This window comes from Ascaphus truei, chromosome 1 (assembly GCF_040206685.1).
Source record: "Ascaphus truei isolate aAscTru1 chromosome 1, aAscTru1.hap1, whole genome shotgun sequence".
Lineage (NCBI taxonomy): Eukaryota > Metazoa > Chordata > Amphibia > Anura > Ascaphidae > Ascaphus > Ascaphus truei.
Genome location: NC_134483.1, coordinates 12,441,103 through 12,585,281, shown reverse-complemented (window position 1 = coordinate 12,585,281; position 144,179 = coordinate 12,441,103). Strand labels below are relative to the sequence as shown.

The following is a 144,179-nucleotide window of genomic DNA, read 5'->3' as shown; positions in this document are numbered from 1 at the left end:
GTTTATTATGTGGGACAATGTAAAATGCTTATTAAAATCTAGTTAAGCTACATCTAGTGCTCCACTCTGATGTGTTACCTTAGTCACCCAGTCAAAACAAATTAATGATATTTTTTTGCCATGATTTCCCCCCAGTAGTCCCGTGCTGCCTGGAATCTTGTAGATTGTTGGATGTTAGATACAGTAGTCAACAATTCTACCTTTCAGCAATGTTTCCATTCATTTCCCCACATTTCCCTTATATCTTGTACCTAAAAAAGTTGTGTCCCCGTTTTTTACTGACTGAACTATTTTCTCTTCTGCAGCGCTCTTTGCACTTCTTATTATCTGCGTTGCCTCCTTCTGCCTGGCTTGATATTGTTTTATATCCTGCCCCCTCTGAGTCTGCTTATATTTTCTAAAAGCTGTCTTTTTAGCATATACAATACCAGCCACCTACTTTCAAAACCATATCGGCTTCCCATTCCTTGTCTTTTTAGTAGCCTGCCTGACACAAACATCTGTTGCTTTTAGTATTTTATCTCTTAGTTTTTCCCACTTCTTCTGCACTACACTCATACTGTATCTCAACTCTGCCAAAGAATCCCTTAAATAATTTCCCATACAGTATCTGAATATAACGTCCAAGATTGCTTCTTTGCGCGTTGACTCTCAGTCATTGCTTGTGAGATGCCCCTTGAAGAAATCCAGGATGTCCCTGCTTCTGGCTGAACCTGCAACCTGAGAAAAGACACATGGCAGTTCACATTTGGCAGATTTAAGTCTCCCGCGATGATTGCCTCTCCTTTAACTGCCATCTTGGTGATGTCCTCTATCAATGCCCTATCCAATTCCTCCCATTGTCCTGGTGGGCCGTAGATCACCCCAGTAGGAATGACAGCCTTCTCACCAGTTTATAGGTTTAGCCAAAGTGACTCGGTCTTTTCTCCAGTACTTTGTATTGAAGTAGCCTTTATGTTTCACATAAAGAGCAGCTCCTCTCCCCTTAGTTCCTACTGCGACTTTCTAAATACAGTGGTCTGGTACAGCTACAGATGTAGCAAGACTTACAGTCCTTGTGGCTGCGGAAAAAAAATGGGGAACCCCAAAGAACAGCAAGTTTTGTGACCCGGAATTATTAACGCTGCAGGGTCCATGCTTTTGAATGGGACCACACAGCATTAATCCTTCACTTGAAATGGACCATCTGTAGGGAAAGAATACCTCAGTATTCACCTTTCAGATGAGATGCAAAGCCATCCCGCCGTCTGCAGCCGTGTCTCCGTCTCTCTGTCTGCAGCCATCACCTATCTTCAGCATGGAAGTAGGAGGACCAATCAGAGCATGGGAAACTTTCCCACCAGCCAATACAAACAGGGGCTTGTCTCTAGGCTGATGTCAGATGAGGAGCCGTGCCAAGCTGGCTCGAAAAGTCGGGTGGGCGGGAAATATGGATTAGCCAATGGGGAAAATGTCTATGCTCGCCATCTTTCCCCAGCTAACCCAATGTCACCCATTTAAATAATGGCCATAGTGGTTGAAACTGTGCCTGTTTTTGCAAAATGCTATGTATTAATGTTATTCCCTCTATTTTCCATACTTGATTGGTCTTTATGCAACTGTATCTTAACGTACAGTATCTGCAAATTATCAATTGGATGTATGTTTAATGCAGGTTTTTATCTAAGATATTTTCATACATACTGGTTGATTTTTCTGTAGATTCGTTAAGGAAGACAGTGACAATTTGTGTGCTTGTTAAGACATAATTTATCCTGAATTTTACCAAGAGGTAGCAGTAGCTCTTAAAAGCAAAGTTATCAAAATGAGAAATAATTGCCAACATGACAGCTTCTACTGTGCATCTCAATATCTCTGTTGTAGCTAAATATATAACCTATTTAGTTCATCTAAGAACAACTTAATCCAGTGGCTGCCAGAGGGTACTGCAACACATTGCACCCTCTCTGCATTTTCTGTAAATGGGTTGTCACGGAAGAACAATACTTTTAACTCCTTTACCTTCTGGGATAAATTCACTAGGCAGAACAAGATAGTGGAATAAAATGAGGTTTATTCTGGTGAGACCAGCAGACACACAATGATACACAAAATACAAGAAATGCACACCTAACTTGGGTTCTGGGGGGGAGTCTCTAGCCTCAACTAGGTGTAGGGCACCTGCTTCAGAAGGCTTACCCTGTCCGCTCCTGGAAGCTGGAACTCTGCCGCAAACTCAGAACTTGGTCTCAGCTAGGCAGGCTTCTCTGGCAAACTCTGTGCCAAGTGCTTTGCTATTCGGAGCAAAGCACTTTTGGAAAGCCCGCAGCGCCTCACCGACACAAGCCCAAGATCGTCTGGTTCTCTGATCGGCCAATCCCCTTACATAGACCTCGCTGTTCTATGTTCATCATGGAGAGGGGGCTGACGACTAATCAGAGAACAGATCATAGCTGTATCAGCCAATCAGAGCTGGGGGCTCGTCTGCCTGTACTCATCAGAGGAGGAGGTGTGTCAGGATGCCGGCAAACGGAAAATTCATACTGGCCAATGGGAAATATGCCTACCAGCAACAGATTCCCAATGTCAGCCCCATACCACCCACTTGGTAGGCTCCTTCGAGTCTGGGTGAACAAAGGGTTTCCCCCGTGGGCAGTCCTTGTTCCCAGACCTGTTACTCCGCTCTTTGCCACTCACCAAATGTTCTAACACCTCTCGACTTCCCTTCTCCTCTTTGACCCATGCTCTCTATGCAGACATCCTGGCTTCCTCACGGATTACCAGGACTGTCTGTATAGAGATGAATATACAATTTAAAACATAACATTTGTAGTCAAACCTGGGCTTGGGACTGCAACTGTTACAATAAGCATTGCAGGCTGAAAATACAATTTTCTAAGGGGAAGATATGAGGGGGACAATATGCAGACGTGTTCCCGCAGACCAGACGCGGCCTTCGTGTAAAATGGGGGACAAACGGTAACTTTGCCCCCGATCTTGAATATATGTTTTAATCACATTTCCACCAAAATATCCACGCTTCAACTCCCTCTCCCGAAATCCCAGGATTATTACATAAGAAGAAAGGTTATGACACAACAGGGCAGGTTTATAATATACACAGTGATCCTGGCTTATGGTGCATCTCAGCTACCGGGGACCCACAGTTTTAAGGGGTAACCAGTCGGGCTTCACCTTTATTATGAAGACTAGCTACCCCTACTGTCACACCTCCTCCCTTAAGAAGAAGGCTCTGGGACAGTCACCACATCAGGTGGATTCCCCAGTATGGATGTCCTGTAGGTTTATTGGTCACTGGGTATGTCCTGTCTGGAGAGACCATCCGAATTGTCATGCTTACTGTCCTTCTTGTGCTGAATCATAAAGTCAAATTCCTGAAGGGCAAGGCTCCTGCGGAGCAAGTTTCCATTCTCCCCCGACACCCTCTGTAACCAACTCAGGTGGTTGTGGTTTGTGATAACAGTGAAGGCTCTTCCATAGACATAAGGTTGGGCTTCTTTAATTCCCAGACAATGGCCAAGCACTCCTCGATTGTGGCATAAGCCACCTCCCGAGGCAGAAGTTTGCTGCTGAGGTAGACGACCGGGTGTTCTCACCCGTCCTCACCTACCTGGCTCAGAACAGCCCCGATGCCATAGTTCAAGACATCAGTCTTCACCAGGAATTGCTAGCTGTAATCGGGAGCTGCCAGGATCGGAGCACTTGCCATGGCGGACTTCAGAGCCTGAAATGTCTCCCCACATTCGGGAGACCAGTCTACCAGAACTGAGATTCTTTTCTGAGTCAAATTAGTCAAGGGTTTTGCCAGGGCGCTATACTGGGGCACACACTTTCTATAGTAGCTGGTGGTACCTAAAAAATAGCTAATCAATGATGATATGCTGCACACCACAATCATTCAATGCATTCAATATTACCAGTGCTGCTGGTTCAAGGGGTACCTGTCCTGGTAATCCAAATCTGAACTGTAGAAAAGTGAGATCTAATGCACAACGGATTTGCTCAATAGAAAATGTATTTGTGCCACATAACGTTTCGACCATAAGGTCTTTCTCAATGCCTGACACTTGAGAAAGACCTTATGGTCGAAACGTTGTATGGCACAAATACATTTTCTATTGAGCAAATTCTTTGTGCATTGGATCTCACTTTTCTACGGTACCTAAAACATGCCATTACTTGCTTTTTTGTATGTGGAACGGGCCAGTTAACAATTGCCTCCAATTTAGCAGGCTCAGGTTTGAGGTGCTCCCCTCCGAGCCAGAGTGACCGAGGTACAATACCTCTGCCATGCCGACCAGGCACCTACATGGATTGAGGGCTAACCCGGATTCTCTGATCCTCTGCTACATGCTCCAGATGTTCCCACCAGGTATCACTAAACACAGCTATGTCGTACAGATGTCCTTGCAAAACCTTGCATCCCTTCTTGTAAGCGATTGACCAGACGCTTGAATGTAGCCAGGGCATTCTTCATCCCGAATGGCATAACCGAAAACTCATATAAGCCACTCGGGGTGATGAAAGCTGACGTTTCCTGCGCCGCCTGGCTTAAAAGGATCTGACCGTACCCCTGAGACAGATCTATGGTAGACAGATACCTTGCCCCGGCAAGCTCATCTAAGATCTCACCCATGCGTGGCATGGGATAGGCATCTGACACAGTCTGAGCATTGAGCTGCTGGTAGTCCACACAGAACCAAGTGGTTCCGTCCTTTTTAGGCACTCGGACTATCCCCCAACAGTCTCCATTTTCAGCTTCTACAAATGCTTGCAACATTTGCTTCAATGTCCCATTGAACCGCTCACACAGTACGTTAGTTTGGGGGTGGTAAGGGGCAGAGCGGAGGGCTCTTACCCGCATGTATCCCAGAGACACTGGAGCAGTTCAAACATGAACTGCATCCCCTGATTGGTTAGTATCTCACTTGGGAAACCTACCATAGTAATAATCTCTATCAGAGCCTCTGAAACTTTTCTTGCTTCAATGGAGGACAGTGCCACATCCTCAGGGTACCTGGTTGCAAAATCAACCACCGTGAGGATGTAGCGCTTCCTTGATCGACTAGGTATCAGAAGAAGTCACACTATACTGCACCGACACACTTTATTCGAGCAAATACCCGGTATGTACCTGGCAGATACCTGGAATGCGCCACTCCTAACCTCTGACAAGCCCCGTTGCATTTGCCTTCCCAGCCTGGGTTCATGCCTGGCTGATGGGCGGCTGATCTGTTAAATGATAATGATTAGGGTTTAATAGGCTGCAATGCTTCGCGTGTCTACCAAATGGCATAAATTCATGAATTGTAATGCAGTTTATATATATATACTGTGCAGTATTGCAGCCATAGGGAATAAAATGCTTCAATCCCTGCTTGGAAAATAACTCAATGTACTCGGGCAGAAAACAGTCACAAACCTCAATACACCCGGGTATACCCGAATTCGTGGGACTAGCCAAGCTCGAATAAAGTGTGTCGCCAGTGTATCTACTGCTACCCACTGGAAGGGCTTGCTGATTATCGGTAGTGGTCTAAGGGGGACCTTCACATGGTCACCCGACTTGCCTACTCGCTGGCAAGCATCACAGGCGCGGCAGAACACCGATACCTCCTGAGATGCTCCCGGCCAGTAGAAATTGCATCAAGATGGGAAGGTATATACTCAGCCCTTGTATCACGTCTTGGAAGGTAGATACTCAGCCCTTGTATCAGGGATGGGTAGGTAGATACTCTGCATTTACTGAAGATGTATGTGAATTTGAAGTCAATGCTGCAATTCCTGTGATGCAGCCCTAAAAAAAACCATAGGATTCTTTTCGTTGCTAGAAACCTGTTTGGAAAAATACTTATGTACACACGTGTGGCCCAGTAATATTGGTAGCTGAATGGACTGGGCGAATGTTTGGGAAATGCTACACTCAAAAGTGTGCAACAGATCATCTACCCAAAGAAAACAATGCTAAGACTTAATACAAACTAGATTCACATTGTTCAAACAGCAACCAGACACTTACAATAAGGAGATTACTTACTGGAAACCATTAGAAGAATACATCTGTTACTGATTATTACCCTTCTCATTCCATTGACCAATGACACTGTGAAGAAGGTGGATAGAATAAAGGATTCCATACCCTCCAGCTGACATGCTGCCTTCTTCTCTTTCATGTACTGTATCTGCACCAAGACAGAGACAAATCTTTTCAGAAAATCCAGGTGACTTGCACACAGTTCTTGATCTTCCAATTTCTCCAGCTGGTCTATGGCCAGATTTCTTTGTTTTAATCTGGATGTCATGGGCGAACTCTGCCACTGCCGTTTTGTCATTTTGTTTCCAGAGTTCAAGGTGAACTTTTGACTTGAGTATGTTTTAATCCCATGCAGGTACAGATGTACAGTAGTAAGGGTTATTGCTCCTTCTGGCTCCGCATGGTGGGATATTCTGTGATATTCTGAATTATAACTACGGATATGTTATCAGTGTGTAAAATAAAGCTGCCTTCAACTGTATCCTTTGTTCTTTGTCTCACTGTCAACTTCATAATGCTGGAGATTTTAGTGCAAACCAGCTCTAGCAAAAAGTACTGGGTGACTCAACGTCAAGGTAAAAAATGTTTCTTCCTAATAAGACTTTGGAATTAATGATATCCATGAAATGCTGAGATTTGTCTGAATCACAGAATGGGTAATCGAGAGTAAAACAGTAAGGTATTTGGTTGAGTTTTCCTATCTGGGTACATAGCTATAATAATGAGCAAACAACAATAGATCACAAAAAGAGGGACCTTTTGAGGTGGTTAACACCCATACAACAGGCCGGCGGTTGTCCCTGGCTGACCCCACGGGGGTCCCAAAGGGAGCCTGGGGGTCGCGCGGGTGTCCCCGGGGTCCCCGCGGGAGTCCTGGGGTACCTGTGGGCCTGCGGTACCAATGTTGCACCTCCAAAAATAATAAACAATATTTATAACTAAATACACCTCCCTAACACATACAATACAGTTATGGGCAAAATTACTATTATCCACATACTGTTGCGGCAGCTTTTATTCTAACAAATCACTGGTTTGTCCCTGGCTGGTTCCTGGAATGCGACGCTGTTCACCTGGCGCATGCCGCGTTCACCGTGCATTCCCAGCCACGGGTCATGCCCGGCTGATGCGTTTATTGATAATGGTTCGGATTTTAATAGGCTGCAATGCTTCGCGTGTCCGCCAGATGGCAGAAATTCATGAATTGTAATGCGCCGAATCAGTAATGTGTCGGCTTGCAGGTGTTTCGTTTAAAAAAGATACTGTACCACAGTGTGCTATTGTAACATGGCCTTGGCCTTGAGACTGAAGGAAGAGTTGCAAAAATGTATCAATTTAGGCTTTTCATATTAAAGAAAGACAAAGACCAGTTTCAGTTTGTGTTACACTATTCTGCAGAGACCCACCATGAGTGTTCAAGTGCAGCTCGCTTTCCAAAAACCTGACAGAAGTTACGCGTATTTGATATGGGCCACGATTAATGCAACAGATGATAAGATGGCAACAGTTGCTCAAATTTATCAGTATTTTATCGAAAACTATGACTTTTACAAATTTTCGCCAACTCCTCATACGTGGAAGCGTGCAGTAAGGAAAAGGTTATGTAGCGACCCCTGTTTTCACCGTATTGAGCCCCAATTTGTTGGAGGGTATTGGTGTGTGTCACCGGATTTTTCCCGTATCTATGATCATGGAGGCGGCAAAAGGCGAAGGGTCATGTTAAAACCAACTAAGAAGCGACAGTCGCTGCCAAGCAATGCACAAGCACCAGCACCGGCTTCCAATGACGGTCCCACTGTCAGTGACAACCCTGAGCCTGAGTCGGATTTGGCGTGCAGTTTTGATGAAGCTTGCATGTACCTAACCGATTTCCAGCCTCACCAGCTGACTACAGGTGGACTAGTCCCGCTGCAAACTGTCGACGTGGATGATGAAGAAAGCTGGACTGGCAGTGGACCGGCGCCGGCGCCAGCTGAATGGGAAATTCTATTGTGAGTTGCCGTATTATTTTGGTGGGGCTGGCTGGGTACTTCTTTAGGGGGCCGAACATTACTGTACATTAAAACTTTTCTTTTTGTTTTTCATCAGAAAAGAAAACGGCTAATGGGGGGATTTCGATGGATAATATTGTACTGTATGCTGATGTTTTCCGGCCGTACAGTATACTGTGTAATAAACCTGAATAAATAAAACTATGCATTTATTCTACATGTTCAGTATCGTGTCATTATGTGTCTTCCACAGTATACTGTACAGTGGTATACAGTGCCTACCATCTATGGGCAAAAATAATTTTATTTCTAGGTGCCCTAGAACAGAAGTTCCCACGTCAATTGCCCGTGAACTTGACCGTGGCCCTAAGTAGTTCCCACGCCAATTGCGCGAATATAATGTAAAATAACCGACTCTGTGGGTCTGAGCGGGTTGAAATTTGCCTGGTCCTCATGCGGGAGGACCCTTGCCATAGTGGCAAGATATCAGCCTTCCAAGATCCCCGGAACCGGAGGTACCAAAAGACAGTTTAAAAGCAATGGCAGAAACCTGAACTTTAACATCACCCTGACTCCGTTCTGTTGCCACGAGAGGGTTGCAATTTGCCATGCAATCCTGCCGCAACTAGGACTACATGGTGACCAAATCTGAGCCCTCTAGGTCGAACAGAACCGGAGTTGTGGGTTCCAGGTTTCTGCTCATTCTGACTTAGCCGTTTCAAAGCTTTCTCCGCCATTACGCTCAATGGTAGGACCCTCCTCGCCGGCGTGACCCTTTCTCGCCGCCATTACTGCTCGGACCCTGTTGGGGTCAAGTGAGGGGGTTCCTAACATCTAGGGGCAAAATGAATTTTATTTCTAGGTGCCCTAGAACAGAAGTTCCCACGCCAATTGACCTAGCTCCCACGCCAAATGCCGTAGTTCCTACGCCAATTGCGCGACCATGCAGTAAAAAAACAGTGCAGCAAGCCTCTACATTTAAACAACAAAACAGGTAGCGCTAACCGCAATGTGTGTGGTGTAGTAACTATTACCTTATATATTAAATAAAACTATACATAAGGGGCTGCCTAGGACACAAAGCCTGACCCCCTGGTCAGGAAAACAGTATGGACAGGGAATAGTTCCGTGGGCGCCTATAAAATTTTACCACTATAAAGGATATACGAAAACCAAGCCTGTTGGTTGTGAAGATTGTTGATCCTCACGGTGGGCTTGAAAACAAAGAGAAAGCACAACACATAGCGTAATACTGTTGAAACATTAAACAAACAACATATAAGACAACATATAACAGCTGAATACTGAAATGGTATTTTTAGGACAAGAAAATCATTTAATAACAATTAATATTTAATATAATGCACAATTTGCATGGACATATAGATTTAAGCAATTAAAAATCTGAATAGGTGGTTCAACTGCTCCGTAGCACCAATGTTGATGATAGCAATGCCTACTCACCAGATGGAATAGGTTTGCAGGCAGTGGATATTTTAGAGAGTATCCCCTCTCATCTGTGTGCTGCTCTCTGCTTAGCTGGCGTCTCTGTCGGCTCGTGGGTGCAGCTCATCAGCGGGGACTCCTGCAGCTCCAGGAAGCACGTCTGAGCAGATGGAACTCAGCTGCAGCTGATTCAGCACGATGTCAGCCACGGACCACCACCGTGAGACTCTTGAAACGCGTAGGGTGGAGGTTCAAGCCCCGCACACATTGGTGTAGTACCCCCCGTACATCGGTGAATCAACGTGAGCTGCCAGCTAACCATCTCTTATAGCCGCCGACGAGTTGAACCAGCTGTTGCGGTTTCCCATTATTCAAGCGCCCTGCTTGGCGCCCTGCAGGAGTACCTGCTGACAAGTTGCGTCCACGAGCGGATAGAGACGCCAGCTAGCAGTGAGCAGCAGATAGACGAGCTCACGGTGGTCCGTGGCTGACATCGTGCTGAATCAGCTGCAGCTGAGTTCCATCTGCTCAGACGTGCTTCCTGGAGCTGCAGGAGTCCCCGCTGATGAGCTGCACCCACGAGCCGACAGAGACGCCAGCTAAGCAGAGAGCAGCACACAGATGAGAGGGGATACTCTCTAAAATATCCACTGCCTGCAAACCTATTCCATCTGGTGAGTAGGCATTGCTATCATCAACATTGGTGCTACGGAGCAGTTGAACCACCTATTCAGATTTTTAATTGCTTAAATCTATATGTCCATGCAAATTGTGCATTATATTAAATATTAATTGTTATTAAATGATTTTATTGTCCTAAAAATACCATTTCAGTATTCAGCTGTTATATGTTGTCTTATATGTTGTTTGTTTAATGTTTCAACAGTATTACGCTATGTGTTGTGCTTTCTCTTTGTTTTCAAGCCCACCGTGAGGATCAACAATCTTCACAACCAACAGGCTTGGTTTTCGTATATCCTTTATAGTGGTAAAATTTTATAGGCGCCCACGGAACTATTCCCTGTCCAAGCCTCTACATTTGTTACACTGTCAAAGGAGCAAATGGAAACAATGTGAGGCAATTCAACATGTTCTTTTATTGGTGGAGTCAGTACAAAAACATTTATTTACAAATACTGTACAATGTTGTAACATTTAAAGTGCACAGCAATTCTAACCATCAACACACAATAATACATTCTGCAGCCTTTATTAAATTCTTCTGCTACAAAACATTTGTGGTGCATGGGGCACAGGGAGTTAAAGTGACTTGCTTTTTATGTACTGTATTTGGGGGTTGTCTTTGGGGGTTTATTCATCAAATTATTATGATGAACTGCTTTTTGAAATTACAGTGCTGTTAACTATTTCAGCCACACACCTCCAGAGTTTTTAATCCCTCCCTAGCCAAGCGTCAATTGGCTGAGTCACCCTATCCTACCAACCCCCTCTCTCCATTGGGTTGTTAACCTTCTGCATATTGCCATTGTGTTCTTAATCCGCCCATAGCCGAGCTACAAACACTCAGTACGCCTGCGTCTAATCACACCATCCCCCTCCCCCAACCCTTAGAGGCCTGTTGTTTGAACGGTAATGCTTTGGAAAATCCCCTCTCGAATTTGAAATGTAAATCTGATGTGCACAGCACTGTGAGAATTGAGAGTACACTGATACTGTATTTCATCAAGATGTGAAAATATTTGTCAGTCACTATGGTTTACAGTCACATGTTTTAAATACAATACAGTACATTCTTTAATATCTTTAAAATAAAAATATATAAATACTGTATATAAGTATAATGTAACATAATCCGTTCTGTTGGTCTGAGCGGGTTGAAATTTGCCTGGTCCTCATGCGGGAGGACCCTTGCCATAGTGGCAAGATATCAGCCTTCCAAGACCCCCGGAACCGGAGATACCAAAAAACAGTGCAGCAAGCCTCTACATTTGTTACACTGTCAAAGGAGCAAATGGAAACAATGTGAGGCAATTCAACATGTTCTTTTATTGGTGGAGTCAGTACAAAAACATTTATTTACAAATACAGTACAATGTTGAAGCATTTTAAGTAACATCTCCTTTATTAAAGAAACCCAGTACTGTATACAGTACAGTACAGTGGGATGGTGCGCAACACTGTCAGTCAGACCTGCACCAGTTCAGTCCTAGAGGGCAGCAAACAGGGCAGGTTTTCAGGGCAACATTGAAAAACGTGCCTGTTTGCGGCCCTCAGGGACTTGAGTTGTGCATGTCCTGTGAAAAAAAACACACAACAACATTTCCTTTGTTTAAGTACAGCAGGTACTGTAGGGCAAAACATGTACAGTACAATACAGTTCAGCACAACAGTATGGTCTCACTGAAAGTCCTCCACATTGTCCATCCATGGCCGATTCCTTGCATGGCCCAAAACGCCATTAATGCAGTCTCGAACGCCTTTCATTACAGGATCTGTAACTGCATAAAAGCGCCGCATTTCTTCCACAATGTTTTTCCTTAAATTGACAGGAAGGACCTTTTTAACGCGATTTACTTCGTAGTTCACTTTGAACACCCACTCGCAGTACAACGTGTAGGGAACATGGTGCTTAAAAATTATCAAGGCATACTTGTGGGGTACACCAGCACTCATCACCCTATACTTCTCCCTGAGCCCCGGTGGCAGATCGCACAGGGTGATGTCGGGCACTGTTTCGATGCGAGCGGGTGTAGGTCTTTTGGGAGCGGGTGTTCTTGTGGCGACGGGCGATGGAAGGTTGTCTGGGAGGAAACTTTCCTCCGGTCGTGGTCGCCGTGTTGTCTCCTGGCGTGTTCTTGACGGGGTTGTAATGTCCTCCTCAACGGCATACATGTACACTACATCTTGTGGTGGAGGGGGGGCGCTTGGTGATAGAAGGAGGTCGAAGGTACCATTCATCACATCCATGTCACCCCCCTGCTCCGGCGTCGGGGAAACAGGGGCATTAGCACCGAGCAAATAATGTATGCCCGCAATGTCAGCCTCTATCTTCTCCATCCGTCGATCCATCCGTTGCTTCCTTTGTAGCATCCGTTGCTCCACATTTAGCATTGTCTCCAGAAGCAGATCTATCTTTGCTAGCACAATAGAATTCCCGGGGAGATCCACACTTATCCCATTCAGCATCCGGTCCAACGAGCTGCTTCTTGTGCATGGCATCTGGACATCTGGGGGGATGGGTGCAACGGAGGATGAGATGGGGGTTCCATGGAGAGAAGCGGCATCGATGGAGAGTGGAGGAGGTGACCTGTGGATACCCGGTAGAGGAGAAGCGGCAGCGTCGTCGAAGAGGGATGGAGAAGGTGACCTTTGGATTTCCGGGCGAAAAGCAGAGTCGTCTAAGTGCAAAGGAGAAAGTGACCCGTGGATTTCAGAGGCGGCAGTGTCGTCAGATGGAACCGGAGAAGATGGGGGTGGAGAAGACGGAATGAAGATTTCCGGGACAGCTACAGCAGAGTCGTCGAAGAATATGGGAGGAAGTGGTCTGAGGATTCAATGGGTTGGCTGCCATTCGTTTTGTGTCGAGAGTACATCACCGTATATCTTCTTCACATAATGAGGCTTACGTCTAAGAAAACCCTTAACCTTTGGGGACAGCAGAAGGTTTTCTTTATTGGCCTTAGCCTGTCGCTTTGCCCTTGGCGTGGAAACGGCAACCGCCTTTCGCTTTTTCAGCATGACAGGCACGGCAGAGGTGAGTGGGTTCTTGCGTCCATAGAAACGGGGATGCTCCATGGAAGCAGGTGGCACAATGCAGTACAGTATCTGGACAAGGGCAAGTTCAGATAAAGATCATGGAGTGGTGGGCTATGCAAAGTGTGTGACCTTTTATGCATGGCAGCCAGGTACAGGTGTTGAAAGTGGGCGTACTCTAATGTGAGTCATTACCATATAAATACACCATCCATTTTGTGTATTGACTGCACATAGAATACACATCGACTAAACATCGAATATACATTCTTGTGTTTGTATTTCTTTCTACTCGCAGCAATGCCTGTTAAAAAGATTTCAAAGGATCTCAGCATGCGAATTAAGGAGATGTACAGGAGCGGACACCAAATTGCTGCTATCCAACGCTGGTTAGCTACTTCTGACCTCGTTGTGCCATTAACCACCGTGAGCTATCATGCATACGGAAAAAACAGAGACTGGAAAAAGGCACCAAGGGTAACTAACACGTAAGTATATTTATAGTATAAAACTTAACAAAAAAAAAATATAGAAAACTGTACTGTGCATCTACAGTACAGTTCTGTATCTACTGTAATACTGTTGTTATTTCTGTTAATTTATATTACAACATACTGTACAGTAGTTAGTCTATTTATATTTATAGTACAGCAGTATACATTTTTTGTATATTTCAATTAATCTTACAACGGTATATACTATATAGGATGTACTGTATATTTATATTACAACAGTATATTTATTTTGTATATTTATATTTATTGTACAACAGTATATATATTTTGTCTATTTATATTTATAGTACAGCAGTATACATTTTTTGTATATTTCAATTAATCTTACATCGGTATATACTGTATAGGATGTACTGTATATTTATATTTATATTACAACAGTATATTTATTTTGTATATTTATATTTATAGTACAGCAGTATACATTTTTTGTATATTTCAATTAATCTTACAACGGTATATACTGTATAGGATGTACTGTATATTTATATTACAAAAGTATATTTATTTTGTATATTTATATTTATAGTACAACAGTACAGTATATATATTTTGTCTATTTATATTTAATGTATATTACAACATTATATTTATATATATTTTATATTGCTGCATATTAATAAAACAATATAATTTCTTTACATTGTAGGGAGACAACTGTTCTGGTAGATAAAATAAGTGAGGAGAATGATGAGAGGAGTGCATTAAGGGTTAAAAACACTCTGCAGTAAAAGCACAATCTGACTGTATCCGAGACCAGCATAAAGAAGATGAGACGCAGCATTGGATGGAAATATGGACGTGTGAGGTTAGTACTGGACAGTACATGAGGTAAAAGTGTTGTTTTGCAAACTGTACTGCAATGTGCTGCAATTTTTTTTATTCCTTGTCATTACCGAGTGTACCCCATGATACGGGACGCAAACAAAATCAAAAGAGTGCTCCAGGCCCAGGCATAGATCGACAGCGGGGAGACTTTCCAGGATTGCATCTTCACTGATGAGTCTACTGTGTCGCTTGAGAGATTTGCAAGATTTGCGTTCCACAAAAAAGGCCGCATATCTTTGAAGCCGCGGGCAAAACACCCCGTGAAACTGCATGTGTGGGGTGCCATCTCTAGGCGTGGACCGGGATGCATTGTCATCTTTGAAGGTAAAATGTATCAAATATAATTTCGCCTAATGCACTGTACTTGACTAGTGTTGCCTTACCGTATGCACTGTACTGTACTATTGTGCAGTTTTATGAGCACTTTTCTTTTCTTGCTATAGGAATCATGAATAAATCTTTCTTCCAAGACAACATTGTGCCCGAGATAGTGCAATACATCACACGCGACTTCCCCAATGGTCACCGCTTCTACCAGGGCAACGATCCCAAGCACACTGCGTCAACGGCGCATATCCTTGAGCGCGGCATCAACTGGGTGAAGACGCCAGCGGAGTAAGTGCAGTAGACCGTGTCCCATTTTTGTTCTCCACTGTTTGTAGCTCTTAAACCAATTGTCCTTTCTTTACAATGACAGGTCGCCAGACTTCAATCCGATCGAAATGGTCTGGCATCAGCTGAAGGACCATATCCGGAAAGTGGCGAAACCCTCCAAAAAGGACGAGTTGTTGAAAGACATAATGAGTTTTTGGAACGATGTACTCACCGTGGAACGCTGCAATAAATATATAGACCATATTGCCACTGTGTTGCCCATTGTCATCGCGCGTAATGGGCAAGCATCAGGAAAGTAGTACTGTGCTGTAGTATTGTAAGTACAGTATGTTACAGGTAAGTATGGCACAGATTTTTTCTTTCCAGATAGTAAGAGTATACAGTAGTTAGTTTTTTCTTTACAGAGAGAGCAGCACCAGCCATCAGGTTACAGTACATAGAATTTAACAGTAGTCAGAGTACTGCTGCGGCACAGTTTATTCGAGCATTTGCCCGTTCTGTGCCGCAGCAGTAGCCTGGCGCGCGCCCGAGTGTGACGGGCGCGCGCCGAAGCAGCGGAAGAGCGCCCTCCGATCGGGGCGCTCTCCCTACCGCTGCCGGGTCCGCCGGGTCCCCCGGAACCCCCTGCCGCTGTCCCGCGATCGCGGGACACCAGGGCTCCCTCGGGGAGCCCCTGGACACGCGTGCAGGGGGCGCACGCTCCCGATGACGCGTGACCGCGCGTCTATGACGCGCGGCACGCCGAGGGGCGGCCACTAGCAAGCCGGGAGATTTCCCGGCTTGCGGTACCGACCACACTTCAATAAAGTGTGTCGGTAGTGTATACAGTAGTTCCAGTACAGTATATAGTAGACTAGTTTGACAGTACAACAGTAACTGCCTACTAACTGCTCCATTTTTTTCTTTCCAGAGAAAGCTGCACCAGCCACCTACAGTAGTTCTGCCATAATACAGTACAGTACAGTACACACATACAGTACAGTACAGTAACTGCACTAATTTTTGGTTTTCTTGTCGTTTCAGGAAAAAGGGTGGCCTAGGTGGGAGATGGGGGCGTTGTGTCCAGTCAAATCTGCTTGTACAGTGAAATGTACAGTATATAAACAGCAGGAATGATGTACACAAAACCTCTCCTCTCTCAATGAACTACTGTACTGCAGACAGAATGAGGAAAAGATAAAGACTAAAGAAAATATTATTTTACTATACAGTATATAGTATATACAGTATATTATACAGTACATTACAGTACTGTACTGTGTATAGTATTAAATAATATTCTTATAAATGTGCATTACTCATGTTTCCCCATGTTTTACAAAGGTTTTCCAAATGGTTATCCAATTTCAAGCTGCCAAAATAACTTAATCAAGACTGCATTATGTATTATTCCTGATTATTTTTATATTTGTATTTTTTGGTTCCTGATAAAATAAAATAAATATTTATTCACTTTCATGCGAATCATAATCATTGACAGCCACCCCTACAGACCCACAGAACTGATTATGTTACATTATACTTATATACAGTATTTATATATTTTTATTTTAAAGATATTAAAGAATGTACTGTATTGTATTTAAAACATGTGACTGTAAACCATAGTGACTGACAAATATTTTCACACCCTGATGAAATACTGTCTCAGTGTACTCTCAATTCCCACAGTGCTTTGCACTTCAGATTTACATTTCAAATTCGAGAGGGGACTTTTCAAAGCATTACAGTACCATTCAAACAATAGGCCTCTAAGGGTTGGGGGAGGGGGATGATGTGATTAGACGCAGACGTACTGTGTTTGTAGCTGGGCTATGGGCGGATTAAGAACACAATGCCAATATGCTTGGCTAGGGAGGGATTAAAAACTCTGGAGGTGTGTGACTGAAATAGTTAAGAGCAGTGTCATTTCAAAAGGCAGTTAATCATAATAATTGGATGAATAAACCCCCAAAGACAACCCCCAAATAAAGTACATAAAAAGCAAGTCACTTTAACTCCCTGTGCCCCATGCACCAAAAATGTTTTGTGGCAGAAGAATGTAATAAAGGCTGCAGAATGTATTATTGTGTGTTGATGTTTTGAATTGCTGTGCACTTTAAATGTTTCAATATTGTAAATAAATGTTTTTGTACTGACTCCACCAATAAAAGACCATGTTGAATTGCCTCACATTGTTTCCATTTGCTCCTTTGCCAGTGTAACAAATGTACTGTAGAGGCTTGCTGCACTGTTTTTTTACTGGCTGGTCGCGCAATTGGCGTAGGAACTACGGCAATTGGCGTGGGAACTAGGTCAATTGGCATGGGAACTTTTGTTTTAGAGCACCTAGAAATAAAATTTATTTTGCCCCTAGATGTTAGGAACCCCCTCACTTGACCCCAACAGGGTCCGAGCAGTAATGGCGGCGAGAAAAGGTAACGCCGGCGAGGAGGGTCCTACCATTGAGCGTAATGGCGGAGAAAGCTTTGAAACGGCTAAGTCAGAATGAGCAGAAACCAGGAACCCACAACTCCGGTTCTGTTCGACCTAGAGGGCTCAGATTCAGTCACCATGTAGTCCTAGTTGCGACAGGATTGCGTGGCAAATTGCGACCCTCTCGTGGCAACAGAACGGAGTCAAGGTGATGTTAAAATTTAGGTATCTTCCATTGACTTGCATGGCAGAAAAAAAGCCACTTTGGTAATGTGCTTTTAAACTGTCTTTTGGTATCTCCAGTTCCGGGGGTCTTGGAAGGCTTATATCTTGCCACTATGGCAAGGGTCCTCCCGCATGAGGACCAGGCAAATTTCAACCCGCTCAGACCCACAGAATGGGTTATTTTACATTATATTCGCGCAATTGGCGTGGGAACTACTTAGGGCCGCGGTCAAGTTCACGGTCAATTGGCGTGGGAACTTCTGTTCTAGGGCACCTAGAAATAAAATCATTTTTGCCCATAGATGTTAGGCACTGTATACCACTGTACAGTATACTGTAGAAGATACATAATGACACGATACTGAACATGTAGAATAAATGCATAGTTTTATTTATTCGGGTTTATTACACAGTATACTGTACGGCCGGAAATCATCAGCATACAGTACAATATTATCCATCGAAATCCCCCCATTAGCCGTTTTCTTTTCTGAGGAAAAACAAAAAGAAAAGTTTTAATGTACAGTAATGGTCAGCCCCCTAAAGAAGTACCCAGTCAGCCCCACCAAAATAATACGGCAACAAGACAGTACTCACCATAGAATTAAAATTCATTTTCCCCCAGATGTTAGAAACCCCCTCACTTCCCCCCCCACATGGTCCGAGCATGTACAGTACAGTACTGTACTTTAAAATAAATTAAAAATGCAATTTTACTATTACTGCGTGCGCACGCACAGACTGTGTACTGTAGGTTGAACCGCGAAGGTATTAGACTTCAGAGACAACAGCTCGCAAACGCCCCCATGCGTTTTTACACAGCATTGCAGTATTGCAGCCAGCGGGAATAAAATGCTTAAATCACAGCTGCGAAAATAACGCAATACACCCCGGGAGAAAACGACACAAAACCGCACATCACCGGGATATTCTGAAATTCGCGGAGCTAGCCAAGTAAGAATAAAGTTGGTCGCCACTGTATGGATAATAATGCATTTGCCCATTTTAAATACATAAAAACTACAAAAAATACAGTAAAACATATTACACTTACCTTTTACAGACACCCACGAGGAAGGCCGTCTTCATCCTCATCTTCATCCTGCCCATGCCCCTCCGGTGCTGCAAAACATGCACAACAATCACAATAGCCAATGTAATGTCCCCTAACCCCTTAATCACCATAGCGGTTATTAACCGCTACAGTCATTAAGGGGTTAACCCACCCTCACCCACCACTCGGGAGGCCTACATACCCTCCCCCACTAACCCCCCACCCCGTGAGGTCTAACCACCCTCACCCACTACCCAGCTGGGGGGCCTACCCACATACCCTTGGGGCCAATACCCCCATCCCCATCCCCCAGTACCCACAATAAAAACAATACACTGCCCCACAATAAACATCATTCTATTTATTAAATACATAACCCACCCCCTGTGCCCCCCCCATAAATACAGTAGAGGCAACGTTTATTCTAACATTTGCCGTAAACTAGCCGGGTTACATTCTGGGTATGTGCTGGGTATGTGCTGGGTATGTGCTGGGTATGTTCTGGGCTAGTTTGAGGCACGTTTAAGGTATTTCTGCATTGACTAACGATCCATAGGATTAACACAGCAGGGATCCCTGGCAGTCCAATTCAGTTTGAATGGGACTGCCAGGGACCCCCGCTGTTAATCTGATAGGCCATTAATCAATGCAGAAATGCTGGGGCTAGTTTAAGGAAAGTTTAAGGCATGTATTCAGAATGTACCTGGGTGTTTCCTGGGTTTTTTGGGGAATTGCCACTGGTTTTTGTTCGAATAAGAGTTGCCTCTACTGTACATGATTTATCCTTTTACATACAGGGTTCATAGGCCTGCGGATGTCTGAGAGCCCCGGGTCAGACCCACAGGTGTCTGAGGAGCCTCGGGTGGTTCCCACAGGTGTCTGGGGACCCAAGGGTGCTCAGTATGGGTCCGTGGTGCCCCCATGGATGTGGGGCCACCGGTTCTTCCCCGCACACTACGGGTCCGCGGTGCCCCCAAAGATGTGGGGCCACCGGTTCTTCCCCGCAGGTGTCACCTGTGGACCACGCAGCCTGGTACCCGTGAGATACCCGAGGATACCTCAGGTGGTTTCCAGAGGTCTCACGCAGACCAAAGGAACAAACCCTGAATGTAAAATAAATAAACCGGACCTATACATTCAATACATACATCCAACCCCCTCCCCGCCCCAACACACACAGTACAATAATGTGCAAAATAACTATTATCCAGACATGGATAATATATTATTTTCCATTATGAAACACATAAAACATGCATAAATCAAAACATGAAATCTTAATCTTAAAATCACCACATAGCATGTTAAAATAAATCCTGCAGAAATAGTAAATATAAACCAACAAACCAGCAGCTACACAAATGTATATGAAATGTCACACAATTGCATTGAGTGTGTACATGATGCAATTAATCTGTGCATCATGTAACACTATGCAAAATATTTGTAACAATAAAATACACTATGAACAATGTCCCCTAACCACCAATGCCAACCTGAAAATCAAATAGAAACTAAGCAACATCAATACAATTAGCATCAATCAATTAATCCATTTCCTCAAACAATACAATACAAATCAATTATACAATTCCCTATTCAATTCCTAAAGCCAAACCATTGCCAAAATAATTCTAATTTAAAGTAACCACCATCATTCTAATCTAACTACCAGAAATAAACAATTACAAAAAACCTGTCACTAAATACAAATTACATTATTCACAATAATGACAAAATAAAGCTGATAAATACATTAGCCATACATGAAAAGAACATAAACATTAGCAAAACAATCAATTATTATCCCTGTATGTCTATCCATATAGATAGATAAACATAACATACAGGGGCAATAATAGAGCATAAAATACAATGCATTTACATACAAAAATCACATAGAATACACCCATTCAGTGTCCGTGAATGTATGTAAATACAGCTTAACCCCGTTAAAGCACAGTCCTCGGGGGCCACCCGCAACCACCGCGTTATAAACGGGGTCGCGGAAAAAAAATGGCCGCCGAAAATGTTTTTTTTTTTTTTTTGTGGTGGTACTGTGTCTGCCGAAGGGGGGAAGCTGAGAACTCTCCCAGTGTTCCCAGACCCGGTGGGGCAGCGGCAAAAGCACCCAGCACTTATCCGGCATCTGGCAGCTCTTCTCCCTGTCTCTGCTTCCTGCTTCTGCTTCCCTCTCGCGAGAGCAAGCTCCCTTAAAGAGACAGTATGTCTCTGTGTGTGTGTGTGTGTGTGTGTGTGTATTTGACTGTGTGAGACTGTGTGTGTGTGTGCAGTGTGCTGTGAGTTTGTGCAGTGTGCTGTGAGTGTATGCAGTGTGCTGTGAGTGTATGCTGTGTGCTGTGAGTGTATGCAGTGTGCTGTGAATGTATGCAGTGTGCTGTGAGTGTGCAGTGTGCTGTGAGTGTGTGCAGTGTGCTGTGAATGTGTGCAGTGTGCTGTGAGTGTATGCAGTGTGCTGTGAGTGTATGCAGTGTGCTGTGAGTGTATGCAGTGTGCTGTGAATGTATGCAGTGTGCTGTGAATGTGTGCAGTGTGCTGTGAGTGTATGCAGTGTGCTGTGAGTGTATGCAGTGTGCTGTGAGTGTATGCAGTGTGCTGTGAGTGTATGCAGTGTGCTGTGAGTGTGCAGTGTGCTGTGAGTGTGCTGTGAGTGTGTGCAGTGTGCTGTGAATGTGTGCAGTGTGCTGTGAGTGTATGCAGTGTGCTGTGAGTGTATGCAGTGTGCTGTGAGTGTATGCAGTGTGCTGTGAATGTATGCAGTGTGCTGTGAATGTGTGCAGTGTGCTGTGAGTGTATGCAGTGTGCTGTGAGTGTATGCAGTGTGCTGTGAGTGTATGCAGTGTGCTGTGAATGTATGCAGTGTGCAATGCGTGTGTGCAGTGTGTGTGCAAAAAAAAAACTTTAAAAATTATTTATTTATTTTTAAATTTGGGGTCCACGCTCAAACTGCGTTATACGCTGATCCGCGTTATAGCGGATCACGCTGTAACAGGATTGAGCTGTACATAGATACATTCACGGGCATTAAATGGGACTGAAAAAATAAAAGACATGAATCAAAAATCAAAAAAACCTGTAAAAGTAAAAATAATAAACTTTTCTTTTGTTTACTCACCATTAGATGCCCACTCACCGAAATCCAAGCGACCCGGAAGCACTGGAACCAATCCACAGGTAACCATAAAAAAATAAACCCTTACAATCCACGTCTGTGTCTTCTTTCTTCTATTTGTAATCCTTCCCGTCAGGCTTGGGGTCTTCTTTTCTTCCTTGGGGTCTTCTCCGTCTTCTTCCGCCTTCTTCCGTCACGCCCTTCTTTTCTTCTTAGGAGGGGAGATATTCCCTCCTCGGCAACTGGCTTCAAAATGAGGCGACATAGGCTTTTATAGGCCTATGACGTCACATTTTGGTCAAATGTTTCCCACGGTCCTGATTGCAACTGAATGTAATTATCACTGGGTTCAATTGTAGCTAAGCATGCTACTGGAGAAACAATACATAACCAATACTTAAATGTGTTTTAAGTATTGGTTATGTATTGTTTCCCCAGTAGCATGCTTAGCTACAATTGAACCCAGTGATAGTTGCATTCAGTTGCAGTTGTATTTTATTGATCTCTGTGCTGTGTATATCAACGTCATTTGGCATAGAATCAATCCACGTACCACCAACCTGTTATTGTGTTGTACCTACAGGTGTAAATATTAAGTTTTATTGATTTAAAATATTAGTATATAATATCAGTCCAATCACTGTTAGGTGCTACATGTTACAATTTCAGGTTGGCTTGATCGGTATGCTACGCTAAATGCCGGACAGCATTTGTATGTTCAGAACTGCTAATGAAGCTTTATCACTGGTGGCAATCATGAGACGCTATGACCTATATTAATAGGTGACCCTAGGTGTTTATTTAGCCTATCTTTGCCCTTATTATATTGAGGCAACTTTCAATTTGTGCTATACACCCTGAGTTTAAACCCTGCCTCCCCATCACCCTTCCCTTTTTAATTACATTGTGTGTGTATAAATATTAAATTGTGTGTAGAATCTATTTTAGTTAGATAACTATTAAACTATTAAATGCTAAGTTTTAACTGCCCAGGAGTGCTTTTGACAAATGAGCTACTAGTTGGAGAGTTGAGGAACTAATATGCTCCCACCCTCTAATCTTTGTTAGTTTATGTATATACATACATTCACGGACACTGAATGGGTGTATTCTATGTGATATTATTGCCCCTGTATGTTATGTTTATCTATCTATATGGATAGACATACAGGGATTTTAATTGATTGTTTTGCTAATGTTTATGTTCTTTTCATGTATAGCTAATGTATTTATCAGCTTTATTTTGTCATTGTTGTGAATAATGTAATTTGTATTTAGTGACAGGTTTTTTGTAATGGCTTATTTCTGGTAGTTAGATTAAAATGATGGTGGTTACTTTAAATTAGAATTATTTTGGCAATGGTTTGGCTTTAGGAATTGAATAGGGAATTGTATACAGGCATACCCTGGTTTAAGGACACTCACTTTAAGTACACTTGCGAGTAAGGACATATCGCCCAATAGGCAAACGGCAGCTCACGCATGCGCCTGTCAGCACGTCCTGAACAGCAATACCAGTTCCCTACTTGTACCGAAGCTGTGCGCAAGCGGGGAGACTATAGAGCCTGTTACACATGCGTTATTTACATCAGTTATGCACGTATATGACGATTGCAGTACAGTACATGCATCGATAAGTGGGGAAAAAGGTAGTGCTTCACTTTAAGTACATTTTCGCTTTACATACATGCTCCGGTCCCATTGCGTATGTTAATGCGGGGTATGCCTGTAATTGATTTGTATTGTATTGTAATTGTTTGAGGAAATGGATTAATTGATTGATGCTAATTGTATTGATGTTGCTTAGTTTCTATTTGATTTTCAGGATGGAATTGGTGGTTAGGGGACATTGTTCATAGTGTATTTTATTGTTACATATATTTTGCATAGTGTTACATGATGCACAGATTAATTGCATCATGTACACACTCAATGCAATTGTTTGACATTTCAAATACATTTGTGTAGCTGCTTGTTTGTTGGTTTATATTTACTATTGCTGCAGGATTTATTTTAACATGCAATGTGGTGATTTTAAGATTAAGAATTCATGTTTTGATTTATGCATGTTTTATGTGTTTCATTATGGGCAAATAATATATTATCCATGTCTGGCTAATAGTTATTTTACACATTATTGTACTGTATGTGTTGGGGGGGGAGGGGGGATGGATGTATGTATTCAATGTATAGGTCCGGTCTATTTATTTTACATTCAGGGTTTGTTCCTTTGGTCTGCGTGAGACCTCTGGAGACCACCTGAGGTATCCTCGGGTATCTCAAGGGTACCAGGCTGCGTGGTCCACGGGTGACACCTGCGGGGAAGAACCGGTGGCCCCACATCTGTGTGGGCACCGTAGACCCGTAGTGTTGGTCCCCAGACCACCTCAGACACCTGTGTGTCTGACCCGGGGCTCCCAGACATCCACGGGCCTTCCGTGGGGACCCAATTGTGGCCCACGGTGACCCGCGGAGTTCAACTGGTGGGCCATGGCGCCTGGCGGGACCCACCAACAGGCCTCCAGAACCTGTATGAAACAAGTTGTTGGTAACCTGTAGGTCTGTGAGGTGACCCGTCGGGCCCACCGGGGACTAGCGTGGGCCTGGGGTATGAACCCTGTATGTAAAAGGATAAATCATGTATTTATGGGGGGGCACAGGGGGTGGGTTATGTATTTAATAAATAGAATGATGTTTATTGTGGGGCAGTGTATTGTTTTTATTGTGGGTACTGGGGGTGGGGGGAGGGGGTAATGCCCCCAAGGGTATGTGGGTAGGCCCCCCGGCTGGGTAGTGGGTGAGGGTGGTTAGGCCTAACGGGGTGGGGGGTTAGTGGGGGAGGGTATGTAGGCCTCCCGAGTGGTGAGTGAGGGTGGGTTAACCCCTTAATGACTGTAGCGGTTAATAACCGCTTTGGTGATTAAGGGGTTAGGGGACATTACATTGGCTATTGTAATTGTTGTGCATGTTTTGCAGCATCGGAGGGGGCATGGGCAGGATGAAGATGAGGATGAAGACGGCCTTCATCGTGGGTGCCTGTAAAAGGTAAATAATTATTGGAGTGTGGAATTGGTTCCCACGATCTCATTGGCTGAAATACCTTGTGACACAGTGGCCATCTTGGATTTTGTGACATCATCTTAAAGGCAAATGAAGCACAGCCATTCTGATTGGCTGGTATCTTTCCCTTTAAGTGACGTCATGTAAAAAAAAAAATTAAAGTCGGAATATGGTTTAAACAGCCAATCAGGTGGCTGTTAACCACTTCTAATGGTAAGTAATATATTCAATGTTTGTAAATGTCTCTTTTTACAGGTTTATTCTTTGGATGTGTTTTTTGATTTTTTGGGGAAGACACATTGACTGATAATATATTAATCTGTACCTCTTTAGGGTACAGATTAATACATTATTATGCCAATATTTGGGGGTCATTTGTCGCTTGGTATTGCTGTTGCTTTTTTGCATTTCATTTATTATGTGGATGTGATTGATTGTTTTTTCATGCTTAATGTAATAAAAGGTTTGCGATTGGTGTTCGTTTGTACTTAATGTTATATTATGTTAACTAATGTGTTTTATGGTTAGTTCAGATATTGTTAGAATTTATTTATTTCTATTTTACTGTTAAAATTCATTAATGTTGGAGTAATTCATTGTTTGGATTGGTTAGTGTTACTATTCATTTTGAGTTGGTTTCAGAATTAATTGTTTTGATTGGTTAATGGTTTAATTAATTCATTGTTGATGGTGCTATTGATTGTATTGATTGGATTAGCTGGCTACTGATTTTATTTAGCGACGTGTGATTTTTTTGGAGTTTAGTTACGTTTTATTATTGTGTGTCTTGTGTATTACTGTATTGTGATTAGGGTGCTCATTGAGTGCTATAGAGGCTTATCATGCCCATATTATTATTATGTGGGTATGATGTACCACTATACTACTCAATGGGTATAGGGTGGGTATAGTCAGTCAGGGGTGGGTGCTTAGGCCTCACGGGTGGGTGAAGGGGGTATTAGCCCTAAGGATGGGTGTTTAGACCTTGCAATTGGGTAGCGGTTGGGTTAACCCCTTTATTACCTTAGCGGTATTAACCGCTAAGGTAATGAAGAGGTTAACTCCCCCTGCAACCCCCCCGCAATGCCTAAACAGCCACTAAGGGCCAAATTCCCCCTTCACCCACCCTCACTAGCCACAGTATTGTATTGTATTGTATGTTTCTTACAGTAAGCCTGGCATGGGTGTTTAACCCCTTCATTGCCTTAGCGGTTAGCCGCTAAGGTAATGAAGTTGCTGTACACGCATGTTTCCTGCTGTCACGGGAGACTCCTGTGGCGGGTAGGATCTCGGAGGCCGGAAACAGCAGGAACGTAGTAGGGGTCACAAGCAGGGGTCCGAGGCAGGCGGCAGGTAGCGAAGTCAGGAAACAAGCAGAGGTCCGAGGCAGGCGGCAGGTAGCGAAGTCAGGTAACAAACAGAGGTCGGCAACGAGGAGCCTGGAACAGGACAAGGGAGCAAGGACAGGTCTGAGGGCAGGGACTGAGAACAGGAACAAACAAGGACAAGCCAGATTACCAGCAAGGGCTTTTACTGTGAACAGACTTCTATAATACAGGTACAGGTACATAAACAGATCAGGATCAAAGACAGGCATGTGCATAGGAGTCTGACTAGAAGCAAAGGCAAAAGCAACAGACAGGAAGCAAAGCTATAAAGGACAGAGACAGGAGCAACAAGATGACAGACAGGCAGACAGAGGAACCCAGAGGAAACAGAAGGCAGCAGCACACCCAGTGGACAAGGAAGCTATGGCTAGGCAGGAGGTCTAAGCGACCCTGACATTACTCCCCCCTCTCGAGAGCGTTCTCCGGACGATCCTCCAGGCTCTTCCCGGAGGCCTTGATGAAAAGTGGACTCAAGGTGACCCACCTCTGGTGGTTTGTCAGCGGGCAGAGGGTACTCCACAGGTACATTGGTTGCTGCAAGGAACCTCCGAATGGGTGCGTTCAACCCAAAAGCAGGGGCAGAGACATCAGGAATGTGGGCATCAAGGACAGCTGCAGCCTTTCCACATGAGTCATTGGGGACACAGAGTTCGCTCTCCATGGTCTCCTCTTGCGACTGTCGTTTTGTGGCATCACCCAATGAAAAACCAGCTATTCGAGTTTTCAGCTCTTGAAGCTGTCCTTCTGCACTTCTTTTCCCACTCAAAGCAGTTGTCAGTTCAGCTTTTTTTGGAGTTGAGTCGCGACTCCATAACTCCCAACTGACTCAGAGTAAAGCTTAAATATGTTGCATCCACTTCATTTCTGATCTGCAGCTGCCGGTACTCCTCCCGGGAAATGTACAACTCCAGCTGCAGCCGGACCTTATCACGGGCTGTGTGGTCCAATAATTTGCAGGCATCAGCCATTTTGACCTCATAGCGCTGTGTCAGGCCAGCCACTTGACAGACGGACACCTTCTCTCTCTATTCCTTTTTGGCAAGCTGTGTCTTGAGCTCAGCGATCTGCGCCTGCAGCGCTGTAAGTTGCTGAGATGTGTGTTCAGCTGCTAGCTTTAGCTCTTCCACCAGCGAGGCTCTGGTTATGCTCAGTGTGGCCTTCAGCTCCTCATGCTGTTCTTTGGGGACACACTGGGTACTCAAATAATCTTGCAGCATCTTTATTTTGTAGGCAGTCTGGAAACTTTCTTCCTGCAGAACTCGCTGCTTTTCTTCAGCATTCACCCATGTCTCCTTGGTGTCCTGCAGATGTGTATGCAGTTCTCGCAGCTGACTCTGCAGCATATTTTCTGCTTGTGTGCGCTGCTCCAGGGAGACACGTTCTTCTTGCAGCACTCTCTCTGCATTCTGCAGTGCTGTCTGCACGTCTAACTTTTCCTGGGCCAACTGTTTCTTCTCCTCTCCTAATTCATGGAGTTTCTTATCTCCTTCACTGACTTGGACATAGAGATTCTTACACTCTTGTGTTACAGTTTCAAAACTGATATTTAACCCTTCGAAGATTTCCCTCAATGAACATAGTTCTGTGTTGAAGTGGCAACTCTTCTCCTTAGAGGCTTCCAGCTCTGTAGTAAGCCTGTGAACCTCTTTCTGAGATGCTTCCAGTGCTGCGTCAACTTGAGCCATGAAAGTCTGGTACTGGGCAGAATCAGCGTAGGCCTTCTCCAGGTTACTTGACAAGATCAAACTGTCATTCTCCAACTGATATTTTTCTTTTTCCCAGTCACCCTCTGCTTTTTCCAGCGCTAATTGCATCCTTGACTTTTCTTCTATCAATAGTCTCTTCTCCTCTTCTGATTCATGGAGTCTTTTATCTCCTTCACTGGCTTGGACAGAGAAGTTCTTACTCATTTGGTTTATAATTTCAAACCTACTATTTAACTCTTCGGAGGCGTCTCTCAAAGAACGTATCTCTGTTTTCAAGTAGCATCTCTCCTCCCGAACGACTTCCATCTCTTTTTTGAAGTAGCAAACCTCCTCCTGGGATGACTTTAAGCTCTGTATTAAGCCTGTCAATTTCCTTCATAGAGATTTCCAGGAATTCGTTACGTTTAGAAGCGAGGCGCCGATTCACAGCAGCATCAGTATATGCCTACTCCAGCTCAGCTGAAATGCCATCCAGGTCACTCTCCAACTGCTATTTTTCTTTCTCCTGGAGAACACACTTAGCAATTGCCGAGGATAGACAGTTTTGTAGTGCAGAATTAGCTTCTTGATCCTTATCTAAACGTCCATAAAGACAATCAATCGCTTTCTGTGCAGCTTGAAGCGTCTGAGTAGGGGCATCTTTCTTCTCTTCCGCTATTCTTGGGATATGTCTGTGAGTTGCCTTAAACTGCAGCATATCTCTTTCATGAAATGCAGACTCTTAGGTTAAATTTTCATTCTTAATTCCTTCTGCAACTTCCACAGTAATGCCTCCCTTCTTTTTCTTCTTCTTCTTCCTTGCTTTGAGAAGTTCTGAAGACTCAGTGGTACTGTGTTCACATTTACTGCTCAAGACTGTTTGAGTGGGAGCCATAATTTCAGACATGGGGAAACCACACTTCCCAAGAAACCAGTAAAGAGGAAATGTGTTTTTAAAACAGAAGCATTAGAATGAACAACAGGAATATTAGACACAGAGAGACACAAGATAGGAGAGCTGACATTTTAAGACTTTAGCATCAGTCACAGAGATTTATAAATGCAAGGAAAAAACATAGACAGAGAAACCTGTAGTTATATCTGAAACTTTAGAAATCAGGCGTAGGGATATCATACAGACAGAGAGAACCTGCAGTTGAATCTGAAACTTTAGATATCAGGCATAGAAATATCATAGACAGCAGGAAACTAATACAGAGAAAACTTGTAGTTAGATCTGAAACTTTTGACAACGGACATAGGAATATCAGACAGAGAACCCTGCAGTCAAATCTGAAACCTTTGATATCAGGCGTAGGGATATCATATGTTGCAGAGAAACAAACTTTAGGGGAACTTGCAGGTAAACCTGAAACCTTAGAACTAATCATATGAAAAACTACAGATTGCAGGAAAAATCACAGTATGCAGTAACAAAATAATAGAAGCACTCTTGTCTTTTGAAATGGGAACCCTGTGAACAGCAGTGGTCCAACCAGTGATGCAGAGACAAGCCTTATCCATGGAATGAAAAGTCAGTCTAAAAGGTGGCAACAGGTACTGCAAGGGTTAACCCAGGCACTGCACAAAAGAAAAATCTCAAAGAAAGGTGCACTAGTCTCTGCAGCAACAGTTCTAGTCTCAGAAAAAATGTTTTTTCGTTATGAACGCAATAATTCTTGCAGAACACTTAGCAGCAAAAAAAAAAAACCTTTCAAAATCCCAACTTGGATTTCCAAAAAAGAAACGAAAGTACTTATCTTCAACCATGCGGATGTGGTCTGCTGCAGCAGGCAGGAAAGGGTGCAAGCAGAAGAAGAATCTGTTCCAGCGAGATCCAGAAGTGGCCTTTGCATTCTGTCAAGGGAGACTCCTGTGGCGGGTAGGATCTCGGTGGCCAGAACAGCAGGAACATAGTAGGGGTCACAAGCAGGGGTCCGAGGCAGGCGGCAGGTAGCGAAGTCAGGAAACAAGCAGGGGTCCGAGGCAGGCGGCAGGTAGCGAAGTCAGGAAACAAGCAGAGGTCCGAGGCAGGCGGCAGGTAGCGAAGTCAGGTAACAAACAGAGGTCGGCAACGAGGAGACTGGAACAGGACAAGGGAGCAAGGACAGGTCTGGGGGCAGGGACTGAGAACAGGAACAAACAGGGTCAAGCCAGATTACCAGCAAGGGCTTTTACTGTGAACAGACTTCTATAATACAGGTACAGGTACATAAACAGATCAGGATCAAAGACAGGCATGTGCATAGGAGTCTGACTAGAAGCAAAGGCAAAAGCAACAGACAGGAAGCAAAGCTATAAAGGACAGAGACAGGAACAACAAGAAGACAGACAGGCAGACAGAGGAACCCAGAGGAAACAGAAGGCAGCAGCACACCCAGTGGACAAGGAAGCTATGGCTAGGCAGGAGGTCTAGGTGACCCTGACACCTGCCTCGGATGCATGCCGGGGGGGGGGTCCGGAGCTGCTATTAATGGCTATCAGCTCCGGGGACCCCCGGCATCAATCCGAGGCAGGAAAGGGGCCTGATTTTTTCTAAGTCCCGACACATCGCAGCTCATCAAGGCCATCTCCCCACCAATTTACCAAAAAGTTTGTGGTGTATTGGATTTGGGGAGAAGAACGCCTTTTAGGGCTGCGATGGGCTGCGATAAGCCGCGACAGCCGACTCGCGGGTTTCTGAATCGCGCGAGTTTATCAACCCTCCGAAAATGGTCGATAAGCGGCTGATCGCCGCTCAGTTGGCGATTTTCGGTGGGTGATAACATTTTGCTTCGATACAGGCCGTTATCGAGCACTTATCGAGGCTTTTTTTTTTTATAACTTGAATTTTATTGGAAAAGGCATACAAAATGTACAGTACAGAATATGAGTTTAAAATGGCAACTTGTGTACATTGGATATACATATAACAGTGTAGATCATTCAGGCCTATTGGTGTAGATGGTGTAATCATGTGGCTTTTCGGTCCCTACTCGGCCACATGATGTATGAATAAATCATATAGTAAGAGCAATAATAAAAATAATAACCAAGATTAAATTACTTATCGAGGCTTTTTGAATACGAGTAGCCATTTTGGTCGATAAGTGCTCGATAAGGGCCTTATCGAGGCTTTCTGAATGTAGCCCTTAAAGTTAAATATTGTAGTGTATTCCTCTGATGCTGCACTTCAATAACCTTACTTTAAGTAAGAATAGGGGCTTGTGGCCTAATACATTTACCTTTCAAACTTACTTAAAGAGCTCTGTGTTTGTCTTCTTTTCGTTTGTACACATATTGGGAGGTTCCCTGGCAGAACCTTGAAGGGCTGAGGAACCAAGCTCTTTGAAGACTACAACACTAGACCCTCTTCGTCTTGAATTATTAAGGACTATTGGTTGAGCGCTGGTAATCTGTTTTGTTTTGAAGATTAGAAAATAGAATACTGGACCTTTCCAGTATGAGATGGGCAGGCAAATTATTGGAAAAATGGAGAAGGCGGGGTAATAAATAGATTGGTGTAAAGCAGACATGGTGCCTATCTTTAAAACAAGGAGCTAGATCAAAACTGGGGAATTACAGACCTGGAGCCTAACATAAATAAGGGGGAAGCTACTTGAAGGATTAGTACGGGATAATATTCAGTAATACCTAATAGATAACAAATTTAGTAATAGTCTGCATAGATTAATGAGAGATAGGTCATGCCAAACTAACCTTATTAGTTTCTTTGAGGAGGTGTGTATACAATGCTGTTGATGTGGTTTACTTAGATTTTTCAAAAACTTTTGATAAGTTGCCACACAAGAGGTTAGTGTACAAAATAAAGTAAATTAGCCTGGGTAGAAATATTTGCACTTGGATTGAAAACTGGTTGAAGGACAGACAACGGAGAGATGTAATAAATGTAACTTTTCAGGTTGGGCTAAATTTGGGAATCGAGTACCACAAGGATCAGTACTGGGGCCATTGTTTTTTAACTTGTTTATTAATAACCTTGAGATTGGCATAGAGAGCAAAGTATCTGTCTCTGCTGATGGCAGTGAATTATGTAAGGTAGTAAAATCCGAGCAGGATATAATTTCTCTACATAAAGACTGTGCCCAGGACATACTTGAAAACGAGAGGTAACTCTCAATGTATTACTTCCTGGTAAAATATTTTATAAATAAATAAATAAACAGAAAACTTGGGCAGGGTAATGCAGATGAGGTTTAATACAGATACAGTAATATTATGCATTCGGGAAGCAAGAATAAACAGGCGACTTACAAATTAAATGGGACAAAATTAGAGGAATCCTTGATGGAGCAGTATTTAGGAGTGCTTGTAGACAGCAGGCTTAGCAATAGTTGTCAATGTCAGACAGTAGCTGCAAAGGTAAATAAGATATTATCTAGAATAAATTGGAAATGGGGTATGGATGGAAGGGAAGAAAGCATAATTATGTCACTGCGTAAAGCATTAGTAACATTACACTTTGAATATGGAGCACAGTTTTGAGCACCACAACATAAAAAATGCATATGGAACTAGAAAGAGTGCAGAGAAGAGTCACCAAATTAATAAAGGGGATGGACAATCTAACTTATGAGGACAGTCTAGCTAAATTAGATTTATTTACATTAAAAAAAATATTTACATAGAAAAGAGGCGTCTAAGAGGGGATATGATATCTATATAGAAATATATTCGGGGACAGTACAAGGAGCTTTCAAAAAACCTATTCATCCCAAGGGCAGTACAAAGGACTCGGGGGCATCCTTTAAGGTTGGAGAAAGGGAGATTTCACCAGCAACAAAGGAAAGGTTCCTTTACAGTAATAGCAGTTCATGTATATAATTCATTACCCATGGAGACTGTGACAGAAGATACAATAGATATCTGTAAGCAAAGGTTATACCATTTTTGTTTTTAGAAAGTGCAAAGTAAATTAGTACTTCAGTATTAGGTGATATTATTTGAACTAACAATTGATATTATAAGACAAGTTTGAGAGTCATCTCTTGTTCTCAGGTCAAGCAATGTTATTAAAAAAAAAAAAAGGAAAGGTATATAGGGATATTCCAAATTAATAAACATACAGTAGGAAGGATGTTGATCAGGGAGAAATCTGATAGCAATTACTGAAGTCAGAAAGGAGTTTATTTTTCCCCCTTTGAGACGTCATTTGATAATGTTTCACTATTTTTTTTTGTTTGCCTTCCTCTGGATCAATATACTGTAAACAAAAATATAGGATGAGTATCCATTGTAGAAATTTAACACAGGTTGAACTTGATGAGTCTTTTTTCATCCTCACCTACAGTACTATGTAACTATGTAACTATGTATGTAACGATGTAACTAGTGTGTATGTAACTATGTACAGTAGAGGTAACTCTTATTCGAACAAAAACCAGTGGCAATTCCCCAAAAAACCCAGGAAACACCCAGGTACATTCTGAATACATGCCTGAAACTTTCCTTAAACTAGCCCCAGCATTTCTGCATTGATTAATGGCCTATCAGATTAACAGCGGGGGTCCCTGGCAGTCCCATTCAAACTGAATTGGACTGCCAGGGATCCCTGCTGTGTTAATCCTATGGGTCGTTAGTCAATGCAGAAATGCCTTAAACGTGCCTCAAACTAGCCCAGAACATACCCAGCACATACCCAGCACATACCCTGCACACACCCAGCACACACCCAGCACACACCCAGCACACACCCAGCACATACCCAGAATGTAACCCGGCTAGTTTACAGCAAATGTTAGAATAAACGTTGCCTCTACTGTATGTAACTATTGTTAAAATATTCTACACACACGAAATTGAAACAGACACCCAAGGCTTGGGGCACATTTCTAGAAAGATTTGTTGAGATGCTTCCATTAGTTCTCCGTATTACTTCCTTCGATATTGATACATCTGAAGAAGCTGAACAAATGAATTGTCATGATTGATGTGATACAGTTTAATGGACACACAAAAGAGTTCTTCACAGATGTAGAGGGTGCGTGCAGATATTTCAAAACCTCATTGGTCAATAATATATGCATATGCGTGCAACAGAAAGCTCTTAACACATTATTAGTTCTACTGCATGAAAACGCTCTCTCTGGTAACCAAATCAAAAAGCAGCCAGGATGCAGGGTGTGGACGAGAAAAGGATGTACTGGCCAATGTTTGTCATTTTTAAAGTAAAGGTCCAAAAGGAAAACAGAATACTGTGAGGTGTGGCAAGGTGGCCTGCCCCACAGACATATATCCCTATGGTGGTGCCAGCAGTCTAGTGTAAATATTTCTCAAAGATAGTAAAACTAAACACCTACATTACACAGCGAGAAAAAACACATCAATCGCAACCTATTTAATAGTGAGAATTGATGAAATAAAGTTCATAAAATTTCTCATAAGGATGAGAATAAGATAACCACTAATAATGTCACAATATAAGTGTATATAGTTGCTTCACCACTAAACGACATGTGTACGGATGAATGCACTCATATCAGTTAAGTCATATATACACACTATTAAATGTTGTGCAAGGCACATTATCCTTAAAGTGTCTTAGGCTTAACAGCCCGTAGCGGTTAATAATGAGTGTACAGTAAGTCTACTCAAGCTCCCCTAATAATATGTAGAAATCACAGTCTTGTCACTCACTTTTGTAAGTCCTGAGGCACATTGAATCTGAAATAGTCACTTAAACCACTATTTATTTAGATGTTCATATGCATATTTTGCTACAATTAAATAGGAATGTTACTTTGTATGTTTAAATCCCATTCTATTGATGCATACGTAAACACTATGAGTAGTAAAACCCTCAGTAGATGTATCAATACTTTAATCCAAAGCGGGTAAAATGTTACCAGACGCTAACAGACACGGAAAAAACGGAATAGTCTGTAATTAACCACAGAAGTGTGTATCGTAAGTATGGATACAGATCACTCTTCAAAACCACAGCATAGGGTAAATGGTAGTGGATAGCCTAGTGCGATGTACTTAGTTTAGCAATTTGTAACATCAACTGTATGTATAGTGATCTAATTGCTGGTGAGAATATCAGAGTGCTGAGTATACTCTTGAGCAAAGTGTTGTCGGAGAGTATACAGATCTCTCACTGTGGTCCTGAGTTGGTTTATGCATATAACAGTAGGTATATTGTAACCGAGACTGTGAGTGGTTTGTGATTGTGTTGCTCATTAATAACTGAGCTCTATTTTGATCTGCCAAAGTGCCACTAAAGCTTTAAGTATGTCTGTTCAGTGAGCGTTAGTTTATGGTGGCAAAGGCAAATTAGCCCTCTAGTATAGTTTAAGGGCTTGTGCTGAAAGAAACGAGAAGTGGTGTATATTATACATAGCAAGACCGGCATAAATATGCTGCTTATCGAGTGCTTTCTGCAAGTTGCTGAGGGCGCTTGTAAGTAAGTATTTTGAATCACTGATCACGGTGCTTTGTTTAGCACGGCTAAAGCCGCCCCAGATTTTCAGAACTACTGACGGCTAGTTCAATATTGAAACTGTATATTGATTTCTGATTGTATATGGAGATCGTGATCAGACATTAGTGATGTAGTTCATTCGAACAGATCTTATATGGCATATTGTAAATAGTGAACAAGTACTATGTACTGTTCTATGTACACAATAGCATAGGTATATTCTTAACTTGTATGCTGGCTACAGAGCTCTATTTTGCTTCCTTATACAGTAGCTCCCAAAATTCTTATTTTCTGCAGTGAAGGTAACCTAGCCCTCTAATGGAGTCTTATCGGCTTGTTACTGGGCTGGAGAAGAAAACAAATGATATACAGTGTACATACCAAGATCAGAGTACTCAATGTGAGTATGCTCTGGTGTCCTGGTGTAATATTGAACACGATATGTAGATTTCTCAACTTGCAGAAAGCACTCGATAAGCAGCATACTTATGCCAGTCTTGCTATGTATAATACACACCACTTCTCGTTTCTTTCAGCACAAGCCCATAAACTATACTAGAGGGCTAATTTGACTAAACCACATGAACTAGCGCTCACTGAACAGACATACTTAAAGCTTTAGTGGCACTTTGGCAGATCAAAATAGAGCTCAGCTATTAATGAGCAACACAATCACAAACCACTCACAGTCTCGGTTACAATATACCCTACTGTTATATGCATAAACCAACTCAGGACCACAGTGAGAGATCTGATCTCCGACAACACTTTGCCCAAGAGTATACTCAGCACTCTGATATTCTCACCAGCATTTACATAGATGTTACAAATTGCTAAACTAAGTACATCGCACAAGGGTATCCACTACCATTTACCCTTTGCTGGGGTTTTGAACAGTGGTCTGTATCCATACTTATGATACACACTTCTGTGGTTAATTACAGACTATTTTGGGTTTTCCGTGTCTGTTAGCGTCTGGTAACATTTTACCCGCTTTGGATGAAACTATAGGGATATCTGTGTGTGGGGTAAGCCACCATGGCACACCTCACAGTATTCTGCTTTCATACAGTACTTGTCTATCTCCCTGGTAGTACACAGCTGATCTTTTATATCTCTAGTCTGAGAGAGGTCTCTCTTTCTTTACAAAGCTCCAAAATGGTCTTACCTTAAATTACGGTCCAATATTTAAGGACTCGTGAATAGATCACAAACCCTTTTTGCAGTAACCTCGAGGGCACGGGTCCTTGTAGGGAACTTACTATTTCCCTGGTGCTGTTGGCGCCACACCAAATATTTCTGCAGAGTTCTGTCTATGTCCTGTTCTCCCTGTTCAGGGAAATTAAAAAACAATGGTATTTGCTGTCTTTTTCTGTAGCTGAACTTCATAAGCAGATACAAATGAAAATACAAACCGATAGCGGTCACATTAAATGAATTTTGATTTTAAACTTTTGGAATCCTGATGATCAGGAACATAACATTTAACTGAATTACTTTTGTAACCATCCTTGCCCGGCTCTTAAGGAGTTTAGAAACAGTTAGACTATTTCCATGGCTGTGCTCAGTGTCTCATACAGTACCTTTTCATGGTGCCGGATCTATGCTGGCTGGGCAGATAGAATAACGATAGGAGCCAATAAATTTTATGGTACAAACAAAGAGCTTTATTGACATCTGTTTATAAGGCTCCACATACAATGGCACGCTTCACATAGACATTAAATGCTGTCAAACAATATAGTTACTCTGCGCGTCTTCTTTTGGTAGCTCTCGGTCCTACACTAGGGAGGTTCTAAGGCTTCTTAGGATTCACCCCCCTTGGTAGCTCCCACGCATATGCTGGGGAGGTGCTTGTGTCCTCTAGCAATGTTAGATTGGCAATCTCTTCTATAGCTTCATCAATGCCCTGTATCTGGTCGACCCTGGTTGGGGGACACAATTTATTCTCGAGTTTCAGTATCCCTTTACTGTGGATGGAATTCTTTCTCTATATAAGGTGGGGAGTTTACTGAGGACCAGTTGTGGAAATGCACTCTATCTTCAGGGATCAGTATCCAGTCTCTCTGTGTACCTCGTGCATATATGTGGAATCAGGGCTTCACTAGAAAACCTCTGGTGGGCCCGATCAAACTATGCTCCGGAGTTTCAACTTTGAGAATTCCCTGCTGAATGCTTGCCTGCTCCTCACCTAGTCAGACTACAATCTCTATTCATTACTATCTAACTGTATCTCGGCACATTCCTTAACTGAAAACAAAACAGGGTACAGGACATCCTTACAACACATAACTGTACACTTGAACATATTTACATAATTTACAGTGAGGCCCTCTCCACTGCTACTCCCAAGGAACCCGTTTCTAGAACACTGGAGGGTTCTATATATACCCTCCCATCTTTCAACTGTGACACCACTGGTAACAAGACCTACTGGGGAGTGGCTATCCTTTCTATAAGTCACCCTGCATCACATAAGGAGAGGAGTAACTATGTGAGCCCATACAGTTTAACCTCTAGGGCCCTTAACTCCTACACTATCATAGTTGTCCCCATATGGGGCCTTCACTTTATGTATTCTTGCTTTTTAGGGCGAGTCCCACAAAGCTCTGTTAACACAGGACTCGTAGTGTGATTTTACCTAAAACAGGAATTTATGTTATTTTTCATGAGAATAATACAAAAAAATACAAAGAAGAGATATAGATTTATTGCAGTAACATAGTTAAATTCTACATTCTTTGCTCCCAGCTTCATTAGAGAAGTATAACTAATATGGGCGCCAAGCATCCTTTTAAATTCCATCAACCCCTCCTCACCTCTCTGTCCCATGATGGTGCCGAGAGAGTTACTGTACGACAGCGGGGATGTCCATCTGCCTCATCATGCTTATGATGTCACAAGATCGGTGAACGTCAACCTCCCGCAAGGCATCCGAAGTCTTCAGGAATCTGATTGCCCCAGGAAGGCAAAACAACTCGTAGTACAAACACACACAAAAAAAAATCAATAAACACACATCGAATGACCAAATACTAATATATAAAAATAAATCAGTATACAAAATGTAATGTGTGTGTAACAGTGTCCCCCCCCACAATCTCATATTGGCCCCTTACGTGAGGAAACTGCCCCATGTTACATGTTCTATAGTGTGGGGCACCTGCTGGCTTACAGGACTCCTGAGTCTTCCGTGGTGACATGGGGAAGTACATCAGGACTGGCTCGTGAGGTAATGCTGAGATCTACGCACTTCTGGTACAGCGCCTCCATCTCTTCCAGGTCCCCACGACAGCAGGGAGGAATCTCTGAAAGAGAACCTCTGGGTGCAGATTCTCCCTGAATGACTCCACTCTCAGGCAAGAAGGTTCTTTCAAATTGGACATTCTTTACTGTCATCTTTAGTGGCAGACTGCCCATCATTGCGGCCGGTCTCTAGCCACTCATCATAAAGGTTGCCCACCTCAAGGAAGTCCCTGGACACCACTCCTAGTCAGGGCCCTAGAAGCTGTCCTTGCTCTTCCCTTACTCTCTAATAGAGTAAGGAGAATAGTCTGCCCACCTCTCCCCTAAGGGAGGGCCACAATCCTTTGCCAGAGCCCTGGCACTGTGTTGGGTCAGACAGTCTCATTCAAGTGGGATGAGACACTCACACACTCCACTTCAACACTAAATTCAGGAAATGATGCATACTATATAGCTCCAGCAGGCACCACCCCTGTGTCACTGTAATTGGACACAGAGCATGATGTGACTTCCTTCACTACACAATACACATCACAGTGGATGAGGGCAAACCTCATGATTACTCCTGGCAAACCTGCCCTTTTAACAGGGATTATTGCACAGGAGGAGAGAGGCACGTAACCCCAAAATTACACAGGGCTTCATGTGCAAGTCAAAGGGTACGGGGAAAAAAAGAATTAGGAAAATGAATATAAGTTAATATACATACAGTACCAACATTATAATAAAGACAGATCACATGCATATGTAGAGGTAGAGTTGTATCAAAAATTACAAGTGTGAGCAAAACCCTTTCATCTGTCTATTAATCGACACATCAAAAGCCAAGTAATTAAAGACAAAACAAGGTAGAAAAAATGAGAAACTAATTAGCGTATTCTAAAAAGTAATTCAGACTTAAAAGATCATTTAACCCAAAAGGCATCTCTTCTTAAAAGCAATGTGCCCTTATCTATTCCCCACTATGTCTGGTAATACAATGTCCATCAGCCTTAGCGCGTGACTTGCAGTGCTGTACTAATGCAATGGGTTCTGAGCCTTTTTCAAAAGTTTTCCTGTGCTCGATGAAGCGTGCTTTTAAATCTATGGTAGTTTTACCTACATAGAGTAGTCCATAAGGGCATTTTTACAATGTAAACCACATAAGTTGAAGTGCAACAGTATTTTATATAAATTGTATTTCCTTGTCATGGGTGTGTGAAAAAATTGTCCTCCAATCAAGTTTTTGCAAACAGAACAGTTATGGCATTACAAAACATCCCAATTATTGGATTAGGAATGAAACTCTGTTCTTTTGTGTAATAGCCTGGGTTACCAGCATGTACAAGATAGTCAGAGATGTTATATATTTTCTTGTAATCCACTTTAATAGCAATTAACCAGAATAGTATTTTCAACTAAAAAATGCAATTATTTTATCTTGTCTTGTATTTTTTATTTTTTTATTTATTTACTAGCTGAGAGACCCGGCGTTGCCCGGGAGTCACACTGCCAACCCCCCACACACACACTGCCCCCCCCTCCCCCACACACTGTCCCCCCCCTCACACACACACACGCACACACACAGTGTCCCCCCCTCCCCCACACACACACTGCCCCCCCTCCCCCACACACACACTGCCTCCCCTCCCCCACACACACACACAATGTCCCTCCCTCCCTCACACACACACTGTTCCTCCCCCCACACACACTGTTCCTCCCCCCCACACACACTGTTCCTCCCCCCCACACACACTGTCCCTCCCCGTGACTTGCGCTCCCCCCCCCCCGGCGCCCGCTTGGTCCCCCGTGACTCGCGCTCCACCGGCGCCGGTGCGGATGGTGTTTGGCGGGAGATGTGTGGCGTGTGGTGGCCTTCGGAGAAGCTCCGTGCGGGCCGGTGCCGAAGTGAGTACCTAGCATAGTGTGTGTTTGTTTGTTGGGGGCGTTGCGGGCCGGTGGCGATGTTGTTTGGCGGGAGATCTGTGGCGTGCGGGCCGGTCCGCGGCCCGTAGAGTATCTGAGGTAGCGGGAGGGAGATGTGTGTTTTAGTGTAGGCCGCGGCCCGTAGAGGGTCTGCGGTAGTGGGAGGGAGATCTGTGGCGTGGACCGGGGGGGGGGGTCGAGGGTGGTGTTTTGAAGAGGCAGTGTGCAGTGTTTGGTGTTGTGTGAATGTCTGTGTGTGCAGTGTTTGGTGTTATCGTGTGTTGTGTGTAGCTGATTCTGTACCTGATTCGGCAGTTCTGTGGTAGCAGACGGTGAGGGTTTTGAGAGCTGTGAAGCGTGGCCCCAGAGCAGTGAGGGTTGAGGATTAGGTGCTGCAAATGCAAAGCGTTCCCAAAGCTCAGTGAGGGGTGGGACAGGGAAGTGGTAGCTCAGTGAGGGGTGGGACAGTGTGGCATTGGTGTTGGACGCAGGCCAATGAGTCAGTGAGGGGTGGGACAGTGTGGCATTGGTGTTGGACGCAGGCCAATGAGTCAGTGAGGGGTGGGACAGTGTGGCATTGGTGTTGGACGCAGGCCAATGAGAGGTGTGCGGGGGCGGGCATGGCCTGAGCCGGAGTGACAGGCCAAAGGTGCAATGCGATTGGCCCTTGGGACGCAGACATACAGTGCTTTCAGAAATATATAGTAGATTATACAGACAGTGAAATTGTTAGGAAAACATATTTTATTGTAAGGAACAGCTGAGTTTCAGTGGTAGGTGTTGTCATACAGTGTGTGAGGTAGCGGGAGTGACATTGGTGGCATGCTGTTTGACTGTAGTCCGCGGCGTCGCGGTCCGGTTGCGGAGGGAGATGTCTGAGGTGCAGGAGATGTCAGGCGTGCTGGTTGTTCCGCGGGAGGTAGAGTGTGTGAGGTAGCGGGATAGCGGGAGTGACATCGGTGGCATGGTGTGCGGTGTGTGTGAGAGCATGTGTGTGTGTTGCTGGTGTGTGATGGCGTGTGTGTGTGTATGAGGCATGTTGTGTGTGTGACGTGTGTGAGTGCGTGTTGTTGGTCATACACATGTTAAAAATGGCATGTTTTTGAGTGTAGTGTGTGGCATAGAATGACAGGATGTTTGCGTGTGTGTGTGTGTGTATGAGGGGGTTTTGTGTGGGTGAGTGTTGTGTACATTATACAGACAGTAAAATAGTTAGGAAAACATATTTTATTTCAACGAACATCTGATTTCCAGTGGTAGGTGTTGTCATACACTGTGTGAGGTAGCGGGATAGGGGGAGGAACATTGGTGGCATGGTGTGTGAGTGTAGGCCGCGGCCTCGCGGTCCGGTTGCGGTAGGGAGCTGTGTGAGGTGCAGGAGATGAGGCGTGCTGTGCGGTCCGCGGGAGCTACACTGTGTGAGGTAGCGGGATAGGGGGAGGGACATCGTTGCCATGGTGTGTGAGTGTAGGCCGCGGCCTCGCGGTCCGGTTGCGGTAGGGAGCTGTGTGAGGTGCAGGAGATGTGGCGTGCTGTGCGGTTCGCGGGAGCTACACTGTGTGAGGTAGCGGGATAGGGGGAGGGACATCGTTGCCATGGTGTGTGAGTGTAGGCCGCGGCCTCGCGGTCCGGTTGCGGTAGGGAGCTGTGTGAGGTGCAGGAGATGTGAGGCGTGCTGTGCGGTCCGCGGGAGCTACACTGTGTGAGGTAGCGGGATAGGGGGAGGGACATCGTTGCCATGGTGTGTGAGTGTAGGCCGCGGCCTCGCGGTCCGGTTGCGGTAGGGAGATGTGTGAGGTGCAGGAGATGTGAGGCGTGCTGTGCGGTCCGCGGGAGCTACACTGTGTGAGGTAGCGGGATAGGGGGAGGGACATTGGTGGCATGGTGTAGCGGGGTAGGGGGCCTCGCGGTCCGGTTGCGGTAGGGAGATGTGTGAGGTGCAGGAGATGTGAGGCGTGCTGTGCGCTTCGCGGGAGCTACACTGTGTGAGCTAGCGGGATAGGGGGAGGGACATTGGTGGCATGGTGTAGCGGGGTAGGGGGCCTCGCGGTCTGGTTGCGGTAGGGAGCTGTGTGAGGTGCAGGAGATGAGGCGTGCTGTGCGGTTCGCGGGAGCTACACTGTGTGAGGTAGCGGGATAGGGGGAGGGACATTGGTGGCATGGTGTAGCGGGGTAGGGGGCCTCGCGGTCCGGTTGCGGAGGGAGATGTGTGAGGTGCAGGAGATGTGAGGCGTGCTGTGCGGTCCGCGGGAGCTACACTGTGTGAGGTAGCGGGATAGGGGGAGGGACATTGGTGGCATGGTGTAGCGGGGTAGGGGGCCTCGCGGTCCGGTTGCGGTAGGGAGATGTGTGAGGTGCAGGAGATGTGAGGCGTGCTGTGCGGTTCGCGGGAGCTACACTGTGTGAGGTAGCGGGATAGGGGGAGGGACATTGGTGGCATGGTGTAGCGGGGTAGGGGGCCTCGCGGTCCGGTTGCGGAGGGAGATGTGTGAGGTGCAGGAGATGTGAGGCGTGCTGTGCGGTCCGCGGGAGCTACACTGTGTGAGGTAGCGGGATAGGGGGAGGGACATTGGTGGCATGGTGTAGCGGGGTAGGGGGCCTCGCGGTCTGGTTGCGGTAGGGAGCTGTGTGAGGTGCAGGAGATGTGGCGTGCTGTGCGATTCGCGGGAGCTACACTGTGTGAGGTAGCGGGATAGGGGGAGGGACATCGTTGCCATGGTGTGTGAGTGGAGGCCGCGGCCTCGCGGTCCGGTTGCGGGAGGGAGATGTGTGGCGTGGAGGGGAGGGGGGGTTTGAAGAGGCAGTCTGCAGTGTTTGGTGTTGTGTGAATGTGTGTGTGTGCTGTGTTTGTGCGTTGTGTGTAGATTCTGTACCTCAGTGGTTCCCAAACTTTTTCGGTTCAAGGCTCCCCAAGGCAATCAGAATTTTTTCAAAGCTCCCCAAGGCGATCAGGATTTTTACGCGGCGCCCAAAGTAAAAACAAAGGTGTATATACATACCTAACAGTTGCAGTGCGCAGTTGGTGTCTCTCTCACACACTCTCACTCTCTCTGACCTCACTCTCTCTCTCTGACCTCACTCTCTCTCTCTGACCTCACTCTCTCTCTGACCTCACTCTCTCTCTCTCTGACCTCACTCTCTCACTCTCTCTCACTCTCAGACCTCTCTCTCTCTGACCTCACACTCTCTCTGACCTCCCTCTCTCTCTCTCTGACCTCACTCTCTCTCTGACCTCACTCTCTCTCTCTGACCTCACTCTCTCTCTGACCGCACTCTCTCTCTGACCTCACTCTCTCTCTCTCTCTCTCTGACCTCACTCTCTCTCTCTGACCTCTCTCTCTCTCTCTCTGATCTCTCTCTCTCTCTCTCTGACCTCACTCTCTCTCTCTCTGACCTCTCTCTCTCTCTCTCTGACCTCTCTCTCTCTCTGACCTCACTCTCTCTCTCTCTGACCTCACTCTCTCTCTCTCTGACCTCACTCTCTCTCTCTCTGACCTCACTCTCTCTCTCTCTCTGACATCACTCTCTCTCTGACCTCACTCTCTCTCTCAGTCTCCCGGTGCTGCTCCTCCAGCGTGCGCGCCGGGCCTCCCTCTCTCAGCGTCGCTGAGCCGGGCTGAACAGATGCACAAAGCCCCTGCATCTGTAATCAGCGCTGCTATAGTTCCTCTGGCCTGGGACATAGTAAGCGCTTAGGTGCTGCTGCTCGCTCTTGCTGCCGCTCGCTCTACCAGGAGCTTTTCGCTGTCCTGGCAGAGGAGACAGCAAGCGCGCTTGGTAGGCGGGTATCACTGTGTGTGTTTGTCACTTGGTAGCTGTCAGTGTGTGTATGTGTGTGTGTGTGTGTGTGTGTGTGTGTGTGTGTGTGTGTGTACATTATATAATATTTAAAAATGGAAAAAAAAAAGACATGTGAGAATAAATTATTTATTAACATAGTGCAACTTTGATAAATATATTCACACACACACACACACACACACACACACACACACACACACACACACACACACACACACACACACACACACACACACACACACACACACACACACACATATACATATATACATACATACACACACACACACACCACACATATATATACACCACACATACACACATATATATATACACACACCACACATACACACACATATATACATATATACACACACACACACACACACACACCACACATATATACACACACACCACACATATATACACACACACACACACACACACACACCCTGCAGCCCGTTTTCACACACACACACACACACACACACACACACACACACACACACACACACACACACACACCCTGCAGCCCGTTTTTCACACACACACACACACACACACACACACACACACACACACACACACACACACACACACACACACACACACACACACACACACACACACACACACACACACACACACACACCCTGCCTGTTATACACACTGGCACAGCACCCTGTATACACACACACACACACACACCCTGCAGCCCGTTTTACACACACACACACACACACACACACACACACACACACACACACACACACACACACCCTGCAGCCCGTTTTTCACACACACACACACACACACACACACACACACACACACACACACACACACACACACACACACACACTGCAGCCCGTTTTTCACACACACACACACACACACACACACACACACACACACACACACACACACACACACACACACACACACCCTGCAGCCCGTTTTTCACACACACACACACACACACACACACACACACACACACACACACACACACACACACACACCGCTCCTCTGCTTCCCCTCAGAGGTTTTTTTTTTTTTTTTTTTAAATGAGCTAGCAGCCCTTGTTTCCCGCTGCTGGCGGCCCTGATCGCGGCGCCCCTCTAGCCAAGCTGCGGCGCCACACTGTATTAGGGCATTGGTGTTGGACGCAGGCCAATGAGAGGTGTGCGGGGGCGGGCATTGGACGCAGGCCAATGAGAGTCAGTGAGGGGTGGGACGCAGGCCAATGAGAGGTGTGCGGGGGCGGGCATTGGACGCAGGCCAATGAGAGTCAGTGAGGGGTGGGACAGTGTGGCATTGGTGTTGGACGTAGGCCAATGAGAGGTGTGCGGGGGCGGGCATGGCCTGAGCAGGAGTGACAGGCCCAAGGTCCAATGCGATTGACCCTTGGGACGCAGACATACAGTGATTTCACAAATATATAGTAGATAAAATATTTTACCAGGGAGTAATACATTGAGAGTTACCTCTCGTTTTCAAGTATGTCCTGTGCACAGACTTAAGACAAATAATACATGGTTACAAATACAGTTACATAAATGAACAGGGTATACATTATGTACAAGACATTGCATGCACAGTTAAAGAAAATATATCTTATGGGCGTATGTAACAGTTACAGACCAGATTAAAATGTGAGACAGCCTTAGATTTGAAAGAACTTAAACTGGTGGTGGATGTGAGAGTCTCTGTTAGGTTGTTCCAGTTTTGGGGTGTATGGTAAGAGAAGGAGGAACGGCCGGATACTTTGTTGAGCCTTGGGACAATGAACAGTCTTTTGGAGTCTGATCTCAGGTGATAAGTGCTGCATGTGGTAGGGGTGAGGAGCTTGTTCAGATAGCTGGGTAGCTTGCCCATAAAGAATTTAAAGGCAAGACAGGAAAGGTGAACTTTGTGCCTAGACTCGAGTGATGACCAATCTAGTTCTTTGAGCATTTCACAGTGATGTGTGTTGTAGTTGCATTGGAGAACAAAACGACAAATTGAATTGTAGAGGGTGTCAAGTTTGCTAAGGTGGGTTTGAGGTGTCGAGCCATATACTATGTCTCCATAGTCAATAATTGGCATTAGCATCTGCTGTGCGATACGCTTTTCTGACAAGAAGTGGAGGTTGCTGATCGCGACAAGGGAGGTTGCTGGTCCCTTCACCCATCTTGGATGGCTATGTTCGATCATGGCAACATCCGAAGGAGAAATATATTGATCGGGACAAAGAAATTGAATAACAGACCTTCCTGAGTCGGTCCCTCTATCCTTCCACCTCCCAGTTATCAGCTCCAACCTGCTTGCCTCAATACCAATAGCATTACCAGTACGGGTCAACCAACACTGAAAACCAGATGAACCTACATCCTAGCTACATGATCGACTCGAGCATCTATGCACATTACACCCCTGGCATCAACAGTGGGTCACTGCCACCCAATTTTAAGGTTTATAATCAAGGTAAATATAACTGTCATTCCCAATTAAATGCATATGCATGCCATAGATATATTTACGCATGTGCACATTAGTGTACATTCATGCATGCGCACACATTAAATATGTTAAATATGCGCATGCGCACTGTACTTTAAGCAATTTATTATTGTTTATTAATTATAATATAATACATTTCACAATTGTTAAACAGAAATCAAAACGTCTAATTGACAACCAGAAGAAGATGTTGATGGAAGTCTAAAACCATTATTTTAGGGACACTGCTATACTATATTTGTTACTTTTACATGTATCCTTTTACCCATTAGTGGGCACATAGAGAAATATTATATAAATAAGAGGCATATATATATTATTTACACATTTTTATACTAGGGAATTTCAATTAATTAAGGTGTGACTACAAAAAAAGCATTACAAATGCTATGCACATTGGCTCCTTGTGATACTGTGATACATGGGTTTCAGCTGTTTCTTATATATTTGATGACCCAATCAGATTGGTTGAAGTACCATGTGATGATTGCCATTTTTTTAAAGGATGTGACATCATCCCTTTAAGATGATGTCACATCCTTTAAAAAAAATGGAAGCTGTCACATGGTACTTCAACCAATGAGATTGGGGGTGTACCATATGATGCTTCACATGGTATATCTCACAATCCGATTGGTTTTAGTACCATGTGATGGCAGCAATTTTTTTAAGGATGTGACATACCTCCCATTAAGATTACATCACATCCTTTAAAAAAAAAAATAGAATCCTGTCACATGGTGCACCAGCCAAACGGATTGGGGGCGTACCATTTAACACTCAAATGTGACATCACAAGCCTTATATAAAGCCTGTCCCATCTCATTTGAGCTTAAGAAGCCGACGGGACAACAATCCCACCATTGGATTACAAGTAAAGAAGACAGAAGACAAGAAAGAAGAAAAGAATGAAGAACTCACCGGGGAAACATCTCTTCAATCAAGATATGATCACAAACATCTTTACATCAGCTGTTGAGGAGCATTGCGTCGAGGGTCAAGAGTTGGTGCTCGCGTAGGACGGGGGTGAAGACAGCAATGGTAAGAAAAAAATTGAGTGTATTTTATTTAATTGTGTATTTTGTTTTAGGTTGCCCATTGACTGCGAATGTATTTATCGATGCCCCTTACGGACTATAGATAAACACGGTGACAAACAATGCATTTTTTGGCATATGCTTGTTTTTATTTAATTATTATGTTTTGTATTTTTGGTTCTTGTTTTTATTTAATTGTTTTGTATTTTTAGGGTTTGTTTTTATTTAATGGTTATGTATTGTATTCTGTGATTTTTTTTTTAGGTTGCCCATTTATTGTCAGTGTGGCAATCCATGCCCATATATTGTGGGTACGGTTTACCACAGTCACAATCAATGGCTTTATTGGGAAATGCTTTTTTTATTTAAATGTCATGTGTTTTATTTTGTGCCTGTTTTTTTTTTTGCTTGCCCATTCGCTAAGGTAATTAAGTTGTTTTTCTTTACATTTTAACAACAGTGTACTGTAGCAGGTGGTCTTCAGAGCTGAACCGCAATTGATTTAAGCCCCGGAAACCCCATGCTCTCCAAGTTACAGGCCCTGGTATGGGGTGCCAGTATCCCCCTGCAATGTTTAAATCTCCCACGTCACGTGACTGGGAGATTTAAACACACAGGAGATACCAGCACGCCAAAACAGGGCCTGTAACTCTGGAAACAGGGGATCTCCAAGGCTTGAATCAATGTGGTTCAGCTGTCATTCAGCTGTCTCGCTGCCTCTGTTCTATATTGTTCATATCCCAGTATCACTATACGACCCCCTAGCCAGAATTTTGCATGATGATACTGAAATCTTCAGATAATGACTTGATCACTTTTTACTCCCTTGATGAAAAAGGACATCTGTGTCTGTGTGGTCTACTACAGTATTTATCTACGTCACATCTCACACTGAAACATACTTACTGAAAAATACAAACTTAGATTTGTGTTTGAATTTCCTTGTAGACTTTAGAGAGAATGCTGAACTGGGTTTCTCACACCTACTCAGATCAGAACCTGGATAGGAGGAGAGAAAATAATTCAATTTCATAGAGGGAATAAACCAAATTAATCCAGGTCCTACACTACACTGTGAACCTTTCCCTTTACCTCTGTATGAGGGGAAAGAACCAGAGCTCACTCCTCCTCAACTTTTTAACTTGGGAGGTCTTTTCACTTTGCTGCAAAGAACAGGACCTACTATGGTTCTTTCCCCTCATACAGAGGTAACGGGAAGGGTTCACAGTGTAGTGTAGGACCTGCATTCATTTTGGTTATACCTTGACGTGGTATGCAGGCTTATGACGCTTTGGCTAAAGGGTTTAACTAAATAACCAAGTAAATATTATTATTATTGAAGTATTTAAACTTTATACTTATTACTTGATATGTTTTGTCAATTGGATGTAGCATTGGGCACCCCTGTCTTTGTTGTATACATTTGCCACGCTCAGTAGCACTCCTTTTGACATAAATATATATTCAAGGTGTGGTGGGTGTGGGAGTTTGAGCTAGCTGGGAATGTGTGTGTTAATCATAGTGACAAAGGTCTTATTGGACTTTGACCGTGGTCTTCCTTTTCCCCTTCTCATGGTTTTTTTAACCGTATCCTTTGGCCCTTTTCTAAAAAAAAAAAAGGTTTGGATATTTGAGTAGCCGATGGCTATCTTCCAAACTGCTTGAAGTCCACAAAGAATCCCCCACCAGAAGCTTCTGGACAGTGTCCCTCCTGATTTATATTTAGTATTGTATCGAGAGTAACATATGGGTGAATGCTAAACTAAGACTTTGTTCCCTGAGCTAATTATAGGCAAATGCAACAACCGAACATCTCATTTGCATAATCTTAATATCACGGTATTGAAATAACGTTGTGTTTTCTTCCAATAACTGAAAGGTAAGTGCGTCTTAGTGTTACTCCAATCGAGACCATGGAACATTCCTTTAACTCAAGTTCGGAAGGCAAGGGAGATAATGCTAACTTATTTCATTGGGATGCTACACCCATTCAGGCTCTGTCAGAGCCCTATTTCATGGTTTGCATGTGAGTAATGCCAAGTTGCTAACGTAACCTTAAATCCCCACATTAACCTGTATGCTAATCCTTAGTGGATATGCAATGTTGTAATAATGCCTCATTTGCATATAATTTGCATCTCATTATTATTAACATCTGTTAGAATTAACACAATTCTCCTCATTGAAGAAATCATGACTTAAGGTTATGTTATTTTTCTTTGAAGATAACCTCATGTTTAGACTAAGTTATGTTAATGTCACATTAATTAACTTAATGGAGCTTTGTAAATCTGTGCCTTAGTGCTGTAGTATTAGCTGTGTGAATAGCTTTTTCGGCACATCACGCCTACTCTCCTTCTAGACCAGCACAGCTACTGGAACATCCTCTCAGCTTATGGAAGTAGCTGTGTGAGAGTGGCACACTACTGCTTATAAAGAATACATTAACAATATTTCCTCCTGGTGCTCACCCTCTGTTGATCCTGGCGTCTCAAAGCTGGATCCACGTATAGTATAGATAAGTATTAGAAATGGAGGAAGCACGTAGGAGCCTTGGATAGAGTTTAAAAAAAACTCTTCTGTTGTATTAATGCACACAAGGTGTATGGTCTGAAGGAAGAACACGATTGCCCAGAAACGTCACTGTTTGTATACCTGCTCTGATGTACTAATACAACTGAAGTTTTTTTTTTAAGTCTATCCAAGGCTCCTGTGCGCTTCCTTCATTTCTAATACTTAAAAAAATAGCATCCTGTTTGCATTTGAATCCATTTCTTCGCTGCAATCAAACCTTCAGAACAACACTGAAATAACGGTGCAAGACTGTCTTTTTCCGAACCTTACTCTATTGTGCCAACACTGTTAACAGACCAGAGAATGGGAACCCAAAACCAGGACCGGATCTTTATCACACTACCGAGCTGTAGTTATTGTTCTGTCGATGGCTGTTATGTCATTCGTTGTTAGAGCGGCCAGTGATACATTTTAACTTGCTGGGGCCCGTCTGGAAGTGAAGGAGTTAACTGTCACGGGAGACCAGGCAATTACAACTTTAATCCCGGATCATATCAAAGAAGTAAAACAAATGGTCATTTATTCAATTGAAATAGATGTAAACACAGTGGATTACAATATGCAGAAGAAAACACACTTACTGGGGGTCTGGGCTACAGAGCTAATCTTTGCTAGTTAAATAGCACAGAAACAAAGTCTTTACAAAGTCTTTCAGATGACTGGGACAAAGCCCGGAAAGTCCTGGAACTGATCTCGGCGTGCAGTTCCTGCCGCCACCGCTCTTTCCGCTCTGGAGGTGCTGAAACCCTTGACCGGGAGATAGTACCAAATGTCCTGGTACTCCTTTTCAGCTTGTAGTTCCAGCCGCGATCTCTACAAAGTATTCTGAGAACTTGGCCCCGAAAAGTCGGACTTTGCCTTGAAATGTCCGAAGCCGGCTCACTGACATCCCTTACAGAGCATCTTTGAATTTACTGCTGCTGTTTCGGTGCTTAGAATCCGAGGTCCGGATTGGCTGCTGGGTTTCTTATAGTATTTCAGATTCATTCATGAAATACTACAACCAATCCGAGCCTGGGAACTTTACAACCAGCCAATCAGAGGGCTGCCAGTCTTCCAAAGCCGGGCAAGCGGTTCTTCTGAATGCAACGAGGGCATGCGCGAGTTTGCCACCCTAGCCACTTGGTATTCAGAAGCCACCCCCTGGGTTAGGTGCCTCCAAGTCTGGGGAGGCAAATGCTGGCCGCGATGGTTGGCATTGTTTCCAGACGTGAGTACTCCACCTAACCATCCTGCCCAAACGGCTTTAACACCTCTGGCAGCATCTGTGACTTTGAAGTACGGACCTAGGGCAGACTCAGTGGCATCACAAATTGGTAGCCCACTAGCCCCCCTCAGAGAACTGTCTTTGAAAGTCCCAGCTTATAAGTATAATACATTTACAAACATCGCAGTTTAATAAAAATAAACTTTTACACTTTTTACATTGTATAAGTCTTTTGGGCTATGAGGGGTAGAATGGGACTATATACTATATTCCCACTAGCCATATCCCTCGTATACTGTAAACCTGAGTTAGACTGTAACAACCTTATAGCCACATTGGCTATTAAATTTGACGAAACATAAAAAATATTTCCCATTTTTCTGTGGGAAAATCAAGTCCTGAAGTGAAATGAAAAGATGCTTAGCTGCACTCCCAGAGCTGTAACTCCTTCCCTTAGCTGCACTCTCAGAGCTGTAACTCCTCCCCTTAGCTGCAATCCCAGAGCTGTAACTCCTTCCCTTAGCTGCACTCTCAGGGCTGTAACTCCTCCCCTTAGCTGCACTCTCAGGGCTGTAACTCCTTCCCTTAGCTGCACTCCCAGAGCTGTAACTCCTTCCCTTAGCTGCACTCTCAGAGCTGTAACTCCTCCCCTTAGCTGCAATCCCAGAGCTGTAACTCCTCCCCTTAGCTGCACTCTCAGGGCTGTAACTCCTCCCCTTAGCTGCACTCTCAGAGCTGTAACTCCTTCCCTTAGCTGCACTCTCAGAGCTGTAACACCTTCCCTTAGCTGCACTCCCAGGGCTGTAACTCCTTCCCTTAGCTGCACTCTCAGAGCTGTAACTCCTTCCCTTAGCTGCACTCTCAGAGCTGTAACTCCTTCCCTTAGCTGCAATCCCAGAGCTGTAACTCCTTCCCTTAGCTGCACTCCCAGAGCTGTAACTCCTTCCCTTAGGTGCACTCCCAGAGCTGTATCTCCTTCCCTTAGCTGCACTCCCAGAGCTGTAACTCCTTCCCTTAGCTGCACTCTCAGAGCTGTGACTCCTTCCCTTAGCTGCACTCCCAGAGCTGTAACTCCTTCCCTTAGCTGCACTCCCAGGGCTGTAACTCCTTCCCTTAGCTGCACTCTCAGAGCTGTAACTCCTCCCCTTAGCTGCACTCCCAGAGCTGTAACTCCTTCCCTTAGCTGCACTCTCAGAGCTGTAACTCCTTCCCTTAGCTGCACTCTCAGAGCTGTAACTCCTTCCCTTAGCTGCACTCCCAGAGCTGTAACTCCTTCCCTTAGCTGCACTCCCAGAGCTGTAACTCCTTCCCTTAGCTGCACTCCCAGAGCTGTAACTCCTTCCCTTAGCTGCACTCTCAGAGCTGTAACTCCTTCCCTTACCTGCACTCTCAGAGCTGTAACTCATTCCCTTAGCTGCACTCTCAGAGCTGTAACTCCTCCCCTTAGCTGCACTCTCAGGGCTGTAACTCCTTCCCTTAGCTGCACTCCCAGAGCTGTAACTCCTTCCCTTAGCTGCACTCTCAGAGCTGTAACTCCTCCCCTTAGCTGCACTCTCAGAGCTGTAACTCCTTCCCTTAGCTGCACTCTCAGAGCTGTAACTCCTTCCCTTACCTGCACTCTCAGAGCTGTAACTCATTCCCTTAGCTGCACTCTCAGAGCTGTAACTCCTCCCCTTAGCTGCACTCTCAGGGCTGTAACTCCTTCCCTTAGCTGCACTCCCAGAGCTGTAACTCCTTCCCTTAGCTGCACTCTCAGAGCTGTAACTCCTTCCCTTAGCTGCACTCTCAGAGCTGTAACTCCTTCCCTTAGCTGCACTCTCAGGGCTGTAACTCCTTCCCTTAGCTGCACTCTCAGAGCTGTAACTCATTCCCTTAGCTGCACTCTCAGAGCTGTAACTCCTCCCCTTAGCTGCACTCTCAGGGCTGTAACTCCTTCCCTTAGCTGCACTCTCAGAGCTGTAACTCCTTCCCTTAGCTGCACTCTCAGAGCTGTAACTCCTTCCCTTAGCTGCACTCTCAGAGCTGTAACTCCTTCCCTAAGCTGCACTCTCAGAGCTGTAACTCCTTCCCTTAGCTGCACTCTCAGAGCTGTAACTCCTTCCCTTAGCTGCACTCTCAGAGCTGTAACTCCTTCCCTTAGCTGCACTCTCAGAGCTGTAACTCCTTCCCTTAGCTGCACTCTCAGAGCTGTAACTCCTTCCCTTAGCTGCACTCTCAGAGCTGTAACTCCTCCCCTTAGCTGCACTCTCAGAGCTGTAACTCCTCCCCTTAGCTGCACTCTCAGAGCTGTAACTCCTCCCCTTAGCTGCACTCTCAGAGCTGTAACTCCTTCCCTTAGCTGCACTCTCAGAGCTGTAACTCCTCCCCTTAGCTGCACTCTCAGAGCTGTAACTCCTCCCCTTAGCTGCACTCTCAGAGCTGTAACTCCTTCCCTTAGCTGTAACTCCTCCCCTTAGCTGCACTCTCAGAGCTGTAACTCCTTCCCTTAGCTGCACTCTCAGAGCTGTAACTCCTTCCCTTAGCTGCACTCTCAGGGCTGTAACTCCTTCCCTTAGCTGCACTCTCAGAGCTGTAACTCCTCCCCTTAGCTGCACTCCCAGAGCTGTAACTCCTTCCCTTAGCTGCACTCTCAGAGCTGTAACTCCTTCCCTTAGCTGCACTCTCAGAGCTGTAACTCCTTCCCTTAGCTGCACTCCCAGAGCTGTAACTCCTTCCCTTAGCTGCACTCCCAGAGCTGTAACTCCTTCCCTTAGCTGCACTCCCAGAGCTGTAACTCCTTCCCTTAGCTGCACTCTCAGAGCTGTAACTCCTTCCCTTACCTGCACTCTCAGAGCTGTAACTCATTCCCTTAGCTGCACTCTCAGAGCTGTAACTCCTCCCCTTAGCTGCACTCTCAGGGCTGTAACTCCTTCCCTTAGCTGCACTCCCAGAGCTGTAACTCCTTCCCTTAGCTGCACTCTCAGAGCTGTAACTCCTCCCCTTAGCTGCACTCTCAGAGCTGTAACTCCTTCCCTTAGCTGCACTCTCAGAGCTGTAACTCCTTCCCTTACCTGCACTCTCAGAGCTGTAACTCATTCCCTTAGCTGCACTCTCAGAGCTGTAACTCCTCCCCTTAGCTGCACTCTCAGGGCTGTAACTCCTTCCCTTAGCTGCACTCCCAGAGCTGTAACTCCTTCCCTTAGCTGCACTCTCAGAGCTGTAACTCCTTCCCTTAGCTGCACTCTCAGAGCTGTAACTCCTTCCCTTAGCTGCACTCTCAGGGCTGTAACTCCTTCCCTTAGCTGCACTCTCAGAGCTGTAACTCATTCCCTTAGCTGCACTCTCAGAGCTGTAACTCCTCCCCTTAGCTGCACTCTCAGGGCTGTAACTCCTTCCCTTAGCTGCACTCTCAGAGCTGTAACTCCTTCCCTTAGCTGCACTCTCAGAGCTGTAACTCCTTCCCTTAGCTGCACTCTCAGAGCTGTAACTCCTTCCCTAAGCTGCACTCTCAGAGCTGTAACTCCTTCCCTTAGCTGCACTCTCAGAGCTGTAACTCCTTCCCTTAGCTGCACTCTCAGAGCTGTAACTCCTTCCCTTAGCTGCACTCTCAGAGCTGTAACTCCTTCCCTTAGCTGCACTCTCAGAGCTGTAACTCCTTCCCTTAGCTGCACTCTCAGAGCTGTAACTCCTCCCCTTAGCTGCACTCTCAGAGCTGTAACTCCTCCCCTTAGCTGCACTCTCAGAGCTGTAACTCCTCCCCTTAGCTGCACTCTCAGAGCTGTAACTCCTTCCCTTAGCTGCACTCTCAGAGCTGTAACTCCTCCCCTTAGCTGCACTCTCAGAGCTGTAACTCCTCCCCTTAGCTGCACTCTCAGAGCTGTAACTCCTTCCCTTAGCTGTAACTCCTCCCCTTAGCTGCACTCTCAGAGCTGTAACTCCTTCCCTTAGCTGCACTCTCAGAGCTGTAACTCCTTCCCTTAGCTGCACTCTCAGGGCTGTAACTCCTTCCCTTAGCTGCACTCTCAGAGCTGTAACTCCTTCCCTTAGCTGCACTCTCAGAGCTGTAACTCCTCCCCTTAGCTGCACTCTCAGAGCTGTAACTCCTCCCCTTAGCTGCACTCTCAGAGCTGTAACTCCTCCCCTTAGCTGCACTCTCAGAGCTGTAACTCCTTCCCTTACTGCACTCTCAGAGCTGTAACTCCTTCCCTTAGCTGCACTCTCAGAGCTGTAACTCCTCCCCTTAGCTGCACTCTCAGAGCTGTAACTCCTTCCCTTAGCTGTAACTCCTCCCCTTAGCTGCACTCTCAGAGCTGTAACTCCTTCCCTTAGCTGCACTCTCAGAGCTGTAACTCCTTCCCTTAGCTGCACTCTCAGAGCTGTAACTCCTCCCCTTAGCTGCACTCTCAGAGCTGTAACTCCTCCCCTTAGCTGCACTCTCAGAGCTGTAACTCCTCCCCTTAGCTGCACTCTCAGGGCTGTAACTCCTTCCCTTAGCTGCACTCTCAGAGCTGTAACTCCTTCCCTTAGCTGCACTCTCAGAGCTGTAACTCCTTCCCTTAGCTGCACTCTCAGAGCTGTAACTCCTTCCCTTAGCTGCACTCTCAGAGCTGTAACTCCTTCCCTTAGCTGCACTCTCAGAGCTGTAACTCCTTCCCTTAGCTGCACTCTCAGAGCTGTAACTCCTTCCCTTAGCTGCACTCTCAGAGCTGTAACTCCTTCCCTTAGCTGCACTCTCAGAGCTGTAACTCCTTCCCTTAGCTGCACTCTCAGAGCTGTAACTCCTCCCCTTAGCTGCACTCTCAGAGCTGTAACTCCTCCCCTTAGCTGCACTCTCAGAGCTGTAACTCCTTCCCTTAGCTGCACTCTCAGAGCTGTAACTCCTTCCCTTAGCTGCACTCTCAGAGCTGTAACTCATTCCCTTAGCTGCACTCTCAGAGCTGTAACTCATCCCCTTAGCTGCACTCTCAGAGCTGTAACTCCTTCCCTTAGCTGCACTCTCAGATCTGTAACTCCTTCCCTTAGCTGCACTCTCAGAGCTGTAACTCCTTCCCTTAGCTGCACTCTCAGAGCTGTAACTCCTCCCCTTAGCTGCACTCTCAGAGCTGTAACTCCTTCCCTTAGCTGTAACTCCTCCCCTTAGCTGCACTCTCAGAGCTGTAACTCCTTCCCTTAGCTGCACTCTCAGAGCTGTAACTCCTCCCCTTAGCTGCACTCTCAGAGCTGTAACTCCTCCCCTTAGCTGCACTCTCAGAGCTGTAACTCCTCCCCTTAGCTGCACTCTCAGAGCTGTAACTCCTCCCCTTAGCTGCACTCTCAGAGCTGTAATTCCTTCCCTTAGCTGCACTCTCAGAGCTGTAACTCCTTCCCTTAGCTGAACTCCCAGACCTGTAACTCCTTCCCTTAGCTGCACTCTCAGAGCTGTAACTCCTTCCCTTAGCTGCACTCCCAGGGCTGTAACTCCTTCCCTTAGCTGCACTCCCAGAGCTGTAACTCCTTCCCTTAGCTGCACTCCCAGAGCTGTAACTCCTTCCCTTAGCTGCACTCCCAGGGCTGTAACTCCTTCCCTTAGCTGCACTCCCAGGGCTGTAACTCCTTCCCTTGGCTGCACTCCCAGAGCTGTAACTCCTTCCCTTAGCTGCACTCTCAGAGCTGTAACTCCTCCCCTTAGCTGCACTCCCAGAGCTGTAACTCCTTCCCTTAGCTGCACTCCCAGAGCTGTAACTCCTTCCCTTAGCTGCACTCTCAGAGCTGTAACTCCTTCCCTTAGCTGCACTCTCAGAGCTGTAACTCCTCCCCTTAGCTGCACTCCCAGAGCTGTAACTCCTTCCCTTAGCTGCACTCTCAGGGCTGTAACTCCTTCCCTTAGCTGCACTCCCAGAGCTGTAACTCCTTCCCTTAGCTGCACTCTCAGAGCTGTAACTCCTTCCCTTAGCTGCACTCCCAGAGCTGTAACTCCTTCCCTTAGCTGCACTCCCAGAGCTGTAGCTCCTTCCCTTAGCTGCACTCCCAGAGCTGTAACTCCTTCCCTTAGCTGCACTCCCAGGCCTGTAACTCCTTCCCTTAGCTGCACTCCCAGAGCTGTAACTCCTTCCCTTAGCTGCACTCCCAGGCCTGTAACTCCTTCCCTTAGCTGCACTCCCAGAGCTGTAACTCCTTCCCTTAGCTGCACTCCCAGAGCTGTAACTCCTTCCCTTAGCTGCACTCCCAGGCCTGTAACTCCTTCCCTTAGCTGCACTCTCAGGGCTGTAACTCCTTCCCTTAGCTGCACTCTCAGAGCTGTAACTCCTTCCCTTAGCTGCACTCCCAGCGCTGTAGCTCCTTCCCTTAGCTGCACTCTCAGAGCTGTAACTCCTTCCCTTAGCTGCACTCCCAGAGCTGTAACTCCTTCCCTTAGCTGCACTCCCAGAGCTGTAGCTCCTTCCCTTAGCTGCACTCCCAGAGCTGTAACTCCTTCCCTTAGCTGCACTCCCAGGCCTGTAACTCCTTCCCTTAGCTGCACTCTCAGAGCTGTAACTCCTTCCCTTAGCTGCACTCCCAGAGCTGTAACTCCTTCCCTTAGCTGCACTCTCAGAGCTGTAACTCCTTCCCTTAGCTGCACTCCCAGAGCTGTAACTCCTTCCCTTAGCTGCACTCCCAGAGCTGTAACTCCTTCCCTTAGCTGCACTCCCAGGCCTGTAACTCCTTCCCTTAGCTGCACTCCCAGAGCTGTAACTCCTTCCCTTAGCTGCACTCCCAGACCTGTAACTCCTTCCCTTAGCTGCACTCTCAGAGCTGTAACTCCTTCCCTTAGCTGCACTCTCAGAGCTGTAACTCCTTCCCTTAGCTGCACTCTCAGAGCTGTAGCTCCTTCCCTTAGCTGCACTCTCAGAGCTGTAACTCCTTCCCTTAGCTGCACTCCCAGAGCTGTAACTCCTTCCCTTGGCTGCACTCCCAGAGCTGTAACTCCTTCCCTTAGCTGCACTCCCAGGCCTGTAACTCCTTCCCTTGGCTGCACTCCCAGGGCTGTAACTCCTTCCCTTAGCTGCACTCCCAGGGCTGTAACTCCTTCCCTTGGCTGCACTCTCAGAGCTGTAACTCCTCCCCTTAGCTGCACTCCCAGAGCTGTAACTCCTTCCCTTAGCTGCACTCTCAGAGCTGTAACTCATCCCCTTAGCTGCACTCCCAGAGCTGTAACTCCTTCCCTTAGCTGCACTCCCAGAGCTGTAACTCCTTCCCTTAGCTGCACTCTCAGAGCTGTAACTCCTTCCCTTAGCTGCACTCTCAGAGCTGTAACTCCTCCCCTTAGCTGCACTCCCAGAGCTGTAACTCCTTCCCTTAGCTGCACTCTCAGGGCTGTAACTCCTTCCCTTAGCTGCACTCCCAGAGCTGTAACTCCTTCCCTTAGCTGCACTCTCAGAGCTGTAACTCCTTCCCTTAGCTGCACTCCCAGAGCTGTAACTCCTTCCCTTAGCTGCACTCCCAGAGCTGTAGCTCCTTCCATTAGCTGCACTCCCAGGCCTGTAACTCCTTCCCTTAGCTGCACTCCCAGAGCTGTAACTCCTTCCCTTAGCTGCACTCCCAGAGCTGTAACTCCTTCCCTTAGCTGCACTCCCAGGCCTGTAACTCCTTCCCTTAGCTGCACTCTCAGGGCTGTAACTCCTTCCCTTAGCTGCACTCTCAGAGCTGTAACTCCTTCCCTTAGCTGCACTCCCAGCGCTGTAGCTCCTTCCCTTAGCTGCACTCTCAGAGCTGTAACTCCTTCCCTTAGCTGCACTCCCAGAGCTGTAACTCCTTCCCTTAGCTGCACTCCCAGAGCTGTAGCTCCTTCCCTTAGCTGCACTCCCAGAGCTGTAACTCCTTCCCTTAGCTGCACTCCCAGGCCTGTAACTCCTTCCCTTAGCTGCACTCTCAGAGCTGTAACTCCTTCCCTTAGCTGCACTCCCAGGCCTGTAACTCCTTCCCTTAGCTGCACTCCCAGAGCTGTAACTCCTTCCCTTAGCTGCACTCCCAGAGCTGTAACTCCTTCCCTTAGCTGCACTCTCAGAGCTGTAACTCCTTCCCTTAGCTGCACTCCCAGGCCTGTAACTCCTTCCCTTAGCTGCACTCCCAGAGCTGTAACTCCTTCCCTTAGCTGCACTCCCAGAGCTGTAACTCCTTCCCTTAGCTGCACTCCCAGGCCTGTAGCTCCTTCCCTTAGCTGCACTCTCAGAGCTGTAACTCCTTCCCTTAGCTGCACTCTCAGAGCTGTAACTCCTTCCCTTAGCTGCACTCCCAGAGCTGTAGCTCCTTCCCTTAGCTGCACTCCCAGAGCTGTAACTCCTTCCCTTAGCTGCACTCCCAGGCCTGTAACTCCTTCCCTTAGCTGCACTCCCAGAGCTGTAACTCCTTCCCTTAGCTGCACTCCCAGGCCTGTAACTCCTTCCCTTAGCTGCACTCTCAGAGCTGTAACTCCTTCCCTTAGCTGCACTCCCAGAGCTGTAACTCCTTCCCTTAGCTGCACTCCCAGAGCGGTAACTCCTTCCCTTAGCTGCACTCTCAGAGCTGTAACTCCTTCCCTTAGCTGCACTCTCAGAGCTGTAACTCCTTCCCTTAGCTGCACTCCCAGAGCTGTAACTCCTTCCCTTAGCTGCACTCCCAGAGCTGTAACTCCTTCCCTTAGCTGCACTCCCAGAGCTGTAACTCCTTCCCTTATCTGCACTCCCAGAGCTGTAACTCCCTCCCTTAGCTGCACTCTCAGAGCTGTAACTCCTTCCCTTAGCTGCACTCTCAGAGCTGTAACTCCTTCTCTTAGCTGCACTCTCAGAGCGGTAACTCCTTTCCTTAGCTGCACTCCCAGAGCTGTAACTCCTTCCCTTAGCTGCACTCCCAGAGCTGTAACTCCTTCCCTTAGCTGCACTCCCAGGGCTGTAACTCCTTCCCTTAGCTGCACTCCCAGGGCTGTATCTCCTTCCCTTAGCTGCACTCTCAGAGCTGTAACTCCTTCCCTTAGCTGCACTCTCAGAGCTGTAACTCCTTCCCTTAGCTGCACTCCCAGAGCTGTAACTCCTTCCCTTAGCTGCACTCTCAGAGCTGTATCTCCTTCCCTTAGCTGCACTCCCAGGGCTGTAACTCCTTCCCTTAGCTGCACTCTCAGAGCTGTAACTCCTCCCCTTAGCTGCACTCCCAGAGCTGTAACTCCTTCCCTTAGCTGCACTCTCAGAGCTGTAACTCCTTCCCTTAGCTGCAATCCCAGAGCTGTAACTCCTCCCCTTAGCTGCACTCTCAGAGCTGTAACTCCTTCCCTTAGCTGCACTCCCAGAGCTGTAACTCCTTCCCTTAGCTGCACTCTCAGAGCTGTAACTCCTTCCCTTAGCTGCACTCCCAGAGCTGTAACTCCTTCCCTTAGCTGCACTCTCAGAGCTGTATCTCCTTCCCTTAGCTGCACTCCCAGGGCTGTAACTCCTTCCCTTAGCTGCACTCTCAGAGCTGTAACTCCTCCCCTTAGCTGCACTCCCAGAGCTGTAACTCCTTCCCTTAGCTGCACTCTCAGAGCTGTAACTCCTTCCCTTAGCTGCAATCCCAGAGCTGTAACTCCTCCCCTTAGCTGCACTCTCAGAGCTGTAACTCCTCCCCTTAGCTGCACTCCCAGAGCTGTAACTCCTTCCCTTAGCTGCACTCTCAGAGCTGTAACTCCTCCCCTTAGCTGCACTCTCAGAGCTGTAACTCCTCCCCTTAGCTGCACTCCCAGACCTGTAACTCCTCCCCTTAGCTGTAACTCCTTCCCTTAGCTGCACTCTCAGAGCTGTAACTCCTTCCCTTAGCTGCACTCCCAGAGCTGTAACTCCTCCCCTTAGCTGCACTCCCAGAGCTGTAACTCCTCCCCTTAGGCGCACTCTCAGAGCTGTAACTCCTTCCCTTAGGCGCACTCCCAGAGCTGTAACTCCTTCCCTTAGGCGCACCCCCAGGCCTGTATCTCTTTCCTTTACTGAAACTAGGACTTAGGTTTCATAAAACCTCTTGCAACTTAATATAGAGTTGGAGAAACTCCCCAGAATCTCTATACTGATTTTGGGGTACCTGGGCATATACTGGGGAACCCTTACTAACTTAGGGACCATTGACTGTACCCGGGATACACAAACCCCTTTTAGCTATCTGGTCTGTGCTGAAGCAGGGAAACCTGGCGGTGAGTCGTTTAACTGTTTTCAAGGGAGAATTTTGACCGGAGTGATGTGTCTATATGTCCCCGGGAATATGACCTGATTCCCGGATACATTTTTGGGGTAGCTAGCAACTCTGGACACCTGCTACCTAGACACAATTGGACAACACTTTTACCGCAACCCCCCCCCTTGAATCTCATAGCCGGAGAATCCCCACTGGTTAGCACTCCTGGAAAGGTAAAACACACATACTGCTGCGGCCAGCGTGAGTCTAACATTTGCCCCTAATTGACCGGGGCTTTTTTCGGCTGGCGCCCCGGCTGGCACCAAACTTGGCCACGCGCCAGCCGCATCTTCCCCTCCCCGCGTGCAAAATTAGAATGCTGTTCCCCTCCCCCTCCGACCCCCTGGCTGCTCCCCCTGGCTGCTCCTCTGCTTCGCGCAGCTTTGCGCAGCTTCCCCCTTACCCCTGCTTCCTCTGCAGCCTTCGGGGATGCCGCGGAACCCTGGCACGTGTTACCGGCGCCACAGTGACGCGCGGCACGCGCCAGGGAAAAACCACAACAAGCCGCCGTCTGCCCGCACATTTCCCCCACATCGCGGTGGCGGCCGCTGTAGACTCAGCTCGGCCGCCACTGCACATTCTTTATTGCCATACAATTACATTCATTGCAGGTACAATACACAGGTTGAAGAGCTGACACTCTAAAACCCGAAACAGGGCTCAGAGGTAACCAGCCAGGCAAAATACCTTTACTGGTTACCCCCTCACCATCACACTAACACATCCACCGTTTTAGATGTTTCCCATACTTTGTCAGAAGTTTCTGTATCACAATGGTTTGCAGATCTTTACAAACCAGGGGGCTTATGCAGAGAGGATAGAGAAGGGAAATAGCACCATATTTTGGAGAAAATACTTCCCAGAGAAGCTTCTCCTGCAGAGAACATGGAGAGATTCATAAAATTCTCCACAGCAGGTTTCTTTACTTTAAAAATTGCCAAACACGTGGAGAGATTGGTAAATTCGCCATGTTAAAATAGGGTGGTATGCAGGTAGCATAGATGCACTGCAACTCGCCATTCTGCCCTATATTATAGCGAGTTCAATCTAGCCAGAAAAACTTGGCAATTTTGAATCTCATCAGAAAAATTAGGTGTAGCCTGGAGCTCCCGTGGCTCCTGGAGACCCACCTCCCTTGGAGCAGCTCGAGCGCGGATGCCGAACGACCCGACGGCTGCTTCCAAGGGTGGGGGCTGGAGCAGGGATCAGCGCGGCTTCTCCTGCCTGCGGCCGGTTGCCGGGGACGCGATCGGGCCGTTGCTAAGGCCACGATCGCGTCTCTAAGGTCCCGGCGGCCGGACCAGCAGGGCGCCGCCATTGTAGTGAGGATTGCGCATGCGCAGGGACGCGTAGGCACAGGTAGAGCCCCAGAGACAGGGATAGTTTGCGCGAGCATAGGGACAGCTCAGGGAGAAGAGAGAAAGCCCGGGAAAGCTTGCGCACGCGCAGTGGAGGGTAAGGAAAGCCCGCGAACCCCTAGCCTACCAGGGAAGGCTCTGAGCTGGGACTACATATCCCATGAGCCTCTGCGTACCCCATGTGACCCCAGGGAGCCAATAGGGCTGCAGGACTGCCAGGAAAGCAAGTGGATACATTTCGCGGGCAAAAAGAGCACACTAGTCAGTCAGAGGAAGGAACAGACAAGGGAAGGAGGTAGGGTGCAGGAGAGAGGGACTCCCCTGTATTAGGCCAGCACCCCCTTGGTCCAAGATAGCTCAGCTCCCCAGTAAGGTGAGTGTTGCCAGGGGCAGCCCTCAGGTTAGGGACCCTGCCACTTACATTAGTGGGAGCTGGAAAAGGAAGTCTGCAGTTAAGAGAGTTTGAGTCAGGGAGCTGTAGGGAAGGAAGGGTGCGGGGAGCGAGTGCAGCTTCTGCCCCATATAGGTACCTACACTCCAGGTAGGCCCCAACTCCCCACTAGTTGGGTGGGTAACTGCTTAGGGAGGTCCTAGAGAGGGACGCGGCCCCTAGTTTGAAGTGCTGCCTTGTCAGAGTCACAGCGGGCAGTGCTGTGAGGTCTGACAGGCAGGCACCTTGTTGCGCAGCACATTGGCTGCAGCCTCCAGTGAGCTACAGCTTGCTGCTGTAGGCGCTGGGACTAGTTAGACAGTAGTGAGGCTGAAGGGACTTGGGTAGTAAGGGGAGTGGGACAGGTCATTACCCCCTACCGGCCATAGGAGTTCCCCAAGCCACTACAGGTTGCTGTACTACAGGGACAGGCCCTAGGTTAGGCTTCCTGTCACGTTAGTACCACTTATATAGATAGGGACACAGCGGCTGCTGCTGTTCCTGTGGAAGCGGTTGGACCCACGTTGGGGTCCACGGAGACGGTTCCAGAGTGGGACCACCCTAGCGGTCCGCACGTGCAAGGAGTTCGGTTGGAGGATCAGACGGATTCATCACACGTCTGACCCTTTGAGAAGATTGTTGCTGACCCGAGCACCGGAGTGCTCGGCAGGTATTATACCATCATATGTGCACCAACAGGCCTAGAGGTTCTTAGTGACTGCGCAGTCACCCATTGACTATCTCTGTAGGAGTACGGGACATTGGGTGGGGTTCTTGGGACACTGGGTGGGATCACCTAGTGTTGGGGAATCGTCCTGCGAGACGTCACTGTTAGTGTCTCCTAGTGAGAGGGACACAGGTTATTATTATTTGTTAGTAAAGTCATTAGTTATATAATCACTGTGTGTGTGGTTTCTGAGTGGGTTCCTATGTTAGGGTCATTCTACATTTCTATAGAATCCTACATAGGTGGAGGCGCTGAAAGAAGATACGTTCCAGAGGATTCACCCCAGGCTCTCACTAGCGGAGGCTCAGACCTCCTGTGAGCCTGCAGGTATACGCACCACACTGGTAACACCGCATGTTCTACTCACCCACACTATATATGCGATTGGGTGGGGTGGAATACCCGTTACATAGGTAACGCAGCTTTCTGCATACGACCATAACTTGCTCCAATTCTGTGGCTATTTTCTTGCCGTTTTCACATTAAATAACGTTCCTCTCTGCATAAGGCCCCAGATCTGAATTCAGGAATCAATGCATGACTTTGCAATGAGTTTTCAACCACATCTTGACAGCTCCACGTCTGAAAGGCACTTTGTAAATAAATCTCCCCTTAACCACCTATTTGACACATCTATCTTGTACGAGGATGCTCTGTACACTATTCCAGAGGTGCATTCCCTGCTCATATTTCCTCCTTGTATGGTCAATATCTTTGACATCTTTCATGGAGACCTATCGATCCGACGTCGCCCAGCACAGATTGGTTATCTTTATATTCTAGCATCAGGCTTGCGAAAAATAACTTCATTCATCAAACCACTGAATGAAAAACATCTTGAGCTAGAACAGCAGGCTTCCTTTACAGCTCAGCTAAAGACATGCAGGGGGAATATTAACTGATTTCCCACTGCAGAGGACTGTAATGCATGTTTAGAGTATTAATTCCTGCACAACCAGAGGGATCAGTAACACATGGTAGAACTGGTGTGGTGCCGGAAGCAAAATGCAGAATATCCTTTGCCTGCTGCGCGTGGGTTGCCTGCTGCGCGTGGGGAGCGCCGCGCTATGCATTGTGGGGCACAAGTATTCACAGTGCTTAACAGCCGCTGAGCGCTGATCATGCCCCCAGTGCATATCACGGGGCGCCATGTGGAGGAGAAGAGCCGGCACACATTGAGGGAGGCCCTGACAGGGAACTGCAGGGAGTTATGCAGGTGCAGGAGGTAAGAAAGGGGGAAAAGTGTGTGTGCGAGAGAGAGAGAGAGAGAGAGAGGGGTTGGGGGTGTGAGAGAGGGTAGAGGTGGGATTAGTGGGTGTGGGAGGGGGGATTAGTGTGTGTGTATGTGCGCGGGATGGAGGGGGGCGTGACATTCATGAAGAGGAAACGAATATCTAAATCAGTGGTGCGCAAAGTTTTTAACTTGCGCCCCCCTGCATCCTTACCTCCTGCCTCGCGACCCTTCTCCTCTTCCGCTCCATCGTCAAATGACGTCACGGGGTCATGTGATGTCACGGTACCATGGCAACGTGACCCCGCGGTGTCATTTGACGCCGGTTACCATGGCGACGCATCGCCGAAGATCAGGTAAGAGAAGCTGCAGAGGCCTCACGCGGTCCCTCCGGCACTTAATTTAAGTGCCTTGGGGGAGAACACGGGACCTCTGTAGCCGTCGCGCCCCCCCCTGGAAATTCTCCCGACCCCCCTGGGGGACATGCCCCCCACTTTGCGCAGCGCTGATCTAAATGATATCAGCAATGGGTTTTTGTCTTTGTACGGTATAGTTTTTTTGCTGCTGGGATATTTTCAATAAAATCCCTCTATAGTATTTTTAAGACTGAAATTTAGGACAGTTTTGTATGTACTCTGGTAAATTAGACGCTTAGAAATATAATTTTTTTAATATATATTTTTTTAACTTTACTTGCCTAACCGAATAATTTGTCACATTCTGCTGCATTAACTCCCTCTTGTGCCAAAGAAGCTTGCAACTCTTTGGAAATCAATGCTTTGCAGCCTCGTTTTGAATTGAAGGGGTTAATCTAGTTTAGCACCCTTGGGGTATGCTAGAATTATCTTAGTGAGTTCTGGTCCCTAAAGGGAGTTAAGGGGTTAAATCCTTTACATGCCCTAGTTCATGTAGCTAATGTGAAGTAGTTAATATGAAGTAACTAATGTGAAGTAACTTATCTCATGTTGCAAGTCACCTACTGCACCGACACACTTTATTCGAGCAAATACCCAGTATATACCTGGCAGATACCTGGAATGCGCCGCTCCTCACCTCTGACAAGCCCCGTTGCGTTTGCCTTCCCAGCCTGGGTTCATGCCTGGCTGACGGGCGGCTGATCTGTTAAATGATAATGATTAGGATTTAATAGGCTGCAATGCTTCGCGTGTCTACCAGATGGCATAAATTCATGAATTGTAATGCAGTACTGTAGGCTGGTGATTGGACAGTTTCTGTTCTTCCAGAATGTGCTGGGGAGGTCAACCATTTAGGGGATGGTTTAGTAGTAATCCCAGGAGGCACCAGAGAAGAGGATCTCACCTGTAAATATGTTTTATAGTCAGTAACTAGGAAAGAAGCCCTTTGTTATTTTCCAGTGCGGGAAAAGTCACTATCAATTACAGGGTTCCTCTATACAGTATGGCCCTTAGGTGCGCCTTACCCACAAGAGGGGATGGCAGGGCACTACATCATAGGTTCCTTAGCGTATCCCTCCATAGCTGCCAGAAGGGATTGGTTCCCAGCTGTCCTCAAAAGCGGAGAACAGAAGCTACAGTATGTTAGAGACACAAGGTGTGCTTCCTCAAACGTGAGGGCATCCTGCCAACGGGTCCCAGTGCAGGTGGGAGCGGCCACATTCACAAAGACAAGTGTATTGCCTTAAAGTAACAAGAAGGGAAAGCATTGTGCCTCTTTGGGGAATGCTGCATGAGCACTCCTAAATAACATTCTGTATTATCGTTAATAAAGTTACAGAAAGGTTCCTGGTGCCCTGTTCTTTTATTGCTCACACCCCAGCCTGAATGAGGTTCGAGCACCCTGGAATACAAGGTAACCGCTGAGTATCACCTGCACACACTGCACTCACTTTAGGAGATACTGAAGCACATTGGTGCAGCCCCTCTTCTATTGGCTGGGGGTAGAGGTGTTACACTAGTATACAGAGTATACAGGACAACCTCACAGTCGTACAAAATACACTCACATGCCAGACCTTTCCATTGTGAGTTTAAATCATAATTATTTCCCCAAAAGACTTGAATAGGGTTTCTACTCAGATCAAATTTGCCATATTTAAAATTAGAAGGACTCTTCAAATGTACCGAATCTGACCATTTCAACCTTTCTAAGTGAGCACACCACACATTTACCAACAACACAGTCATTAACCAACAGCTATCAGCCACCCCTCAGACTCTCACTCACACTCACAGCCAACCCCACTCACCCAACCCCCAACCAGACCTACACCCAATATTGCAAGACACTCACCTAGATACATCCTTACTTATCAAAAGCCAGACTAGATACCCATCCAGTCACTTACCTAGAGTCATTCTCTTATCCTGCCACCCGCTATCACCTACTCACCAATGTCCCCCTGCCCATTTTCCAGCCCACCCCTGAGTTGTGGGCAGGTCATGTCCTCTACATAGAGCTACATGTATCACATCTCTCTCCCAGGGACTCCCCGACTAGGACATATTTTGGAGGTAACCAATCACATAAAAGGTAAGGGACGTGTGTGTGCTTGGGAATTAATTGGTTATTGATCAAATCTGGTCTGGCTGAATAGAGGGACGAGAAACACTGTACAAAAGAGGCGAGTTAGATATTTAATGACATTTCCCCAAATGTCAACCCTCCATAACTAACAACCTAACATTGAAAAAAATATGTAAAAATCCATATACATGTCAGGCGTGAAGTAATCCACCACCGAGGTTTAACTCCTAAAACATTACTGTTTAATTCGGTGCTTTTTTGGGATAGAAGGGAAGGGGAAAGTGTGAAGAGTAAAAGTGATATAAATATTGAGACATGCGTTACAGGAATTTCTTCCAAAGAGCTCATTTTCCTCTCCATCAATTTGGGTTAGGGACATATGCATGCGGCTTGTTAATCTTGTTGATCTCTGAAGTGCAGAGGTTGACGTCCCTTAGACCTGACTGATTTATATGACACAAAGGGGCTTATTCTATATCAGCCAAATTGGCCAATTATTCCTTCTAAGTGAATGGGGAATTTTTGAAAAACAAATGCACCGTTCGACCACTTTGGTTGATTAAGAATAAGTCCCAAAGACAGAAGAAAGCCATCACCAGTTATAGACGCAACTTGGATACATCTAATTTTTAGGAGCAAAGGAGTAGTACACAAGACAATGGGAGACATGGCCCCACAAAATGTTGTGCCCACTTTGTTCTTGACATACGTTGAAGATTAATAAAGTGAAGTAAAATGAAAGATTTCCACGGGGGATCTTGTTTCTGTTGCAGCTGCTATACCAGTTTCTCTACATAGAGGTATTACGACAGAGTGCTCAGGCAGACCAGCATGGAACGCCAGCTCTATGTACAGCACTGCATACACTGACAGCCCTTTAATCATAGAGAATTAAAAAAAAAAAGGGGGCTTTTTATTCTCTGTAGTTTCCTTTGGACCCGAGGGTTGGGTCCATCTTGGAGGAGCTGCATTACCCATTTGTGAATTGGACTGGACGCTTACTTTTACACATGGTATTTTTATGTGTTCTCAATCTGTGACAGTATAATCATTACTGCAATATAGGGCATGAGCGCTAGCTGATTTATCTACTTAAGAGTGATTAAGCTGACTCCAACAGAATTTAACTTTGGGACTTAAGTTTATTATATCAGCTTACTGTACTGTTTCACAGCACTTTAATCATACATGAAATTAAGAATACAGATGCAACTGCCGGTTTTGAGCAAGCGTGTGAGGAAAATTCACAAGCATCTCGCAGACCCTCTGCAGCACAGTCCATAGACGCTGTAATGGCCCATCGGATTAACACAGCGGACTCCCATCCCATAGGATTCACACAGTGTGAGTCCCATTCAAATGCAGGGACCCCGCTGTGTTAATCCGATGGGCCATTACAGCGTCTGCGGACTATGCTGAGGATTTTCCACGACATGTTCATGGGATTCCTCAGAATCTGGGCCACAGCCGACAGTTGCATCTGTATTACACCACTCTCTCCCCTAACCACTCCTACAGCTATTCCCCACTCACTGGGGCACATGGAGCAAAAATGAAGCAAAGGACCTTATACTATACCCGTTAAAACTACAGCCATGTAAGTTTGTGTCTTGCAGTATAAAAAGAAACATGGCCCATACTTACAGTACTAAGCAGTGTTATTCTATTAAGACACCTGACACCAACAATGTATGTCCCATTTAGTAAATGGGCAGTGTTAGCAGTAGACTATGCTGGGTATGTTATATTGTTCAGAGAGTATGTTCAATTCAGTGTATCTTCAAGTTCAGGATTAGCCTGTCATTGTAAGGGGGGTCCATGACAGTATGTATGCCGGCTTACTAGCCACTCCCCAGGAAAGGAGGGGTGTGTTCTCCCCTATAGAATAGAATAAGGGTTAGTGGCTGGAGTTCTTCTGGGATAGAATTCAGAGTATGCAGATACAGAATAGAGTCTCTCCCCAGAGGGAGCAGGCTGAGGCCTTGCCCCAGTAGGGGGTAAGGTATCTACACAGAGAGAGAGAGAGATAGTCAAGGCCTAATGTCTGGGTACTGCATCAGGCACTATGACATGTATCTACCATAATGCACGTAACAATAAACCCAGTTATACCCAATCTGGTGTTATGATTGACTGTCCACTAAGAAGAAGTGCCCCTGAGGTCCATCCTGGACTTCTAAGGATCCTCTGGGGTTGGAGGTGCTGTCACTGATCAAGGAAACCATTGTGAGCCTGTCCTGATGTCCTCCCCACAACACCACTGAGATCTCCTGCCTCCTGTTTACCACTCAGGTATGAACCACCAACCACAGAATACATCAGTAGCGATACCAACACCCATAGGGTGGGGGAAAGAGGGCTACCATAGCAAAAAATCTAACTGGATCAGCACTCAAAAAGTATATCAATGAAACTGAAGGACGTACGTTTTGCTTTTGGTCTCAACAAGTTTCTTCTTTAATGTATCAAAAAAAAAGCAGCAATACAGAAAAATCAGCACCCACGGGGAGAGGAAAGCCCGATGAAGAGGCCAAGGGGCCTTGAAACATTGCTCTATTGTGACATTTTCTTTCCCTGTGTGCAGTGTCGGATTTAAAAAAAATGCCCCACTTCAAGCAGTTACCTGGAGTCGCCCGCCTCCTCCAGCACTACGCCGTCCAGTTGCCATGGCAACATGACGTCTTGTGATGCTTGCGCGCAATCAGCGCTTGCTGGCCCGGGCATGCGTGGCCTGGCAAGTACCGATCGCACATGCGCACGAGCGGCCAGCAAGCGCCGATCTGGCATGCCCCCCCCCCCACTTCGGCCTTCGCCTGAATTTTGCGGCTTAGGCCCCGGGCCTGATGGGAAATCCCCCCTTCCCTGTGTGTGCTGATCTTTTCGGTATTGCTGCTTTTTTTGATATATTAAAGAAGGAACTTGGTGAGACCAAAAGCAAAATGTACATCCTTCAGTTTTCTTTGATTTCCTTTGTGAGTGCTGATCCATTATGGTTTGTGTATAGTTGTATGCATCTTGCGGTATAGATGCAGGATCATAGCACCTCCAGCTGAATTATATAGTAGACAGGGTGAGTGCTAGTTCATTCTATTTCTTTATGTCTAAAAGAATAGTGCCACTTTGTTAATATGGACCCGAAAAGCTATTGTTCTGTCCAGCGCTTAAGTAGCATTAAATCATTTGATCATATTCAATAGAAATGTTTGGCATTGCTGAATGTTCTTGATGTACCCTTTTAAGATCCTTTCAGCTACAGGAGAGCTGGCAACAGTCTTTAGAATGCAGTATGTTACATCTAAATACTACATGCCATGATAAGGATGAATAAGCATTAAGCATGGGTATTTCATCTGATCGTTTTGATTCTGCTTTTTGCTTTGAATAACCGGTTTCTTATTAGCCTCCACCCCTGTATCATGGTTCACAGATTTAGTTCCCCCGAAGTAGATAATATTTGCATTTAGAAACCAACAATGATTAAGTATATACACAACGTACAAATAGCAATAGCCCCAGGCAATTGCTTGACATGAATGCACAATGCCTTTCAATTTCCTAGCGCAGAATGTTACAAGCCGCACTGCATAGGTTTCCAATCATTGAATTATACAGATGTAACCAGATTTACTGTTCCCGGCACCGGAGCAAGGTGCGGTAACACGACCTCTGTGATCCCGGAGGATTAACGTAGTGGGGGGTTTGAACCAGAAGCATGGACCCCTTATCATAGCCCGACCGCAGAAGACACTGTGTACGGCGCCGCAGACGTTGGCAGTTCTAGAGACCGTAAGTATTGCTACATCTGTACTTGGAAAAAATCAGAACACATGAGTTCCCCAATCAGTGCTCAGAGTGCACAAACAAAGTACATGATATGTGTTTATAATTAATAATATAATTCTCATTTATAATATGTTCATCAACAATAATTATATAGAAGATAGACAATGTAGTCGGGCTCATGATTATGAATCAACGCAAGTCACATACAGTACGCTCCGATGTTGAGGAGAGGTAGCACGTTGATGGCACCCAGAAGGTGTATCTGTGAAACGGATTACACATGCCCCTTGTAGAACAAGGATATCTCTCCCCTTGAGGTAGACTAATAAAAAATGAGCAAGTCCATGAAATAACATGCAGTAAAAAGTACTCACGAATTGATGGTTTTAAGTGTCAGAAATCCGCGTGTTCTCAGCCCAGAAAAAGTAGAGGAAGTAGCATCCCACGGCGGAAATATTAGGTTGTGCACTGCGTGTCAATGGAAGCTAAATGAGGGAGGCTGGTTCGCTCGGCAGATGAAAAATATATTTTATTGGATACTCCGCAACATAGTATCAAACAAGGATTGTGAGAGGAAGCCTACTTCCTCTACCTCTGTACATGGGATGTGTTACTGTTGGTATTAACCCTTTGGCTGTCAGAATGGAGATAAAGAAGATAACTCCCAGACTGTATACACTGTTCGGGCCATAAGATAGTACACAACCCCAGCGCTAAACCCCACACGCAAAACTGTGACTAATGTTAATACATTCAATATTCTGGAAATAAATCATTGACAAAATCTGCAGTATGTTGTAAGTAGGGTGTTTAAGGACAACGTCAAATATGAAGTCCTGCAGCCTGGAATTTTCGTGGAGTGTCCAAATCCTTTCTAGTAATATCTGAAGAAATAGTCCTCCTTGGTCCTCGTAATTATGTTTAATGAGCAATATGTGAAAAAATAAAAGCAAAACATTGTATAATATAAAACAGTAATGTTAACAACAATCACGTATAACAATTGTGGAATATTCAATAAATCACTGCTGTCCACTTAAACAGCAGTGATGACAAATACTATTTGAGCATATTTTGTACAGCTCCAGAGAGGGGTCAATATCTTGCGTGGCTAAATACCTTAATAGTAGAAACAGAACCCTGCAGTAATGTTGCACTATATTAAGCAACTACAGAACTCACATGAATTTGTGAGCGGAATATGAAGATAAAATCTTCATTAGACGACATGGAACACTTCGGTCAAGAGGTGTTAACCTTATGTGCATGGAAAATAGAGAGATACCATGGCACAATACTGTTAAACATGTAATAAAAAACATAACATGAGAGATCCAAAGCCACCCTAAGCCTGAATGGCGATGGCGGGGTCGCGTTTTGAAAAGACCACAAATGTTTGTTTTCAAGTGGGGTCGCATGACGTCAGCGTCACTTGAGCGGTTCAGCCAATGAGGGTGAACCAGCTTCATGACTCGTCTGCCACGCCTCCCCAATCTCCTGCAGCCAAGTTCACACATCGCTCGGGCGAGGGGCGTCTGAGCGCGCGCAGACTATAATCGTGGCCTTATGGACAAGGCGCACGCAATGGGAAAATCCGTGAGTGTGATTCTGAGAGTTGTTGTTTGTGTGTTTTTTATTACATTTTAAACAGTATTGTGTCATGGTATCCTTCTCTATTGTCTATTCACGTGAGGTTAACATCTCGTGACCGAAGTGTTCCACGTCGTCCAATGAAGTTTTTATCTTCAAATTCCACTCAAAAATTCATGTGAGTTCTGTAGTTGCTTAATATAGTGCAACATCACTGCAGGGTTCTGTGGGTGTTTCTTCTATAGAGGAATTTAGCCACGCAAGACATAGACCTCTCTCTACAATTGATTACGAGGACCAGCAGCAGGGAGGACTATTTCTTCTAACACTGTTCGGGCCATGTTTATCTGAAAATTACCATCCATCATTAGTACTTTGGTTGAAAATCACCCTTTCAATAAAACACTATTTTATATACTGTACCGGTTTCTTTTTCTCTGAATTTTTTTTCCTGTTCTACCCTGCCCACAACAAACATATGGTGGCACCACATTCTTCAATGTTACAGATGTCCGCAGGACATTGTACCATTGAACTGATTTAAGAGAAGCGTATTCCGCCTGTGTTCCTTAGACCCTGATTCGCAAAAGGGTGCTAAGCTTCAGCACGCCTCAGCTCTTATTCACATGAATGAGTGTAAAGTCTTGCTAAAGCTTGGGTCCCTTTTGTGGATCTCGGCCATATTGTCCATCTCTAAAGATACCACGAGCATTTCTCCTTGAGGGTAGGTATTGTTTCCACTTAGTTGCGTTTGTCAGAAATACACAGGACTCTCCGGAACTGTGTTGCTCTTCTACAGTATATTTGTTTCTCACACATCTTTCCCCAGACAGTAGAACATGCAGTTACCTGTTAACCTTCTTACCATGCAAGTGTATGATACTAAATCTGGTCTAACACTGAACAATACACAGTCTTACGCCTTCTGTATGCCTATCTCCTAGCAGACTTACTGTCTACACAGGGTAAACACGCTCCTTATCCAAGGTTGGAGTTGCAGTCAGGTCTTTACACTGAAAAGGGCAGATAGTCTTCTACAGTATTCTCTATGTCTATCCTCCAGATCAAGCTCTGTTATGGGAAAATGCATCCAAACATGCGTTAACTCCCATTATGGTGCGTTAACCCATAATGGAACTTCATAAATAACTCCCTACATTTGAGATGATATAAACCAATTGAGCTAACAAGATGTAAAATGTAAAAACATTGATTACAAATCTTTTTACAATGGACAAAAGTACTATACATGTAGCAAATCAACAATGAATGAATCAATAAGCAGACAATAGCCACTGTACTAGTCTATACTGTAGTACATTGTTCTCAGCCTCAGTACTTAAACCCCTAAATTACAAACCTCCTTTTGAATCAAACATAAGCATGAAGTATTGTTGAAGTTGTGAAACTGTCGCAGAGACACGTTAAGTGGAAGGTGAACTGTGCAGCTTCTCAGCCCATCAATCATCTTTCAGATTGCACCAATTTACAGTCATTGACCGTGGGAACAGCAACTTAGAGGTGAAATTATCAAAATGTGAGTGTCACTCCAATAACCTGCCCGCCACGTTAACACAAATACTGCCTAATGTCAGGGTGAGATATTGATCACAGCTCGCCTGTATGTCAGTTGGATGCTTGTTAGGAAAATCGCCGACTTTCGTTACTTTTAGCACCAGTTGCTATTGTTAAAAGCTTCAGTTAAAAAAAGTACTAAATTAAAAAGGATTCCAAATAAGTGATTGGCAAAGTCAGGTTTTAAAATTGCTTATTTTCACACAGAAATGATGGGGAATATGCCGTGTATAGCCCATATCATTTCTTTTTGGTAACACCTTTCCCTATTTTCATTTAGTAACAATCAATTAATAAAAAACACTTGTAATCATATCCACATGTCTCAGACAGGTCTGTAACCCTGTCTTTCCCTTTTATCTCTTAGCATTGAATGCTTCCTTGGCAGCCGGGGATGCTGGGTAGTGATATGCAAATGGGAACTCACAAGGTGTCACTTTTTGCTTCTTCTCCATTCCAACATGGTCCCTTATAAGCTTCTGCCTGAGGTATTACACAGCATTTTCCGCACAGCCTGGGTAAAGAAGTGCATAGTCACAAAGGAAAACACTGCAACGCAGGAATTATAGGACTTATATACTGAAGTCTCCCAACGGAGCAGTAGGGGGCAAAACCAGTGCAAAAAAACATCACCAGATTCATCCTCTGAAACAGTCCAATTAATGTCCATGGGATTCCATTTCTTTGATTGATATCGTGCATTTCTGCATCGGTTTTGCAGCCAGGAACCTTTAGTAAAAACACTTTTTTGTCAAGCAAAGTTCCACGGTGTTTTTTTTTTTCCGGACGGCGTTCACTCCCAGCTCTTCTTCAGTAACTCTTCGCTCATACTGAACTTCGTTATCTCCTGAACATATATGTATTATTTTAAGTGGCAACAGAGAAGCCCAATGCTACATCCAATATGACAAAAATACACAGTAAAATACTTATATATTCTCTTGAAAAAGAGTCATTTAGTTTAACCCTTTGGCCAAAGTATTGTAAGCTTGCGAGCCACATCAAGGCAGACACCTGTTCGCAAGTCCTAACACTACCAGATAAAATACTAATATACCTCTATTAGGATTACAATTCTCGAAATCAAAAATGTTGACACTTATATACATATATATTTTGTGGGGGCTCAGGGGTTCCTAAAATGAGCTTGCTGGTGTCCTGTGTGTTGTTTGTTAACTTATTTTCAGCAGTCTCAGTAATATTTTTATTTCTCTCTCTCTCTCTCTCTCTCTCTCTCTCTCTCTCTCTCTCTCTCTCTCTCTGTCTCTCTCTCTCTGTCTCTCTCTCTCTGTCTCTCTCTCTCTGTCTCTCTCTCTCTGTCTCTGTCTCTGTCTGTCTCTCTGTCTCTCTGTCTCTGTCTCTGCCTCTCTGTCTCTGTCTCTCTGTCTCTGTCTCTCTGTCTCTGTCTCTCTATCTCTGTCTCTCTGTCTCTGTCTCTCTCTTTGTGTGTCTCTCTCTCTGTCTCTCTCTCTGTCTCTCTCTGTCTCTGTGTGTGTTTGTGTGTATATATATATATATATATATATATATATATATATATATATGTATATATATATATATATATATATATATATATACACTATATAAATATCAGGGTTATAAAATTTTATAATAAATTATAATAAATTATAATAAAAAAAAAATATATATAGTATAGCAAATAAAAATATTACTGAGACAGCTGAAAATAAGTTAACAAACAACACACAGAACCCAAGCAAGCTCATTTATCAAAGTCCTTGCTTCAGGACGAAACGCGTCAGAGTGTACTCACTCTCTGTGGATGTCATATTTTTGATCCAATAAAGTCATTCAAGTTAAGCATAGTGAGAATTGCCCACTATTTTAACTGATGCACCAGAATCAACAAGGAGATCCACCTTGGTCTGATGAAGTGTCACAGTTGCCTTGGGACGGCCAAGCCCATGTATATGATGTATTGTGAACATGTAATTGTAATTTCTAAGTGAACTTGATTCCACTTCCACATTTCTGACAGGGCCTTGGTTTCTACTGTATTGTGCATATAAATGTATTGTCATAAAGATCATACACTTTGGCCCCAGCACAGAGGAGTAAGAGCCCTTCCTTCCTTTTATCTTCACGCCCTCCCAGGGCCTCTAGATACTGTTCAAATCGTCCCAGCCATTTTCTCCAAAGTTCTGCTGCATTTGGAGCATCTGTGCTATCAAATGCAGGTAGAGCAAACATAATCACAGCCATGCTCGCTGGATACAGTAGTCGATAGTTGTATTATTTCATTTATTTGTTCTACAGTATGATCCTAGCACTTAGATTGACACTGCAGGTTTTTCTCTCATTTAGGGTGTTACTTTGCCACCTTCAGTTTCACTTGTCCTGCTAATGTGTAACTCTGAACCCGGCAACACAGTTTGTTTTGTGTGTCTGCTAGTTATACTGTAGTTGCAAACTTAGTGTTTTAAAACTTGAGTAGTTTTTTTTACTATTTCACTGGGGTTTTTTTGTTTTTCTTCCTCTGGATCAATACACTGTAAGTACGGATATAGGATAAAGTATCTGTCGTCTAAATTTGGCACAGGTTTAAGTTGATGGACGCATGTCTTTTTTTTCAACCTCATCTACTATGTAACTACTATGCAGCTATGTAACTACATAACTATGCAACTATGTAACTATGTAACTAGCTATAGATCAAACTGGATTGCCCAACCATTATCATAATTAAAAAAATATTGGTAACAAGACTTTATATGAGTATTTTCAAACCTTTTTGTTTTTATTGAATAGTTGATTTTTGCAGCCACACTGCCCTTGTTTTCTAATGGTGCAGCTTTGCTCATTTTGCAGACATTTAACTGTACTTTTAGTCCTCAGTTACACTCGCTGTTAGCTGCTATTTTTCTTGATAGAGTTTTTTTTTACCTTGCCTTGAAACAGTTCTGTCCTTAATTCTGGGGATCTTATCCACTGTTCATGGCCATTGTTATGTTCTCAGTTATACTGCAACACTTCATTACTTTCTTCCAAGCACACTTGCTAGATACAGGTAAGTATAAATCAACCTTATTTATTGAGCATAACAGAGTATTTATAGCTTTGTCTCAGGAGCAGCAAAGAGCTGTGCCAGCCTGTAACAACCGCAGGTTAGTACTTCTCCTTCCAAGATCACTGCCATGTCACATCTTATCGACATCAGTCATTTCTTTTAAAGGTACAGTACTTGCTTGAACTGTGTAATGCTAGACACAACATATCATAAGAAGATCCCGTTACTTGGGGGGTGCCACGTTTACTTATTTAGTTCCAAATAGCTACAGTGGCCACGGGAGCCAATTTTTATTACGTGTTTGAACCTTAGTAGACCTTGGGTATGGATCCCAATTCTAATGGTCTTAACTCAGTAAGGGACACAGAATTGTCGCCCAGTGTGTCAATTATGAAGGAACAATTGTGAGTGCACAAGTTCCTTAGTGAAAAGTAGTAATATATATATTTATTTATGTGTCACAGACACTGACCACCTTCTCCTGTAGAGAGTCAACTTCCAGATCTCCTTGAAAAAGCCCTTTGCGTGTGAAAGGAAGTTTTTGTACATATTTTATGAGTCCTTATAATAAATGAAATTATTTTATAGACTCTTTTGAAAGTCCCTTCTTGGGAGCCTATAGATCGGGGGTGGGCAATTATCATGGGTGGAAGGGCCACTTGACAGGCTTTGGTAAACTTTGTGGGTCACATACAGTACTTAATGTACTGCAGAATCTACATTAAGTTTGTGGCCCACAAAGCTTACCAAAGCTCCCCTCCCCATTAGCTTCTCCCCATCCACATCTCAACCACCCTCTCTCTCTTACCCCTTCATTTTCTGCCTCCCTTTCTCACTCACGTACTCACCCCATCTTTTCTTTTAATTCTCCCCCCCTCCTTTTTCCGACTCCCTCTCCTCCCTTCTCTCTCACTCTCCATCTTCTTCTCTCTTACTCTACTTCTTCTCTCACTCCCCTTCTTCCTCTCTCACTCTCCTTCCTCTCACTCCCCTTGTACTGTACCTCACTCATTCTCCTCCCTCTCTCACTGTCTTCATATCTCCTCCTCCCTTCTCCCCTTCTTCTTCTGTCTCTTCCTCTGGTGCGGCTGGAGCCCACCCAGGCAGTGATTACGGAAGTTGAGCCCGACTTTCGGTTGGTCCTAACTTCCATGTTAGGGCCACTTCGGTGGTTTCCAAATGTGCTGTTGTCTCTCTGTTGCTGCTTTCATCGCCCACACCAAAGGTAGGGACCGGGGAGTTGGTCCATACCTTGGCGGGCTGCTGGCAACCATCCTTTGCCCACCCCTGTTCTAGATGGTGCTGTCGAGACACTCTACCTCCTTTCTCTTCTTACCACAATGTAGAAGTGTTTTATACCTATTTGCTAATTGGAGAATTTGTAAGGAGCTCATAGTTTGCTTCATTTAAATAATTTATGCACTTTCACATATTTCACATTGTTTAGTCCACAAGAGAATAAGAAATATTATGCATTTGGAGTCGGAACCTGCTGAAATGGAGTTACATGGTTAGCAGGCTTAAATATTTTTTTTAACAAAAGATGCAACTAATTGGCTCCTTTGTTATAAGACTTAAAATCAAAATTTAGAATTACACTAATAAATGGCAAGACAATTTGGGCGGAGAGCAGGGTTTTTGGACTTGTTTTACAAAAATGTATGGCCAATTCCCTTGGTTACCTTGGGCCCCAAGCCTTCAGGGGGGCCTCTCATTCTATCATTTCCCTCCTCAACCAAATTCCACCTAACAGGAGAGGGTAGAGCTGGAGGTGGGAGCTGGGGAGCCCCCGAACCGGCGCCGGACCACACTGCTGCTCACCCCAAGGTAGGGACTAGGGACGGGGGAGGAAGGATGGGGGTGGGTGCATGTGTGAGTTGCTGAGATAGGTATTTGTGATTTGTGTATGTGTGTGTGCTCTTAGGGGGGGGGTTTATCTTATGCGGAGCGGTCTTCCTTCTGCAGCGTTGCATTATCATGAACAACAAACTAACTAACTAATTACACTCTCTATCAGCGCTAGATCCAACTGACAATAAAGTGAAAATGGATAATATACACTAAAACCAAATAAGTGTAAGTGCAAAAAATCAGCTGCCAAGGGGACAACAAACAATAGACGGTTCCAAATCTACTAAACAAAATACATATACAAAAGCAGTATCCCCGGCGCTAGTGAGTTAATGTCCTCAATACCATATTCCAATGAGAGTCCTTGGTTGAAAAACAGTCCTGGCAGATGGGTGGATTCACCAACAAAGTTCTATATGGATTAGGTGGTCCTCAGAAATAATTCCAGGTGGTTTCTGTAATCAAACAAAAACAGAGACACACCAATTGCGCAGTATAATTGACAACAAAACCCTAACTAAAACGGGAAAAACCCAAACTTACAAGATAAATTCTTGTTGGTTCAGGGGAGAGAATCTGTATTAGGCCATGTCTTCACCTCGATATCCACGGACCCCACGTGGTTGAACGGGATGATTCTCCTTGTGATGGATGGTGTCCTCACGGATACAGCATGAACCGCAACAGCCGATGTAAAAGGAAAATAAAACACAGCCTAGTGTAATACGCAACTACACTTTAATAAACTTAAAAATAACACACTACCCACAATAAAAACCAATGAAAAATAGACATTCTGAATTTCTAAGGATCTTTCAAAAAAGGTGCCAGATCGAAATCTATATTGAGGCCAAGGGGAGACATGGTTTTAAGCACGTATATCCAATAACTCTCACGCTTGGATACCATGCCAAGCCTGTCTCCCCCACGCCAATTAGACTTCGGGTTGTCAATGCCCATGCAGAAATTCAGAATGTCTATTTTTCATCGTTTTTTATTATTTTACAATGGGTTAATACCATTATTGTATTATTTTATTGTCTTTTATTGTTTTTTAGTGACAAATGTGCAATTTAGGGCACTTATGACCCCAGCAGCATTCCGTTATATTGTTAGCTGTTTTTTTGTTCCTATAGCACCTTGTCAATCATACTGTACCCACCCATTTGTGGGCGAGTCTATGTATCTCGCTTGTATTTAAGTATTCTATCCACTAAGCTCCACCACCCCTGAGGAAGTGACACATGGTCACGAAACGCGTAGGGAGGAGGAGCTTAGTATTGTGCGTGCGTGCCGACCAACTGCTGAATCCATCTGGCGCTGGAGAAGTGACCCGCGCCGCTGACGTCATCAATCGGCAAGTCGCGTGTGACTGTGTGGGTCTCCGTTCCTGGCTGGTTGGAAGCAGGTTAGGGACGGCATCCGTGAGTGGCACCACTTGCCCATACATATTGTAAGTGTGGGTAGTGTGTTATTTTTAAGTTTATTAAAGTGTAGTTGCGTATTACACTAGGCTGTGTTTTATTTTCCTTGTACATCGGCTGTTGCGGTTCATGCTGTATCCGTGAGGGCACCATCCATCACAAGGAGAATCATCCCGTTCAACCACGTGGGGTCCGTGGATATCGAGGTGAAGACGTGGCCTAATACAGATTCTCTCCCCTGAACCAACAGGAATTGATCTTGTAAGTTTGGGTTTTTCCCGTTTTAGTTAGGGTTTTGTTGTCAATTATACTGCGCAATTGGTGTGTCTCTGTTTTTGTTTGATTACAGAAACCACCTGGAATTATTTCTGAGGACCACCTAATCCATCTAGAACTTTGTTGTTGCATTATCATGGTGACACGTTGCCATGACAATGTAACGTCACATTACGGCGTGACGTCATGACGCTGCAGCGAGAGGGGTCCCACTGCCGGCATTCCCCATTGGACCCACCAAAGGTAAGGCCGGCCACGCGAAACATTATTTAAAGTTATACAATGCTACTGATACATTCTGTTATAGGGGTAGCTTTGAACTCATCTCATTTGGATTTGCTAAGCTGTAACAGAAGTGACTGAGTGATCCTTATCTTTTCCCCACAATTGTTATTATTTAAAAACAATACTAGTAGTCTTTCTTTCACAAGTTAAATGGCTGCACCCTCCACATTCTATCTATCTATCTATCTATCTATCTATCTATCTATCTATCTATCTATCTATCTATCTATCTATCTATCTATCTAACATCTATCTAACATCTATCTAACATCTATCTATCTATCTATCTATCTATCTATCTATCTATCTATCTATCTATCTATCTATCTATCTATCTATCTATCTATCTGTAGCTCACTTTCCCCACCCCCTGAGAGATGTGTAGCTACAGTGTGTGTATATGGTGCAATACCTGTGGCGCACAGGAGATCTGAGTTTCCGCTACTGGGAACCTGGGGCATACCTGAGTTGATGTTCGGTCGGTAGCGCCTCCACCTGTACAGGATTCTATGATGTAGAATAACCCCGCTACAGGACCCTCATACAATAAAACACACACTTATGAAAGATAACAGTTTTACTGAACATAAATAACCTAGGATATATATTTACCACCAACCAGGCCACGCACGGCCGTACCCTCCAATGCTCCGCTCCCCCACCCAAGGTGTGTGTGACAGCGCTGCCCCTCTATAGTGTTTGAGTTGGAGCACTGATGCGTTGGGTACCTGCCGGGTGATATCACACCCGGGCGCGCTGATGCCATGATGCTGGGATCCACAAATCCGATGCTGATACTTCGAAGCCTCCGCCTCCATGTTGGGTGGGTCCCTCGTGGATTGTACTACCGTAAACAATGTTTTTATTAATGTAGGGCGATCTGTGTCCTGGCAAGTCTCTATCGCAGCCACAAACTATGTGGGAGTCGGGGCCTAGCTGGGGCATAATAGGGGGTATCTGGCCTAGTGCAGATGCCACTGACATCTGCACATATACCTTACTCTTTCCTTGTCCCAGCTCCAACTGCCACTCTCCTAACTGTCAGCTCACACTTCCAGCGTCCCAGCTCCAACTGCCACTCTCCTAACTGTCAGCTCACACTTCCAGCGTCCCAGCTCCAACTGCCACTCTCCTAACTGTCAGCTCACACTTCCAGCGTCCCAGCTCCAACTGCCTCTCTCCTAACTGTCAGCTCACACTTCCAGCGTCCCAGCTCCAACTGCCACTCTCCTAACTGTCAGCTCACACTTCCAGTGTCCCAGCTCCAACTGCCACTCTCCTAACTGTCAGCTCACACTTCCAGCGTCCCAGCTCCAACTGCCACTCTCCTAACTGTCAGCTCACACTTCCAGCGTCCCAGCTCCAACTGCCTCTCTCCTAACTGTCAGCTCCCACTTCCAGCGTCCCAGCTCCAACTGCCACTCTCCTAACTGTCAGCTCACACTTCCAGCACACCCAAAGTTCCAATCTCCCCTCAGGAGATTCTAGCAGCCCTATTGGCTGTACTGTGTCATGTGATGTGCAGCCCCTGAGGCTGCTGGAACCTTTGCATGCGTGAACCTTTTCTGCGCATGCGAGCGCACAAACAATATGGCGGCACCCTTACCGGCTACCCGCCTGAAGCGGAGATGAGGAGAGATAAAGGGAGGACAGGGCTACATATCTGTCTGTCTGTCTATCTGTCTGTCTCTCTCTGTCTCTAATTTCTCACCTACTGTAGGTAATATTAGGGTAATAGTTAGACTTTACGTATGATTCACAAACAGCATTGAATTATAAAAATTACAGGTTACGACTTCTATGGTCACTGAAAAATAAACATTAAACTCTTCAATCTCTTGCAACATCCCTGCTACAGTCTTGAAAAAACATCTGCTTTAAATGGATAATGTCAAGTTGGGGATGTGGTTTTTTTATTCTTATGCATTCACCAAAATGGCACAATTGTTGCGTATTTCCATGACTTAAATTGCATATTTTATGTTAATACATTGGGAAACCACGCAACAGAGAAAACGAGGTGTTATCTTTTCATGACTTTAGGAAGGTGGTCTGTCTCTACCAAGCAATGGAACATGTTTTACTTCCATTAACAACGTATGTTTCCTATTAACAAGCACCTTGGCAGAAGATGGCAAAGAAGCCTCAGTGGCTGTCTCTGCAAACTGACTAATGAGAGAGAAATTGCTCTCATTGTTTAACACCACAGTTATAAACCCCGGAAATGCATTGGACTGGCTCACAAGGACGGCGCATCTTTTGTTTAAATAGATTGATGGGCTGCCGTGGCAAAAAAAAAATCCCTAGCTTTATATATGACACAGACTTTAAAGATTGAAAAGTTAACAAGTAGTAAGAAGCATCACGGATAAATATGTTTTCTGAGAACACTTAGGTATTTCCCGCCACGGCTTATGACGCTAGTTTAAATTTATTTCATTTTTTAAAATTGTTTTTATCTGTGCCAGTCGCTTTATTTTTGCTCATCTCCATTGCTTTGGGTTCATGTATCACTGCCTTGGCTTATATTCAAGTCAATTAAAGGCAGACATAATTTATGTTACATTGTTGTGATGTGCAGTGCGTGCCTCTGCATATGGTGTTTACTTGGTTGACTGCCCATATACAAATGTTTGCACTTTTGACAATATGACTTGCATTTTCAGTACTTGGCTATGCGAGTTTGACATATTATCGGTGTTGAGCAGAGCCAGGCTGATATACATCTTCAGTGCTTCAATCCTTCACTTCAATTTAAAAAAAAAACTGCCTGCTACTTGTATGAGTTATTTCTTGGTCCTTAATTTCGCCTGCAGGCATCACGTGCATCTGTTGCTTATCAGGTGTTAGATGAATAGAGCTGAGCAAAATGAATCCCTTCATTAATCCACAGAACAGGTGGTGCAGAAAATTCTGCAGCAAAAAATCCCCTCAACCTTCTGCCCTATAATTCCTACACTATTAATTCAACTGCTGTGTTTGTTCCACCATGTGGTCTTGCTTGTGATTAAAGTGTGATGCGACAATCCTTAAACAGCACCACTGGTTTTTGTTAGGCACAAACTCACCCCTCCACTTCCTGCTGTTTCCCACCCATAAAGGGGTGCCCCCCCCTTTTTTGTTGTGAGAACAGACCTATAACACGTTTTAATAAATAGGTATTATATATTGCTACATGAAAATAGCCAGAATGCTGAAGCCAAAGTATCGCTCTATGCCTGCATGTCGCCTCTTTTGAACATACTGGGATCTCCTTTTGCTCCTTGTGCTTTGGGAATTTAAAACCTTTTTCCCTGTATTTTCTGGTATATTTTGCTGTATTTGTATTCTGTGTGCAGAGTGAATAATCAACATTGTGTGTGTGTGTGTGTTTTTTTTTTGCATGGGGCTACATTTGGTGCCCGAATCCTTCCTGTTTTGCTGTCATTATACAATTACTACCTCTCTGGGGGAGAATATAATGCTACATCTTCGAGCCGCCCATACCATTAGAATTATGGTTTCTTCTCCCCATACCCCCTGGGGATTGGTCTGCACTCAGACATCCGTTGTTATTTTGCATATCACTAATCATGGATGAAGCGTTACAGTTAATACACAGTATTTTAATGCATTAATAGGGTACTGTGCCAAACACAGAAGTTATTAGTAGGTGAAATTAATCCATGGGATGAAGAGCTTGCAACTCGTGTTTAAAGGAATCAAACTGTACTAAAAAAAAGACGTACAGCAGCAGCTCCACTATTTTCAATGCTATGTTGACAAGTGGTGCTGGCAAACTATTACCTTATTATTGCTGGAATGGCCTACAAGAGATGGCAGCGGTGGGATTAGGAAATATTTTTCAAACTTGTCACTTTGATTAGTGTAATTATGCTGCAATAAATCTGTCTCCTTAGGGTCTCCCTGTGGTGCAATTCTACTCAGATCGTGTAAGGATGCTGTGCAGGAAATGTTCAGCAAGCATCTGGCTGGGACCTGCCCCCCGTATGCTATGACTCCGTGAGAGTCTCCTCTGTGCAGGAGAAATGATGATCATGCACTGTAGCTAAGCTGCGGTTCTGTAACAATGATGATATATAAACAAGGTCCCAGAGTGTATTACCTCTACAGCTCTCGTATCGTAAACTGAGAAAAATACTTTCACACATCCCTCTGGGATAGGATGTATGTCAACTGTTATCTGTGTGTGTGTGAGCATGCAGGCAAACATTTTAAAGTTTGTTTCAGGGAGATTATGCAGATTGGAAGATGGTTACTCAAATGACATATCTTTACGTTGACTCACAATTGCTCTGTGAGGTTTAACTCTGCTCGGTTGTGCTTAAATTAACTCCTTCAGCGCAGCACCAACAGCAACTGAGGGGTGAGACCCGAGTGACTGTTGAGTAAATCCGGTCTGAATGTTTTTTGCAAGTAAAGATGAACAGTTATTATACAGGATTGCTTCATAAAATAAATTCCCAGAATAATGCTTTATTTCTGTGTTATTATCTTTTCTAAAATAACACACTTTCACAAATATTTGTTTTGCTAATAAATTAGTTTAACTTGCCCATAAAATTCACAGCGCATCATGATAAATCTATTGCAGTGTCGGGAGGGTGTATATTGCATGACTAATTCATGGTAGACACACTAGTTTTGTCCATTCTATCATAATAAAACTGACCCTTTGCCACAACATAAAGACCGTGAACCCCTAGCACTCCTCTGGGTCATTCAGAAAACCAAGGTTTTACAAGGGCTTTACCTATCTGGTGAGCACTGGGGTCCTCCTCCCACCTATTAGTGGGAATTGCATAACATCTGTGTTCACTATGCAGTAATATACGGCAGTCTCTATTGGCAATAGAGTCTACAACTAGACCAGAAGTCACAGACCTCTTGGAGGCCACACCACAAGCAAAACCTTACAACAAATCTGAGAAATAGGCTGGCTAACAAAATACACAGCAGTCTCTGGGGGCAATGGGGTCTGTGCCAAATCAGGGGCCAAAGAACTCCCAGTAGAGGGAGTCTGGCTTTGAGTCCTTGGTTGCAGTCAATGTGCACTGTTGGTGAAATATAGCCCTAGGTGAGACTTGCAGCAGAGTTAAGCTTGATTTCCTCCAGTAAAGTCTAAAGTGTGTGGGCTCAGGCTGGTCTAGTTATACCTAGTAGTCCCTTGATGTGGAGGGGATTTATAGGATTAACCAAACAGGTAGTCTGGGCTGTAAATCAGAATCCAATCAGAGAGCTGCTCTGCCAGCTAGTCAGATGTGCTGGGAGTTGGACAATCAAAGACAGAGGTGGTGACACAGTCCCAGACTAAGTGGCACCAGCCTCTTCACGACAGAGGGACTGAGACAGGAAATGAAGTGTTCTTAGAGCCAAGTGACAGTAGCAACCTGTCAGTGACTATAAACAGTTATTTTAAAATGAAAAACAATTTCTTCAATGTGCAGGTCTCCTCAAAGACAGAGATACTGTGCAAAGTAGAGCTCTATTCACAAGTTCATAATGAAGTTCTCAATTTAATGTGACAGCCAAGAACAGCGGAATAACAATGTGTCAAGACCCATATGGACCTTTCATGGCCAAAAAGGGGAAGACACCAAGCGGGGAACAATAGGGTTGAAGTTGATGGTGAAAGGCAGCAGGCTGGCCCTGGTCTTTATTAGGACCCCCCAGCTGACCTCTTCCATCATACCCTTATTTAAGAAATCTACTATATGTTCTGTGAACTCTGACTCCCTCCTGCACATCTCTCAGCTCTCTTGTGTGCTTTCATATCCCCTGTAATTTCTTCTTGATGAACTCTTCTCAATTTGCATACATATGTAACAGTGCTTCCCCCACCCGGTGGGAGATGTGGTCATTACGGATCGTGTGGTGCATGATTCCTGCTGGCAACAGGAGGGCTGAGTTGTCTGCCAGTGGTAGTGGAGACACAGGACTAGGCTTCTGGGGTCCATAAATGAGTGTTCTTGTAATGATGGCGAGCGCATGAAAATAAACAGAAAAAATAAACACCATGTAAATCATCCACTGATTGTGGCTCATTTAAAACCACAGGGAAAGGATAATACAGTATACAAAAAGCTGATGCCAAATCTACTCGCACGGGCAAGTGTTTTCTCAATAAACCACTTCAAAGGTAATAACCAGGGGTGATAGTTTGGGAAATACAGATGGTTCTCTCCCTCTGGTGCAGCTCCAAACAGGGGCAAGAACACGGTTGTATAAGAGATAGGTGAATTTATTAAACAACAAATAAATATAACAGACTCACATGTAAGTAAAACACTTCCGGTGCCCGTCTCCTTCGCTTCTTCTTGTACAGGGATCCCTCTGCTACCGCGTCCGATGACAGGGCCTGCGACACAGCTTCTCCCTCAGGAGGTACGGTGGCCTTCAGTGGTCAGAACAAAGCAAATATGCCGACACAGGGATACGCGTTTCGCGAGTAATCTCTCGCTTCGTCAGAGGGAGAGAACCATCTGTATTTTCCAAACTATCATCCCTGGTTATTACCATTGAAGTGGTTTTTTGAGAAAACATCCTGAAAGAAACCTTGATGGGATCAGCTCACACTTGCCCGTGTGAGTAGATCTGGCATCAGCCTTTTGTATAGTGTATTATTCTTTCCCTGTGGTTTTAAATGTGCCACAATCAGTGGATTATTTACATCGTGTTTATTTTTTCTGTTTACTTTCATGCGCACGCCATCATTACAAGAACACTTATTTGTGGAGGTCAAGGCAGGATCTCCTTACGACTGAGCTGCAATTTGAAGGGTCAGTATATTTCTAGATTTTAGGCTCCTACTAGTATTTATTTTATTTTAATTTACAAGCGCTGAGGGGAGCGCCGTAGTTCTTTTTACATTCTTGGGTCCATACCCTACAAATCTCTTAGCAGTGCAGCGCCTCCATCTGCTGTAGGCTCCAGGAACTGAAGGTGATCTCCCACGGTAGAACAATTACCTCTCCCCCCAGTAAGGTCACGCACCAGGCAGGATGTATAACAGGAATGGTTGATTATCTCTTCTGTACAGGCTTCTGCCGATGCAGTAACTCTTAGCTAGTCTAGGCGCAAAATTCACCTTTCCTGTCTTGCCGTCAAATTCTTTATGCGCAAGCTACCCAGCTACCTGAACACGCTCCTCACCCCTACCACATGCAGCACCTATCACCTGAGAACAGACTCCAAAAGACTGTTCATGGTCCCAAGGCTCAACAAAGTATCCGGCCGCTCCTCCTTCTCTTACCGTACACCCCAAAACTGGAACAACCTACCAGAGACTCTCACATCCACCAGCAGTCTAAGTTCTTTCAAATCTAAGGCTGTCTTACATTTTAATCTGGTCTGTAACTGTTTCATACGCCCATAATACAAATGATCTTTAACTGTGCATGCAATGTCTTGTATATAATGTATACCCTGCTCATTATGTAACTGTATTTGTAAACATGTACTATTTGTTTTACTCTGTGCCCGGGACATACTTGAAAACGAGAGGTAACTCTCAATGTATTACTTCCTGGTAAAATATTTTATAAATAAATAGCTACCACTGATGGATGGTCCCTGGGCCGTCACTACAGGCCAAGGGCACCAGCAGCCATCCAAGCTTTTCCCTGCCTCCCTAGCAGAGGTAGAGGTATGGTCTACACTCACTCTCCCCCGGAGGGAAGAGGACTGGAGAAGGCCCAATACTCATCCTCTCCACTTCTCCACTGTATGACCTGCCTTCCTCAAGTGGGGAAGGGCACTGCTAAATTTGGGTGGTATCTGCCCTTAAGTACAGCCAGGAGGAGGGCACCAGGTCCGACTCATGATTGGTCATGCCCAGGCCTGATGTCACTGCCCCCCACTGTCACTCAAGTGCAGTACCAAGGAGGGGAAAACCCCATACCAACTACTGGCAACCTGATTGTACCAGAGCTTACTGCCAGGAGGGAAGCCACAGGTGTCATGTCTACACATACAGTACAGGACTATGAGCTTTTTAACTGCAGCAGTGGTGCACACATCCTCCTGTAAGACCTGGTGATTTCACTCTTGCAATCCTTGCAGTCTATTCATGCAGAATATGTCTTTCTCATTACCCACTTAATGCCACTACTATAGGAGCATGAGGGTAAGTCAACTCTTTGATATGTCAAAAAGGAGCATTGATGGTGGAGTTAACTGATTGGGGAGCTTGGTCCTTTTTGCCCTCCTATCTGTTCTCTTACAGCACAAAGGTTCTAAAGAACCTATGACCCTACAACAAATATCTGCATATAAATCTGTGTATTCCTCCCCCTCTCCCCCATTCCCTAGGCAATGTTCTCCTATTGTTCTGCCATATCCTACTGATCTCTTCTTACTTGTCCCAAAAACTCAACTATGCTAATTGCTCTCTTTGATCCATTTAAAATAACCCTGTTGCTCATGTCATGTCTTCATGTTTGTTTCCTCCCCTCCTTTACCTGACCTGCTGTTTTCTTGCACTGATTTACCTTGTGTTTTGCAGCCTGTAGCCCTTGATAACGAGTCATTTGTTGTTTTGATCCCACGCTTTATAAAAAGCCACTTGAGTTCTCATCCCGCTGATAGTGCATCTCTCTTCATCCTCCTCCTACATACAGACCCTCTGCAAATAGGCTGGTAATAAACGTTGGTGTTTAACTCTTTCACTGACAGGGGCCAGCAGTCCGGCAGTGTAAGGGACATTACAGTACATAGAGGGTGTCACTCTCTCCTTTGGAGTTAAAATGGCAGTGCCCCTTCATGCATGATGTCAGGCCGCTACTCTCAGGTCTTCAAACATCCGCAGCAGATGCATCAAAGCAAAGAAATCCCATTTAAAGATAGTAGTTTTTTTTCCTTAGAAAAATCTTGTGCTTTTCAGCTTGGAGACTTTGATAAATAACCCCGAGAATCTTTTGTGTCCAGCAGTTACATACAGTATGAGTTACAGTATGTAGTTTCTCAGTACAAAGGTGTTGCAGTACAGTCCTGGTGCAAACACTGATGCATCAAGGGGAAAAAAAGTAATTGAATGTTTTTGTCTTTGATAAATCAGATACTATATATACACACACATGTGTAACAGGTATTCCCCCACCCTCGTTCCTGGAGGTAGGCGTCTCCTCGGCGCCCGCACTTGAGTGATACTTCGGCCGGAGCATCACAACGGAACGCCTTCCGTCACTGTCGTCCGACGTTGCTTGGGACCCGCTCCTAGGGGAAGAGGACCGGAACACCTCGCTGACACTGGCGGCGGGTTGCAGGCAGCGTTCCTGCTCCTGTTACACTAGCGGACGTGCCTCAGCCTCCTCCCGGGCAGGCACCTTACCGGGAAATTCTTTTTAGGTTCCGGAACAGGAACACACGGGTCCCTTGGAGCGTCCGCTCCCGAGGCTGCAGTCTAGTCCGCACCTCTCTACTGGAAGGTCACATCTTTCTTCCGGGCTGGTAGAGATGGCAGCGACACCTTATGCTTTAGGTGGGGGATCCCACACCAAGGGCATTTAGATCTCAGGCTCGCCTCTCCACCCAGAAATTCACAACAGGGGCAGATGCATTTAAGGAAGCTCTCCTCGTTGTCTTGTACTACCAGGAAGCCTACTGGTAGTCGATATTGGTACACCACCCATCCGGCCATTGTAGGGTGTAGCACGGTAGTAGTGAGGATTAGCTCCTGCTCTGCTAGCTCACCACGAGGAACTGAGGGTGCAGTAGCTCGTATCTGGCTCCACCCCCCAGTGGTTCTGACCTCCTGACTTTCAAGAGGCCCTCCTTGGACACTACCCACAAATACCGTTAATGCCACCCAATGGACTGTGATACTATAGACCCCTTCCTGAGGTTTCTGGGTCCCAGACAGCCAAAACACCCCCTGCAGGTGCCCTACATATCAGTCCACCGGGTGACATGAACTAGAACAATTTAGGGTGATACCATAGTCCCCTTCCTGGGGTTTTGGGTCCCAGACAGCCAAAACATCCCCTCCAGGATCAATCCTAGGATAGTATGAACCAGCACAGGTTACCACACATTAACGCAGGCTGCAGCTCCACAGGTGGGAAAGTTGGTTCCTTGATGGGCAAGAGTCCCCTGAACACTACACCTGGCCCCCCTTCTCCTTCTGTGTACTTAGAAGTGGAGCATAGCTCCTTCTCTTCTTGCATTGCTGGAAAGCCTGTCCTGATATCTCAGCAGCGCCTCCAAATGTAACAGGTTTTCCCTCACCCTCTGGGAGATTTCACTATTACACTGTGTTCTGTGCTGCTCACCTGCTGGCTCACAGAATACTGAGCGTCCGCCGATGGTAGTGGGGATGAACAGGATAGGCTTTAGGGTTCTTTCTTCTTTACTCGGTGCAGCGCAACCATTCCCCGCAAACCTAAGCAGAAGTGGATGCAATCCCTGCAGTAAAACTCTCTGGTACTCCACCTGAATAACTGCACTCTCAGGCAGGAGTATATACTGTAAGACAGGAACAGTATCTATTCTTCCAACTTCAGAATACAGTATACAACCGGTACACTCAGATGGTGCCTGGACTCAACCCAGGAGGCTTGAGACAAGGGTCTATCCTCAGCTCCTCTCTTATTCCCTAGTGGAATGAGAGGTAAATGTCCCACTCCCCTAAGAGAGGGGAAGGAAGGTGGGCTGAGCCCTGGCTCCACACTTCCAACTCAGAGAACCACTCTGTAGAGACCCATCTCTGGACTACTAAATTTGGCTATGCAGACCCTTATGTACCCAGGGGGAAGGTCTTTGGTCTGAGTCCCTGATTGGGCAGAACACGGACCCTAAGCCTGGCCCCCCGTCACTCAAGGGAGCTGTTTACTGCAGGGAAAAACCCAGATTAACCCTAAAACTGCCTGCACTGGTGCCAGGGTTTATGTGTTAGGCAAGATAGACCAGTAGCCAAGAGGATACATGGCTACCCATGTAACAGTGACAGACGTGATTGTTTTTATGTTTATTAAATGTACTTTTTTCATCTTACTTTCTTGAGTATTTCCTACCTCTGGGGATTTCATTAATCACTAACCATAAGGTTACGTATTGTTCTGATTATTCAGTATTACACCGTGTTTGGTGTGATTTCCTCATTGCATATGCTGAGTTGATCTTAACACCAAACATTGGAGCAACTGGACATTTCTATTGAGGACATTGCTCACGGTTGCATTTTTAAGACACATTGTACAAGTGTTTCTGATTTATTCAGTGATGTTGCTCCATTAGTTGCATTAGCAGCACTTGCGATTCATTGCTTGTGAATTGTTACACTGTTTATATTAGCACTGGGCACCGCACAGCATCTGTTTTTCACTATAGTTTCCTTATCTGACCGGGTGGTCAGATTCACAGATTGGCAGCCACCTAAATACACGATATCATTTAAGTGTCTGTATCACACTGCGCCATCTAGTCACCTGCACCCATCATGGATAGCGCAGCACATATTTCCTTTAAGGCGTGGCACTTTGGTACATAACCCCCAGCATATCCCATGAAAACTCTGTGATTTTACGTTATGACTGTATATTTTGTTTTATCACTAGGAACAATGTCACACGCTACAGTACATCTGAATTCAGTTTTGTTTGCACCAGTTTGAGTTAAGAAAACTGCCATGCATACAGTAGCTTTCTCTCAGGCTCTCATTGGTGGAAGCGGCAAAAGGACCCACTTCTGTAACTAGCACGGAGGCAATACATTGTTTCTCCCCATTGCATTGTTTCTCCCCTTGCATTGTTTCTCCCCTTGCATTGTTTCTCCCCTTGCACTGTTTCTCCCCTTGCATTGTTTCTCCCTTTGCACTGTTCTCCCCTTGCACTGTTTCTCCCCTTGCATTGTTTCTCCCCTTGCATTGTTTCTCCCCTTGCACTGTTTCTCCCCTTGCATTGTTTCTCCCTGTGCATTATTTCTCCCCTTGCATTGTTTGTCCCTTTGCACTGTTTCTCCCTTTGCACTATTTCTCCGTTTGCATTGTTTCTCCCCTTGCACTGTTTCTCCCCTTGCATTGTTTCTCCCTTTGCACTGTTCTTCCCTTGCACTGTTTCTCCCCTTGCATTGTTTCTCCCTTTGCACGGTTTCTCCCCTTGCATTGTTTATCCCCTTGCATTGTTTCTCCCCTTGCATTGTTTCTCCCCTTGCACTGTTTCTCCCTTTGCACTGTTTCTCCCTTTGCACTATTTCTCCCTTTGCATTGTTTCTCCCCTTGCATTGTTTCTCCCCTTGCATTGTTTCTCCCCGTGCATTGTTTCTCCCCTTGCATTGTTTCTCCCCTTGCACTGTTTCTCCCCTTGCACTGTTTCTCCCCTTGCATTGTTTCTCCCTTTGCATTGTTTCTCCCCTTGCATTGTTTCTCCCTTTGCACTGTTTCTCCCCTTGCATTGTTTCTCCTTTTGCATTGTTTCTCCCTTTGTACTGTTTCTCCCTTTGCATTGTTTCTCCCCGTGCACTGTTTCTCCCCTTGCATTGTTTCTCCCTTTGCATTGTTTCTCCCTTTGCACTGTTTCTCCCCTTGCATTGTTTCTCCCTTTGCATTGTTTCTCCCCGTGCACTGTTTCTCCCCTTGCATTGTTTCTCCCTTTGCATTGTTTCTCCCCTTGCATTGTTTCTACTTTTGCACTGTTTCTCCCCTTGCATTGTTTCTCCCCTTGCATTGTTTCTCCCCTTGCATTGTTTCTCCCTGTGCATTGTTTCTCCCCTTGCATTGTTTCTCCCTTTGCATTGTTTCTCCCCTTGCATTGTTTCTACTTTTGCATTGTTTCTCCCCTTGCATTGTTTCTCCCATTGCATTGTTTCTCCCTTTGCACTGTTTCTCCCCTTGCATTGTTTCTCCCCTTGCATTGTTTCTCCCTGTGCATTGTTTCTCCCCTTGCACTGTTTCTCCCTTTGCACTGTTTCTCCACTTGCATTGTTTCTCCCTGTGCATTGTTTCTCCCCTTGCATTGTTTCTCCCTTGCATTGTTTCTCCCCTTGCATTGTTTCTCCCTTTGCATTGTTTCTCCCCTTGCATTGTTTCTCCCTTTGCATTGTTTCTCCTTTTGCACTGTTTCTCCCCTTGCACTGTTTCTCCTTTTGCATTGTTTCTCCTTTTGCATTGTTTCTCCCCTTGCATTGTTTCTCCCCTTGCACTGTTTCTCCCCGTGCACTGTTTCTCCCCTTGCATTGTTTCTCCCTTTGCATTGTTTCTCCCTTTGCATTGTTTCTCCCTGTGCATTGTTTCTCCCTGTGCATTGTTTCTCCCTTTGCACTGTTTCTCCCCTTGCATTGTTTCTCCCTTTGCATTGTTTCTCCCCTTGCATTGTTTCTCCCCTTGCATTGTTTCTCCCTATGCATTGTTTCTCCCTTTGCACTGTTTCTCCCCTTGCATTGTTTCTCCCCTTGCATTGTTTCTCCCTTTGCATTGTTTCTCCCCTTGCATTGTTTCTCCCTTTGCATTGTTTCTCCCCTTGCATTGTTTCTCCCTTTGCATTGTTTCTCCCCTTGCATTGTTTCTCCCTTTGCATTGTTTCTCCCCTTGCATGGTTTCTCCCCTTGCATTGTTTCTCCCTTTGCATTGTTTCTCCCTTTGCATTGTTTCTCCCTGTGCATTGTTTCTCCCCTTGCATTGTTTCTCCCCGTGCACTGTTTCTCCCATTGCATTGTTTCTCCCTGTGCACTGTTTCTCCCCTTGCATTGTTTCTCCCCTTGCATTGTTTCTCCCCTTGCATTGTTTCTCCCCTTGCATTGTTTCTCCCCTTGCATTGTTTCTCCCTTTGCACTATTTCTCCTTTTTGCACTGTTTCTCCCCTTGCATTGTTTCTCCCCTTGCATTGTTTCTCATTTTGCACTATTTCTCCCTTTGCATTGTTTCTCCCCTTGCACTGTTTCTCCCTTTGCACTGTTTCTCCCCTTGCATTGTTTCTCCCTTTGCATTGTTTCTCCCTTTGCATTGTTTCTCCCCTTGCATTGTTTCTCCCTTTGCACTGTTTCTCCCCGTGCACTGTTTCTCCCCTTGCATTGTTTCTCCCCTTGCATTGTTTCTCCCCTTGCATTGTTTCTCCCCTTGCATTGTTTCTCCCCTTGCACTGTTTCTCCCCTTGCACTGTTTCTCCTCTTGCACTGCTTCTCCCTTTGTATTGTTTCTCCCTTTGCATTGTTTCTCCCCTTGCATTGTTTCTCCTCTTGCACTGTTTCTCCCTTTGCATTGTTTCTCCCCGTGCATTGTTTCTCCCCTTGCATTGTTTCTCCCTTTGCATTGTTTCTCCTTTTGCATTGTTTCTCCCTGTGCACTGTTTCTCCCTTTGCATTGTTTCTCCTTTGGCACTGTTTCTCCCCTTGCACTGTTTCTCCCCTTGCACTGTTTCTCCCCTTGCACTGTTTCTCCCCTTGCACTGTTTCTCCTTTTGCATTGTTTCTCCTTTTGCATTGTTTCTCCCCTTGCATTGTTTCTCCCCTTGCACTGTTTCTCCCCGTGCACTGTTTCTCCCCTTGCATTGTTTCTCCCCTTGCATTGTTTCTCCCTTTGCCCTGTTTCTCCCTATGCATTGTTTCTCCCCTTGCACTGTTTCTCCCCTTGCATTGTTTCTCCCCTTGCATTGTTTCTCCCTTTGCCCTGTTTCTCCCTATGCATTGTTTCTCCATTTGCACTGTTTCTCCCCTTGCATTGTTTCTCCCCTTGCATTGTTTCTCCATTTGCATTGTTTCTCCCTGTGCATTGTTTCTCCCCTTGCATGGTTTCTCCCCGTGCATTGTTTCTCCCCTTGCATTGTTTCTCCCCTTGCATTGTTTCTCCCCTTGCATTGTTTCTCCCCGTGCACTGTTTCTCCCCTTGCATTGTTTCTCCCTGTGCATTGTTTCTCCCCTTGCATGGTTTCTCCCTGTGCATTGTTTCTCCCCTTGCATTGTTTCTCCCCTTGCATTGTTTCTCCCTGTGCACTGTTTCTCCCTTTGCACTGTTTCTCCCCTTGCATTGTTTCTCCCCTTGCATTGTTTCTCCCCTTGCATTGTTTCTCCCTGTGCATTGTTTCTCCCCTTGCACTGTTTCTCCCTGTGCATTGTTTCTCCCCTTGCACTGTTTCTCCCTTTGCACTGTTTCCCCACTTGCATTGTTTCTCCCTGTGCATTGTTTCTCCCCTTGCATTGTTTCTCCCTTGCATTGTTTCTCCCCTTGCATTGTTTCTCCCTTTGCATTGTTTCTCCCCTTGCATTGTTTCTCCCTTTGCATTGTTTCTCCTTTTGCACTGTTTCTCCCCTTGCACTGTTTCTCCTTTTGCATTGTTTCTCCTTTTGCATTGTTTCTCCCCTTGCATTGTTTCTCCCTTTGCACTGTTTCTCCCCGTGCACTGTTTCTCCCCTTGCATTGTTTCTCCCTTTGCATTGTTTCTCCCCTTGCATTGTTTCTCCCTTTGCATTGTTTCTCCCTGTGCATTGTTTCTCCCTTTGCACTGTTTCTCCCCTTGCATTGTTTCTCCCTTTGCATTGTTTCTCCCCTTGCATTGTTTCTCCCCTTGCATTGTTTCTCCCTATGCATTGTTTCTCCCTTTGCACTGTTTCTCCCCTTGCATTGTTTCTCCCCTTGCATTGTTTCTCCCTTTGCATTGTTTCTCCCCTTGCATTGTTTCTCCCTTTGCATTGTTTCTCCCCTTGCATTGTTTCTCCCTGTGCATTGTTTCTCCCCTTGCATGGTTTCTCCCCGTGCATTGTTTCTCCCCTTGCATTGTTTTTCCCCTTGCATTGTTTCTCCCCTTGCATTGTTTCTCCCCGTGCACTGTTTCTCCCCTTGCATTGTTTCTCCCTGTGCATTGTTTCTCCCCTTGCATGGTTTCTCCCTGTGCATTGTTTCTCCCCTTGCATTGTTTCTCCCCTTGCATTGTTTCTCCCTGTGCACTGTTTCTCCCTTTGCATTGTTTCTCTCCTTGCATTGTTTCTCCCCTTGCACTGTTTCTCCCCTTGCACTGTTTCTCCCCTTGCACTGTTTCTCCCTTTGCATTGGTTCTCCCCGTGCATTGTTTCTCCCCTTTTACTGTTTCTCCCCTTGCATTGTTTCTCCCCTTGCATTGTTTCTACTTTTGCACTGTTTCTTCCCTTGCATTGTTTATCCTTTTGCATTGTTTCTCCCTTTGCATTGTTTCTCCCTTTGCATTGTTTCTCCCTTTGCATTGTTTCTCCCCTTGCATTGTTTCTCCCCTTGCATTGTTTCTCCCTGTGCACTGTTTCTCCCTTTGCATTGTTTCTATCCTTGCATTGTTTCTCCCCTTGCACTGTTTCTCCCCTTGCACTGTTTCTCCCCTTGCACTGTTTCTCCCTTTGCATTGGTTCTCCCCGTGCATTGTTTCTCCCCTTTTACTGTTTCTCCCCTTGCATTGTTTCTCCCCTTGCATTGTTTCTACTTTTTCACTGTTTCTTCCCTTGCATTGTTTATCCTTTTGCATTGTTTCTCCCTTTGCATTGTTTCTCCCTTGCATTGTTGAGGAGAAGGAGGAGCAGAAGAGAGGGGAGAGAGGGGGATGGAGAGTGGAGAGAGGGAGAGGAGAGAGGAAGGGGGGGAGAAAAAATAGGGGGAAGAGAGGGAAGAGAGAGGGAAGGAGCAAGAGAGAGGGGGGGTGGGGTGAAGGAGTAAGAGAGGGGGGATGGGGAGACAGGGAAGGAGCAAGAGAGGGGGGATAGGGAAGGAGCAAGAGAGAGGGGGGATGGGGAGACAGGGAAGGAGCAAGAGAGGGGGGATAGGGAAGGAGCAAGAGAGAGGGGGAAGAGGGGGAGAGAAGGAAGAGCAAGAAAGAGGGGGGAGCGGGGGGAGAGAAGGAAGGAGCAAGAGAGAGGGGGGAAGGGGTGTGAAGGAAGGAACAAGCGAGAGGGGGGAAAAGGGTGTGATTGAAGGAACAAGAGAGAGGGGGGAAGCGGGGAGAGGAGGAAGGAACAAGAGAGAGGGGGGAAGGGGGGAGAGGAGGAGAGAGGAGAAGATGCAAAGTATATTTAAATGACTCCCTGGAGCTCATGTGAGGAGTAAATGTATTTGAGTTTTTTAGCCCCGTAAGTGGACACTGTATAAGTGATTCACAATCCCTCTCATTATCATCTAAGAGGGAGACTTAATCACTTAGGCATCCTTGATCCCCGAAGTCCAAGCCATCAGATCTGATAAGCCCGTCACGTCTCCTCTTGTGAAATCTGTGCGGCAACGGTTTTCTAGCGAATAAATTTACATCTTTAACACTCTCAAACACATTGAAGTCAGATGTAAGGCAAAAAGAGAGGCCCCGCTTTAATAGTGAGATATGACTGCTATTGAGCTCAAAATCAACTCCAGTCCTCAAGCCCCCCCTAACAGGTCAGGTTCTCAGGATATCCCAGCTTCAGCACAGGTGGCTCAATCAGAGGCTCATTCAAAGACTAAGCCTCTGACTGAATCACCTGTGCTGAAGCAGGGACTGATTGAGCCACCTGTGCTGAAGCTGGGATATCCTGAAAACCTGACCTGTTAGGGAGGGGCTTGAGGATTGGAGTTGCTGTAGCTGATTCTGTTGGACTACCTTCTCAATTTTACGCCCTGTCTGCCCCTTGGTTTTCTTCTCGCCTCCTGCTTTGGCCAATTCTACTGGTCTTTCTTCTAAAAAAAAGCCTGCCCTTCAGTGTCTCCTGTGTCTCCTGCCTGACGTCCTGTCTAGTCCTTGCGTGTGCCTAGTCCTTATCTCGTCTCTCCTCATTCTCCGAGAGATTCATCTCAGAAGAGGAGCAGCTATCAGAGATCCTTCTGTTACTTGACATTGCTTTATATTTGCAGATCCAGCCTTGTTTATAGTTGTTCACATCCCTTTGAAACTTTTATATTTCCTTTCTTTAATTTCCATCTTAAATGTATCATAACATTGTTGATCACAATATTACCCTATGCAACACCTAACCCGAGCCTCATCTAGTCTACAATAAGCAGCCACCTTGTTTCCACATTGTCTCTCATTCCTTCTAGAGTGTGATCTCTCCCGGGCAGCGCCCTCATTAACTTTTTGCACGGTGTCTGTTTGTCCTCACCTGTATGTCACTGCTTGTTTTTGTTTTGCCTTCATTCTTGAATAAAAACATAATTTCTGAGCACACTCCCATGTCTCAGACAGGTCTGCAACCCCGACTGTCCCCATTATCTTTTAGCATACAGTGCTTCCACTGCAGCTAGGGATTCTGGGAAATTACATGCAAATGAGCACACAGTGTCAACTTTTGCTTCACATCCATTTTAACATGGACCTCTGTAAGCTTATGTTTGCCATATTGCACAGCTTTTCAGCACAGCCTGGGGTAAAGAAGTGCAGAGCCAGTAACCCTTCACACAGACAGCTTTTACGATCTTTTGGGTATCATGATTGTGAGGCTGGTTATACTGGCTTTGCAATGTGAAATTGAAAATATGTTTCAACTTCACATTATATAAGTTATGGTGGGTAAAACAAAAGCGACAAAAACCCTCCACCGTACAGGGTACAGCAAATAAAAATATCACTTGTGAGCACAGTCTTTATTCTGGGAACTTTCACACTGCTCGGGAATTAGCAATTATAGTCTTACGTGCAACTTTTGCTGTCACCCCAGTTAAGAAAACCTAGGAATATTGCTGTCTATGACCTGCACAAGTCATTAAAATATTCTAACTAAGGCTGTGAAAAGAATAAGGATTTAACACTTGCCTTCTGCTTATGTTATGTGGAAGACATAATGGCCGGTGCATGGAACCTCAGCATGTGAAAGTATTGAGCGATTAAAGGAACTGTCCAGCACACATCCAGAATCAGATTACTCACTTTGTAAAATGGCAAATTATGCCCTTTATGTCACTCGAACCTTTCATACCCAAATAATGCTATATAAACCTGTCATACCCAAATAAGGCCTATATAAACCTTTCATACCCAAATAACGCCTATATAAACCTGTCATACCCAAATAATGCCTATATAAACCTTTCAAACCCAAATAACGCTATATATAAACCTGTCATATCCAAATAACGCTATATAAACCTGTCATACCCAAATAACGCCTATATAAACCATTCATACCCAAATAACGCTATATAAACCTGTCATACCCAAATAACGCCTATATAAATCTGTCATACCAAAATAACGCCTATATAAACCTGTCATACCCAAATAACGCCTATATAAACCTATCATACCCAAATAACGCCTATATAAACCTGTCATACCCAAATAACGCCTATATAAACCTGTCATACACAAATAACGCCTATATAAACCTTCCATAACCAAATAACGCCTATATAAACCTGTCATACCCAAATAACGCCTATATAAACCTGTCATACCCAAATAACGCCTATATAAACCTTCCATAACCAAATAATGCCTATATAAACCTGTCATACGCGAATAACACCTATATAGACCTTTCATACCCAAATAACGCCTATATAAACCTGTCATGCCCAAATAACGCCTATATAAACCTGCCATACCCGAATAACGCCTATATAGACCTTTCATACCCAAATAACGCCTATATGAATCTCTCATACCCAAATAACGACCAAATAAACCTGTCATACCCAAATAACGCCTATATAAACCTGTCATACCCGAATAATGCCTATATAGACCTTTCATACCCAAATAACGCCTATATGAACCTCTCATACCCAAATAACGACCATATAAAACTGTCATACCCAAATAATAACCATATAAACCTGTCATACCCAAATAACGCTATATAAACCTGTCATACCCAAATAACACCTATATAAACCTCTCATACCCAAATAACGCCTATATAAACCTATCATACCCAAATAACGCCTATATAAACCTTTCAAACACAAATAACGCCTATATAAACCTTTCATACCCAAATAATGCTATATAAACCTGTCATACCCAAATAACACCTACATAAACCTGCCATAACCAAATAAAGCCTATATAAACCTGTCATACCCAAATAACGCCTATATAAACCTGTCATACCCAAAAAACGCCTAAATAAGCCTTTCATACGCAAATAACGCCTATATAAACCTGTCATACCCAAATAACGCTCATATAAACCTGTCATACCCAAATAACACCTATATAAACCTGTCATACCCAAATAACGCCTATATAAACCTGTCATACCCAAATAACGCCTATATAAACCTGTCATACCCAAATAACGCCTATATAAACCTGTCATACACGAATAATGCCTATATAGACCTTTCATACCCAAATAACGCCTATATGAACCTCTCATACCCAAATAACGACCATATAAACCTGTCATACCCAAATAACGACCATATAAACCTGTCATACCCAAATAACGCCTATATAAACCTGTCATAACCAAATAACGCCTATATAAACCTGTCATATCCAAATAAAGCCTATATAAACCTGTCATACCCAAATAACGCCTATATAAACCTGTCATACCCAAATAAAGCCTATATAAACCTGTCATAACCAAATAACGCCTATATAAACCTGTCATATCCAAATAAAGCCTATATAAACCTGTCATACCCAAATAACGCCTATATAAACCTATCATACCCAAATAATGCCTATATAAATCTCATACCCAAATCACGCCTATAGAAACCTGTCATACCCAAATAACGCCTATATAAACCTGTCATACCCAAATAACGCCTATATAAACCTGTCATACACAAATCACGCCTATATAAACCTGTCATACCCAAATAATGCCTATATAAACCTCTCATACCCAAATAACGCCTATATAAACCTGGCATACCCAAATAACGCTCATATAAACCTGTCATACCCAAATAACACCTATATAAACCTGTCATACCCAAATAACGCCTATATAAACCTGTCATACCCAAATAACGCCTATATAAACCTGTCATACCCAAATAACGCCTATATAAACCTGTCATACTCAAATAACGCCTATATAAACCTGTCATACCCTAATAACGCCTATATAAACCTTACATACCCAAATAACGCCTATATAAACCTGTCATACCCAAATAACACCTATATAAACCTTCAATAACCAAATAATGCCTATATAAACCTGTCATACGCGAATAACGCCTATATAGACCTTTCATACCCAAATAACGCCTATATAAACCTTTCATACCCAAATAACGCTATATAAACCTGTCATACCCTAATAACGCCTACATAAACCTGCCATACCCAAATAAAGCCTATATAAACCTGTTATACCCAAATAACCCTATATAAACCTGTCATACCCAAATAACGCCTATATAAACCTTTCATACGCAAATAACGCCTATATAAACCTGTCATACCCAAATAAATCCTATATAAACCTGTCATACCCAAATAACGCCTATATAAACCTTCCATAACCAAATAATGCCTATATAAACCTGTCATATGCAAATAACACCTATATAGACCTTTCATACCCAAATAACGCCTATATAAACCTGTCATACCCAAATAACGCCTATATAAACCTGTCATACCCGAAAACCGCATCTATAGACCTTTCATACCCAAATAACGCCTATATGAATCTCTCATACCCAAATAACGACCAAATAAACCTGTCATACCCAAATAACGCCTATATAAACCTGTCATACCCGAATAATGCCTATATAGACCTTTCATACCCAAATAACGCCCATATAAACCTGTCATGCCCAAATAACGCCTATATAATCCTGTCATACCCAAATAACGCCTATATGAACCTCTCATACCCAAATAACGACCATATAAAATTGTCATACCCAAATAATGACCATATAAACCTGTCATACCCAAATAACGCTATATAAACCTGTCATACCCAAATAACACCCAAATAACACCTATATAAACCTCTCATACCCAAATAACGCCTATATAAACCTATCATAACCAAATAACGCCTATATAAACCTTTCATACACAAATAACGCCTATATAAACCTTTCATACCCAAATAACGCTATATAAACCTGTCATACCCAAATAACACCTACATAAACCTGCCATACCCAAATAAAGCCTATATAAACCTGTCATACCCAAATAACGCCTATATAAACCTGTCATACCCAAACAACGCCTATATAAACCTTTCATACGCAAATAATGCCTATATAAACCTGTCATACCCAAATAACTCCTATATAAACCTGTCATACCCAAATAACGCCTATATAAACCTTCCATAACCAAATAATGCCTATATAAACCTGTCATATGCGAATAACAACTATATAGACCTTTCATACCCAAATAACGCCTATATAAACCTGTCATACCCAAATAACGCCTATATAAACCTGTCATACCCGAATAACGCCTATATAGACCTTTCATACCCAAATAACGCCTATATGAATCTCACATACCCAAATAACGACCAAATAAACCTGTCATACCCAAATAACGCCTATATAAACCTGTCATACCCAAATAATGCCTATATAGACCTTTCATACCCAAATAATGCCTATATGAACCTCTCATACCCAAATAACGACCATATAAACCTGTCATACCCAAATAACGACCATATAAACCTGTCATACCCAAATAACGTCTATATAAACCTGTCATACCCAAATAACGCCTATATAAACCTGTCATATCCAAATAAAGCCTATATAAACCTGTCATACCCAAATAACGCCTATATAAACCTATCATACCCAAATAATGCCTATATAAATCTCATACCCAAATCACGCCTATAGAAACCTGTCATACCCAAATAACGCCTATATAAACCTGTCATACCCAAATAACGCCTATATAAACCTGTCATACCCAAATCACGCCTATATAAACCTGTCATACCCAAATAATGCCTATATAAACCTCTCATACCCAAATAACGCCTATATAAACATGGCATACCCAAATAACACTCATATAAACCTGTCATACCAAAATAACACCTATATAAACCTGTCATACCCAAATAACGCCTATATAAACCTGTCATACCCAAATAACGCCTATATAAACCTGTCATACCCAAATAATGCCTATATAAACCTGTCATACTCAAATAACGCCTATATAAACCTGTCATACCCTAATAACGCCTATATAAACCTTACATACCCAAATAACGCCTATATAAACCTGTCATACCCAAATAACTCCTATATAAACCTGTCATACACAAATAACGCCTATATAAACCTTCCATAACCAAATAATGCCTATATAAACCTGTCATACGCGAATAACGCCTATATAGACCTTTCATACCCAAATAACGCCTATATAAACCTTTCATACCCAAATAACGCTATATAAACCTGTCATACCCTAATAACGCCTATATAAACCTGCCACACCCAAATAACGCCTATATAAACCTGTCATACCCAAATAACGCCTATACAAACCTGTCATACCCAAATAACGCCTATATAAACCTGTCATACCCAAATAACTCCTATATAAACCTGTCATACCCATATAACGCCTATATAAACCTTCCATAACCAAATAATGCCTATATAAACCTGTCATACGTGAATAACGCCTATATAGACCTTTCATATCCAAATAACACCTATATAAACCTGTCATACCCAAATAACGCCTATATTAACCTCTCACACAAATAACGACCATATAAACCTGAGTTGACACTATCTGGGCTAAATCATCTTACACATGACCCCTGGCTTCCAGAATAGTGAAAAGATATCGTGTGCCTTACAGACACTTTCAGGAGCTGCTACTCCAGACTCCATGATAAAACAGAGCAGTCTCTGCAGACAAAGAAGCACCAAGTAGCTAAAACTGCACACAGCCTGCAGCCTTAACAGACAAGCAGCAGCTTACACTGCACAGTAGCTTACTCTGCACAAGCAACCTTGCACACGAGGCAGCAGCTTTGCAGACAAACAGTGCTCCTTACACAAAACCTAATTGCCTTTCTCTGTCTGAGTGCACCCCCTGCACAGCCCCATAGTGAGGATCCACCATCTCACCTACCCCTGCGCACATCCCCACGGCCAGCGCCATCAAGGGCCACGCCACCGGACACCCGCCAGGACACGGGTCAGAGCCACCGGACACCTGTGAGTACAGCTAGCCCTACGCTGCACGCTGCAGGACACCGCTCGGCATCATCTGAGACAGACGCCCATCGCTGACACAGGTAAAAGACCGCACGCCACACGCACTGGCTAAAGGCCTACACACACCTACAGCATGGCAGAACTCAGAGCCTCACCAGACATCACGCAGGAGAGCGATCACTCAGACACAGAGACCGCTGCGCAACTGCAACAGACGCAGACAGACGCAAGGCCTAAACGGACAGTCAAACTGACACAAAAGGCCCGCGAAAAATATGAGACTGACATTGAAGCGCACCGCGCTAAATTAGAGTTGGCCTGGGAAACAACCACACTTGGGATATGCAATGTCACCGGCGCTGGTAACTATAAACAACAGCTCGAGCAGGCAATAACTCAATTGAAGATAGATCACTCGCGCTATCAAGCGCTGTCACAGGCATATTTCACCTATCTAACAAGAACTAACACGGAAGATAGCATACGAGAGCGCGACCTACAAAAGGCGATTGACCGAGAACGTGATGGCATCGTGCAAACCGCCCTCACGGAAGCTGAGAATAAGAGAAAGGACCTTTTGCAGGAGACCGCATCGCAGCGCTCAAGCACATCCAGACACTCATCAAGGTCAGCAAGATCAGCGCAATCTCACGCGTCAAGCGCAAGCGCAAACGCTACCAAGGCACGAGCCACCACAGAGGCCGCATGCGCCAGGGCCGAATATAGTCGCAGAGAAGCAGCCATAAGAGCAGGAAGAGTGCGCATAGAAGAGGAGGAAAAGACAGCCGCCGCTAATGCCGCTGCCGCTACCGCCACTGCTGCCGCTACTGCCTCAGCGACTGCACGTAGGAAAGCCGAATTCGATGCGGAACTAGAGGCACTTAATCAAGAGAAGGAAGCCGCTGCCGCCATAGCCCAAGCTGAAGTCCTAGAAGCAGCCACGCAACAGGACGGCGGGGAGCAAACGTACAGAAGGATAGCCTGAGAGGATCCAGCCCAACGCACTCAAGACTACGTAAGGAGCCTCTTCAGTGTAAACACCAGCGCAACATCTCAACACGGATGGAGTGATTCCACAGACAACGAAGACTTGCTGGGCCCACAAGGAGAAGATGCTGTTCCTTCAATGGTACATGCTGCCTGGGATAGCCACAGCCGCAACAGTGATCCACACGCCAGCGCGCACACGGATGCACCACAACAGGCTCGCAATCCAGGTACACACACGCGGGAGAAAACAGCCCCTCACACTGGCCAGCAGCCATCCCGCGTCCACGCCAAGGAAGAGGCGACCACACAGACCCTCCCAGCAACTACCTCAGAATGGGACAAACACGCCGATGCCTCAGGCCTGACAGACATAGTCAAGTACATGATCCGGCGTGACCTGGTGCAAGCAGGACTCACCAGCTTCGACGACCGCCCTGAGAACTACCGGACGTGGAAGTTCACGTTCAAAGACGCAATCAAAAGCTTGGACTTCTCAGCGAGGGAAGAGCTCAACCTGCTATTCAAGTTCCTGGGGAACGAATCCAGAGAGCATGCGAATAGACTGCGGGCGGCAAACGCACACCAGCCCCAAGTAGGTCTTGAGTGTGGGAAAGGCTAGAAGAGTCCTACGGCAGCCCTGAAGCAGTCGAGGATTCGCTCTTCAAAAGAGTTCACAGCTTCCCCAAGATCACAACTAAAGACTACTCGAAGTTATGAGAGCTCGGGGACCTGCTGCAAGAACTGGAGTTCGCAAGGAAAGACCACTCCTTAATAGGTCTCAACGTCCTAGACTCAGTTCGTGGAGTGAGACCCATCCTGGAGAATCTACCCTTCAACCTCCAAGAAAAATGGATCTCACGAGGCTCCAAATACAAAAGGGAGAAGCAAGTCGTCTACCCCCCATTCTCAGTTTTCTTGAGCTTCATTGGCGAAGCAGCAAGGACGAGGAACGACCCCAGCTTCATCTTAGGGGCGCAGACTACATCCAGCGCCAGCCACCCGAGGAATGAGAGACCAGTGGCGAGATACGGTAACACTCACACACCCATCTCGGTCCACAGGACGGACGTGCCTCCCATGACCCAAACTACTCCCGATCAGCCGGTCGCCGGAGACGAGAAACCGAGGGACCCAAACAGGGAATGTCCCATACACAAGAAGCCACACCCACTTAACAAGTGCTTTGGGTTCAGGATGAAGTCCCTAGAGGAACGCAAGAAGTTACTTGGAGAATTTAGAGTTTGCTTCAGGTGCTGCGGTTCCAAGACTCACCTAGCCAGGGACTGTAAAGAAGAGATCAAATGCACAGTGTGCAAAAGCGACAAGCACGTGACATCGTTACACCCAGAGGCGCTGACACTCCACCAACTCAACAACCCATCCTCCGTAGCGGAGCATGGCGGGGAGAAAGAAGAAGGAGAGCCAACATCCACGTCTCAGCGCACTGAGGTTTGCGGAAAAGAAGGAGACAAAATGTCCTGCTCTAAAATATGCCTTGTCACAGTGCACCCCCAGGGACAACCTGAGAAGGCCATTCGGATGTATGCAATACTCGACGACCAGAGCATCCGATCGCTGGTCAGGTCAGAGTTCTTCGATATGTTTAACATACAAGACGGTGCTTCTCCTTACACTCTCAGAACGTGCGCAGGGCGAATGGAGACCACAGGGAGAAGAGTGAATGGCTACACCATATGCTCAATAGACGGCAAAGTGAACATGCCCCTTCCCACACTCATCGAGTGCAGCCACATGGCCACAAACAGGGACGAGATTCCCACACCAGACATGGAACGCCTCTACCCGCACCTCAAGGGAATAGCCAACTACATCCTGCCGGTAGAACAAGGCGCCAAGATCTTGCTGCTGCTCGGCAGGGACATCATGAGGGTACATAAAGTCCGTAAACAGCATAACGGACCCCACAACGCACCATACGCCCAAAGACTTGACCTAGGATGGGTGATAGTGGGCAACGCGTGCACCGACAAAGGACACGGCTTAGACTATGTTGACGCCCGCAGAACGGTAGTAACAGAATGTGGACACACATCTCTCCCTGAACCATGTCTTGGCCATCTCCAAGCGACCGAAGGGCCAAGTGAAGAGAAAAGACAAGGTCATAGCCCTGAGGTCAACAAAAACATCCTCACATCGGGGGGATGTGACAATGGCCTAGGATGCTTAGCGGTTCAGATAACCAAGGATGACGAGTCGACTCCACTGAAGGAAGAAAGTAACCTCCCAAAGGTGACCAACGAAGGGGTCATCCAAAAGACAATAAACAATCGGACGATCCTCTCGCGAGCAATGGCACGGCTAGGACGTAAAGTCGTTCCTCTCCACAGAGTATCCAGCGATAAAGCAGCCAGCTGTCACGGCTGGCATAACCGCAAAAGATTGCGCCCTACAGGTGAAGCCACAGTGTCAAAAATACTGTCCTCTCACACGTCTAAAAAAAGACAATCTCAGAGACATCTCATAAAGGGATTTACTAGGGCAAAAGAGCATGTTTTTCGTCATGTCCAAGGAGAAAACAACCTCCTGAGGGCAGTCAACAAAGAGATACAAAGGCGTATCACCAAAATACGTGGAAACGTTCTCTTGCAAGAGAAATGCACCAATGACTTAGGGTGCACAGCGTTCCAGACCACAAAGGACGACGACAAGCAAACACCATTGATGGGAGATAGAGAATTCCTTATGTTAACGGTCAAGGAGCTCGCCAGAAACGGACCTGGCAGTTGGGCGAACCCGCTACCATTCCGTTCACCAAGAAGGCGCTTCCCAAACAATGGAGAACATGCCATCTCTAGGTTCACTTCGCACCACTGCGACCTACAAAGGGAACCAGAAATCAAAAACAACTTTGTGGCCTTCATGCAGGAGATATTCTTTACCGGCCACACAAAGCCAGCACCCCTAATGAAGGAAGGTGAAGAATGCCGGTACTCCCAATCATCTGGGGCCTACCACCTTCAGGAACCCGATCAGATCTGGATAGTGTTCAGCCCCAGCGCTCAGCTCCAGGGAGTCTCCCTGAACGACGCCCTCTTTACTGGACTAAGCTCGACAACCAGTCTTCCAGGAGTGTTGTTCCGCTTCCGCAAGGAGCCAAACGCCATCTCCTTCTGCCAAACACCAGGTGATAGAACCACAGGCTACCACGACTGGCATGCCTACAAGGGGATGCACTCTGTGGGTAAAACTACAGAGACAAAAAGACTATTCTCTCACAAGGCAAAAAGGAAACAGTGCCAGAGACTTTTACACAAAGACATTGTGGTGCAACCAGCAAACCTGGAGCTGTGCATCCACCCTGTATCCTTTGCCAAAGAACCTTGGCCAAGGGACCTTGATACCAGTGATACCGGCCGGTGTCACATCGCTATGTGGACATGGACTCTTGCATTGTTTGAGAATGTGATGTTATTTTTGCTATGTTGTATTGCACACATGTTCCACATACACCTAAAATAGTGGTATCTCCAGATACCAGACGGGGAGTGTCATGGAACAGAAATAACCCTGTCTGCCTTTTCTGTTCAGCCCCCCTCTCCCTTGGCAGTTCTGCTTGCTAGCTGCACTAGGATGTCACTTTCCTTGCAGTTCTCTCTCAGTGCAGATGGAATGGATACATTATGTATCTCTTTTTCCTTCCAGTCTGTCATATCCCTGGTTGCTCTGGCAACTTCTCCAGTCCTCCTAATTTTGGGCTTTCCCATTTCCCACCCTGTCTTTTGCTGACAGTTAGTGCAGTCTCACTGAACCTTTAGTGTGACCCTTGCCCCTCACTTCCTTTTCCACCATTACCTCTGGATGAGTGAGCACTGCTGTATACTCCTGTATGGTAGGATTATCTTTTCACCTGCTCTTAACTACCAAGGCACCCACAGAGAGACACTATTTATACATCAACATCTCTTCACAAGTGACTGTATTTTATGCTACTTTCCCCAAATAAAGTAAAGAAAAGAAACAGAACCTGTTGTGCTTGGAAAAGATGGCAGAGTTGACACTATCTGGGCTAAATCATCTTACACATGACCCCTGGCTTCCAGAATAGAAGGGGATGGGGGAGAGAATATAATTTCTTACAGGTTAATTAGTTGGGGATTGGGCAAGAAGAAGCTTAGAAGCCACATCTGTCTGGGGAGGCAGGTATGGGGGGTAGTGGATAGTTCAAGATCTGAGCTCGGGAAGAGGCTTATTTGGGTCAGCTAGCCGGCCCATTCACTTCTTAATTGGTTAGCTTTGGGTATGGTTAGTGCCCACTTGGTTGAAGCGGTTGGTGGTGTGTTCTTGAGCCCCTGTTGGCTCGGGTTCAGGCCGGCCTTGCCTGACAAGGCCACTGTTATCCCTTTTCATATTGTGGCTGTTAATTAAAGCTGGGCCTGTTTTTTCACCCCTTTTTTGTATTCTGTCTTTATTTGGTACAGAAGTTGGGGGAAAGGTTGGTTAAGGCTTCGCATGCTGTTCACTTGGGAGGATGCTACTTAGAAGGTCCAAAGTTATATAACAATGTGCAATACATTGGCACGTTAAAAGAATACATGACAAAGTCTGCTCCTTTTTTTGTGTTTATCTACGATTCAAGATCCTTCCGTTATCGTGGCGATACTGCGTTTATAATTATTCACATTGAGTTCCCAATTCCGGTTCAATGAGTATTCCTACAGTAGATATTTTAAATGGCTACTTTGTCCATTGTAATAGAAATTCATTGTCCCATTTAATATAACATGTGCCTGACAACAGGGTTTCATTTTTTGATACTTTTTTTAATCCTGAGTATAGTACTTGCCAAACTCATCATAGTTCTTTTTAGCTTCCTAAAGACAGTAGTAACAGTACTCCAGCATATAGTGCCCCCTTATTTTCTATGTACACAATTCTGATACCCTTAAAGTCCTTGAATTGCCTTAAGTTTATTGCTAGGGGATAACGGCTAACCAAGGTAAAGGTGACAGCAGCCACTCCGGCCTCAGACTCCTGTGTAACAAACTCTGAGGCCAGCAATTCAGCCACAATAATCTGAGCTTTAAGTCCTTATGCACGGTCATGATGTCACGTGGCTTGTTCGCCCTGTTTGGCTGAACTGCCGCCGGAAGGGCCAACGCTCCATCGCCACCAGAAAATACAATAATCTTGTCTTTACAGAATGTGGTGGCGCGTCACGATCTCTACACGCGCGCGCAGGCAGCTACTGGGCCCAGCACATAGAGGGGCAGATTATGTTCCCGCTGCGCACGCTGTAGTGTGCAGCCGCTAACACTGGGGACCTAGCTTTAGACGCACTGCAGTGGGGCACATACAACACGCCAGCGGGTGCAATAACGCCTGCTACATCTGTACATTTTGCCGGATGTTACAGACATTTGTAGTGTGTTGAAAAGACAGCTCCAACTCGCAGTGTTAAATACACTTTCTGCAGTGATTGAGAATAACACATTTTTTGTTACCCTCCTGATTGATCTCTGCCCAATTTATTGCAGCTGACACTTGTTTGGTTTCTTATTATTTTTGTGAGAAGGTTCGGTAGCCTGTCAGCTAAGGCAGTAGCTTGGAAAGGATTTTATAATCTTAGTTAATAAGTAATGTTATGGGTCTCCCTGAGTTCAGTATTATTGGGTCCTTGCCTGATTTATATAGAATTCTCTTTTACCTGTCCATAAATATTGAGAATCATTAGGCGAAGCTTTGTACTTTCCTTTAATGGGTTGGAGATTTCTTCATTTAATATTTTAAATCAATTGCTTTCCAATTTTTTAATGCTTCATTTCATTAGCATTTTCTTCAGCATTTGTAGCTCTTCCTGAGAGATTCTTGGTACAAATAAACAAAAGACACCCTTGTGGGCAGCACTCGTTGTATGCAAATATGAATTGGTGATATATTTAAAATTAAAATGCTTTAATAGTATAATTTAAAATAAATGTCAAAATTGTTGAAAGAATGGACAACTGACTGTGGTGACAAAATACAAAAAACAGACAAAAATATATACAATACTTTAACTGAGATCTGGGGGTAGAGGTGGAGTACCCACCTAACTGCTAATTAGCAGAGATGAACAATCAAGGACTGAATAGTCAACCCCCTAGTTCAGCAATGACAAGGTTAAAAAGCCTGTAAAGTAAATACAAGTGACGGAGAACTACCCATGCAAAGGTATATACCAATGTGCTATGCACAATGGGTGACAATAAAGTGAAAACTCACTGATGGTAGTTTGATAGTCCACAATGTAATAAAGACTCTGATAGTGGGGAGTACCCTCACTAAAGGGTTAAAGTAAGCCTAACTATAGAAAAATAGATTTGATAGGCAATGTGTTATTTAATAGTGTGCACAAGAGCTCACAAAGTGTGGTGCTTGGCTCTGGGGCACGGATCTAATCCGTATCCAGTTATAGCCCTCTAGTATAAATGTGCCACTTAAAAAATGCTTAATGATACCTCACAAAATACATTGGTCAGTCAGTGACTATCAATAGCTAGGTGCACAAGAGCTTACAAAATGTATTTTACAGCTCTGGGGCACGGATCTAGTCCGTATCCAGTTATGGACCCCTAATTCAAATGTGCCACTATAGCAGATAAGTAAACAGACTGTGAAAACATAGTGAGCAAACACATGAATGAGCAGAGGGGAGAGGGAATATATGCAATGCAAAAGGAGTCAGCAGCAATTACATTTACACGTGCTGGGTAAGGTAAGGTAATTGAATATGTACTGCATCTCTGTTGGTTTAGTTAAACCTTCGTCAGAGCTGATGCCGCGGAGTAGCGCTAACATATGCAGTTGTACCTGCTCAAAATCCTGCTGTCAGGAGAAACCTTATAACATACCTGGTGTCTATTGTATACAGACCCAGTCTCCCTTCACACGCAAGTCGGCACTATACAGTGCCTCTCACCCTCTGCTCGGCATGGAGACGTCAATACGTGATGACGTCAGTTCTGTAGCCGCCTCCCACCTGACGTACGTTTCGCTGGGGCGCTTTATCAAAGGTGGTGAAGTGAGGAACTACATGCATGGTATATATAGTGTATTAGGTACCAGCTAATGCAGGGCAGCTGAGTCTAACCAATTACTTCTATTACAGGAGGACGGTAGTTGTCGCGGTGCTGAGGAATTGATCAAAAGAGAGACATTTAAAATAATAAAGTATAGACTGAGTAAACAAACTGAGTGTGGTATTCATTTGTTCCAGCAGGCACCCGGTTAGACGGTCAGAGACTCTGCCTGCAGGGCTGCTTTACACCTGTTAGTCTCTTCACCGGGTTTGCCACAAGTTCAGCCGAGGAGGTGTACACCAGCTATCTTCTCCTCCCCGGGGGGGTGTGTTCCATCGGCGTGGGGACATCGCTTCCGACGGCTCCAAACAGGTGAGGTGGGGGTATTCAGGCCCGCACATAACATCGGCATTCCAATTGGGACACTTATACCGTTCATTTATTCATTATTTGGTTTTTACTTAGTGCATATTTCTTTATTGACTGCCTGGTATATTTGTAGCACCACCAGGGGATCATCCCCATTTCTTTTACATGCATGGTATATATAGTGTATTAGGTACCAGCTAATGCAGGGCAGCTGAGTCTAACCAATTACTTCTATTACAGGAGGACGGTAGCTGTCGCGGTGCTGAGGAATTGATCAAAGGAGAGACATTTAAAATAATAAAGTATAGACTGAGTAAACAAACTGAGTGTGGTATTCATTTGTTCAAGAGCTGAATGTAAGTAGTGGCATACCTAGAAACACAGGATCGCAGATATTAACACGCTATGCCAGTAATGCCAAGACCTATGTAAAATGGATGTTATAAGTCAGTGATGTGCAGGAAAGCCCCGGGGGGGGGGGGGGGGTTTAAAGTGTGGTGATGCTGGCAATCTATATGAAGGGAGAGAATAGGAATCCCTCGTTTATCCCTCTGGGTGCCAAAGTACCCAGTACATAAATCCATTTGGACTCTTTTTGTAAGATTAAGCGGTTCCAATCACCCCCTCTTGGGTTAGGGGGGACGCTCTCAATCCCTGTAAAGCAAAGGTTGGTGATGTCACCACCATGTACCTGATGTATGTGATTGGCGAGGGGGGTGTCTAAATGATTCCGTATAGCCCCCAGATGTTCCAAAATATGCTGGCGGAATTCACGGATGGTCTTACCAACATACTTTTTGGTACATTGACAGGTGACTTGGTAGATGACTCCCTTTGTACGGCAGTTAATAAACTGCCTGACTTTGAAACTTTTTGTATTGTTCCAGTTGAAGAAGTTTTTAGAAAGGGACAGATGTGTACAGGCCTTGCATCCTTGGCATTTAAAGTTCCCCACTGATCTATTAGTTAGCCATGTTGATGTTGTTAATGGTCTCAGATGGCTATGGACCAACTGGTCTTTGAGATTAGGTGCCCGCCTGCTGACCAAAGTTGGTGTAGTCCGCAGGACATCATTAAGATCTGGGTCGTTTAAAAGGACCGGCCAGTGTTTCTTTAATATGGCATTAATCTCAGACCATTGATTGTTGAACGTACCCACAAATCTTATAAGTTTAGATTCAGCGACTGGGGAGCAGTGTGTACTCAATAGAGAGGTTCTGTCTGTAAATTTCGCTCTCCGATAAGCTTGTTTTATACATCGTTGGCTGTACCCCCTTTCCCTGAATCGTTCACTCATCTTTTTTGCTTCCTGTTCAAAAGCTGTGATAGTGGAGCAGTTCCTGCGAATCCGCAGAAACTGCCCAACAGGGATACCCTCCTTGAGTCGCCTTGGATGGTGGCTTTCATAACGCAAAAGGCTGTTAGTGGCTGTCTTTTTTCTGTGGATAGTAGTTTCCACTTTATCACCAGCACCTCTGGAGATTTTAAGGTCAAGGAAAGTAACTTCCTGTGTATCAATTTCATAGGTTAAGTGAAGGCTAAACTCGTTGTTGTTGAGTATGTTGATGAATTCAATAAATGACGCCCTGGTCCCCTGCAACAGGACCAGGACATCATCAATGAAGCGGACCCACAGTAGGATTTGGATGGTATAGGCTTCATTGGCTTCATGGAAAACCACCTCCGCCTCCCACCAGCCAAGATACAGGTTCGCATAGGTGGGGGCGCAGGTGGTCCCCATCGCCGTGCCTCTGAGTTGATGGTAAATGACAGCATTGAAGGTGAAGTAATTATGTGTCAATATGAATCTCAGTAGGTCGAGTACAAGTTGATTGTGCTTCACAAATTCACAACTTCGACTTTTTAGGAAGTAGGATACTGCGTCTATACCCACTTGGTGTACAATGGAGGTATATAATGATTCGACGTCAAGACTAATCAGTAGTGTGTCTTTGTCGAGGACTATGTCATTTAGTCGATTGAGGGCGTCCTTGGTGTCTCTAAGGAACGATGGTAAGCTGTCAACAAACGGTCGTAGTATTTGGTCAACGTATTTACTGCTTTGTTCCGTGAGATTAGATATACCGGACACAATGGGTCTCCCAGGAGGGGGTAGGGTTCCCTTGTGAATCTTCGGTAAGCAATAAAAGGTGGATAGGACTGGTGCGGGGGTTAGGAGTTGTTCATACTCTTTTTTTGATATGACCTTAGATTCTAAAGCTATTGTTAGGATGGTTCTAAGATCCTTCTTAAAAGTTTCTGTGGGGCTCGTTTTGAGTCTATTGTAACAAGTGGAGTCTGAAAGGAGGCGTGTGCATTCTGTCACGTAATCGACAGTATTCATAATCACTGTGTTACCCCCTTTGTCCGAGGGTTTCACAGTGATTGTGGCATCATTTTGTAAGTCTTTAAGACCTTCTCGTTCGGATACAGAGAGGTTATCAGATCTATTATGCGGTTGCAAATTCTCCAGATCACTTATTACAAGTCTCATAAATACCTCCACATTTGGGCTGGTCACTAGTGGAGGGGTAAATTTCGACCTAGGTTTAAGGTCAGAGAACGGGCCTTCTCCTTCAGTTCTATTAGATTCTTCCAGGAGTGCTGTAAGGTCCCGCATATTGTCAATATGTAACTGGTCAAGATCAAGTAGGCCTTCATTCTTAAGTTGAAATGTTTCGCGTCGTTTAAGGAATTTGTGTAGGAGGAGTTTCCTCCCAAACAAGTTGGTATCTTTAACCCAGTCAAAGATTTTGAAATTCTCAGATGGAGAGAATGACAGGCCTTTATTTAATGCTAGGATCTGATCTGATGTCAAGATTTTGTCAGACAGATTAATTACTTGGTTGGTATGCGATGTGTTAGTGATAATGGAATTTACCTCTGTCTCCTGTATCGTCTTCTCTGTCTGCTGCAGAGAAGACGATACAGGAGACAGAGGTAAATTCCATTATCACTAACACATCGCATACCAACCAAGTAATTAATCTGTCTGACGAAATCTTGACATCAGATCAGATCCTAGCATTAAATAAAGGCCTGTCATTCTCTCCATCTGAGAATTTCAAAATCTTTGACTGGGTTAAAGATACCAACTTGTTTGGGAGGAAACTCCTCCTACACAAATTCCTTAAACGACGCGAAACATTTCAACTTAAGAATGAAGGCCTACTTGATCTTGACCAGTTACATATTGACAATATGCGGGACCTTACAGCACTCCTGGAAGAATCTAATAGAACTGAAGGAGAAGGCCCGTTCTCTGACCTTAAACCTAGGTCGAAATTTACCCCTCCACTAGTGACCAGCCCAAATGTGGAGGTATTTATGAGACTTGTAATAAGTGATCTGGAGAATTTGCAACCGCATAATAGATCTGATAACCTCTCTGTATCCGAACGACAAGGTCTTAAAGACTTACAAAATGATGCCACAATCACTGTGAAACCCTCGGACAAAGGGGGTAACACAGTGATTATGAATACTGTTGATTACGTGACAGAATGCACACGCCTCCTTTCAGACTCCACTTGTTACAATAGACTCAAAACGAGCCCCACAGAAACTTTTAAGAAAGATCTTAGAACCATCCTAACAATAGCTTTAGAATCTAAGGTCATATCAAAAAAAGAGTATGAACAACTCCTAACCCCCGCACCAGTCCTATCCACCTTTTATTGCTTACCGAAGATTCACAAGGGAACCCTACCCCCTCCTGGGAGACCCATTGTGTCCGGTATATCTAATCTCACGGAATAAAGCAGTAAATACGTTGACCAAATACTACGACCGTTTGTTGACAGCTTACCATCGTTCCTTAGAGACACCAAGGACGCCCTCAATCGACTAAATGACATAGTCCTCGACAAAGACACACTACTGATTAGTCTCAACGTCGAATCATTATATACCTCCATTGTACACCAAGTGGGTATAGACGCAGTATCCTACTTCCTAAAAAGTCGAAGTTGTGAATTTGTGAAGCACAATCAACTTGTACTCGACCTACTGAGATTCATATTGACACATAATTAATTCACCTTCAATGGTGTCATTTACCATCAACTCAGAGGCACGGCTATGGGGACCACCTGCGCCCCCACCTATGCGAACCTGTATCTTGGCTGGTGGGAGGCGGAGGTGGTTTTCCATGAAGCCAATGAAGCCTATACCATCCAAATCCTACTGTGGGTCCGCTTCATTGATGATGTCCTGGTCCTGTTGCAGGGGACCAGGGCGTCATTTATTGAATTCATCAACATACTCAACAACAACGAGTTTAGCCTTCACTTAACCTATGAAATTGATACACAGGAAGTTACTTTCCTTGACCTTAAAATCTCCAGAGGTGCTGGTGATAAAGTGGAAACTACTATCCACAGAAAAAAGACAGCCACTAACAGCCTTTTGCGTTATGAAAGCCACCATCCAAGGCGACTCAAGGAGGGTATCCCTGTTGGGCAGTTTCTGCGGATTCGCAGGAACTGCTCCACTATCACAGCTTTTGAACAGGAAGCAAAAAAGATGAGTGAACGATTCAGGGAAAGGGGGTACAGCCAACGATGTATAAAACAAGCTTATCGGAGAGCGAAATTTACAGTCAGAACCTCTCTATTGAGTACACACTGCTCCCCAGTCGCTGAATCTAAACTTATAAGATTTGTGGGTACGTTCAACAATCAATGGTCTGAGATTAATGCCATATTAAAGAAACACTGGCCGGTCCTTTTAAACGACCCAGATCTTAATGATGTCCTGCGGACTACACCAACTTTGGTCAGCAGGCGGGCACCTAATCTCAAAGACCAGTTGGTCCATAGCCATCTGAGACCATTAACAACATCAACATGGCTAACTAATAGATCAGTGGGGAACTTTAAATGCCAAGGATGCAAGGCCTGTACACATCTGTCCCTTTCTAAAAACTTCTTCAACTGGAACAATACAAAAAGTTTCAAAGTCAGGCAGTTTATTAACTGCCGTACAAAGGGAGTCATCTACCAAGTCACCTGTCAATGTACCAAAAAGTATGTTGGTAAGACCATCCGTGAATTCCGCCAGCATATTTTGGAACATCTGGGGGCTATACGGAATCATTTAGACACCCCCCTCGCCAATCACATACATCAGGTACATGGTGGTGACATCACCAACCTTTGCTTTACAGGGATTGAGAGCGTCCCCCCTAACCCAAGAGGGGGTGATTGGAACCGCTTAATCTTACAAAAAGAGTCCAAATGGATTTATGTACTGGGTACTTTGGCACCCAGAGGGATAAACGAGGGATTCCTATTCTCTCCCTTCATATAGATTGCCAGCATCACCACACTTTAACCCCCCCCCCCCCCCGGGGCTTTCCTGCACATCACTGACTTATAACATCCATTTTACATAGGTCTTGGCATTACTGGCATAGCGTGTTAATATCTGCGATCCTGTGTTTCTAGGTATGCCACTACTTACATTCAGCTCTTGAACAAATGAATACCACACTCAGTTTGTTTACTCAGTCTATACTTTATTATTTTAAATGTCTCTCCTTTGATCAATTCCTCAGCACCGCGACAACTACCGTCCTCCTGTAATAGAAGTAATTGGTTAGACTCAGCTGCCCTGCATTAGCTGGTACCTAATACACTATATATACCATGCATGTAGTTCCTCACTTCACCACCTTTGATAAAGCGCCCCAGCGAAACGTACGTCAGGTGGGAGGCGGCTACAGAACTGACGTCATCACGTATTGACGTCTCCATGCCGAGCAGAGGGTGAGAGGCACTGTATAGTGCCGACTTGCGTGTGAAGGGAGACTGGGTCTGTATACAATAGACACCAGGTATGTTATAAGGTTTCTCCTGACAGCAGGATTTTGAGCAGGTACAACTGCATATGTTAGCGCTACTCCGCGGCATCAGCTCTGACGAAGGTTTAACTAAACCAACAGAGATGCAGTACATATTCAATTACCTTACCTTACCCAGCACGTGTAAATGTAATTGCTGCTGACTCCTTTTGCATTGCATATATTCCCTCTCCCCTCTGCTCATTCATGTGTTTGCTCACTATGTTTTCACAGTCTGTTTACTTATCTGCTATAGTGGCACATTTGAATTAGGGGTCCATAACTGGATACGGACTAGATCCGTGCCCCAGAGCTGTAAAATACATTTTGTAAGCTCTTGTGCACCTAGCTATTGATAGTCACTGACTGACCAATGTATTTTGTGAGGTATCATTAAGCATTTTTTAAGTGGCACATTTATACTAGGGGGCTATAACTGGATACGGACTAGATCCGTGCCCCAGAGCCAAGCACCACACTTTGTGAGCTCTTGTGCACACTATTAAATAACACATTGCCTATCAAATCTATTTTTCTATAGTTATGCTTGCTTTAACCCTTTACTGAGGGTACTCCCCACTATCAGAGTCTTTATTACATTGTGGACTATCAAACTACCATCAGTGAGTTTTCACTTTATTGTCACCCATTGTGCATAGCACATTGGTATATACCTTTGCATGGGTAGCTCTCCGTCACCTGTATTTACTTTACAGGCTTTTTAACCTTGTCATTGCTGAACTAGGGGGTTGACTATTCAGTCCTTGATTGTTCATCTCTGCTAATTAGCAGTTAGGTGGCTACTCCACCTCTACCCCCAGATCTCAGTTAAAGTATTGTATATATTTTTGTCTGTTTTTTGTATTTTGTCACCACAGTCAGTTGTCCATTCTTTCAACAATTTTGACATTTATTTTAAATTATACTATTAAAGCATTTTAATTTTAAATCTATCACCAATTCATATTTGCATACAACGAGTGCTGCCCACGGGGTGTCTTTTGTTTATTTGTTACAATTCTGCTCCTTCCCCTTATTGCACCGTTGTCGATTCTTTTTGATTAGAGGCTGATGCGAGGGTTTCTACCCCTTTCCCCTTCCCCATTGTTGAGAGATTCTTGGGCTTTTTCTTAGATTTATACATTTATGTTGTGCTGTTGTGTCCTACGCATGTACAGGTGTAGCCCATGTCATGGCAACCCGTAGGGCTCCCATAGTGGAACTAGCACCATCGCCCAGTCCCCTTCTTGAGCACTGCTGGTTCAGAACAATGGCTGTGCCTCCCGATGGGAAGTTGAGTATGCCCCACGGCAGTGCCCCACTGGTTGCAATTACACTGGCTACATCTATATCCCATACAGATTCTAAAAGAGTTCCCTAAACACTGAGTTAATTTTAGAATCGTTAGTTTCCTTTCCTGTATTAGTGCTATTATTTTTTATTATATTCAATGACTGGAATGGCAAAAAAAAATTCCCCAGGTGCCCAATAATTTGCTTGACCTGTTTCCATATTTACGGTTTGCAGGTTTAGATCTCTAAATGATGTCATTCTCTCCTTTCTGAATAACTGTATGTCACAAATATTATTTTTATGCAAATATTTCCTTTTATTTGTTGTGGAATGGTTAATTGTAAACTCCATATGCATTGCCCAGGGTCTTACTAGATTTAATTAACTCTGATACAATTCGCTTCATGCTACTGTATGTACATCAGCTATTATGTTACCCCTCAGTATTAGTTCGACTTTAGCTTTATAGAAGTCTTTCCACCAGGTGGGAGGCATTTGTTTCCTTAAATGAGAACAAGCATCTTAGCAAACAGGATTAACCTCATCATTGTTAAATAAAAAGGAGGGGATTCTCCAGATTATGTATTTATGTTCTGTAGCCATGTGTAAAATTGGTGTACATATCTCCTTCATACTGGCAGTAATCCTGGTAAGTATGCAGGGTTGCCAGTAACAATCATGGAGGTTTGCCCTCACACCCTGGTGAGGTGTCATATGTACACAAGGGAAGTGACAACATGCTCTGTGTCCACGGTTAGTGACACAAGAGGTGTGGCTGTTTTCTGAGTCTATATAAGACACTGCACTGCCTAAAGTTAGTGGTTCAGTTCAGTCTGTGTTCTGACTCTGTTCAGGAGAGTCATGTGGAGGTCTGCAACAGTGTTGCAGTGTCTGATGCAAGAGCTGTGAGTCTGTGCAGCTCAAAGCAGAGAGACAAGCTGGTGAATCTCCCTTAGGGGAGGGGTGGAGAACAACTCTATTAGAGGAGAAGGAACATTCCTAATGGAGTGCAGCAGAGAGATGAGCGGCTAAGCACGACCACTATGAGGGGCAGTCTGCCTGGAAAGATGCTAATAAAGATGCCCCGTTTCACAAGACCCTTGCTGTGTATGTGTGGAGTCATTACACAGAAGGAGGCACCACAGAGGAGGTCCTCATCAGACACATCCCCCTGCGGCCGCAGAGATCCTGATGAGGTGGAGGCGCTGCATCGGATGTGAGCAAGACTCAAAGCACACTACCTCAGATGCCTGTCATGCTGATATCCCCATACCAACCCAGCGGGAGACTCAGGAGTCCTGTAAGCCAGCAGGTGCACCACACAATATACATACATGTAATGGGGCTAGTAGACTACAGGGGCCAATGTGAGATTGGGTGGGCTAGGAAAAACCGTTACAGTTCTGTAAATGCAATATCCAAATCTACCTATATGGGGCATTGTCAGATATCATTATGTTTTCTATTTTAGCTGCAGATATCATATTTAGTAAGTGAGTGCTAGTTAAAAGATACTGTAATCTATTTTGGCGAAAGAGTTACTGTATGTAGTGTGCAAACAAAAGTGTACTAACTCCACAGCTCTGGAATGCCCTTCCCCTCAATACCTGACTGGCACCCTCTCTACCCACCTTTAAGACCCACCTTAAGACACACCTGCTTAACGAAGCATATGATTAGCTCCATGGCTACTACTATACACCTGATAAATAAAGCTTGGCCCTCTGCAGACGCACTTACCTGAACACCCTCCCACTGTCTCTGTACGTTCTTCCTACCTACCAATTCGATTGTAAGCTCTTCGGAGCCGAGACTCCTCTTCCTAAATGTTAATTTCTATGTTTGAAGCACTTATTCCCATGATCTGTTATTTGTATTGTTATTTATATGATTGTCACGTGTATTACTACTGTGAAGCGCTATGTATATTAAAGGCGCTATATAAATAAAGACATAAATACATACATACCCCCTCTCAATAGCATACAACTTTCACCAGCTATCTGAGACTTTTGGTGTTTTGTGAACGAGATTACGATTTCCCATTTGTGCTAGATTTATTGTTTGATTGCTGAGATCTACAGTATCTAACAAGTGGTCGTTCACCTCCAATAACCAGGAGAACATCTGCCTGGAAGAATGCAGGGCTCTGCTTTATGGGACCATGCACAGTGTATAGCTTTTAGCTCAAGACCGAAGATCATAATCTAAAAATCTAAATAAATGAAACTTTAAAACGATTGAAACTTTAATCGAACAATAACTTCTATGTCACTTGAATTTTCTTTTTCAAGGTTGGAAAATAATCTCCATCAATTTAGTTTTCCACTTATATACCTTGTCACTCGCATAATTTTTGACACATGAAACATAATTCCCTACTTTTATTAATAATGGAAAATACCGTATTCTAGTTGGAGTTAGACGATGGGTACTTTATCCTAAATATGTAATTATATGCTCTCTGGGCACGGCTTGACACTATGGCAGTCAGTGTGCAAACTGCAAATCAAGAAAATCAGCACCAAATAGAAACGACATTCAGTTAAAAAATAATAATTCCAATAAACCAATTGATTGGCACAGTGGCACACCTATGCCCTATGGCCATGGGTTGCCACTATGGCAGTCAATGTGCAAGCTGCAAATAACAAAACTCAGCACCAAATAAAAAAGACATTCAATTTCAATTAAAAAAATGCCAATACACCAAATTAATTGGCACAGTGGCATCCCATACCCTATGGGCACGGCTTGCCATTATGGCAGTAAATGGGCAATATTTATAATTTCTATAGACTCTCCTAGCTCAGCAAGTAATTTCTAAATTACTTGCTGAGCTAGCAGAGTCTCTGGCAATTATATGTATTTACAATACATGGTTGCTCTTTCAACCATATTCCTTACTATAAATATTCAATACTAGCATAAAATGGCTGAATTTATATCTACTGTACTACAACAAACTGTAGCACATGGCAAAATGAGGCATGTAATGTGTTCTCAAGAACTGAAAATATATATTAAATATTACCACGTAAAGATATAAAAGATTTTTTTTTTTCAAATTAGACAAAATATTTAAACAGCAAGCAAGATTATGGTGGGATATATCGAGTTTGGCAAGCTATATAAAAAACAATTTAATTCCAAGAGGTCTATTAATAAAATTCTTTCCTACAGTACTTATTAAACTCTAATAGATTAATTCATAGGGGCATGGGATCAGATCCTATCTAAACGTTCTATGGAACTCATGCAACTTCTGATAGACTTTGAGATATCTACGTTAGAAATAGTAAATAAAGATATAGACATAGAACTAATAGAACTAATAGATCTCACTAAATGGAAAACTTCCAGTGAATTTAAAAAAAATGATCTGGATAGATTCACTCAGGAAATAAAGATTAAAAAACAAAAGAAATTTAGCAGAGATGTCAGGGGGACTCCAGAAGCAGGTAGGACCTCGATGGCCGGAACAGCAGGGAAGGCAAGGATTGTTGGGGTCAAGGGCTGACCACGGATCTACAGTAGATCGATTTGAATGGATAAAGGATACAAATTTACTTGCGAGAAAATTACTCCTGCACAAGTTCTACAAATTAAAAGAAAAAACTACTCTGTATTATCAAGCTCTATAAGACCTCGATTAAAGAAATATTGAAAATCTCCAAACTCTCAATTCACTCCTAGTAGAGACTGAAAGAGCACCTGGAGAGGGCCCATTTACTGTACCTTTTTTAGAAAACAAAAAAAGATTTACCCCCAGTTGGGACATAAGCACCAACATTGAAGTCTTTAATGACCTTGTAACAAAAGATATGGAAACCCTGAAATATCCTGGAAACAGTGATAATCTCACGTCAAACGAACGTACATCTCTTAAAAAACTAGAGAACAACAAACAGATAATAATTAAACAGTCAGATAAAGCAGGAAATATAGTTGTCATGAACTGAGGAAGAAAGCAGATAGCTTTCGAAACGCGTAGGGTGGCGATTTTAGCACCTCTGCACCACTGTGTTTGGCGATTTCCCTCCACGAAAAAGACGAATCAGCGTTTGCTGCTATTCAGATAACTGGTCGCTCGTGACAGTGAGCCGAATCTACTACTGCGAATCTACTACTGCTGATCTGGATTAGCTGTGCGTCCCCTCCAGTGCGCTGTGTGAGATCCTGCACGCCGGCTGGCGTACACACACCAACAGAGACTCCCACAAGCAGGAAGCAGCTAACAGCATCGAGAGGGGATACTCTCTGATATATCCACTGCATGCTTACAATATCCATCTGGTGAGTGGGCACTACATCTGTTACCACCAGTGCCGCAGTGTGCTTTAATCATCTTCTAATATTTTTTTCTGTCCATATTGTTTTATATGTCGATGTATGCTATGAATTGTTATTAAATGTTTTAATCTTTAATTTCACCTATCTGATCTCTCAGCTGATGTATGTTGTCTTAAGTGTTGTTTGTCTTTATACCAACAGTATTATGCTATGTGTTGTGCTTTCTTCCTTTTTTTTTTAAGCACACCTTGAGGAGCTACTCCCGACCATCCAACAGGCTTGGTTTTTACATATCCTTTTATATATTTCATTGTTATTCTAGGCACCTTTAGATACATATCTCCTTTCTATGAAGAACAAAGAAAATGTGAGACTCCTGTCTGACACAAATTGTTATAAAATCTTGGATAAAGACCTTACGGGAGTTTTTTTATTTAAGAACTGACAGAAATACTAAATGAGGGTCTAACGGATAAAGTTATATATCAGTCGGAATTTTAATTCATGCTTACTAAATGTTCAAAAATTGCAACCTTCTGTAGCTTACCGAAGCTACATAAAAGAAAAGACCGCCCCCAGAATGCGCTATAGTGTAGGTAGCCTAACTGAAAAAGCAAGTATCTACATTGACACCATACTAAGGCCCTTTGTAACATCAGTACCTTCCTACTTAAAGGATACAAAGGATATCCTTAATAAACCAAAGAGTGTTATAATAAAGTAATAGTCCCCGAAGAACAGGGCATTATTGGCCAATAATGCCCTGGCTGGAAGAGTTGAAGGCCCAAGGCGAAGCCGAGGGACTAACCAAGCCAGGGCATTATTGGCCAGTAATGCCCTGTTCTTCGGGGATTATACTGTTATAGGCTAAATGTACACTTTTTTTCATAAATAATAGACACTTTCGTATAGTTAAATAGATTTTTTTATTAAAATAAAATGGTAAATACATGAATCCACCTCTCTATATGCTTACACTGCAGCTATCTATATCCATACACTGCCGCCCCCTCTGTGTGTACACACACACACACACACACACACACACACACACACACACACACACACACACACACACACACACACACACACACACACACACACACACACACACAGCACAGCACCTCTACACACACAAGCACACCACACACACACACACGCACACAAACACACACACACAACACATCTACACACACACACAACATCTCTCTACACACACACACCACAGCAGCTCTACACACACACACACACACAACACAGCAGCTCTACACACCCACACACACACACCACAGCAGCTCTACACACACGCACACACCAGAGCAGCTCTACACGCACACACCACAGCAGCTCTACACACACACACACACACACACACACACACCACAGCAGCTCTATACACACACACACACACACACACACACACACACACACACACACACACACACACACACACACACACACACACACAACACAGCAGCTCTACACACACACACACACACAACACATCAGCTCTACACACACAACACAGCAGCTCTATACAAACACACACACAACAGCTCTACACACACAACACAGCAGCTCTACACACACAAACTCTACTGCTACACACACATGCTACACCCATAAACACTGCTGCTGACACACACACACACACACACACACACACACACACACACACACACACACACACACACACACACACTGTAGCTCTACACACACTACACACACACAAACTGCTGCTACACACACATACAACACAACACACACACACACAGCTGCTGCTATACCCATAAACACTGCTACTGACACACACAAACACGCGCACACACGCACACACACTGCAGCCACAATAAAAAATGCAGCCACTTACTAAACTTTGCAGACTCTCTCCCCCCAAATTCAACTGAATCTGCTCAGAAAATCTCAGTCAGCTCGGGAGGGGGAGGAGTCAACCCGTGGCTGATACTTCCTGGCCAATCCCCTGCCCTGTCTCAGAGCTGTTACTTCATTCTGACCAATCCCCTGCCCTGACTCAGAGCTGTTGTATAACCCTGTTCTTTTAATGTAACCATGTATTTTTTATAACTCGGTGTCCAGGACAGACTTGAAAACGATCGGTAACTCTCAATGTATTACTTCCTGGTAAAACATTTTATAAATAAATAAATAAAATATGTCATGTGTTGTTGTTCATCTGAGGTTGTATTTACCTAATTTTAAGACCTGCTAAGGAACAGATGATTGTTATTATGTCCTGATATGTAAAACCATGGAATTCAAAGAAGAGAGAGAGAGAGAGAGAGAGAGAGAGAGAGAGAGAGAGAGCGAGCGCGCGCCACGGAAATTCACAAATCGGATTCAGACAGGTTTGGCCATCTCTACTAGTAGTTTACAGTACAAGGGATCACAGTGCAAATATCCATATCAGAGGTGAGTGAGCCGCAGAGTCTGTCCTACGTGCAATGTTTATGACCAATTTATCTTCTGTACCACACAGCCTCAGACCATTCTCTCCTTCCTAGCGCTCCATCTATTGATCAGACCAGACCTAACTCCCCATTTCACAGCCCTAAACTCCACCAAACATTTTCTAAACCATATAATAAGACAGAACACTTTCAGAAATTACATAGTCCAGTCCAGCCGCCCACTTCTATCTGTGCCTGGAATCCCAGAAGGATTTGTCAAGAGGAAACTAGTGCAACAAGGTTGTGATTGTACAGCTACACTGTATCTATTTGGTGAATTAAACACACAAAGCATTTGTCCTCCACAGATCCTTAAAGTACAAAGCCCTAAAATATAATTTCCAAGGACACCAGTATTCACTTATTATTTTGCTGCGGTGGGTTCTTCTGTTGGATGGAAATGTAAACAGGATATGCTACTTTGAGTTTTTAATTAACTTTCTAAGTCATTTTCTCTTAGTTAATGAGCAGGAGCGTCATGGCATTGATAATTGTATTATTGTGTACAGTATGGTCATTTTCAAGTGCGGTTGAATTCCACCACTTAAATATGAACCGATATTTTGAACTAAAAATGTTGCATGTCACTTCTAAACTTTTCACGCCCTGAGCGTGAGGTGACCTTGAGTGACGGGCGTGTCTGAAAAGTGCTCTTGTTCTTCCACTGAACAGGCCAGATCGCTGTTCTGTGAAATGGGATGTTTCAGCTCATCGGCTTTTAGGGCTGAAACTTTGTAGAATAATCTCTGATTGATGTCTCAAAGTTAAGACTATGATATGACTTTACCAATCATCACTTTATTTGCTATTCTTTACCTACAGTAGTGCCGACGAGTATTCTAAAACAAATCTGGGGCAATCACCAACAAGACCCAGGTACATGCTGGGTACATGCTGGGTATATGCAGCAACATTTCAGTGACATTTCTGCAGACAGACTAATGGCCCATCGGATTAACAGCGGGGGTCCCTGGCAGTCTCATTCAAACTGAATGGGACTGCCAGGGACCCTTGCTGTGTTAATCCGATGGGCCATTAGTCTCTGCAGAAATGTCACTGAAATGTTGCAGCATGTACCCAGCATGTACCTGGGTCTTGATGGGGATAGCCCCAGATATTCCAAGGCAAGTTTAAGGCAAGCTTTAGAATACTCGTCGGCGCACCTGTAATTATTTATTTTAATAACTATTTAATTGAATAATTGAATGCAAAAAAAATAAGACCAATCCATTTGTTACAATATATGAGAAAAAGAAGAAGAAAAATATACTGCACACTTAATAAAATATTATCTAAAAAACTTTAAAAAAATGGAAACATGTAAAAAAAAATTTACACATAAATATGTATTTGTCCATATATTTACCATAAACCAATAAAGCCAAATGTTCACATATAGTATAGTGCCATATATTATATATAAACAAGACAAGGGGTTGTACAAGGTTTAGGGGCACAAAAATTCCGTTCCACAAAAATTCCGTTCCCCAGGTGCAGGCCCATGGGACACTCAAATTGCAGTGAGTCAAACAGAAAGGTTTGAAAAGGATCAGTGGTAAATCACAGACCCCAACATGGAATAGTAAATCACCAGATGATTTCAAAAATAGAAAAGTACTTTATTGGATCATGATTAAAAACAGGTGACAACAAACGGACAAACAAAAGAATCTCCCACGCGTTTCACACCGGTTGGCGCTTTACTCCTTTACACCTGTTTTTAACCATGATCCAATAAAGTACTTTTTTATTTTTTAAATCATCTGGCGAGTTCCTATTCCATTTTGGGGTTGGCGATTTACTACTGATACCTTTTCAAACCTTTCTGTTTGATTCACTGTGATTGAAGGGATGCCGATGGGACATCCGGGCATTCATACAGCTGAGCAACTGCACTGGTACCAGACAGAGATGCGGTGAACAGCAGGAACAGGTGCAGCTCCACACAGGTATAATTAGAGAGTCGCTGATTAGACCTACAATCCCGGCTTCTATGGGGAGGTAAGCCATTGCCTTTTTCATGTTTGATGGGTAGGTGCAGGGACCACAGGACTCTATTATTCACCTAAAGGTCTATGTATATGCCATCTGACCTCATCCCGGTTATGAATTACCCAGATAAAAGACTGATATATTGAGAGACTATACACAGTGCCCCTCCCTGAGCTCACAGAATTGGTGGTATACTTATCCATGGGACCCTTGGCACTAGATGTGTGCCTTTGGCTTCACTAGTTTATGTAATATAGACAAATACAGTTAAAATATAACTTTTATTAAGTCTAAAATAAAATAGTCTACATTTATTGAAAATAAAGAATACAATGAGTATTTATTTACATAAACAAAGATAACGCTCATTTGGTACTATACTTCAACCTCACCCCATCACTGCTACAACCTTCCATTTTATATGAATATTGTATTCTTTATTTTCAATAAATGTAGACTTTATTTTATTTTAGACTTAATAAAAGTTATATTTTAACTGTCCCAGGAGTGCTACATTAAATGAGCTTCTACCTAGAGGGTACAGGTGTCAAATACACCTCTCCTTCTAATTTGTTTGATACATTTATGTAATATAGTGTTTATAACAGTTTTCTGGGGATTCTGTCTGTAAGAAGACCAGATAGCACCATCAAAACGACATGAGGACACATTGGAAACGGGAGTGGTGGGCAAGAATATTTTCTTTTTGTACATTATATATATCCAATAGAGAAAGATTTGAAAAAATAACAATATAGTTTATATGAAAGTTGAATACGTATAATACTCCTATTAGAGATCTCTGCTTATCAAAAGTAATCAATTGTACAGGTACAGTAGGTCTTCAGCATTTGCTGATTTGACATCTCTCAGTATGTACAGAAGTCTAGCCGTGATGTTACCAGACAACAACCTCTGCACTGCTGCCCAGCTGTGTCTGAGGACCTGTGGTATCTCTGCGACTCATTAGCACTGCTACGCCATGACTCGATTCTGCAACTGCTGCACTGCACTTCAAGGGGAATGTCTCCGGGATCCTCTCTCAGGAGCTACTGGCTTATTTTCTTCCCACACAGGGAGAAATGATTGCCCCTTTATTGGGAGGTCCCTTCATCGGGTCTGCAGGAGAAGAGGAAAGGCTTCTTGTTCTGGGCTGTAAGTAGCGATTTCACCAGTTTCCTGGCGGGCCAGTCTTAGCAGAAGAAACAGAACTTCTTCTACGTATAGTCCTTCTACCCAGCGTGGGAAACAATAGACTCTTCGAATCCTTTTGAAGTTCGTGGGACATTTAGAAAACAATGCTGATTTTGATTATCACTAAAAAAAATTCCTCCTGGCATACTGAAGTGGGCCATCAAAATGAGATCAAAAAGCCAGATGCAAATCCTGTCTTGGGCAATATAAGAGAAATAGCAGGAAAAGCACGAAGTTGTGCATATGCTTGGCACAAAATCCATGAGTTCTATTGACCTGCAGTGATCTTGCATGAAAAACAAACCCATAAATATTGTAGATGAAAACAGTGCAAAGGGAGCATTTGGAAATGATTTGCTCTCTTCAGATCTGACTATTGAATTGTAGTTTATCTTTGGCAAGTTCTTTTTTTTTTATGCTGGTTCCTATAAGCTGTTTATTGCCACAGCTACTCAACTAGATGACACTGCTCAGCAAAGACTTGCAGTGAGCAGCATTTTTGGTGCTCTCAAGTCAGATTAAGTTATTGTGATGCTGTGATTAGCAGCATCTTTTTTGTCTTTGCTTCTACATGGATGACAGAATTCTTTAGGGATGAAGACATCCTCAACCCCCGCTCTGTGCTATTCTTTGTGTTCTGGAGAGGTCTGCAACACAATTTAGCACCATTTTACCCCCCGCCCCCGGGAATTACCTCTTAAAACGACTTAACCACAGACAGAAATAATTGTTTGAGCGCCCCAGCCTTACTCTAACCTTATCCTTATAATGTTTCTTTCAGTTGGCAGTGATGGCTGATTCCAGTCACCAGACAGAGCATTTTATTTCTACTGTATATCAAATATATAATTCCTGTGGTTTTTTGCTATAGGCAGCAACTCCAGAAAGCTTAAAAAAAACTCTGCAAACCTCTTGTACAGTATGTCTAGCTTGTCTGTAGCTATGTAACAGCTTCCTTTGGTGTACACATAATTATGGTTTAGAGCAGGGGTGCGCAAACTGGGAGGGGCGGGATTTTCTTGGGGTGTATAGTATTTATTGTGATGTCTCCATCACAGTGTAGGATCTTTTGTCCCAGATTAAAGCAGGAAACGTAGTATTTCTCTAAAAAAAAGATAGCAGCTAAGGTAATGAAGCTGCTTTTATTTTAATAACATATTTTTGTAGCAGGCGGTCTCTGGAGCTGCATCGCATTAATTTCAGGTCCGGGGACCCCCTGCTTCCCGAGTTACAGGCCCTGGTATGGGGTGCCGGTATCCCCCTGCTAGTTTAAATCTCCCGGTCACATTGGCCGTGACGCGGGAAAATGTAAACATGGCACTCCATAGCGGGGCCCCGGGAAGCAGGGATTCAGTCTCACTCTTAGTGCGCCTCTCTTACAGACAGGTGCAGCCCGGTAGGATTCACAAAGAGTGAGTCCCATTGAAATGCAGGGACCCCCGCTGTGCTAATCCGATGGGCCATTACAGCCTGCTATGGACTGTCCTGCAGAGTGTCCCTGATGTGCTCTAGAATTTCCCGCGGTCAGCTGGGCAGTAAGGAAAGGTTCCAGCTGTATGCATTAAATGTATCAATTATGATGGCTGAGTACTGTGCCAGCTGCCCCCAGGTTTTTCTGCCCATGGCACAGTGTAGTATTCAGTCTGTACTAACGTATACTAACACTTTTAGCAAAAAATAAGATCATGCAGGATTTACATGGAATCCTTATTTAAACGATGAGAGAAAGAAGAAATGTCATAGGCAACATATCTATAGCAGAGAAGCATAAATAAGGTACATGAAGGATATTGAAGATAGAAAGAGAAACAAGACAGTGCTTTAAAACTGGTGGTTGTTCGACTTAGCACACCTAGGGCTAGTTCTTTTATGGATCAAGCGCGACTTGAACAGCAGAGAAGAGACTAGGGTACAGAGTATGATTGCTAGCAAGACAGCTAGCTGTGAAAGAACGTGCAGAATAATTATCTATCTACTATATATTTGTGAAATCACTGTATGTCTGCGTCCCAAGGGTCATTCGCATTGGACCTTGGGCCTGTCACTCCTGCTCAGGCCATGCCCGCCCCCGCACACCTCTCATTGGCCTACGTCCAACACCAATGCCACACTGTCCCACCCCTCACTGACTCTCATTGGCCTGCGTCCAATGCCCGCCCCTGCACACCTCTCATTGGCCTGCGTCCCACCCCTCACTGACTCTCATTGGCCTGCGTCCAATGCCCGCCCCCGCACACCTCTCATTGGCCTGCGTCCAACACCAATGCCCTAATACTTCCACACTGTCCCACCCCTCACTGAGTTTTGGGAACGCTCTGGGGCCACGCTTCACAGCTATCAAAACCTTCACGTCTGCTACCACAGACTGCCGAATCAGGTACAGCAGTGTTTCCCAAACTGTGCGCCGCGGCGCCCTGGTGCGCCGCGGCTTGGCTAGAGGGGCGCCGCGATCAGGGCCACCAGCAGCGGGAAACAAGGGCTGCTAGCTCATTTAAAAAAAAAAAAAAAAAAAACCTCTGAGGGGAAGCAGAGGAGCGGTCACGTGACCGCTCCCATCCAATGGGGCTGCAGCCTGCCCGGCATTGCAACTGCAGAGCCACCAGACAGCACCAAGGTGTGTGTGTGTGTGTGTGTGTGTGTGTGTGTGTGTGTGTGTGTGTGTGTGTGTGTGTGTGTGTGTGTGTGTGTGTGTAGCTCCCGCGAACCGCACAGCACGCCTCACATCTCCTGCACCTCACACATCTCCCTACCGCAACCGGACCGCGAGGCCCCCTACCCCGCTACACCATGCCTCCAATGTCCCTCCCCCTATCCCGCTACCTCACACAGTGTAGCTCCCGCGGACCGCACAGCACGCCTCACATCTCCTGCACCTCACACATCTCCCTCCGCAACCGGACCGCGAGGCCCCCTACCCCGCTACACCATGCCACCAATGTCCCTCCCCCTATCCCGCTACCTCACACAGTGTAGCTCCCGCGAACCGCACAGCACGCCTCATCTCCTGCACCTCACACAGCTCCCTACCGCAACCAGACCGCGAGGCCCCCTACCCCGCTACACCATGCCACCAATGTCCCTCCCCCTATCCCGCTAGCTCACACAGTGTAGCTCCCGCGAACCGCACAGCACGCCTCACATCTCCTGCACCTCACACATCTCCCTACCGCAACCGGACCGCGAGGCCCCCTACCCCGCTACACCATGCCACCAATGTCCCTCCCCCTATCCCGCTACCTCACACAGTGTAGCTCCCGCGGACCGCACAGCACGCCTCACATCTCCTGCACCTCACACAGCTCCCTACCGCAACCGGACCGCGAGGCCGCGGCCTACACTCACACACCATGGCAACGATGTCCCTATCCCGCTACCTCACACAGTGTAGCTCCCGCGAACCGCACAGCACGCCACATCTCCTGCACCTCACACAGCTCCCTACCGCAACCGGACCGCGAGGCCGCGGCCTACACTCACACACCATGGCAACGATGTCCCTCCCCCTATCCCGCTACCTCACACAGTGTAGCTCCCGCGGACCGCACAGCACGCCTCATCTCCTGCACCTCACACAGCTCCCTACCGCAACCGGACCGCGAGGCCGCGGCCTACACTCACACACCATGCCACCAATGTTCCTCCCCCTATCCCGCTACCTCACACAGTGTATGACAACACCTACCAAAGGAAATCAGATGTTCGTTGAAATAAAATATGTTTTCCTAACTATTTTACTGTCTGTATAATGTACACAACACTCACCCACAAAAAAAACCCCTCATACACACACACACACACACACGCAAACATCCTGTCATTCTATGCCAGACACTACACTCAAAAACATGCGATTTTTAACATGTGTATGACCAACAACACGCACTCACACACGTCACACACACAACATGCCTCATACACACACACACGCCATCACACACCAGCAACACACACACATGCTCTCACACACACCACACACCATGCCACCGATGTCACTCCCGCTATCCCGCTACCTCACACACTCTACCTCCCGCGGAACAACCAGCACGCCTGACATCTCCTGCACCTCACACATCTCCCTCCGCAACCGGACCGCGACGCCGCGGACTACAGTCAAACAGCATGCCACCAATGTCACTCTCGCTACCTCACACACTGTATGACAACACCTACCACTGAAACTCAGCTGTTCCTTACAATAAAATATGTTTTCCTAACAATTTCACTGTCTGTATAATTTATTCTAAAACACTTCTCACACCACCACTCACACACACAACACTCACCCACACAAAACCCCCTCATACACACACACACACACACGCAAACATCCTTTCATTCTATGCCACACATAACAACAAATCACACCTCACCTTCACCCTCATAATACACACACTACACTCAAAAACATGCAATTTACAACATGTCTATGACCAACAACACGCACTCACACACGTCACACACACAACATGCGTCATACACACACACATGCCATCACACACGCCACATACACACATGCTCTCACACACACCACACACCATCACACACAACACACACACAAATACACAAACACATGCACACACACACGCACTCAGCAACGCCACACGCCCTCAACCACGCAACACACGTACTCACACACACACACCAACCTCCTCTGCTGATACAACACACAAAACAACACTTCAACATAACCTTAACTACCACACACAACACAACCACCACTAAACAAACACACACACCCAACCCACTGTTCCAATTACCTACCCTTCACCATACACACTACACTGAATACAATGCACATTTACACGTCTCACCACCCACTCCCATTGCACATCAACATCCCACCACACACAAACATTAACAACAACACAACACCTCCGCTACTAACACACCTAGCACAATAAATCACCTCTTCCTTTCAATAACATATTTTACACAAAACATTACTATTTACACATCTGTCTAATTTATTGCACACAAACACTCAACTAACCAACACTGACACACATACTCACACACCACACACTCACTATCACATCACACACTCACTCATCCACACACACACCCCACACAATCAACAATCACACACAATAATTACATACACACACTATTCTGCCACACACACAGCCAACATTAACACAAAACAAAAACACACACAACATTTCAACACCTACACAAACGCACACCAAACACAAATAAATACCCCTCACCTCACACAGTGTAGCTCCCGCGAACCGCACAGCACGCCTCACATCTCCTGCACCTCACACATCTCCCTACCGCAACCGGACCGCGAGGCCCCCTACCCCGCTACACCATGCCACCAATGTCCCTCCCCCTATCCCGCTACCTCACATGAGTGAAGATATACTTCACAAAGCACAGAGACACAACCCATCACTCAATGTTACCTTTTCACCTGACATTTTCAACGAGGTACTCATATTGTTAGAAGATACATGTCTCTCTATCAATAACAAAACACTACTTCAATTAGGTCTAGAAGCTCCCCAACGTCATCATCACGATGTACTCAATACAGACCTTATGCGAGAGAAACAATACAATATTTCCATACTACAAGAATATGTTGCCACAAGAAAACCAATGTTAATTCCACAACAACTTAACACCTATGACAACATCATGCAGCACATAAACAACGAACAAGGTGCAATCCTGTTTCTTGATGCTCCAGGTGGAACAGGCAAAACATTTCTCATAAATTTACTCCTTGCAGAAATAAGAATGCACAATCATGTTGCACTTGCACTTGCATCATCTGGCATTGCAGCCACTCTTATGGATGGAGGAAGAACTGTGCACTCAGCTCTTAAATTACCACTAAACATTGCTCATGAAGAAAACCCAACATGTAATATTACCAAGACATCTGGCCAAGCCCGTGTTCTTCAAATTTGCAAACTTATTGTTTGGGATGCGTGTACCATGGCGCATAAAAAAGCACTTCAAGCCCTTAATAGAACCTTGCAAGACTTGTGTAACAATAAACAAATAATGGGTGGTGCTGTCATTCTTTTAGCTGGTGATTTCAGACAAACACTTCCAGTCATACCACGATCCACACCAGCAGACGAACTTCATGCATGCCTTAAATCCTCTATTTTATGGCGACATGTCAAACATTTTCCATTAACAACCAATATGCGAGTCCAACTTCTCGGCCACTCAAATGAACAACTTTTTGCACACACACTTCTTCAAATAGGTGAAGGCACTTTACCTACTGACTTAACATCAGGTGAAATTGCTTTTCCCACACATTTTTGTCACATGATGACATCACTTGAAGATCTCATACATCACGTCTATCCAAATCTCTTACACAATTACACAAACCACCAGTGGCTCTGTGAAAGAGCCATCCTTGCTGCCAAAAATACTTCTGTCAATGACATCAATCATCAAATTCAAGACATTCCAAACACAATTACTCAATACAACTCAATCGATACAGTTGTGGATTGCGATGAAGCCGTTAACTATCCACCTGAATTCCTACACTCCCTCGAACCATCAGGGATGCCACCACATCATCTTCGCCTCAAAGTTGGAGCACCCATCATGCTACTTCGCAACCTACACACACCTAACCTTTGTAATGGAACCAGACTGTGCATAAAAACATTGATGCCCAACCTAATTGAAGCTACTATCTTAACTGGCAACGCCAAAGGCCAAGATGTCTTCATCCCCCGCATTCCACTCATTCCTACAGACATGCCTTTTACTTTCAAACGGCTACAGTTCCCCATCAAACTAGCTTTTGCTATCACCATTAACAAAGCACAAGGACAATCTATAAAGTGCACTGGTATCAACTTAGAATCACCATGTTTCTCCCACGGCCAGTTATATGTTGCGTGCTCTAGAGTTGGATCCCCCCAACAATTGTACATCTTTGCTCCAACTGGAACTACCAAAAATGTCGTTTACAAACAAGCATTACAATGAACATTGACTTTCCTCAATTTCCATGAACTCTACATATTGCCATAAGAAATTACAAAAAAATGAAAGACACTCAATACACTACTGTCATCTTTTATTACTACATTATTTTACAACACACACTTTAACATTACATCAAATACACTCCTCTCAACAATGGACATTCACATCTTTCAAGAAGCATTTCCAACAATAACATTTTCAAAAATAACTACCGTAACAACTAACATACACTTCAAACATTTGCCCTCATATACATGTGCTTTCTACTACTGTTGATTTACAAACACAATTCTAACTAATATTACATAACATTGGCATCACATTACAACTTTCACATACAACATTTACACATACTTATTCACACTTCACATCCTGGGCAACGCCGGGTTTCTCAGCTAGTGATATTATAAAAAGGATTAATGTTGACACAAATGAACCATAAAGGGATTAAAAGTTTATGAAAAATGCCATATGTTCTAGTATAGTCTGATATCATTGCAACAGAAAAGCGAACCAGACTAGCTGGGCAAAATGGCCTTTCTATCCCATCAGTCTCTGTTGTCATCAGAGACACCTGGTTCAGGAGATGGTCAAAACTTGTTGCTTTGGGAAATCCAAATTGCCATTGTAAGTGTCTTTATAGCAAAAGGTAGAGAACAAGTCCTCAAAAAAGGGTGCTACAGAAACCCTCAAAAAATTGTGCTACAGAAACCCTCGGCAGGGTAAAAAATGGAGAGACAATATAAGGTTCCCTTTAGAAAATGTGGTAAAGAGACTCTGTGGAAAAGACTATAGCATGATATTAAAATCACTTGAGCCAGGAAGCGAAGGGGACAAACGAAGGAAAGGGAGATGCCGTTGGCCCCACGAAAGCAGCACCACTGGTAAAACCTGAATCCGAATGACAACCAAACCAAGACCTGGTAAGTATAACATAAAGTGTTGATTCCCAACCTGATAGATTGCAGCAAGTCTTCAGCATAGAAGCCAATAGCAAAAAACAGCTTATAGAGTACTCAGGGACCTGTCACAACAGGTGTCTTTACTAAACAGCCACTTAATGTCACAATCATTCACAGCACCCCCCTAATTAAGCGGTTAATGCAACAAGCACCAATTTTAAAGTATGTTAACAAGGCTATGTTGGTGAATATCACTTGAGCCTGGAGAGTAGCACAATGCTGGTCTTACTTCAGTGACCATGGAACTTAAGGTACTGTATGACATCGCTTGTTAATGATGTTTTGTAACTCATTGCTTTGCTGAGTTTGCTGGCAGAAAAGAGTTAAGGTAAATTTTCCTAAACATCCTTTTATCATGGTAAGCAGCCTTACTTTAAACACGTGCTGTATATCTAGCCAAGGTACGGGAACCACAAGAGCAACAGATTATAATGATGCGTGTTCTGTTGCATGGTGATTGCAGAGTTCATTAAGATTCTGTTGGAATGAAGTGCGCTAAATGAACACAAGAAAAAATTGATCTTTATTGCTCCTCAACAAGGGTATACGTTGGCAAACCTTAGTGTTTACCATTCTGTAATAATGTGTGCATTTCAATGAGCTCTCTGAAGAGTGAATCAGCTTAAAAGGCTTCTGGGAGTGTTTTGTTTTGTTAGTCTACTGCAAAGAACTAATTTATTCATATTTAATTTAAGCTGTGCATGTTAATTAAGCCTTTGTCAGATGTACAGTATTCATTAAGTGGTCCACTGCCTGCTTTTTGTATCTAGCTTTCGAATATCTCAGTAAAATCCCAAATTCATCAACATTAATAATTCTGAGTCATTATGTTTGCAGCATTTTTGTTTCTTAATATTGTAGTAACACAAACACACACAATCCCTGCAAGCTCATAACCCAACACCCACGATACCATATATATTTGTGTCAAAAGGGGTGCTATTGGGTTTGTGACAAAATGATAACAGCAAAAGACAAAGACGCCCCAATGCTGCATCCCCTATGACAAATTATATAGTTAAATACTTATGTCTGTGTTGTCATAAGTGAGGGTCATTTAGTTAAACTGTTTGGCCTAGCAGGGCTGACTGAACTTGGGTACTGTGTAGTAGGTACATTTATTTTCAAGTTGTGTGGTAAATGGAAGTCTGTAACTAACTTTTGTGTCTCTCTCCTGCCTGATTGAGCCTGCAGTGGGAGTGGGTAGTTGATTGCTTACCTAACACACCTGGTCGGTGTGTGTGTGTCCCTATTTAAACAGAGGCTTCTATCGAATTCTGAGCTTGCGTGTCCTGATCTGTGTGACTGGTTGATTTCAAGTGCTGTTTGTATGAAGTGTGGAGTTAAAAACAGAAGGAGTTGGAACAAGGTGTAGTATAGTGAAGTGCAGTTAATTGTTAGTACAGTACTTATAACTCCATAGTTGCACCAATGAGCTGGATTGAGAATGCCACTCCATGCACATCTGGCCACATGTATGTGCACTTGGAGCAGCTGCTCCAGGGAACATACCGCTGTGGGAAGTGTGGTCTCTTTGGAGTCTCAGATTGCTGATCTGAAGGGGCAACTTGTAATATTGAGGGACATTGACAATCTTTAAAGGAGTTTAGTGCTCACTGAGCAGGCTCTGGCAGAGGGTGGAGCTGTGAGTGAGGAACAGAAACAGGTAGGTAGCTGGGTAATAATAGAAGGGGAAGCAGGGGGAAGAGGACGAGGCAGGCCAGTTCTGAGCTGACTCACCACAAAAGATTTGCCATATTGAGGGAAGATATTGGGAATGTCAGGGCAGAAATGGCAAGGCTGGGGGAGACTTATTCCTCTAGCAGAACAAAACCAAAAAGTGCTCGTGGCACAATATAACCAAAAGTATATACAATGAAATGTGCAGATAAACCCAGTGAAAATTACCACTGAAAACACATAACACTGTCACTCCATATGCAGGGAACCTCTGCTGCGTGGACTCCTTGTTGACTTCTGTGACGTATGACCCCCTGCTAGCACGCGACCTGCATACGGGACAAGGGTTAATACTGACGCTCACAAGCGCACCCACTCTTCATCCCCGCAAGGGTCCATCAAATGGACAGTATCCCCTCTTACAGGATCAAGGATCAATATACAACCCGCAAGCTGCCCCACTCTTCACCCCCTCAAGGGTCCCTCAAATGAGTTGTATCTCTCCTCAAGCCGTCCCAATATACCACCGCCATGAACAGCACACATGAGCATGTGACTTAGACATAGAACCAGGGTTAATACACAAGGCTACTCTAGCAACTCCCCTTTCTCCTCTGCAAGGAACCAGCGAATTAGTATTAACCCCTACTCAATTGCATATCATATCTATCCACTGCCACCATCCGAGGTTATGCAGATATGATAACAGATCTTAGACTAAAATATCTGGCAGGGCCCCAGTTCCCTGTTTATTATAGGAAAAACTATGCACTTTAACACAAAATCAGTTGTAGTAAGATGTGCCCGAATTCGTAAGTTATTCTCTCCAGAGCGCGCATTAGTTCGTTCAGAGCCCAAAGCATTACTTATTAAATGTTTTAATATATATAAATACAGTGCTTATATTACAGAAAGGAGATACAAAATAAACATACAGTTGCAATATAAGGCAGAACAGTTTCTTAAAATAAAAGGAGTAAAACAGAAAATCCTATACAGTACATTACCAAAGGACATATGTTCTTCCCAAAGAGGTCATTGATAAGAGGCAATGCCATATCCTCAGCCTGGTCTCCATAAAACTCTGAAGCTAACTGCCTACAAAATCTTGTAGCCAACTGCCAACTGCCAACTGCCTTTCTCAAGGCACCGGCAGGAGCCCACCCCTTCAATAGAATATGTTTTCCTAAAACTGTAGCTCATTAACCCCTTAAGCCCCAGAGGGATTAAAAATATTGATTACTTCATGACATTATCATGACAACCTCATATGGAGAAGAAGACACAAATGCAGAGGGTAAAATGCATTAACATTTACTGAAGATGACAAAAAACACAGAGGGGAAAGGAAACAAACTCACACTTTCCCCGCTGGTATGTAAGCAAGAAGTGACATAGGGCGCACTTCAACCCTCCTCCCGAATCAGCTGCTCGGCGTGTGGGTACAATCAAGTACCAGTCTCCCCCGTCAGCGTCTCTGGTCCAGTATATTTTACAATTGTGTTTCAGCTAGTCCTGGCTGATTGGAGGTTGGCAACCTCCTACTTAATTTAAGCTCACCCCCTCCCACATTTAAATGGTTAAGGGCTCACTCCATAGCATCTTCCACACAGGGGAACTTGTTTGCTTGCAGGATGGTTGTGACATCTCTAATACAGAGTGCCTTTCCTGGTAATGTACAGGTTAATAAAGGCTTCAATCAGACTTAGAACTTTGCAACTAATATTGACAGATTTACTATAAATCATTCTTCCTGTTATTACACAGGTTATTAAGAATTTATATTAGTGTTAGGGACCCCTGAATTGTGGTCTGCCGTGACATTGGCTCAGGGGCTTACAACAATTTTGGCCAAAAATGTCAAACTAAAAGACCATTTTACTTAATAGATATTTATACATATTGTGACAAACGCCCCTCTTTTGTAGTGCTGACGTCTGTCTGGGTTCTTCCCGACACAGTCTTCTAGGGTTAATTATACAACAAACAGGATCATGCAAAGTATTATGCTGCTTAACTCAGGCTTCTGCCTGCTTTATTTTCATCCAAGTAAGGTACTGCAGCTTTAACATGTGAAGGTTAGAGGTACTCAGATACTTTCATTCAGCAGTTCACATATTTCAGTGTTACAATATTTCCCACACTGTTATTTCAAGAAATAAAACCAAAATCATATAAGCAAAAACCTATCCCTTTCAGGGATCTAACTACACATCAGAATCAGTCTCTCTAACAGCTGCTGGCCAACTAAACTGGTTCCCCAGCTTAAAACAATGCCCTCTCATTTAGGGTCACAAGATACAGCACAGTCTTTTAGCAACAGCAGTAACCATTTGTTTTGTCTTATCTGTTTGTGGTGTCCAGGAAAATCCTCTGGTACTGTGATACATGGAGGGGCCGTCAACCTCGACACTGGAAACAGGGGAGCAGCGATATACCCCAGCCTCCAGGCTCTAAGGAGAGAGAGTGAAATGCAAAACCTCTCTGCTCTAAATACCTGTGCATGTGATTAGAAGAGCAGGTGAGGGAGAACTAGAGCCATTGTAATCTGTGGTCTGGATTTTCCATCCAGCTGCCTGAGTTAATGGGAAGCTGTGGAATGGATCATTTTTAACTATTCCTGCACTTTCTGCTCTAAAATGGGGCAGAAAGCTGCCTAACATCTTTGGACTATGTCACATATCCCCCTCCACAGCTCACACCTACTGGGGTGAGCGGCCATGGACCTCACTGGGGTGAGCGTCCTACCTGAAATACTTGAGCTAACTCCTCAGTACAACATTAAGTATTCACATGATACGAATATGAACTTTTTCCATGGCAATTATGGACAATAGGTTTCGTCATAAGAGACTATACTTGGCAAACATATTTTGTTGCTCTCTATTAGGGAACTATTTTGAAAAATAAGTGTCTAGCACACATTCTTACAACCCAGGATATGCTAAATATATTCACAAAACCAAACAATTTCTATTATCTCCCTGGGTTTTTCTACTGTAGAATATGAACCTCATTATATATTTACCAACCGAAAGGGCCATCA

At 44.6% G+C, this 144,179-nt stretch overlaps 1 long non-coding RNA gene across 1 annotated transcript; it reads right to left on the bottom strand.

The window, feature by feature from the left end:
• Positions 1-32,285: 32,285 nt before the first annotated feature.
• On the bottom strand, positions 32,286-142,270 carry LOC142468809 (uncharacterized). Its single transcript, XR_012788874.1, has 4 exons — positions 142,141-142,270; positions 48,930-49,022; positions 36,695-36,855; positions 32,286-32,457 (listed from the first exon to the last, which is right to left on the bottom strand). It is a non-coding gene; the product is annotated as an uncharacterized LOC142468809 (long non-coding RNA).
• Between the last annotated feature and the right edge of the window lie 1,909 nt (positions 142,271-144,179).